This window comes from Triturus cristatus, chromosome 5_1 (genome assembly GCF_964204655.1).
Source record: "Triturus cristatus chromosome 5_1, aTriCri1.1, whole genome shotgun sequence".
In the NCBI taxonomy this organism is placed as follows: Eukaryota; Metazoa; Chordata; class Amphibia; order Caudata; family Salamandridae; genus Triturus; species Triturus cristatus.
Window position 1 is genome coordinate 676,787,532 of NC_140587.1, and position 144,179 is coordinate 676,931,710.

The following is a 144,179-nucleotide window of genomic DNA, read 5'->3' on the forward strand; positions in this document are numbered from 1 at the left end:
CTGGTTATATGGTAGAGATGTTGCCTTATTGAATATTTATGCCCTGAATGTGTAACTGTCATTTTGATTAGCATGACCCATCTATTACCACCAATTAACTCTTATCTGAGGATACTGGGGTAGGACAGAAATTGTTTTGCTGATCTGAACTTAGATAAACCTCCCCCTTCTGCGTGCAGCACCAGTGTGTAAATTGGTGGAGGCTGCCCGCTCGTGGGCTGCCAGTGTGATTTTATTGATTGCTGGAGAGCGTGGAACCTGGATGCTGCAAATACTCTTACTGATCAAGCTTACATGCTTTGGAAGTGAGTCTATTGTTGTGGGGCATCATATGGTAAGGTAATTTCCACAAAATAACTCGCAAAGATGTATTCCGACCACTCTCTCTTGCTGTGTTCTTTCACATGGTCCACTCACAGGCCGAGGGTTCCTACATGGTGCTTGGATCCTACAATGCCCAAAGATGAGGCCTACCAGGCCTCGCTGGGTGAGCGGGTCTCTAGCTATTGGCTTGATAATGTTGGGTCAGCATCCTCGCTGGGGTGGAATGGGATGCCATGAAGGTGGTGGTTCGGGGGTTCTGTATCTCTATTAAGATTGGGGTACAAGCTCATCTGCACTCTGATATACAGCGCTAGGAGGCAGTTCTTGATGGTCTCTCCCGTGTCTTAGAAGGGACTCCATAGGATAAGGAGCAAGTCCTAGAGGAACGAGAGAAACTACCTGCCTTTAAGACCAACTGCGTCAAAATTATAGAGTCTAAACGACTAGGGCCCATGCCGATCGGGGCAAGCCAGGCAAATTGCATGCCTGGCTTTTGAGAAGCGAGGTGAGAGGGCATACCATACTCCAGGTGAAGGATGCCTCAGGGTGTGATGTCTTCACGCAAGAGCAGATTAATACCACATTCCCCATTATTATAGGGATTTGTACTCTGCTAGAACTGGCGTCAGTGAGGTTCATATTCTTAACTAAAATGCTGACTCCTCACCAGTGACCTTGGACCCAGGGTTGGCAACGTAATTGGGCACGGACATCACAGAGCAGGAAGTCTGGAGCACAATTAAAGATATGATGAAGGGTAATGTTCCTGGGCAAGATGTACTCCCCATAGAAATGTATACGATGTATGCCTCAGACCTCGTTCCTAGACTGGTGGCCCTGTATAATGACTCCCAGGCATGGGGGTACTCCATTCCTCATTGCTTGAGGCCACAATCATATCCTTGCCCAAGAAAGTCAAAGACCCACTTCTCTTGGACTCGTGTTCCCCCCTCTCAATGCTTTACGCTGACTATGAGATACTGAGTAAGATACTTGCAATCCGATTACTTCCACCTATGTGCTCTTTGGTCCATCCTGACCAAACTGGCTTTATCCCTACTCGTAGCACCATGCCTAACATCCAGCAGCTGCTACTCACCCTGGATAAGCAAGAGTGTCTCTTACCAGACTCTCTAGTCATATCCATAGATATTACAAAAGCATTTGGCTCGCTCTGGTCGGATGTCTTATATTCCACCTTACTTGGCATGAGTTGAAGGATTTCCTTTTGTTAATTTGACAAGACTCCTTTACAGGGGCCTGCTTGCTTGGGTTCATACCGGCTTGGTAATCTCAAAAGTGTGTGCAGTGGAGCAGGGCACCAGACAAGGTTGCCCGCTGTTGCTGTTATAATTTACCTTCATTCTGGAACTGTTTGCTCGGATGATATAGAGGGGGTCCACTATCTGGGCGTATCTGTTTCTACTGATTGCCTCTATCTTTCATTATACGCGATGACATTCTTTTATACATGACAGGTTGGCAGTGACTGCATTGATGGATTTCGGATGTTTCTCAGGGTTAGAGGTGAACTGGAGTAAACCCTATGGTGGGAGCAGGCGACCATTCGCTATCAGGGTGTGGCCATATATCGTACCATGGATCTTCTCTATGAGGGTAATCTGCGCTGTGCCATAGCCACCTTGAGACACTCAGTGGCTTTCTGGACCTCCCTTCCACTATCGGTGGGCGGCAGAGTATCAATCTCTAAGATGGTAGTATTGCCCCACCTTCTCTACATCTTTGCAGTCCTCCCATTAGAGATCCCACAGAGGTTCTTCAGAGAATTGGATGGTATCATGCTTATATTGCATTGGGGAAATGTGATGCGCCATGTGGCACTAAAGACATTGTGCTTGGACTGTGGGCAGGCTGCACTATATTTTGAACTTTACTACTTAGTGGCACAACTGTAGAGGGTCACCCAGTGGGGGTCTGCGCTGTGGGGCGAAGTGGGATTTTGGGAGTGTGGTCTCCCTTCCATGGATCTCTCAACCAGTATCATGCTGAAACCTAGACCAGATTGCAGGTCCGCAATATGAATATACTAATTTGAGCAGCGCATTCTGTTTGGGCTAGGGCGCTGCAATGAACACGCACTAAATTGTCGTACTCCTCCAAACTGCCATTGCTGGTTACCCGATGGTTGGCACGGTTGGTGGGTTGGTTGAGACTTCACCGCTGGCTGGAACTGGGGATCACTGTCTTGGGCGCTGTATTTCTGGGGGATAAGTTCTGACCCTTCGTGGATTTGTAGGAGACATATGACCTGCTGCTGTACATTTTCTACTCCACGGATCTCTGCTGCATAAGGCACATGAGTGGTGGGGTCATGGCATTGCAGATCTGTCAGTGCACAATTACCTGTGTTATATCTTTCAAATAACAGGCCAGACGAAGGCGATCCCCTTTCTCTACAGAGCACTGCACTTTTGAAGGGACCACAACTAGATCTGATGTGTTTGAGCCAGCACTGGGAGGAGGACTTTGGGACACAACTCACTGATCAAGCTTGGAGGCGGATGCTCGAACTCACACCTAAAGTATGAAATGGGCTGATTGTGAGAGGGAGGTGATCCGGAGGGATGAGAGTAGAGGGGTATGTAGGACCATGATCTTGCCTGAGTGGGATGCTATACTGGTGGCTTGCCCTAGACTGAGCCTAGATGGGCAGACTGTAGAGCAGGAACAGTTGTCTGGGACCACTTCTCCTTCCTCTGACTTGTGGGGAATGGCTCCGACACTATGGACCAGCCCTTAAACAGTTTGGAGTGTTATGGTATAGTAGACTGTGAGTGCCAGACTGAGGTTGAATACATGGATGGATACCTGTGGCAGTTGCAGGCGTGCATGTGGCCATGCATCTGATTTACTCCTGTGGCTGATCCCCGGCTACTTTGGATCAATTGCTGCCCCCTACCAGATGCGTGATTGCTTGTCAAATGTTACACTATGAGGCCCGCTTTCTTGATACATACAACTGTTCCTGGCTCTTTTGTTTGCATTTTGTGCTCTTTGTTGGTTTGTGATGGTTTGATCAAATGCAAATAATTTAAAAAATAATAATTTTAAAGTGCCCATTGTAAATGATGCCTTGAGTGGGCATAAAGCATGCATGGTTAAATACCATAAGAGTGTTGTAGTGTGTATTTACACCACCCACATATATGGCAAAACTGTATTTCTGCCATGAGCACCACTGTGCTCTGGGTAGGGTGCAGTTAAAATGCTCTACACATTTGGCATCAAAAAACTATTTGGGAATTAATCTCAGCCACTGGCAAATGCTCCAGCCGCCTCCCAATCCATCGTTTTACATCCGCAATGCCACTTCCGTTTTCACCCACCCATATGCAAATCATCCTTGACCCTGTTCCTCATAGGAACATTACAGCCCAAACTGCCAGACCAGGTTCTCCCTGAAAAGGAACACAAGCAATCTAGGTCCAGTTTAGCCCTTATAATCGGGTCATCAGTCAGGTATAGCTTGAACCCAGTGGCATGGAGTGACCCTTCTAAAGTCCAACATTTTGTCTACTGTTGCTCTGATTGGACTGGGAAGAGTAAATTTGGCCTCTCCAAAGTCCAACACTTTCTCTACTGTTGCTCTGATTGGAGTAAGAATGATTATTCCAAAGTCAAAACTTTCCCTTATTTTGCATAACACAAATCTCTGAGAAAACTCCCATCACAAGCCGGTGAGCTAAACAACACCTGGTGACATCAGAACATTCAATATCTTACCGAATGCAGCAAAAGTAACCGGGTAACTCAATCTGCAAAAAGGAACGTTACTGATTAGTCAAAAAAAACCTAGGAGTCTATTACCAAATATCTACAAACGGCCTATGTTAGACCTGGTACCATTGGCGGGGGTCTCCCTTCCATTTTTTTTTGATTGCCTCCTCTGTGTTTGATATATTTTGCTGGTTTAGATGCTTTGGGCACTGTGCCTCTGCTATTCAGTGCACAGTGCAAGTGCTCCCTATGTTAAATTGATGTATTGATTAGTGACCCTATGATTAGGTTATTTGATTTACTTGTCAGACCCTTGTACAGTGCACCATGTGTGCCCAGGGCTTGTAAATCAAATGCTGCTGGTGGGCTTGCAGCACTGATTGTGCCACCCACAGAAGCAGCTTGAAAGTGTGTCTCAGGTCTGCCATTGCAGAGCCTGTGTGCAGTCTGGTGCTGCCATGCTGACTGGCCAAGTGCTCCCACTTGCCGGTCCCTAAACCTTCCCTTATCTTCATATCAGACACCCCTATGGTAGGCCCAAGGGCAAGGTGCATTGTAAGTATAAGGTAGGACATGCCCTGATGTGTGTGGCATGCCCTAATAGTGAATTACAGCCATTTTCGTTTTTCACTATTGCAAGGCTACCTGTTCTCCATAGGCCGAAATGGGCAGTTTGGTTATTACATCCTATAATCCTAACTGACTCAGGGAACATGGTAGAAATTCGAATTTAGTATGCCTGTTGTAGGTATTTTCTTGCTTAACTGTCCAAGCCTGCCTCTGCTAGGTTGTGTATTGTGTGTCTGGTTCTGTGAGTGACAGGGGCTGGGGATTCCAGGGGAGAGTGTGAGTCAGCACAGTGCTGAATAGGAAGATTTGCATGTAGATGGGTGGGAGGAGTTGCACCTGGGAACTGAATAGGGCTGTGCCTTCCCTCCACAATGCTGGCTCCACCTCCTGTGGTGTGCCTGATGCCTCTGACCCGCACTCTGAAAGGAAAGAAGGAGTAAGGTAAACAAAGCGCTCCAGGACTGACCAGAACTGGTTTGGACTAGGCAAAGGCCTCTCTGCCTTCAGAGAACAAAGAGAAAAGTAGTATAAATATGGGCACTCAAACCCAAGACTTTAGATCACTTCTGGAACAACAAGAAGAAACCTCTGCCAAGGAGAAGAACCAAAGGAAGCTGTAGGAGTTGAACTGCCCCCCTGCCAGTGTGCTGTGTTGTTGGGTTGGCCTGCAGTGGTGTCTTCATTGCCAAGGAGAGGAGAAGGAACTTTTACAGAACTTTCATCATCTTGCAGAACATTTCTCCAAGGGCTTGAACTTGTGCTTGGCTCCTGCTGAAGTCTCAGGGACAAAAGACTTCACCACCAGCTCCCCCCTGAATTTCCTTGCCGGGAATTCTATCTGCAGAAGCCCGCATGTCGCTGGGAGCTAGAAGCGCAACACAACAAGAAGAAGCGTGTCGCCGCTGCAGCTGTAATCATCGCATCGCCGGAGAAGCGTGCCGCCGCCGCAACTCCCAGAAGCCTGCCTTCATCACAGTTGTCTGCTGTCGCATCACCGGAGAAGCGCGTCGCAACCGTGAGGGTCGCCTTTGCATCATTGGAGAAGCGTGTCGCAGGGCCTGTCACGGCTCCAAAGTACAGAGTCGCCACAAGGCTGCCAGGGCATGTCGCATCGTCTCAACATCGTAGCATCAAGGGCGCCATCTTATCGCATTGCACCGGATTGTCACATCAGATAGAGGTGCCATCTTGCTGCATCGCAACCGGGCTGCAGCACGAGAACCTACACATCACCTCATCTCCGGTAAGGATCAAGACGCATCCCCTACTCTGCGCAAGCATTGAGGCGCGACGCATTGTCTCCCCTGAAGCAAGGAACCGACGCATCTCCAACGCTGCAAGCCTTTTGTTTATTTTGCCTTACGCATCCAGGTACTTTTGTGAGAACTGTGTCGCATTTACCATCAACTTGAACTAAGCTAATTCTGCCATCTTTAAGTCAATTTTGAGTACAGTATTGTGGATTTTTGTCATTTGTGGTCTTGTGTTAAGTCTATATAAATAATACTTATTTTTATAAAACTGGTGTGGTGTCCATCTGTAGTGTTTTCACTGTATTACTGTATGTGTTCACAAATGCATAACACACTGCCTCTGAGATAAGCCTGTCTGCTCATGCCAAGCTACCAAGGGGGTGAGCACGGGTTAGCCAGAAGTGTAATCCCCTTTCCCTGACTTAGAAGCAAGGGTCCCTATTTGGTCAAAGGTACCTACCTCTGCCAACTAGAGACCCCCAGTTCTAACATTGGTGGTCAGCAGTGAGGATTGGAACCTGCATTTGTGACTCATATACAGTGATTGGTGTACACTACTAGTGAGTGCAGACCAAACGCGATCACATACTTTTTTGGTAGAATGTTTTTCCTTGGACTGTTATTTTTTCCGGGGGACTGCCAATTCTTACTGCCATGAGTAGACCAGCATCTGTTACATCTATGGATCTAGATTTTGAGGAAGATAGATTGGAAACCTACACTTTGAAACAACTTAAGCATCTCTGCAAGAAATTGAAAGTTGCTACACCAGGCATTTCTAAAAAGGATGACTACCAAAAGGCGATGAGGGCCTGGGTAGAAGCAAGAAATGCCCCTGAGTCAGTGGTGGAGCCAGCTGGGGATGCAGATGGGTAACTGGATAGGCCAGTGTTTCCAGCCAGGGGAGGGGTGCTTTCCCCACCTGGCAGTAGTGTCTCTTCCAAAGACCAGGCCCCCAGAGAGTTGGAAGACAGGGAGAGAAATAGGGCTCACAAGCTGGAGATGGCTAAGCTTAAGATGTCCTTGGAGAGAGATAGAATGAGAATGGAGCATGAGAGGATGTTGAGGGAGTTTGAGATCAAGGCAAAGGGCTTAGAGATCAATCCCTCTGGTGGCAGCGCACCATCTGTGCCTTTAGAAAGCAGAGTGTATATTCCCAAGGATGTCATCAAAGATTTCCACAAGCATGAGGATATTGGGCAGTGGTTTGCAGCCTATGAGATAGCAATGTTGGCCCACTGGGTCCCTGAGAAGGATTGGGGAGTTGGGTTGTGGGGACGCTTTGTGAGTGAGGGGAGGCATACTTTGTTAGACCTGCTCAGTGAACATAGGATGTCTTATGCCCACATGAAGAAAGCCCTGATGACAAGGTATGGTTTGACCCCAGAACTCTATAGACAGAGATTCAGGTATTGTAAGAAGCTGGAGGGAACCACTTGGGTAGAATCTGTGTCTTTCTTTTGCAGAGCTATGGATGGTTGGGTGAAGGGTAGCAAAGTGGATACTTTTGAAGCGCTCTATGATTTATTTGCCAGGGAGCACTTATCTGCTAATTGTTTTCCAGAGCTACGCCAGCACCTTATTGATAGCAAGTTAACTAACCCTAGGAAGCTTGCTGAGGAGGCGGACCGCTGGGTCAGTACCAGGGTCCACAAGGGTCATGTGGGAGACTCGGCCAAAGATGGGCAGGGTCCCCAGCAAAAGAGTGGGGGGGACAAGGGTAAACAGAAGGAGTTCCATAAAGGCCCCCAAAGTATTTCCCAAGGGAACCAGGGGAAGGGTTCCCAGCCTCCCCCTGAGAAGACGTCAGAGGCCCCGACAGGTAAACCTGTTCATAGGGGGCCAGTTACCTGCTTTCAGTGTAAACAGGTGGGACACCGTTGGTATGACCCCCAGTGTCCCCAAAAGGGTCAGTATGTGCCACCCCATGCACCACCTCATCAGGTGACAAGTGTAGCCCTGGGGGTGGAGGAGAAGAGTGCCCAAGGTGGGTGGGGTCCCGCAGAAATGTTCCTTGTCTCATTAGGAGACTTTCAGATGGTCCCTCAAGCTCAGCTGCCTGATAACACTAATAAATACAGGCAGTGGATGACCATCAATGGCCATAGAGTGGAGGCTCTTAGAGACACAGGAGCCAGGGTGATAGCTGTCAAGTGTCACCTGGTGTCGCAAGAGCAGATTGGCCCCAATGCCTTTTCCCCAGTTGTTTCTGCTGACAACACAGAAAGCCACTGCAAGGTGGCTCAGGTTCCCTTTGAGTGGGGTGGGATCTCTAGTACTCTTCAGGTAGCTGTGAGGCCAGCCATGCCTGTGGAATGTCTGTTGGGTAATGATTTGAAGAGCTTCCCTTGGGCTAAGGTAGAGAAGAAGGATCATTTGGAGATGTTGGGTCTGCCTGAGTGGGCGTGTGTTATCACTCGGTCTATGGCAGCCAGAAAGGGTGTTGAAGAGGTCCTGGAGCCTGAAAACATGGCCCAGGGACCTGCCTTAAAAAGAAGAGGTAGGGGACACGGGAAACCAGCCCCATTGCTCCCACGGTCCAGGAGGAGGCAGACCTTGAGGGGGATTCGCTGGAACCTACAGGGGAGCAAGTTGCTAAACTGGGGGGCCTGCCTGAGCTGACCCATTGGCAGCAAGAAGGAGGACCCTCCAGGGAGGAATTTTGTGCAGAGCAGAAGAAGTGCCCTTCTCTTGTGGGTTTGCGGCAACAGGCCACAGACCAGGCAGCAAGTGATCAGTCTGGATCACATTGGATCTACTGGGAGAATGACCTCCTGTATACAGAGCCAAAGGTTGCTGAGCCTGGGTCAGCCTGTGTGCTGTTGGTACCCCAGTGATTCAGAGCCTTCCTACTGGGGTTGGCTCATGATGTACCTTTAGCTGGACATCTGGGGCAGGACAAGACCTTTGAAAGGCTTGTCACCCACTTTTATTGGCCCCAGATGCTGAAGAGTTCAGATACACATTGTGGGACCTGTCAAACTTGCCAGGCAAGTGGGGAAAGTGGAAGGAAGCACAAGGCTCCTCTCCAACCTTTCCCTGTAGTCAGTACCCCTTTTGAACGGGTAGGAATTGACATTGTGGGGCCACTGGACCCCAAGACAGCCATGAGCAACAGGTTTATCCTGGCCATAGTGGACCATGCTACCCGGTACCCGGAAGCCATCCCGCTCAGAACTGTGACGGCCCCCGTGGTGGGACGTGCACTGATGGGGATTTTCTTCCATGTGGGGTTCCCCAGAGAGGTGGTGTCAGACCGTGATACCAATTTCATATCCAGTTATATGAAGTCCCTATCGAAGGAGTGTGGCGTTACCTACAAGTTCACTACTCCTTACCACCCCCAAGCTAATGGGCTGGTTGAAAGGTTCAATCGGACCCTTAAAGACATGATCATGGGTCTTGAAGAACCAATGAGGCTTAAGTGGGACATCCTCTTGCCATGCCTTCTGTTTGCTTACCGTGAGGTGCCACAAAAGTCCCTAGGATTTAGTCGCTTTGAACTGTTGTATGGACTCCCGGTAAGAGGACCTTTGAGTCTGGTCAAGGAAGGCTGGGAGCAATCTCCCAGGAAACCTCCCCAGGATGTATACAGTTACATGCTGGCCTTCAGGAACCAGACTCGGCGATTCAGAGAGCTCGCTCAGGCGAATCTGGAAGATAGCAAGGAAGAGATGTAGCGGTGGTACAATCAGAATGCCACTCTGATTGAGCTTCAACCTGGACAGAAAGTTTGGGTCATGGCCCATGTAGAGCCTTGTGCGCTCCAGGAGAGGTGGACCGGTCCATTTAAGGTGATGGAGCACAAGAGTGATGTCACCTACCTGGTGAACTTGCGGTCTCCAAGGAACCCTTTGCGGGTCCTACATGTTAACCGTCTGAAGCCCCACTTAGAAAGGTCCGAAGTGGACATGCTCCAAGCAACGGATGATGGAATGGAGGAGGAGACTGAGCCTCTTCCTGACCTCCTGTCGGCAACAGAGCAAGATGGGTCAATAGATGGTGTCAGGCTCTCTGCCACACTGACCCCTGATCAGCAGCAAGATTGTCGCCAACTGTTGGGACAATTCTCTGATTTGTTTTCCTTGGTTTTCGGTGTCACTGAGTGGTGTGTCCATGATGTGGACACTGGGGACAGTCCTCCTGTGAAGCACAAGGCTTACAGAGTGACTGACAAGGTCAGGGCCTACATCAAGGAGGAGGTCTCCAAGATGTTTGCCTTAGGGGTGATTGAGTCCTCCAACAGTCCTTGGGCAAGCCCAGTGGTCTTGGTCCCAAAGGCTGCTTTGCCTGGTTCCACACCTGAACTCAGGTTCTGTGTGGACTACCGAGGGCTCAATTCAGTCACCAGGACTGACACGCACCCCATCCTCAGAGCTGATGAGCTCATTGATCGGTTAGGGGCTGCACGGTACCTCAGCACGCTTGATTTGACGTCTGGGTACTGGCAGATCGCCTTGACTGATGGGGCCAAAGAGAGGTCAGCATTCTCCACACCAGATGCGCACTACCAATTCCGGGTTATGCCCTTTGGGATAAAGAATGCCCCTGCCACCTTTCAGAGGTTGGTCAACCAGGTGTAGGAAGCTGGACTGGAAGATTTCAGTGCTGCCTACCTGGATGACATTGCAGTGTTCAGCGCCAGTTGGGAAGAACATCTGCACCACCTCTGGGAAGTGTTGATGGCACTGCACAAGGCAGGCCTCACGATCAAGGTGTGTAAGTGTCAGATCGAGCAGGGTTCCGTGGTGTACTTGGGGCACCAGGTAGGGAGCGGCCAGGTGGCTCCCCTGCAACCCAAGATGGATTCCATCCTGGCATGGGAACCCCCAAAGACTCAGACACAGATGAGAGCCTTTTTAGGACTCACGGGGCACTACAGGAGGTTTGTCAAGGGGTATGGCAACATTGCTCTACCCTTGACTGAGCTGACTTCCAGGAAGCAGCCCAAGAAAGTGAACTGGACTGACACCTGTCAGAAGGCTTTTGACGCCCTGAAGACTGCCATGTGCACAGCACCCGTGCTTCAGGCGCCCAACTTCTCAAAATAATTCATTGTTCAAACAGACACTTCAGAGCATGGTGTGGGGGCTGTTCTATCACAGGTTAATGAAGAGGGCCTGGACCAACCTGTATCCTTCATCAGTAGGAGGTTATTTCCACGGGAACAGAGGTGGAGTGCAATTGAGCTTGAGGCATTTGCTGTGGTCTGGGCACTGAAGAAGTTGAGACCCTACCTGTTTGGGACTCACTTCCGGGTTCAGACAGACCACAGGCCCCTCAGATGGTTGATGCAGATGAGGGGTGAGAACCCAAAGTTGTTGAGGTGGTCCATTTCCCTACAGGTGGATGGACTTTACGGTGGAACACCGCCATGGTACAGAATACGCAACGCTGATAGTCTGTCCAGATTTTTCCACCTTAGTGAAGAGAACTCCCAAGGGGAAGGGTAGTTGTCCCCACATTTCAGCTGGAGGGGACACGTGTTAGACCTGGTACCATTTGCGTGGATCTCCCTTCCATTTTTTCTGATTGCCTCCTCTGTTTTTGATATGTTTTGCTGGTTTAGATGCTTTGGGCACTGTGCCACTGTTATTCAGTGCACAGTGCAAGTGCTCCCTATGTTAAATTGATGTATTGATTAGTGACTCCATGATTGGGGTATTTGATTTACTTGTCAGACCCTAGTACAGTGCACCATGTGTGCCCAGGGCTTGTAAATCAAATGCTGCTGGTGGGATTGCGGCACTGGTTGTGCCACCCACAGAAGCAGCTTGTAAAGTGTGTCTCAGGTCTACCATTGCAGAGCCTGTGTGCAGTCTGGTACTGCCATGCTGACTGGCCAAGTGCACCCACTTGCCAGTCCCTAAACATTCCCTTATCTTCCTATCAGACACCCCTATGGTAGGCCCAAGGGCAGGGTGCATTGTAAATATAAGGTAGGACATGCCCTGGTGTGTGAGGCATGTCCTAATAGTGAATTACAGCCATTTTCGTTTTTCACTATTGCAAGGCTACCTGTTCTCCATAGGCCAGAATGGGCAGTTTGGTTATTACATTTTATAATCCTAACTGACTCAGGGAACATGGTAGAAATACGAATTTAGTATGCCTGAACTCAGAATAATAAAATACATCTTTTAGTAAAGTTGGTTTTAACATTCTGTGTTTGAAAATACCACTTTTAGAAAGTAGGTATTTTCTTGCTTAACTGTCCAAGCCTGCCTCTGCTATGTTGTGTATTGTGTGTCTGGTTCTGTGAGTGACAGGGGCTGGGGATTCCAGGGGAGAGGGCGAGTCAGCACAGGGCTGAATAGGAAGAACTGCATGTAGATGGGTGGGAGGAGTTGCACCTAGGACCTGAATAGGGCTGTACCTTCCCTCCACAATCCTGGCTCCACCTCCTGTGGTGTGTCTGATATTTCTGCCCTGCACTCTGAAAGGAAAGAAGGAGTCAGGTAAACAAAGTGCTCCAGGACTGACCAGAACTGGTTTGGACTAGGCCTTCAGAGAACAAAGAGAAAAGTAGTATAAATATGGGGACCCAAACCCAAGACTTTAGATCACTTCTGGAACAACAACAAGAAACCTCTGCCAAGGAGAAGAACCAAAGGAAGCTGTAGGAGTTGGACTGCCCCCCTGCCAGTGTGCTGTGTTGTTGGGTTGGCCTGCAGTGATGTCTTCATTGCCAAGGAGAGGAGAAGGAACTTTTACAGAACTTTCATAATCTTGCAGTATATTTCTCCAAGGGCTTGAACTTGTGTTTGCTGCTGCTGAAGTCTCAGGGACAACAGACTTCACCACCAGCTCCCCTCTGAATTTCCTTGCTGGGAATTCTATCTGCAGAAGCGTGCGTATCGCTGGGAGCTGGAAGCGAAACGCAAGAAGAAGAAGCGTGTCGCCGCCACAGCTGTAGTCATTGCATCGCCGGAGAAGCGTGCCACCACCACATCTCCCAGAAGCGTGCCTTCGTTGCAGCTGTCTGCTGTCGCATCACATGAGAAGCGTGTCGCAACCATGAGGGTCGCCGTCGCATCATCGGAGAAACGTGTCGCAGGGCTTGTCGTGGCTCCAAAGTACAGAGTCGCCGCAAGGCTGCCAGAGCGTGTCGCATCGTCTCAATGTCGTCGCATCAAGGGTGCCATCTTATCGCACCAGATTGTCACATCACATCAAGGCACCATCTTGCTGCATCGCAACCGGGCTGCAGCACGAGAACCTACGCATCACCTCCTCTCCGGTGAGGATCAAAACGCATCCCCTACTCTGCGCAAGCATTGAGGCGCGACGCATCGTCTCCTCCGAAGCAAGGAACCGACGCATGTCCAACGCTGTGAGCCTTTTGTTTATTTTACATTACACATCCAGGTACTTTTGTGAGAACTGTGTCGTATTTACCATCAACTTGAACTAAGCTAATTCTACCATCTATAAGTCAATTTTGAGTACAGTATTGTGGAATTTTGTCAGTTGTGGTCTTGTGTTAAGTCTATATAAAGAATACTTATTTTTATAAAACTGGTGTGGTGTCCATCTGTAGTGTTTTCACTGTATTACTGTATGTGTTCACAAATGCTTAACACTGCCTCTGAGATAAGCCTGTCTGCTCGTGCCAAGCTACCAAGGGGGTGAGCAGGGGTTATCCAGTAGTGTAATCCCCTTTCCCTGACTTAGAAGCAAGGGTCCCTATTTGGTCAAAGGTACCTACCGCTGCTAACTAGAGACCCCCAGTTCTAACAGCCTACATACAACAATGATTTTCAGGACTCACTATTGCACCACAGTCTGAACGCCCGTGAAGCCTCTGACAACATGCTCGAGCCTCAGCTGTTGGAAGGCACTCCAAGAAAGTGCGCTGCATTCGGTTAGATATCAGATGTTCTTTTGTCATGAAGTGTTGTTTAACTCACCGGTTTGTGATGTGAGTACAGACCTTCTCATGGGCTGAACACCCCCCCTACTGGTTCTTTGGTAGCATGTCTTTGGGCTACACTTTTACGTATTGTAGTATTTTTATTTATTTATTTATTTGATCAATTACATGTTCATACACAAGACAAACAAATCGCCATACATACATAATTTCATCAATAAAAATACATACAAAATGTTAAATATTAGACACCATTTAAACAATCATATGTGTCATCCAAAAGAAGGATTACGAGTTTATCACTTGTTCATGAATTAAAAAAGAATTGGGTTTTAAAAGTATAAAATGTTTAAAAATTAATTTAAAACAAGTGGAGCTATAACATTTATCCAACATCATTATTTGTTCTCGGCTCCCAGTCTGAGACATCTCTGTAGGTATCCACAAACTCCTGTAGTGGAGCTTATGTGGCCACTTTAGACCTCTGCCACCAGGCATGGAGAAGATATCTAGATATTGCGTTGTTCCCCTTACCTGGTCCTGGTGCTGGTGCAGACTGCTCAACCTTCCCGCCGCCGCCGCAGTTACACTCCCTTGCGGCCGCAGAGTGCAGGACCACAGCCCCCAGGAACCCTAGCGGCGGAAGTCCGCTTTCGTAATCACCGCGCACGGAGGCGCATAAATTTGAACTGAGCCCCCGCGTTGCGGGACGTGCGCGGGCGACGCCGGGAGAAGCCCAGGACAAGGGCGGGACCGTCTGTGGCCGTCCTGGGCAGGAGGTGGCAGGGCTGGGCCACCCCCCTGTTATCGCGTTTCCCGTTATCAGTAACATAGTCCGTACTATTATCATTAGTCTCCAGCTGTCTCAGGCTAGTGTTAGGGGTTTTGGTACCTCATCTGGGCTGGGCTTGTTGTAGTGATGTCAACCCGCTCAGGCAAAAGCCTGAGGAGGGGCGGAGGGGATGGGGAGGGGGATGAGGGGGGTATGATTGGCACCATGGATCGGTTTATTTCCCGAGTGGCCAATGTGATTGATAAAGAAATCGGCATGGCTGAGCGCCGATTATCACGAGGACCCCCTGGCTCTAGACGATCATCGCTGGGCTTGATAGCCTTGGTGCCCTCCCCAGAGCGAGCACAGGAGCCCCTTGTCCCTGCCCCTTCTCCCTTGGACCACCCTCGGGTGGCGGCCCTGAGAGCCAGCATAGATGGTCTGGAAATTTTGACAGCCTCGGCACTCCAAGCTGAAAACAATATGGCCCCAGATCCCACGGCTAACGAGACAGTCACTTCTTTGTTGTCCTTGGTTAATCCCCCTACCCATTCAATATTGCCCCCCCCAACGGCCCTGGTGGTGCAGGCGGAAATACATTCAGTCCCCACTAAAAGGAAAAGATTGCCCACCCTAAGGAAAAGTAGATTGGCTAAAGACCTCAAGAGACCTAGGTGGGTTGGCGTCAGGACGGGTGGCCCACATAAGACAGTGGGGCGGGATCCCTGCTTGCTGCAGGGAGAGAAGGGGGAGAGCATATTGGGAGGGCCAGCAGCCAGTGGCTGCGAAGTACTGTCTGGTGGTCCTTTACCCCTGGATCCCTTACTTTCTGCAAACTTGGAGAAAATGATGAAATCCCTACTCCTCCCGGTGTTAGACAAAATTAGGGGGCTCTCAGAGCGGGTGGATAAATTGGAGCAGGCAACCCTGGATAATTTTTTCTCCCTAAAATCATTTATCAAATTGCAGTTAAGAATTAGGGAGGATGGCCCAGGGGGAGGAACTGACAGCAGGGAGCCACCTATAGTTTTACAGAGCACAGCCACTACTGCAGGCACCATACCATTCGCACCTGAGGTGCCTGATCGTGTTTCGCACCCTACTGTTATGGCTGCAGGGTTGGGGAAGAAATTAGGGTCGTCAGCAACTAAACCTGCAGATAAATCAAAGACCCCCAAGGCCGTTAATAACATTCTAAATAAAAAGACGGCATGTTCCACAGCTTCCGGCATCCCTGGTAATGCAAACCCTATTACCCCAGCCGCCATGCCTGTAGCCCCTAGCTCACCTGAGACCCCAACACCTAAATTAGCTAAGCCTGTAAAGGCCCACGTACAGCAGACAGGCGAGGGACCAAGGGGTGGTAGGGCTTATAATGTTAACCTTCCCCCTGCCTGCCAGCCCTACGTAGCTGTTTTGACTGGGGTGCCTGTGCTTAGCCCGGGCAAGCGTGAGTCATTTGATGATTTGTACAATAAGACTCTCTTTTGGCTTAAAGAAAACAGACCCGTGCCCAAACGTTGGGAGGGACGGATCATCCACGTAAGGAGAGTTGGCTGGATTGGCACTATGCAATAAAATATAAGCGGGGATTGTATTATAGTAAATTTTGAGGATCCAAGGGTGGCTAGCAATGTATGCAGTGGGCCTGTGAGGGAGCATAGCCTAACAGTCAGCGGGGGACCAATTGGCATCCGCGACCTTAGTTACTTCAATCCCCCGAACTTGTCAGGGAGGCCAGCCGGACCTCCTATGTGGGAGGATAGAGGCGGCAGACAGACGTGTGGAAGCCTCACCCAATTTAGCTTATTTGGTAATACCCCATGCCAGCCGCGTGGTCGGTCCCAGCAAAGTTATTGACATGCAATCTGCCCTATACGGGAGATGCATGCCGAGGTATTTGGGGAGACACAAAGTGATAGCCCAACACTTGGTGTGGAGTCGGGGGGGTCTTCCACCAGTACCCCTTCTCTACCAACTACCTCTAGGGGGCAATCACTGTTGGCCCGTCCCAAAGCACTCGAGTCGTCTCTGCCAAGCAGGGAGTTACTGGATGGGGTCACTTTATCTATGGAGGCCGTGGCGTTGCCGATCACCGAGGTGGCTATAACCACCGCCAGTGCCCCTCTTGCAAGAGAATTAGCAATGGGGCGGGAAGGGGGTGTTAGTGTCCCATTGAAGATAGTTAGTTGGAATATAGCCGGCCTTGCACGAAACACAGGCATACCAGATTGGAATGTTTTGATAGAATCGTTTGGTATTTGCTTGTTCCAGGAAACTTGGTGCCTGGAACCACAACATAAGATGGGTTACACCACCTACTTTGTCCCCGCTATACGTCCAAGTGGAGGGAAAGGGCGTCCCTCGGGAGGGTTGATAATCTGGGTAAGCATCTCCTTGCGGTATTCCATCAAATCCATAGCTACCAAGTCACCTGATCTCCAGAGGCTAACAGTGAGAGGACCATGTGGAGGGAGAGTGCTGGAAATTTTTAACATCTATGTTAGAGGTGCACGGGGTGGTTCCTCCACTTTGCCATCAACCGGCATTGTCGAGGAACTAAGAAATGCTAAAGCTGATTCCTTTGTCATGTTAGCCGGGGACCTCAACTGCACGTTCGAACCCCTTGCTGTGTACGATGTGCTGGGCAATAGAGATGATGACGTTAGGAGAGGTATTCCATCGCTGCAAATCACGCCAATCAGGAGATGGAATCAAAGTGCCATCGATCTTAACGCCCTCTGTTTGGAGCATGGCCTCAGAGCAACCAATGGTAGATCTAATTCAGACCAATTGGGGGCCCACACGTTCAACAGAGTAGGGCATTCCTCACGGATTGACTACATTCTGCTGAACTATTGTTTGTGGCCTCATTTGCTGGATATGGCGGTCATGCCGTCCATTGACAGCGATCATAACCCGCTGTCCCTGTCCTTGTCCCCTCTGTGGTTGGGACACTCCCCACCCCCAATTCCACACGTGTGGAGAACTACACATGAAATGTGTCCCTCTAATTGTGGTAGGCGCCTGAAATGGAATAATATTGTTGGTAATGAGGGAAAGATCTCGGAGATAAATTCTATAATGGCAATTATCCCTCCACGTTTAGACTCTCCCTCTATCAGTGCGCAGGATGTTTCCACACTGTTTGCCCAAACCACGCACGCATTAGGTGAACTGTTTTTAGCCCACAATGCGGGAAAAAGGTTTAATAAAAGAAGTGGTACGAAGGGCAATGCTGGGTGGTTTTCACTTGCTTGTCGAGACGCCAAAAGGGAATTAATTAAGGCGGTGAAATCTAAGAATAGAACCCTGATCAGTGTCGCAAGGGGCACCCAAAGGAGGGTCATAAATAAGGCTAAGGCAGAATGGGAGAACCAGTTCTGGTACGACCTGAAGGCCGCTAGCCTAAGGAAGGACTCGAAGGGTTTTTGGGACCTACTAAGAGCTAGGGATAAACCCGTGGATTCATTAATTACATGTAATATACCAGAGGGCGTGTGGTTTGACCACTTCTTCCAGCTCTATACAGTGGTCCCGGGTATGGGGGCAAGTTTGCCAGAACAGTATCCTTCAGTATCCTGTGAGTTTAACGATGAGCACCTGTTCACAGTTAAGGAAGTGGTAGGGGCGATTAAATGTCTTGTCCCCAACAAAGCAGCAGGCCCGGATGGCATACCAGGGGATTTGCTACGTATCAATCCGGTGGAGTGGGGAAAACTCATCGCTGCCCTACTGAATGCTAGTTTTGACGGGGCAACTTTCCCGGGCTCACGGAAAGGTGCTGAAGTAGTACCAATCTTCAAAAAAGGGAACCGGACCGACCCAGCTAATTACCGACCCATAAGCCTTTTAGACTCCTCGCAGAAAGTGGTGGGAAAAGTGGTTTTGGGTAGGGTATTACACTGGGTCGAGGAAAAAGGCATTCTCTCTGACCTTCAGGCCGGATTTAGATCAGGTATGGGGACGATAGAACAATCTTTCCGTCTTTTGATGCTTTACTGGAAGGTGGTTGTACTGGGCAAAGGCAGCCTGTATCTTGCCTTTATAGATTTGCGGACTGCCTTTGACCTGGTCCCACGCAGACAACTCTGGAGTGTGCTTAATGACCAGGGCATCCCACCATACCTACTAAACCTATTGGTAAAATTGCATGCCGATAATTTTGCACAGATCAGGTGGGGTAATCAGGGACAAAAAACAGCTCGAATACCTGTAAATAGAGGGGTACGCCAGGGATGTGTCCTAGCCCCCACTCTGTTTTCATTGTATGTAAATGGAGTGGTGGAGCATCTGCTGAAAGTTCCAGCGGACGCACCATCCCTGGCTGGTAGTAGAATACCTACCCTTCTATTTGCAGATGATACCCTCCTGATCTCCAAAACACCGGTCGGCCTGCAGAGCTTGTTAACTAATTTCAAATCCTTCTGTGATACAAGGGGGTTAGTTATTAACACAGAGAAAACCAAGTACCTGGTTCTTAACCCACCGAAAAAGATAGTCAATCCACCGACCCTAGACTCTGTTTCCCTCGAGAGGGTTACTGAGTTCGATTACCTTGGCATTCGCCTCTGTGATTCGATGAGCTGGAAATGCCACCTCCAAAAGATGTTGCTGACTCACAAGAGGGTGGTGGGCGTCCTCCTTAAGGAACAACGTGCATCAACCCTGAAACCTATTGCACCCATATTAGATATCTACAGGGCAAGGGGTGTTAATGCAGCACTATACGGGGCCGAACTCTGGGGGGTACACAAGGCTGATCAGATATCCCGCTCAGAAAGCAAATTTCTCAAAGATTTAATGGGGCTCCCCTATAGTACCCCAACCCTCCCACTGCTTTTAGATATGGGTACTCGATCAATTAGTGATCAGGCTAGGCTTCGCCCTCTTCTTTTATGGGCGAGAATTTGGAGAGTCCCAGAAATGTCTAGCTACGCAGATGGCTTAACCGATGTGTTGGGGTCACCCGGCTGGTCCAAGATCCATTGGTTGAGGGAAGTCAAGCGTCTTCTCGTCAACTTAGGCCTTGGCGATGCCTGGGACAATAGAACTGCCCCCCCAAAGTCTGTCCTGAAGAAAATATACTGGAGTTGGGTAGCTGTTGGCAGAACTAGCAATGCCAACTTGTGCAGGACCACCTTGGACTTCCTTTTGGTAAAAGACATGCCTTTTGGCGAACCATATCTGGATATCATTACAAAGCGTAGGGATAGGGCTCTGTACTTCCAATTTAGGATAGGCCTACTCCCCGTCGGGGAATTAACCTCTAGGTGGAAGGCCCCGGCCCAAACAATTTCTTCCTGCCAATTCTGTGAGAATAGGATAGAGTCAGTTCCGCATTTGTTCTTTGTATGTCCGGCCTACGTAGCTCCCCGCAACAGATGGTTAAAACCATTATGTAGAGAACTTGGAACAAGATATTACAAGGAGGCCCTACGTATACTGAAAACCGACCCTCGCCCCCTTTTCGCTTGCGGTTTAGCCAAGTTCCTAGGATGGGCTTGGCGCATTAGATCAGCTAGGCTTTTGTATCTTGTTTAATCTCCATTTTAAAATAATTTTATTTAATTTATTGGGGCCATTTGTAGTATGAATTGTATAGCTATTTTCTATGTGCTGGCTCCTTTTACTGTTTTATTGTTCTTATGTCTATGTACCGCTTTTTAAGATATTTTTCATATCGAAATAAAGCCTAATGATGATGATATTATAAAAACAATCCATTTGGTCGTGTCAGAGCTACATACACGAAGAGCGTCTAAAGGGCAAGAGAATGACAACAGCCGACATGCAGGAATGATCCATGTTTTCCTCAAATTTGCTTATGCAGTGCAGAAAAAAACATAGTGTTCCATAGTTTCTGTAGTGGAGTTACAGGGCGGACGCATAGTGTTATAGTAGTGTTCGCTCACCTACTTCGCATAGCATTCAGGGGTAAAGTGCTGAATCTAAATTGTATGTAAAGTGCTCGTGCTTGAGGTGGTTCGACATCATCCATGTAAGTATCAAAGTTAAAACAGCTTTTAACATTTAAAAAACTTGTGGGTAAAGTGCAGATTGACCTGGACTCAGTACCAGAAAAATCAGTAAAGTTCCAATACATTATTTTTAGCTGCGGTATCATTTTTTTTGTAATCGACTGAGGGTCGTCCCACATATTCCCCAGCCCCAACCTATAGAACCACTGTTGGACTTGGCCCTTTTTGGCTAAAGTTCCCTAAACTTTTTGCTTTCCCCCTAGACCTTTTTTCTGACATGGCGTTGCCAACTTAGATGCTTTGGGCACTTTTGCCACTGCTGATCAGTGTCAAAGTGCAAGTGCTCCCTGTATAAAGTGTTATGGTAATTGGTTGTCCATAATTGGTATGCTTGCCTTACTAGTAAAGTCCCTAGTAAATTGCTCTATGTGTGCCAGGGCTGGTAATGCAAATGCTACTAGTGGGCCTGCAGCACTAATTGTGCCACCCAAATGTAGCCCTAAAGAGAGAACTCAGGTCTGCCACTGCAGTACCTGCGTGCAGTTTGTTAAACTGCCATGTTGTCCTGACAAGTGCACCCACTTGCCAGGCCTCACCCTTCCCTTTTTATGCACATCAGACACCCCTATGGAAGGCCCAAGGAACCCCCTGGGCAGGGTGCAGTGTATGTGAAAGGTAGGACATGTACTGAGGTGTGTACTATGTCCTAACAGTGAAATACTCTCCATTTCGTTTTTCACTGTTGAAAGGCCATCTTGCCCATAGGAAAGAATGGGGAGGCTGTGTAATATGTTTCAGCCTATCTTCCCATAGGCTTAAGAAGGAGAGGTGAAGTTTAGTGTGCCTGGACTCAAAATGTAATACCACATCTTTTTGTAAAGGTGGTTTTTGCATTGTGTGTTTAGAAACCATACTTTTAGAAGTGGCTGTTTTTTTGTGTTCTAACAATTCTGTGTGTCTCCGGCTGATGGCGGATTGACTGTCTGGATTTGAATGTGATAGGCTCCATGGAATGTCCTGACCCAGGGGAGGAGGTGAGACAGCAACAGGCTGACCTGTATCTGGATCGTAGGGGGGTGGAGTAGCCCTGGGTTTCTGCCATAAAACAGATGGCTCCATTTCCTGCTGAGTGATTAAGGATCCAGACCCCCACTATCATAGGAAGAAGGTGTCACTGGCAGGGAGACACCCAGAACTGGTTTGGACAGGGGTCAGTGCCCCCCTGAACACAAAGACTTCAAAGACATTTAGGGGTATAACTATGAGAGCTGAAACCCCTCAACACTGGAATGGAATGGAACTGTTCAAGACTGTAAAGGATTGAAACTACTTTATGGTCAAGAGGAACCTCTGCCAAGGAAAAAAACAACTAAAGAGACTGAATGAAAGGACTGACCCTTGCTGTGTGTTCTGGGACTGGCCTGCAGTTTGCTGATTTAACCAAGGAGAGGCTAAAGGGACTTTGCTGTGTGCTGTGTCCCCCATGCTTGAAAAGACTTTGCTGTGTGCTGTGTGCTGAAGTAACTTATCCCCAAGGGCCCGAGGAGAGCTGGCTCCCTGTTGAGGAAACTCAGGAACATAAAAGTTTCCAGGTGTGTCTCAGCGACGCTGTGTGCGTGTGCTTTTTGCAGCCTGAAACCCTCGTAAGAATTGCCCTGTGATCATGGACACCTGGAGTCTAAGCGAGTCTCAGCGACACTGTGTGCGTGTGCTTCGTGCAGCCTGAGACCTTCGTGAGGATTGCCCTGCGATCGTGCACACCCGGATTCCAAGTGAGTCTCAGCGACGCTGTGTGCGTGTGCTTTGTGCAGCCTGAGACCTTCATGAGGATTGCCCTGTGATCGTGTACACCTGAAACTCAAGTGAGTCTCAGCGACGCTGGGTGCATGTGCTTGTGCAGCCTGAGACCTTCATGAGGATTGCCCTGTGATTGTGTGCACCCGGAATGCAAGTGAGTCTCAGCGATGCTGTGTGCGTGTGCTTTGTGCAGCCTGAGACCTTCATGAGGATTGCCCTGTGATCGTACACACCTGGAGTCCAAGTGAGTCTCAGCGACGCTGTGTGCGTGTGCTTCGTGCAGCCTGAGACCTTCGTGGGGATTGCCCTGTGATCGTGTGCACCTGGAACTCAAATGAGTCTCAGCGACGCTGGGTGCGTGTGCTCCATGCAGCCAGAGACCTTCGTGAGGATTGCCCTGTGAACGTGCACACCCGAAGCTCAAGTGAGTCTCAGTGAAGCTACGTGCATGTGCCCTGTTGCAGCCTGCGATCTTTGTTATCGCCATCGGCTCGGACAAGCATCCCCAGAGGAGCTGTGCCGCTGGCCCGAGCCCGCCGTTACCAGAGTTGGACCTCGAACCAACCCTATCAGGGGAGGGCCCGAGTTCCACTGTCCGGATTCAACTAAGTCGCATCGGCGGCCCAAGTCGCGAGAAGGGGAGAGGAGAGCGAGGTCGCAACACCCCCCCCAGGTAACGTGTGTTGCCGCCAGGGGAAGGGTGCGGACTCGGAGAGAGATGCTCTCGGCCTTTCCCATTCTTGCAGCATGAGCCTCTGCTCAAGCTTGTATCATGGCCCATACATGCCGAGGAGTGGCAGTACCGGGGCCAGAGTGTGGAGCTGCACTTTGGTTTACACCATACCTGTGTTGGGGGCATATGTTGGCGGAAGCTGACCGCGAGTCAGTACGAGTGGCATAGAGACCGGCCAAAGCACTTTGATCGGTGCCTTGCATTAATTCTGCATTACAAACTGCCGTATTTTTGCATTCCAAACTGCATAGCAGTGCATTAGGACTACAGGGGATCATAGAGAATTGCTCATTAATACTGCAAGAACCTACAAGGGCTTGCTGGCCTAATAACCGTCAAGGTGAAATATTACAAATACGCATATGTTGGATTTTTGTTGTGAAGTTTCATCATATATCTTTTTTATAAACATATAATTGTTTTTATGAAACTCGTGTGGAGTCCATTTGTGGTGTCATCATTGGGTTACTGAGAGCATGGTTGCAAATACTTTACACACTTGCCTTGAAGATAAGCCTGGCTGTTCACGCCAAGCTAATGAGGGGGTGAGCAGGGGCTATCTGAGAAGGTGTCCTTCCTTTCCCTAACTTAGAAGCAAGGGTCTCTCTTTGGACTAAGGTACCTACCTCAACCAACTAGAGACCCCAGTTCTAACAACTACTCTTTGACTTTTTCAAACCATGGCAAGAGACCTGATTTCCTTTGGAGGATTAATAATTCCACCACAGCATCCTTACTTATCCAAAACATAAGCACCTTCATGACAGCAAAATGGGAAATGAACTTTAAACCAAGATCGAGGCGTAAGGGTAGTATGGGTCTATTCTTTGGGAGATTTAAAAGAGCTCTTAACAATTTGTTTTCAGTAACTTCTAGTGTGTTAATGTGCTCCAATCCCGACAATTCAACCCCATAAAGAGCCGCTCCCAAGTCTTTGGCCCTATGTATTTCTACTGTGGGAGAAAATTTGTGAAACGCTGAACGTTTGACTCTTTTTATAATTGCGCAATCCACATGCTGTAGGACAGGACACTTTTCTGAATTTGGGGAGTCCGTGCCAGGTTGTCACTAATTCTGACGCCCAAGGAGTCAAAATCCTTGACCTGTTCAAGTGATTGAGCGTCAAGCCTTACTTTCCCCTTAGTGGATTTGTAAGGATTAAAAACCATGAACTTTGTTTTCGAGCAATTGATTTTAATGCTCGGGACTTTACAAGCTGTCGCAAATTTGAACACATTCTGAATGCCCACTGCGGTTTTTGATATGAGTAACATATCATAGGCAAATAAAAGGGACGGTATTCGCTTACCTCCCAAATTGGGCGTGTCACCGCCACAATCATACAAATCTCTTATAAGCTCATTCATGTACAGGGTAAACATAGTTGGAGCCAAAAAACACCCCGGCGCACTCCTTTCTTGATCGGTATACTATTGGTCAAACTTCCATCAGGGTTCCACCTGACTTTACCTGACTTTAGCATAATTATCATGATGTAAATGAATTAAATGTTGGAGTAGGTCGGGGGGAGTACCAAGTCCCTCAGAACAGTCCATAGCCTAGTGCGATCAATGGAATCGAATGCCGTTTTGAGGTCGACAAACACTACATAAAGATGGCCCTTCTTAAGCTTGACCTCTTTCCATATACGCAAAAGAAAACACCTAAATAGGGTGCTTGTGGAGGCTCCAAACCCAGCCTGCAAATGTGAGAGTATGCTATTGTCCTCTATCCAATTATGGAGATGTGATAGAATCATTTTGCTGTAGACTTTCTGGGACACATCTATAAGGCTGATGGGCCTATAATTTGCAGGGTCCCTTTTTTCCCCTTTTTTGAATATTGGAATTATTTTGGCACTCCCGGTAGTCTATCTAGCCCAGGGGCTTTCCCGGTTTGTAGTGAGCTAATTGCATTCATAGTCTCCATTAAGGAGAAACTGACAACCTCTTTAGCGGCGAGCACTTCATTGCTAACCCCGGCTGGCTCCACTACGCCACCCACAAGCTCACAATCCTTCTCAGAGTATAATACCTTAAAGTACTCTTCCCAAATATGTGGCTAAATATAAAAATCTTCTTCACTAACCTGGTGAGTTACCCCTTTAGCGAAAGATGCCAGAATAACCCACAATCCTTTTGCCTGGATGTCTCAACTAGGATACACCAATGTTCTATTTCCCAACTGCGTTTGGCCCCCACTTGTGTGCTCCTATATAGCCCTCTTTTGTTATTTATGTCGGGCCATATCCCTACTTTAAGTGCCACAATTAGTTCTGATCTTGCTTGCTGCATTCCTCGTTGTACCATGGGGCATTATTTTATTTAGACTAAAGTGACCTTCCCTGACTGTTAAAGTAAGGCGAGATGTTGTTCGACAAATCTTGATAGCTGGCCAGAATAATATCATCATTTATGTTCGCATTGCTCATATTCACTAAAGTCTGAGCCACCTCTTTGTAGATTTTAGGGAGGAGCTTGCCATCAATAATTACATTTGCCCACTTGACTCTCCTGTTGTTGTTGGTCGTTAGAAGAGGCACCTTCACTTGATTTGAATGGGCCTGTAAAACAGGGAGCCCAGAAAGACTTAAGAGGAATGCATTATGGTCACTGTTCTCACGGTTGAGGATGATCATATCAACAACTTGTGGCCAAAGATCAAGATCTACCATGATAAAATCAATTCTGCTTCTAACGATCCTCCTCTCAAAGGTGTAATCTGCGTTAACATCTGAGTGTGTCCTCCCATTACATGCCCGCACCCCATAAGCAAGAGTAAACGACAGAACTTGTTGCCCAACACTGGTACATCTTTTAAGGGTGGGATCTGAACCCTTTTGATACCTCTAACTTCTTCTTCCTCCCGAGCTAATTTCTGAACATACTCGACAGCGGCGGTACTCAAAGTATGGCCCGCAGGCCACTTGCGGTCCGCCAGGTCACTCCATGCGGCCCCCATGAAAAACAGCAGGTATGGACTCAACACTATTTTCTCACCCGGAGCCCCCTGCCCTCACCTGCCTCTCTGACGTCACTTGCTCACCCTGCCTTTGGGAGCATTTTGTGCTGCCTGTATATGCTGCTCACAGTGTGCCCTCTTTAATGTCTCTATTAGTGCTGCTAAATCAGCTGTCTCTGTAATTAAATGTATGTTTTTAAGGCCCCCGGGTTAGGTTTCAGCCAAGCCCGGCTTTTCCTTGCTCAGGCTCTCAATGCCCGTACGTGGTGTAAACAAAATAAATAAAACGAGGATCCAGCAATGTCCTCATGTCGATCCATGGGCTGCGCCTAGCCTTTTGTTTTATGGCATGGCTTTACATGAGGTTCCTACAGGTTCACTGTTGACAACAGTGATGCTAGGAAAAGCTTACAGGTGGAATTGGGATAGGGGGATGCAGCCGGATAGTTATGTATAAATCCCAGCTTCCCCACATTTCTTACAGGCAATTCAACTTGCTTTGTGCACTTCTGAAGAAAGCGTATTTATTTATAGTCATGGCACAGATGTAGCATCAGGTCTTTTATGCTGCAGAATTGAACAGCAAAAAGTTATTGGTTTTGGCACTCATTAGGTAGAGTCAGAGCTGAGGGGACAGTGGGACAGTGTGTACAAAGAGATGAATGGGCAGAGGCTGAATGAGATGGTAGAGGTAAGGGGAAGGGAGAGAGAAAGGAAAACGTTGGTACTGGCAGACTCTGTATGAGTAAAGCATAAAAGCAGAATGAGAAGCGCAGTGAGGAGGTATGGAAAGGTTAGGGGTTAACAGAAGTGAGCAAAGGAGTAGGATCAATGTGAAATATGAGTGCAGAGTAAGGGTATTGCCGGTTATGAGGAGTGTGAGGGGGCAGGAGCAGAGTAAGGACAGGCAGAATGGGCTGCTTTACACATAAGGACTATATTGAGCGATATATATGGAAGGTGAGTGCTAAGTCAGGGACAAGGGCAAGGAAATAGTGAGGGGTAAGACACAATAATGGAAGCAACAGCTATGAGCTAGCTGCAGAGTGAAGGGAAGCAGTGGAGTGAAGGTGTGAACAGAACTGCAGGAAGGACACAGGACTGTCTTATCAATAGAGTGAACCTTCAGTAGAGTGAAGGTGTACAGGCACAATGAGTGGGTAGGCGCTGAGTGACGTAATAGGACACAATGAGAGGGTAGGCGCAGAGTGATGCATTAGCGTGCAATGCAAGGTTAGGCATAGGATGAGGTGCTAGGGCACAATTAGAGGGTCGGCAGTTTGATAGCTTATGAGGAGAGTGAGAGAAATAATGCTGAAAAAAGTAGACAAGTCTTGCACCAAAAAGATGTGGCCAGATAGGGGTAGAGCGTGATGGAGGGAGAGCAGGAGCAGCATTAAAACGTCAATGTGTGGAGAGTGAATGCAGTTTAGGAACTTGGGACCAGAGTAGGTGTTAAATGACAGGCTATGAGCATAGTGAAATAGGGGAAAGGAAATGAGTAAAAGCAGAGAGAAGAGGGGTGTAATCATGAGGTTGGAGGGTCCGACAGAGGAAGCTTATGAGCTGAGCAAAGAGGTACTGGGAGCAGATTGTGATAATGGTAATAGAAAGTGGGGGTAGGGACAGTGTGAGGGGCATATATTAGATAAGGAAATAACCACGGGGGAGAGGTATAATAAGTGGTGTACATTGAGGGTAAAACAATAGAAGTGTAAAGTTGTGACAGAGTGCCAGGCTGCAGGACGGGTCAGGAAAAAAGTGCATTATTAAGGCCAAAGTGGTGGGTAGTGGTAGTGTGAGGGGGTAAAGTAGAGGAATATGGCAAGCATGAAACAGTCATAAGGTAGGGTTCGGTAGGGTCAGAGTCACAGTGAAGGGACAGTGTGAAAACCTAGGATCACAGCAGACCCTAAGAAAATAGTAATTGAGTGTGGGGCTCAGGGAAGAATAGGGAAGAATAGCAGTAGACATGCTGCCTGATAAATGCATTATTATTAAATGACATGCACATACCTGAGATGATAGTCATTTTGGAGATGACACTACAATACCTCTGCTGCATTGTTGGACGAGCTCATTGACTAGGAGAAGGCAGCGTGACACACAGCACGTCTCTTGCCCATTATGCCGGACATTGTGCCATTGTAAATGTGCATTACAGCCCAAGTACATGAATGCATGCATTGTGTGGGCCCAAGCATGCACATTACAGCGTGGGACCATTTATGCATGTACTGTCTCAGTCCACTAAGAATATGACAGCATGCTGTCATGATGCTTGTATTGCCTGCGGTTACATTCATGTGGTAAGTTTCATGAGCTGGGGTGTGCACAGCGGGCTGGACAGAGGACAGAAAACCTTACTTTATCAATGCACTTTGCATTTATGCTTCTGAGTTTTGCTGGATGATCTTGGGGCTTGCTACTGTAAACTCTCAACAGGCCCATTGAGGGTTGTGCATAGCGACTTTAAGAGGCATAGGGGTATGAGTTGTGTCTTCTGAGAGGCAAATGAAGGGTGTGTCCAAGTATCTGCGCAACTGAGGGCCTAAGAGCAGGGAACTGGGTTTTTGTCAAAACAAGGCAAAGATAGAAAACTATGGTCAGAATCACACAGACCCCGACAAAAATAAAAAATATTGACAGCATTTATTCGGGTTTCATACACACATATATCGCGTTTCGAACGACAGCGTTGTCTAGTCATGTTTTGAAAAGGGGGTGATTTTATTTTCCCCCCTAATAGCCCTGCCCCTACTGACCCCGCCTCTCCCACCGACCCCACCCGCATCACGCAGGCCCATCTGTGCAGCCCTCGGCTCCAAGCTAGACTGTAATTTTGGCATCGGAGAAAAAGTTTGTGAGCACCCATGCTCTACAGGCTCGTATGTTGTATTAAAGTCACCAGCTATAATAAGGGGGTACTCATTTTTAGCGGTTTCAAGGAAGTTTGTAAGTGTTTTGGTATAGTGTCAGAGGGCTTATGAGGGCTTTTGAACCGATTATGTATATTAATTATTCTAACATGGATATCCCCTTTAAACTAGATCAAATCAATACCAAGGATCTCCTGTGAGTCTATGTCTAGGTGCTTAATTTTGCAAGCAAGTATCGTTTTGACCCAGATCAACATCCCACCCGCAGGTCTACCAGATGATGACTGTCTTGCTTCTAAACTAAACGTGGAAAAACCCACCCAGTAAATCTGTTCAATTGACCATGTTTCTTGGAACAGTCAGATGTGGCAATTATCCACTAATTTACCCCACTCTAGATCATTAAGTTTAGATCGTATCCCTGCAATATTCCAGGATAAGATATTCAACTGCGAATCAGCAATAGGTCTTCCCTGCAGTGGGTGTCTTATTTGGAAGCTATCTCTTGGTGGGTCTATGGTAAAAGCATTGTTCTCAGGTGGGCTAGCTGAGAAGTAATTCACTATTGCTTTGGGGCTGAAATGTGTTTGATCCTCCACAGAATTGTCTGCCTGAGGTGTACCCTGGGCCACCATAGAAATGACATAACTAGGCTTTAGTCAGTCTAGTTTATCCAATTCTGTTAGTACTTCATATTTATTGCTGTTTACAAAGGGGTATTGCTCCTTCTTCATCTGCTCATGCCGTGTAAATCGAGCATTTTGTGAAGTGACTGGGCCTCAGGGTTTGAAGTGTCTGTAGAAGAAACCTAGCAGCATTATGCCTATCCCATGTTCAGAGCCCCATCTGGGTTGATTTCTCACACTCCTAATTAAAGTCGCTGCAAGATCAGGGTCACGGCAATTTATCACAATGCAATCTCCGTAAGTAAACTTACATAGGGGGCCAACCCACCTTACTCTTCTGACCAACAGAATGTCACGATAACTGGAATTTTCGTACTCTGTGTTTTGGGATAGCCAATAGCATACCCTATTTTTCAATTGGCCTATGGTTTCTTGTAAACTGCCCTGAAGCGGGGGGACATTAGTTAAAATTGCAAAATATGGACAGCATTCAGGTGGAAGATCCAGTCTTACCTCATTTAATTGATTATATGGATAAGCCACATCATTTATCTGACAGAAAGCCTTTCTCGATGGTCCATTACCCTTTGCATTAGTTTTAGGGCTCTGAGTTTAAGACCTAGATGTACCACTGGCATATTTGCTCCCAACTGTTTGCTTCAGTGCTCCATTTTTAGATTGGTCTTTCCCTGAAACAGGCCCAGCAACCCCTAGGGTGTCTACAGGAGCTGATTGTTGGCTTTTATTATTGTGGTTTCCCATCCTATTATGGAGACATACAAGACCATGTGTTCCCTCCAGGGTGGGGCAAACCGGGTCTGATGCTCTGTCTTTCATACCCCATCCAGAAGACTTGCAATGGATTTCATTAAATTTCCCACATTGTCCTCAAGCTTGTCAAGTCTATACAATATAGGAGAAAGATTATTAGATAATAATTTTTCAAACCAAATAAATAAAGAGTCTAGGTCTTGAAGAGGTGGGGCTAAAGTAACTGCTGAAGCAGGTTGGGGTTCTTGCATCGTGGCTGGTACAGGATGAATACTATTAGTCCCTTGTGGTGGTTCCTTCAGCTTTTTCTTAGACCTAGTCTTTGCACCTGCTAAGGGCTCCAGATGTTTCAGCTTTTTCTTCCTTTTGACAGGAGGGCCAGATGATGGAGAGACTTCATGTGGGGGGAAAGACTTCACGGTGGGTAGTGGTGGTTCAACTGGTGGTTCAACTGGTAGTTGTGTGCTTTCAGAATTACTGAGATCAGTGTCCACAAATACCCCACTGTGCACTAGATCTGATTCAGAGTAGTAAGGGAGCTACCCCCTATGGGTAATCTTCTTTTGACTGCCAGAATTTCCTTGTCTATAGCTGTAGCAGCCTTTGTCAGGAAGCAATCAAGTGTGGAATTTTGGAGGATCTTGGGTGTCCTCTCCCTATTCCCCAGTTGCTTCCCTTAAGCCATTTTACAGGGCACAGTTAGTTTGCAAGTAAAGAGTCACAGCCACAAGTAGGGAAAAAACTTTCTATGCAGAGGATACTCTGTTAATCTTCTTAGGATCGGATCACATCGACAGGAAGCTTGCGCAGAGAACGCAAGGCAGGCTGGGGCTTGTAGTCCCCTGGGCATCGTAGGCTGTGTTTGGCACGATGAAGGGTTCCCGCACTGCGGGAGCCCAAGCACCTTTTTTGCGCCTCCGGCCGTGGTCAGGGATCGTTGGCGGCGATTCCGGCCACAAGGCAGGCTGGGGCTTGTAGTCCCCTGGGCAGCGTAGGCTGTGTTTGGCGCGATGATGGGCTCCCGTATTGTAGTATATTGTGGGCAAGCAATACATAGAACAGTCTGGAGTATTGTTTAGCTTTTGTGATTCATTAGTGTTTTTGTGGTTTGTGTCAGTATTTCTAGGTTTTGTTCCTTTACAACACTGAGTCCTGATGATGGTCTCACGGGCCCATCTGGCCACTTGTGAGCAAAATATCGACAGTTTGTCCTCTTTAACATAATTCATTAAACCATATGGTGCATCAGTCTATCTCAATACTTGAAACAAAGGGATCAAATACATGGGACTGTGGATTTTTAAACCTACATATATAAGAGGATGTTGTGCTTCCCCAGATCCTAAGATTGGATGTATACTAAGAAGGCTGTAGGGATCGTGTGGCAGGTGCCATTGTTGCTGAATTGCTCTATGTACTTGCTTATCTTGTACTGAATTTTATTAAAATGTACGTATTGTAACTTGATCAGTTTCATATAAAAATATCTGTGTTAATAACAGTATGCCGTTTATGGAATATGGGAATGTTTTATTGATAGTTCACAGCTTGATCATTGACCAACATAGTGCTGACTTGAGTATAAATAATTCCTGCTGGAACACTTTAGTTGTACACTGTATTACCAAGTTTCTTGGGGGCAGATTGGGTTGCCCTGTTGCATAAAGAATAAAGTATTTATGCAGCACTTCAAACAGTAATAAAGTAAAAATACAACACAAAACAATCCCACACCAACTTGTATAGTAAAATAAATAAAGACATTTGACACCAAAACAACAAAAATCCAAGATATGCAGTTTTAAAGGTTTAGATACAAATAGTGTTTAAAAGCGCAATGTGCCAACTGCACTTATCTGGTTGCGCCGGACCGGGACAAAGTCACAAGTTCAGGCTGACCAAGATGAGGTGGGGTCCAGCTGTAGTGACCAAGCTCAGTCTACTGAAAGTACCTTGCAGTCTGAGTGTCGAGAAGTGAAGTCCTTGCATCGAGGTGTTTGGTCTGGAGTTATGATGCATTGCACAGTGGCAGAGTCGATGACTGTCAACAAGGCTTGCAATGCAACGTCCTGCAAGGTCCTGTATTGTCGCTGAGGAAGCTTATGGGGTTTGCAGAGGCTTGCTCTGCAATGCATCGGCACAGCTGCCAAAATGCGCTATGCTGGGCCGCTGTCACCGTTGGCCTGCGTTGGCATTAGAGAAGCTGCAGGGACTTCCTATGAGGTGCATCATGATTAGCTGCGTCTTCGTGGGCTGCCTCGTGCTGAGCGAGACACAAGGAATTGCATCGCCATTGAAGAAGCCTGTTATGTACCTGTGCCTTTGAACAGAGGGCCAGCCAACTAACCCATGGATATTTCTTGGAGTCCTCGGTCCACACAGGCAGGCTAGATTCAGCAGGGCAACTCACAGGAGCATAAAAGTCCTGATGCAGCAACAGCAGGCTTTAGCAGTAGAGCAGTCCTTGGTCAGCAAGCAGGTCAGCAGGGCAGACTTCACAGCTGGGCAGTCTTTCTTCCTGGCAGAGTCTACAGGTCCAAAGGTGTACTGACGAGTTGGGTCTGAAAGTCCTTTATTTATACCTGGTGCCCTCTTTGAATCTTCCGGAGTCCTCACCCTAAAGAGGTGTCTGGAACTTCCATCCTTCCTGCACCAGCCCCAACTTGTCTGGGGTACAAAAGATTAGTGTGAAACCCTTTGTGATTGGAATCAGGAAGAGTCTTTGTGATGTTCAAGTGTGGTAGGTGACCGCTCCTCTCCTTCATTCTGACAAAGATGGCCCATCCTCCCAACACTTTTGCCCCTTTGTCTCACTGCCTGGGAGTAATATACAAAGACCAACTGCCAGCTACACCTGGTCATGTGACCCAGGATAAAAGCTGCATGCACCAAATGGCTGGGACAAGAAAATGCTAACTTTCTAAAAGTCCAAAATACTCAAAACATCTAGCTGACCACTTGCTAGGCTGCCAACTTTTTATGCAGACTGAGACCAAATTCTTAAATAAGTTGGTCATATAATTAAATTATTCATTTTCTTGAATTTAATTTGTTTACAAGTTCACAATAACAGATATCAGATACACACAACAATTCAAATTACATCACAGTACAATTCAAATACCATCAAAACAAATAGAGATTAAAGCAAAGAATCGAAATAACAGATAACAATTCACATTGATTTGGTTTAGTTTCCAGTCCAAGTAAAAACAAACGGTAACCTACAAGTACAGTTTACAAAGAAACAATCTAAGGTTACCAACCAACGGGGATAAATGCATTTATGGCATTATACTTTTAGTTTTCTGATACTTTTGCCATTTGTTGAGCAACACGGAAGTCAACAGCGCGTATGAGAACGTCCGCAATAAAAATGTATCAAGCATCGTAGACCCACATTAAAATGGCAACAGTATCGGTAACCTGAAAGTAGTAGAAAAAACAGGTACTGTTGTACCTTTTAATCCTCAAAAACTGAGGAAGTGACAGCTGTGCCAGAAGTAAAGGACATTTTTCATAAGAAATCCCACCTCCATCAATCCCTTTACCTTGGAAGGGATTCCAAGACCTCTATGAGACTCCAGTCGCAGGCCTGAAGAAAGTCCCCGTAAACTGGGTGGGATTTGAAACGCGTTGGCACAAGGCACAATTTTACCATCAGGGGATGCTTTTCAATAAAAATAAGTAGCGGCCGAGGGAAATAATGTATTGAGTGTACAAATCCTCTGCCGCCATAAATGCATTTACCCCCGTTGGTTGGTAACCTTAGCTTGTTTCTTTGTAAATTGTTCTTGTAGGTTACTGTTTGTTTGTTCCTGGACTGGAAACTACACCAAATCAATGTGAATTCTTAAGTGTTATTTGGATTATTTGCTTGAATCTTTATTTGTTTTGATGGTATATGAATTATACGGTGATGTCATTTGAATTGTTGTGTGTATCTGATATATGTTTTTGTGAAATTGTAAACAAATGAAATTCAAGAAAATGAATAATTAAATTATATTACAAATTTATTTGAGCATTTGGTCTCAGTCTGCATAAAAAGTTGGCAGCCTAGCAAATTGTCAGCTAGATGTTTTGAGTATTTTGTATTTATTGGCCCTATCTAGCTGTGTATCGTAGAGCCCACCCCTTGTATTACCCACTTTCTAAAAGTGGCATTTTCAGAATTGTGACTTAAAATCTGACTTCACCATTAATGAGATTTTCAAATTACAATTCTTTAGAGACCAAAATAACTTTCCTAACTGCTCCCAAATGAATGTTATCACTTATTAAATGTAATTAGGTAACCCATTGCTAGCCTAAGGGAGAGGCATGCCTTGCAGTAGTGAAAAACAGGAGGACATGTAAACGTTAATGGTTTATTTTGCCAAGTCAAAATAGCAGTTTAAAACTGCTCATACAGGCTGCAATGGCAGGCCTCAGACATGTTTAAAAGACTACCTAAGTGGGTAGCACGTTAAGTGCTGTAGGGCCACTAGTAGAATTTAATGTCTAGGCCCTGAGTACATGTAGTACCCCTTTTTTAAAGGGACATACAAGCAAATTAAATATGCCAAGGGTTGTAACCCAATTTGACCATGTTTAGTAGGGGAGAGCACAAACACCTTAGTACTGGTTAGTAGTGTTAAGGTGCACATAGTCCTCAGGCCAGCAAAAAAGGTTCAGAAAACAGGAGGGTGAAAACAAAACAAATTCCTGGGATCACCCTACAGAGATGCCCAAGTTCAACAGTGTATTTGTGTGCACACATGAATGTTTATGAGTGTTGTGCCCGCCCTTGGAAGAATGCCAACACTGGCAAATTGATATTATTTCTTGGCACTTTGGGGACATCCATTGAATGATGCACACTCATGGTAAAATGGTGTGAATGGCATTGTGACAGTAATTCCTGACATACTGTGGGCATCCATGCTGGTCCAGGCCGAGGGGTGGACATTCTTGGCAGATTGTGTGGATCCATTTATGACAGAATCAACCTCAGGCACAATGCAAGCTCTGCCATAATGGTTTTAATTCCTAGAATGTTGTGGACATTTTGTAAAATTATGTTGGCCCTGGTAATGTGGTGGTAGTTCTTAGTATATGATCAGCATACATGGCAAATGGTGCTCATTCCTGGTTTAAACCAAGCCTGTGTGGAGTTCACAGAGCTCCACGGAGTGACAAAGAAACTCAGCTGCGATATGCAGAGTTCTGTGAGCGGCAGAGTGCGTTAGGGTCATGCCGTTCTTGGTGATTTTGAGCACCGAGTGTTTGTCCCACGCTGTAAAATCATCACAAACGCACCATGCACAGCGGAAAAGGGTGCAGCTTCCTTTCTGCCGCTCAAATAGATTTTCTCAAATCTGCAGCTTTCTCAAAGCGAATGGAAGGTTTTTTCAACATGAGTGGCCGCAACCTGCCATGACCACTCGCATTGGGAAATCCAACCGCCCGCGTTGATAACTCTCACTAGTAGGTTGATTTTCCTTGCTCGCGCTTGCCAACTAGACCTTGGCACGCGCGAGCGAGGAAAAATCTCACCGGGAAGTGGATTTTCCTCGCTCGCGCTTGACAACTTGACATTGTCGAGCATGAGCGGGGAAAAATACTCCACTCCGGGGAGCAGAGTTTTTGGGAACTCCGCGTGTTCCGCGGAATGTCAAAAACTCTGTGAATGGAGCGGAGTTCACTGCCCAGGGTTGGTTTAATGTAGGCCCCTGCAGTAGGATGGTAATTGTTGGAATATTGTTAGCATGCATGGAATTATAGTGCTCATCCTGGCATAAAACAGGGCCTGGCTTAATGGTGGCAATTCCTGACATATTGGGAACATCCATGGTATATTCTTGATAACCTCTGCCGTACCGCTTAACATTTATCATTATTACACTCTTCCCGTAGTGTATGCTTGGAAGAAGCAGTCATCTTAGATTTTGACATGGCTATGCAGCATCCCACTGATAACCATTGGCTTGACGTACAAGGACGGATGTCCAGTTGGTTTTTATTTAAAGATATCAAGTCCATAATAGTATTCTCGAAGTTAAGTAGAACTCCCGGTCCAGATAACATCCCATCAGTTATTATCAGAACCAACACTGACAGGTGGCTAGAATCTTTTTGATTTGATCAAATGGCCTTCCACACAGTGGAACCTGGGCAATTGTGGACGAAATCGAGAGCCTAGAATATTTCTGATGATCTGTTATCTCCATACGTCAAACTGGGCACATGTGGAACTACAGAAATCAGGGAGACTATCAAAGAAAATAAATGTTCTGAGGGACTGTGGCAAGGCTGCCGCTTAACCCCAGTGTTTTTAGCTTATATGTAGCAGATTTGCCTTCTGCCCTAAAAGCTACAACATTGTTCTCCCACAAAATGGGTTCTACACATATACCGTATTTACTCTATGCGCTTGACCTCATAATTTTAGACTATATGGCCATCGGTTTACAGGGAAAGCTTGATGCTTTAGGATCCTTTTGTAAAGAAAACTTACTGATGATAAACCTGGAGAAAACAAAAAATGGTCTTCAGGAAAAAGTAAACATCTTCAAATGGCACCTTGATGTGACGCAGATTGGGTCAGTGACTTAAAAGAAATATCCATGACTCACATTTTCTAGTAACTTGAAGTGGGTTGCCCACATGAAAACTATAAAAGCCAGTGTTTCATTACAAACAGTGCCTTTTGCGAAATGTAATCACATTCATGGAGGAATTTTGTTTCTCCTCTCCCTTATGAAAGTCTGCAGTGGCAAAATTCTATTCTTAGACTTAAAAGTGGCAGAGGTTCTATGTTTTCACCTAAAATACACCTGGAAGTCCATTAAGAGTGTAACCTTCAAACGGATATTGAATTTACCCTAGAGGTCCGAGGTACAAGGCATTCGTCAGGAATTCAATCTAACCTCATGCTATCTCGTGGCAGGTTCCTGTCTACTAAGGTTTTTATGTTAGTTGGTTCAGGATGAATATTCACCAATAATACCCAAGCTATTTGGAATAGGCCAGCGTGGTGGTTAACAGAGTTAATCAATTAGAAACCATACATAGTTCTCTGAGCTCAATATCAAAACTGGATCCATTTCCATACAAACAACTGCTGAAGGAATTAGCATTTCAAGTTTATTTTTGACCGGATATGAAATACCTGTCAGAGATCCTCAATTAGCTTCACATGCAAATCCCTTGTGCATCTTTTTCGATATGTTTTCAACTTATCGGACGCCAAACAACGATTAGAAATACTTAAAATACATCTTGGGTGTAACATTATTTTCTCACACCCAGGATGGTATAAAAATGTGTGGGAGAATAAGGGGATGTGCAGTGTCCCCTAATTATGAATTGTTCACAGTGTCATATTCTGAGAGATTGTTTTCTTTTTAAATTAGTCCATATTAAGGGCCTTATTACAAGATTGGCAGTCCATAGGACTGCCGAACCTGTTGTGGTGATATGACCACCGCCACACTGCAGGACCGCCCGTAGTATTACAACTGCAGAGGCCGGACCACCACGAGACCACCAGCACCGCCGGCATAAAGGGTCCCTATGGGCCGGAAGTCTACCACTGGCAAAAATATACTGGCGGTACCACAGCCGGCACCACCGAGTATATTCCGTGTTGCCATCTCACCACCCTTTTCATGGTGGTGAACCCTTCATGAAAAGGGTTGGGGAATGGCAACAAAGGGGGCCCTAACAGGACCCTCTGCCAGATTTGGGCCTGGGGGTGCATGCAGAGGGCACATGTAGTCCCCCTCGGTATTTGCACCCCCACTTCTTGCATGGTGTGGCATGTATGCCACACCTTGCAGGAAGGTGCAGTCAGTGCTCTTGCAGAGGTCGTCTGCATGTAAGGCTTTTCTATGAGCCTCTCAGGCCGCTGCTGTCAGACCACCACAGCACCACCCGCCAGATCAGGATTGAAGCCCTGATCTGGCGGGCGGCAGTACCATGCCTTTAGTGGTACTAGAGTGGATTGCACATTGCACCATCCACTGTAGGACCGCCAAAGTCATAATAAGGCCCTACGTTTTTAAAACCTGGTTTATAAAGGAAGCAACCACATTATTGGCTAATATTTATTTCTTGACATTGCAGTTGTCTTAGAATTTCTTTTTACTCTATTAAAAAATGATAAGGCAGCTACAAGAATGTGTATTAGTACTTTTAACCAAATTTTGATCATTTTGGGGGGTTTTAGGCATTATGGTTTTATTGTATTTTATTTGTTTGATTTGGTTTTACAAACATTTGCCCAATAAACTTTCTTATTTACCTACCACTGCTTTGGCTGGGATGCAGTCTAGGCTCTCAATATATGCCGGCAAGCTGGTGTCAATGTAAAAAAAAACTGCACCTGTCTATTAAAGAACAGCTGAACCACGCCCACTAGAGCACTCTTTAAAGGCAAATACATTCAGCTGAGTGCCCTTTGGACTGGTGTACATTTTTCTCAATGTTATATTTTGATTTAGGTTTGTGGTTTGGATATCTGTGTTATATTGTAGTCAGCAAGTAGCTGAATTCAATTTTCTTTATATATTGCTTGCTCTTAGATGTACTCCCATCTCAACTAATGGGGTTTTATTCATTTTATCCCTCTTGTTTTGTATTTCCTGCATTAGTGAGGAAAAATTACTAGTCGCCATTTTGAGGTGACTATTCATTGTCCCACTGAAGGCCAGCTACCCCTGGTACCAACCTTGGCTAGGGCACTTTCTAGTCTCCCAAAATGTTATGAGCAGATGGGCTCAAATTAAGGCTAACTGCAGTGGGTTCTTCACTGTGTGCACCATGGGTTCAGTATTGACCCTTCAACTGCAAGCCTGTGTATGCCATGATACCACTGGCCACAACGCACTCAAACCCAACACTGATGAATTTAGTAAGTTTTATCATTGAATTTAGACCAATTCAGAAGAGCCAAGGAACCCCAAAAGCTAAGATTTATTTGTGTGTGGATCTTCCATCACTATTTACACCTTGCTAGCCTCTTGCAGATTTTATTAAATTGATTCACAAAACCAAAAACCTTTACCATCAGCAAATGAAAGCGAACCTTCTAAGTGGAAGATCTGCTGTGAAGTCCAGATTGCCGTCCGACCAATTGTTTTCATCCTATTATTTAGATATATTTCATTTTACAGAGACCAGGCTCATTGACAACTTCACAAATTGTTCCTTATGCCTTGAAAATATTGTTGTGATTATGCTTAAAAAATCAAATCAGGAGAAGGCTTGGCTTTCATTGCTCATAATTCACCGGCCTCAGCCCGAACAATATCGCTATAGGTCCCGGCATTAAATTGTTCATATCTTGATAATAATCTGGTGACAAAAACTTTTAGCCAATTAGAGAAGCAAGTGGAATATATCAGACTACTTAACTTAGGAGTCTGATAGAAGAGGTTGGTGTCAGAGAGGTAGTGTTATTAGACCTATTGGCCTTTTTCAACACCATAGACTATGCAATTTTAATCTCAAGGTAAGTTGAGGCTAGTGTGAGCACAACCATCCTAACTTCAACGTAATCTTTTCTATCAGACAGAAGACAGTCTGTTGCTTTAGCCCACCTTTTCTCGGATCCAAAGAATGTCTGCTATGTAATTTGTTAGATGTCCTTCATGTCAATATTTATCTTTGGCACAGACTAGATTCTACATGCATGCTTATCCCACCCAGCTTATCATTAGGTTGTTTCACTCAATGAGCTTGCAGTGTAAGGGATATAACATGCCACCTCTGTCCAACTCTCTCATGATTATCCGCTAATAGATGTCAGTCAATACTGTTCATTTAAACCATCGGAAAACAGAGCTTCTCCAAACAAAAGAAACTTCAGTGTTGTAGTTCTTCATCTTTAATGTTAAATACTTTTTTATTGAAAATGAAAAGATAATAAACAGTACAATAGTTAAGCAAAATATAACAAGTTAAACAGAGTACGGAGTTAATAAACTCGTTTAAACAAGGAATCCCTTAATAACAGAAAAATGAAATACAAATCTAGTGCTAAGAAAGACGAAATGAACCAATAATAATTATATATCTTTTGTGAGTTTTTTTATAAAAAGGAAGAGAGAGGAAAGGAGAGACTAGAAAGAAGAAAAAGAAGAGAGAAGAAAAAGAAGAGAGAAGTTCTTCATCTTTGCCCTCGGTAATGACACTATGCTACCCCCAACTAACATAATCCAAATTTTAGGAGTAAACATAAAAGCCAATCTGTTTCTGACCATTTATGTCCCTGAAGAACCCAATTCATACTTCCTTTATATTAAGAACTTCTTCAGACTATTTCGTAGACTTGCAGTTTCATACACAAGTAGCACCTTGGTTCAGTTTAAGATGGACTATAGCAATGCAATTTACCAGTTGAAGCATGAAAAAAGTCTGTATAAGCTTCAACATGTATGATATATGTCGGCTATATGGTTTTAGGTTTAAACCTATAATAACTGATAAAACTCCTCTGAAGGGAAAATAGCCATCACCGGTGTAAACATATAAACACTGAAAAAACACCTTCGCAACCACAAACTAAGCGCCATTCAAAGAAAGGAAAAGATGAGTGAAAGAGTAATTTTTATTTCTTCTTGAAGGGGCCAATACAATGCAACTTTGTTATACAAGTCAACAGCAAAAAAGACTGGGCTAACATTAAGCTGTTTGAGTTTTGTTGTTTAGGGATGTCACTAAAATACTGTCTCTTCTTCGTTCTGCTTTTTTTTGGTTTGTGGTGTTTGGTCTAAAGGTGCAGTGTTTCGAAGCATGTTTTAGATCTTCTTTAGTTATTTTAAAAACTGTAGAGAATCAGGAAATATCAAAATCATATTTGATATTTTGGCTACATTTGATTTCTCTGATAGTTAAATTGCTGTTTTCATAAGAATCTTTCCCAGTATGTACCATCACATTTACCCACAGATAGAGAATGTATGAAAGCCTTTGATAAATCAGCCCCCTTTTCTAGTGAATCAGTATTGATTGTAGGTGAATTGCCAAACACCCCAGGCTTTAAACATTCAATGCAAGGTGTAGTGGCAGGTATATGTGAAAAGAATGCTGTCACTAAGCATCTGAGATAGTGGTGAAAACATGACACCAGACGTTGGTAAACATGGAACGCAGTGTCACTTGGAATGCTGCTGGAAAAAGTTCCTACCAAGTTCAATAAAGATTGGAGTGATATTGTTTGTATTTGCAGTAATTCAGCTACATAGACGAAAAAGTTGTATGATGACCTGGAGGCTGTGAATGCGATGATATCCATGTGGCGACCGTTTACGGAATTTTTGCTTGGTGATGATGCCAAAGGCAAGAAATGTGATGAACTTTGGTCACATATTGATAGTGAAGTGAACAAAGTACAGTTTACTGCATGCTTAGGTTTTTACAGTAAAAAATGACTGCTGTAGTGGACTTAATCAAAATACAAGAGTCTGTCTACCAAGTGTTCAGCATATTTGGTGCAGATGTGAAACATCTCCTTGAGAGTAGGCTGGACAACACTTTTAGTGACTTTGGAACTGGAACATGCTCCATGTTAGAATGTGTGCCACTTGGTAAGCAAATAAATGTTGAGGAGCAATTCAGGAATTTTTATTTTACAATTTATGGGAAATGGCTTGCAATGATGCATAGAAATGTCCCTTAACCCCTTCAGTGCCCGCCCCTTTCCCCGCCCTGTGCCGGCCGTTGTATTAGCGGGCGGGGTCTATGACGAGCTGGACTCGTCATGGGCACAGCGCCACCGCGGCCCATGACGAGTCCAGCTCGTCATGGGCACTGAAGGGGTTAAGCAACCATGGCATTTGAAGTCAATGAAGCCTCACTGAGGTAATATGCACAAGTTCTAGATCCCTTCTAAATTTTCTCCTGGCTTTGAAAAGTACTGCTTCATTTTTGACTCCTTCAATAACTGAGGGCATATGTGCTCAATTCAATGCATATGTTGCAGAACATGTCCTAGACAAACACAATCTTCAGGTGCACCAGTATTGGCATGGAAAGCTATGTCATTGGCCAGAGTTAGCAAATTGTGTACTGGCTGTTTTGGCGTTGCCTGTCTCAAGTGCCAATGTTGAGAGGGCTTTTTCACAGATAAACATTTACATAGGAAGGAAAGAGCATTTACATAGGAAGGAAAGAGTGAGCGCGCATGACCAAAGACTCACTAAAGAAGTATTGTATGGTGCATTACAATAAGTTTGATTTGTAAAAATGTATTTGGACCTCATGTACACTGTACACATGCTGTCTATACACATGCACTATCAGTGCAGAAAGCAAGCAATAATTAAAAGCAAAACATTCCATAAACAGTGGGAAAACACTGTTTCTGTTGTTTTTAATAGCACGAAAATGTGTATCCACTAATAACCACTGTTTTTTTTGATGTATTGAAAAAACCCCACCAGAATTTACCAAAAATAGAAACTGGAAGCAGGAAAGCCTAGATATATGGTAGCTCACCTGATATCAGGTATGTTTCATACTGATCACATTTATCTAAGCCCGCATGGCTTACACTGTTTTCTAGTACCCAGTACAATATATTTTTTTTTAACTCAATTGGCATTGTTCACTGAGCCATTTATGGTAAAGTGCCATGGATTCTAAGTTCAGCTCACGCAGCCAAGGCTGAACAATGTTCTCCATGAAAGCTTCCTGCAAAATCAAGCTTAAGAGTAATTTTCAGAAATCATGCCTTATCATAGCCGCAGAATAAGCTACAAAAAATTACTTTCCGCTTCAAAATGTGGCTATTAACCTTGTAGACTAGGCTAGTCCTGGTAAGTGTTGTCAGAAGCTGGTTTTCTAGTTCAATATGGATGATGAATTTAATAAAGTATCTGTGCAAGTCCTTGTCCGCTATTTCTGTCCAACTCCCTACATGTCATATTAGTTTAGTGCAGAAATAATAAAATGCTGCTCCTTGCACAATCATGGTAATTCTTGACATATTGTAGGGACCCATGGCAGAAGGGTCCCAATCAATTGCACAGTGGCAGTCCTGGCAGTATGGAGATAATTCTTAACACATTCCATAGTGGTATTCATCCCAGACAAAATGGGGCATATGTACAAGCCCCTATCGCCACAGGAATGTCACTTTTTACAACGTTTCTTTGGCGATAGAGGCTTTGCCTTATTTACAAGGCAGTGTTAAGCCACTTAATGTGACTTAACACTTCCTTGTAAATAAGGCCCCCTTTCACACTATGCTTAGCGTGAAAGGGGAGGGCAATGGGTGCTGTGATGGGCGTTCCATCGCAACATCCATTAATTCTGCCTCCTATTTACAAGCGAAGGGTAAATAGGAGGCAGCGCCAGAATTAAGACCAAGAAAAACCTGGTCTTAACCTGGCGAAGCGAGGAGAAATGTTTAATTTCCCCACGATTTTGCTATTTTCATGTGCGCTGCGTTGTGCACATGAAAACAGCAAGAGGCCAATGATTGCACATAAACAGTAATTTTTAAGAATTGCAGTTTTGCAACTTCTGTGTGTGCTGCATTAAGCAGCACACATAGAAGTTACAAAACGGCATTTCAAGATGGTTTATGTGCAGGAAGGGGAACCTTCCTGTACATAAACAATCTTCCCTTGCACGCAGATACCCTTGCACTATGGTGCAATGGTTCCTGTGTCGGCACTTAGCTGCTAAACTTAGGGCCAGCGCAGGGGGAAACTCAGAGCTGCATCATACTCTTGTAAATATGGTGCATCCCTGCATTTCAGAAGTGGTGGAGTGTGCTGTTAAGCCAATGAGGCAAGGACACGCTCCGCCACTTCCCTTGTACATATGGTCCAATGTTGATTATGACACTGTGGTTGTGATTCTTACCATACTGTGGGGATTTAAGGCACAATGGTGCCTATTCTTCAATCAATCAATCAATCATAGTATTTGTAAAGCGCGCTACTCACCCGTGAGGGTTTTAAGGTGCTGAGAGGGGGGGAGTTTCGCTACTGCTCGAAGAGCCAGGTCTTGAGGAGTCTTCTGAAGGCGAGTAGGTCTTCGGTCTGCCGTAGGTGGGTAGGTAGGGTGTTCCAGGTCTTGGCGGCGAGGTAGGAGAAGGATCTGCCGCCGGAGGTTGTTCGTTGGATGTGGGGGACGGCGGCGAGGGCGAGGCTGGCGGAGTGGAGCTGGCGGGTGGGGGTGTGGAAGCTGAGTCTGCTGTTAAGGTAGGCTGGTCCGGTGTCGTGGAGTGCTTTGTGTGCGTTGGTGAGGAGTTTGAAGGTGATCCTCTTGTCGACGGGGAGCCAGTGTAGGTTTGTCAGGTGGGGGTGATGTGGCTGCGGTGGGGGACGTTGACGATCAGTCGGGCGGAGGCCTTTTGGATGCGCTGTAGTCGTCGTAGGTGTTTAGCTGGGATTCCGGCGTAGAGTGCGTTGTCGTAGTCCAGCCTGCTGCTAACGAGGGCCTGTGTCACCATTCTTCTTGTTTCGGTCGGGATCCACTTGTAGATCCTGCGAAGCGTGCGGAGGATGTTGTAGCAGGAGGAGGAGACGGCGTTGACCTGTTTGGACATGGAGAGGGAGGAGTCGAGGATGAATCCTAGGTTGCGTGCGTGGTCGGTGGGTGTCGGTGCTGTCCCAAGAGTGGTCGGCCACCAGGAGTCGTCCCAGGCCGAGGGGTTGGGTCCGAGGATGAGGACCTCCGTCTTGTCCGAGTTCACTTTCAGCTGGCTGCTCCTCATCCAGTCAGCGATGGCCTTCATTCCGTCGTGGATGTTGGTTTTGGCGGTGCAGGGGGCCTTGGTGAGGGAGAGGATGAGCTGAGTGTCGTCGGCGTAGGAGATGATGTTGAGGTTGTGGTGGCGGGCAACTTGTGCGAGGGGGGCCATGAAGATGTTGAACAGCGTTGGGCTGAGGGAGGAGCCCTGGGGGACGCCGCAGATGATGTCGGTGGCTTCGGACGGACGGGTGGGAGGCGGACGCTCTGGGATCTGCCGGAGAGGAAGGATGTGGACCAGTCGAGGGCCTTCTCTTGGATACCGGCTTCTTGGAGGCGTGTTTTTAGAGTGCGATGGCAGACCGTGTCGAAGGCGGCCGAGAGGTCCAGGAGGATGAGGGCTGATGTTTCGCCGTTGTCTAATTGGCGCCTGATATCGTCTGTGGCGGCGATGAGGGCAGTCTGGGTGCTGTGGTTTCGTCTGAATCCGGATTGGGACGGGTCAGTTGCATGTTGACGATTTTCTCGATGACCTTCGCTGGGAACGGGGGCAGGGAGATGGGCCGGAAGTTCTTGTGGTCCTTGAGGTCCGCCTTGGGCTTCTTGAGGAGGGCGTTGATTTCGGGGTGCTTCCAGCTTTCTGGGAATGTCGCTGTTTCGAAGGAGATGTTGATGACGTTCCGTAGTTGGGGGGCGATGGCTGCGTCTGCCTTGTTGAATATGTGGTGTGGGCACGGGTCTGTTGGAGATCCTGAGTGGATGGAGTTCATGACCTTGCGTGTCTCGTCGTCGCTGACGTTGGACCAGGAGGTAAGGCGGTTGGCGTTGTTGGTGTTCGGAGGAGGGGTGGAGTCTGGCGTGGTCGGGTCAGTCGTGATGTTGAAACTGTTGTGGATGTCAGCGATCTTGCGGTGGAAGAAGATGGCCAGTGAGTCGCACAGTTCCTGTGAGGGTGGGATGTCGTTGGTGTTGGCGCTGGGGTTGGAGAGTTCTTTAACGATGCGGAAGAGCTCTTTGCTGTCGTGTGCATTGTTATCCAGGCGGTTTTTGAAGGAGGACCTCTTGGCTGATCTGATGAGGTGGTGGTGTCTGCGGGTGGCATCCTTGCGGGCTGCGTGGTTGTCCGGTGTACGTTCGTGGAGCCATTTCTTCTCCAGTTTCCAGCATGCGCGCTTGGATGCCAGGAGCTCGTCGGTGAACCTGGTGGCTCTCTTGCTGGCGTGGCTGTTGCAGGGTTTCTTCAGTGGGGCGAGGGTGTTGGCACAGTCATCGATCCACTGTCTGAGGTTGCGGGCTGCGGCGTCTGGGTTGGTGGGGTCGGTGGGAGGGTTCTGGGACAGGGTGGTGAGCAGCTGGTCTTCAGTGACTTTGCTCCAGCCGCGGCGAGGCAGCTATTGGGTGCGCTGGTGTGTGGTTGGTTTTTTGAAGGTGAAGTGAATGCAGCGGTGGTCGGTCCAGTGGTGTTCGGTGGTGTGGTCGAAGGCGACGTGGGTGCTTGTGGAGAAGACAGCATCCAGCGTGTGGCCGGCAGCGTGGGTAGGTGCAGTGACGACTTGTCAGAGGCTGAGGTTGGCGAGGTTGCCGATCAGCATGGTGGAGTTGATGTCGTTGTTGTTCTCAAGGTGGAAGTTCAGGTCCCCGAGGAGGATGTAGTCCTTGGAGGCGAGTGCGTGGGTGCTGGCGAGGTCGGTGATGGAGTCACTGAATTGGGCCCACTTGTTACTTAAATTATGTTCAATTAAATTTTTACATTTCTGAATTTAGGTTTTTTAAGTTTTATCTGTAATGGATTTGTTCTATTTCTATTGATTTACCAGTTTTTCAATGTATCTGTCTATTTTAAATGTATTTTAGTACAGGTTTTGTATAAGTAATTCTCATTGCACTATAGATTTTAACACAGTGACTGAAACAATGCAGCCCTCCCCCCTGAGTTATGAAACTGCTTTAAAGTTTACAGTTGTTTTACTCGTAGTATTTGCCATTGCTGCTTACATGGGGGTTTATACAAAGTTAAGCATTAGAACCTATGCTTCAGATAAAATATTCATGCACCCTAGAAAAATAACTTTATTGAGATACGATTTTACTTCAGTAAATTCATTGCATTATCAAATGTTATGAGGATTGCACTATTGAATATTGAGAGGACCAGAAGGTGCTGCTAACATGGATACATATTTAGCACAAGCAGGGATTAGACAATCTAGTGGAAAAAGTGATTTAAAATGGAATTCAAGAACGATTCCGCAGACTCCTCATGATGCTATTGACGTCTTCAACGAAGCTATCATTGCTGATCAGAAGAGTATGGCAAAGAGAGCTAATCACAGTAAACGCCAGTACAATATCTCTATTAAACAATGGCAATCAATACAGACACTCAAGAAAGATGACTCGCTAGTAATCAAACCCTCGGATAAGGGGGGTAACATTTTGGAATTTAACAAAGATCAATACTGCAAGGTGGCCAAGAGACAACTTAACGATGAACAATGCTATCTTCCATCAGGAGATTGGAATATGTGAATTGCATTCGAACATTTCACCACTGTTTGCAGAATTGGAGATACGAGGGTATGTTGGATCAGGATGAATATATGTTCCTGTATTGTGAATAACCTGTTCTTCCAACTTTTTATCATCTCCCTAAAGTCCACAAGGACACGTACAATCCCCCAGGTAGAACAATTTTGGCCTCCATCAACAGTCTTTTGGAAAACACCTCCATATACATAGATTCCTTTCTATCCCCTCCAGTTAAAGACCTAGTCTCATATGTATGAGACTCCCAGGACTTTCTGAGACTGATTGAGAGCATTACCTGGGAGGAGGATATGCTACTGATCACCCTTGATATCACAAGTTTACATACTTGCATTAATGACGAGCAAGGCAGTAGAATGGTTTCTAATCAAAAGATCGCTCAAGTATCAGAAACATAATCTAATGCTTTTAGACATGGTCAGAATTTTCCTAGAGAGGAATATCTTACAACTATATAAACAGCGGTGCGGCACCGAGATGGGCACGTGCTTCGCCCCCAGCTATGCAAACTTGTTCATGGGCTGGTGGGAGAAGCAAGTGGCCTGGAGGGAGAGACATGATTGTTGGATTGACAAGGTGGCTCTATGGGCCAGGTATATAGACGATCTTTTCATTGAGTGGCGAGGCAGTCATTCTTCGGCTGAAGATAATGTTGCCTCACTTAACATCAATTACCTCAATTTGACATTTACTGGGCATATCAGTGACACCAAGGTATGCTATCTGGATTTGGAAGTTTACATAGAGGATGAAAAACTACTGACAAGACAATATAAAAAACTCACAGCAGGGAATTCTGTCCTACACGCAGGGAGCTACCATCCTAAAAGCTTGATTTGAAATATTCCCTATGGAGAATTTTTACATATAAAACATAACTGCGCTACTCAGCCTGAATACCAGAAAGCGAAAATCGGGGCCCTAGAACGGTTCAAAGCCAGGGGCTACACTAACACTACTTTATATGAGGCTGAAAAGAGAGCAGAAGTCACAAGATCTGCACTCCTAATAGCAAAACCTGCTAGCACCTCGAGAACACAAACCCAAGAAGGACCAGTGAGGATGATTACTCATTATAATGAGAAATCATCACAAATAGTCCAGATCTTTAAAAGAAACTGACACATCCTCCGAACTGGCAATACCCTAAGGAAAACCATCTCCACACGACCGCAGATAACCTACAGACAATGCAAATCATTTAGTGATCACTGGGTGTATAGCCACTATCGTCCCACCCCACCGAAAACAGATAGTGTTTCAGGCTTTTATCCATGCATGAAGTGTAAGGCCTGTAAATATAGCTGCAAAGTCACCAACTATAATGTCATAGAACAGGATCCAAGAACGACTAGGACCATTAATCGACTATTAAACTGCAATTCAGAGTTTACAGTTTACTGCTTAGAATGTCCTTGTCTTAAGCGCTACATAGGCAGCACTATCCACCCTACTAAAATACGCCTCCTAGAACATATGCGAGCCATCACAAAAAAGAAGATAACTATCTGGTGGCCCACCACTTTGAAACCACACATCAGAGTAATGGAGATCTCCTCAGATTCTTTTGTATAGATCAGGTCCCAAAAAGACAAAAGAGGGGGAGATAGAGTTATGAAACTGCGCACACTAGAGTTAAGGTATATTATAGACCTTCCAACCAAAGCTCCTTTAGGTCTTAACAATGACGAAGAACTGTGGATACACCTAGAATGGTAAGGGATTGTCATTTGTTCCTAATAGTGACATCAGCAGGGCTCAGTGTTGTAATAGTTTCCTTTAACATATCATTAAAATATTTATGGGTGGAATTTTCGAGTCTGATATCTGAACTATAGGTATAAGCTGTATAAAGCTGAGAAAAAGATGTAAGGGGGAAGCACTCTCAAGAAATGATTTATCTTGTTTAGCATGAAACTACAGCATATATATGCATACCATTTCTCTCACACTTCGTAACTAACCTACGATTGCCCATTCAGGGATCTATTATGTAGGTACCGGAGGAACGGCTGACCAAGGCACACATATTTATCTGTGCGAATCGATAACAAAGAAATTTATGAACGGACTACTGGTGTTTGAAAATAAGAATTTCCTGTGTCCAGCCGCCGTATTGCTCTGAAAAAGGCACGGCCCTTAATGGATTTTAAAGATCTAAGGATTAAGCAATAGTATCCGGATCTAAAGGATTTCAGACCGTCAGCTGAATAGGAGGAAAATCCCCAACAAATAATGAACAAATCTTTATGAAATATGAAGAATTTCAGTACTGAGCATCTCTAAAATCAACTATATTGTATTTAACGCATAAACCTGTCCTGATGAAGGTGGTGTCAACCAACTCTAGTCCGCCAAAACGCCGCATCGACATTTGGTGTTAAATAATATGATAATTGTTTTAAATTATATTAGTTTTCTAATTGTGTGTTTCCTTTGATAGACGATCGGTTTGTAGATGTAGAAAAACTCGTTCATGATATGCCTCTTTGGAAATATATGCAAAATTACACAACATATAGATCAATGTGTGAGATGTGTACTCCAATGTTGTTGAACTAACTGCTACACCGGGACAAAAGGATTGTCGATTGGAAGAGAAATTAAATATAAATAGGAAACATTGTGTTTTTAAATGAATGGGATTTTAAAGTGTACTTATGAAGTGTTTTTAGCAATGATTTGCATAATCTGTTTTGTGAAATAAAGGAGAAGCTATAATTTCCTACCAAAAACAAGGCATATTGGTTGTGTATTTTAAATGTATGAATGGGTATGAGTTATTCTTTGTGTTGATAATTGAGTAAGAACTGCATAAGGAACACTCTTTTGCTATTGGCCCAGTTATGTAAGGACATAAGAGACTCTCTTGATGTATTATCAAAATTGACATCCTTGTATTATATGGGGAAATTAATTGTCATTAATAATGAATTCTCATAATCAATTTATGTTACCCTTATGTGGAATTGATCTGATCAATTGTCTCCATAATGTCCGATTTTATTCACTTCACTATGTCTAAAACACATTATAAGATGGCCGCCACTAATCCGGTAACTAACTGTGACCTGCGGACCGTCTTTTCTTTTTATGATTTACACGTGATGCACTGTTTTTTCATTAAAATGGCTCCATGAAGAAATGGAAACTGACATAGATAAAAGTCTAGAGCAGGAGGCTTGCACATTAAAAGCACTTTGCTTACTATCGCTGTGAGTGCTGTCATTTATGGCTGACTTGGATTGAACTGCCATTGTGGCATTTTATTATATATATATATATATATATATATATATATATATATATATATATATATATATATATATATATATATATATATATATATATATATATATTACCTACTGGCGGTCGCCAGTAGGTAGTTATAGTTAGGACCACGTTTCCATAGGAAATCCGCAACATTCTATTTTGAATAACTTTGGCGCCGGTCGACGAATCCTCGCGAATTTTTCAAAATAGGTGGGGCGCTACGCTCCGCTCCTACCCTGAAAGTCTCGGGGGGATTCGTCAAGCGGGGGCTGAGATAAAAGGGGGGTCCCAAAACGCGTTTTTCCCATGCATTTTTCCATAGGACCTTTAGACACAGCTACAGCCCGAACGGCTGAACAGAATTACTTGAAATTTGGCAGAGAGGTAGTCCTCAGGTCAAGGAAGTGCCTTTTGTAGGTTTGGTGTAAATCTGTTCAGTAGATTCTGAGAAAATAGCCTTTAAATCAATATATATATCTGAGCCAGCTTACGGTGCGCTTACGGTACGCTTACCGTACGCGTACGGTGACGTGCGCGAGCGCGATTCTGATTGGCTCTTAGATCTTAGTAAACATTCGAATCGGTCGAAACCAGGAAGCGGCGGCCGCCATTTTCTCTCTCGCTCTCTGAGTTGGGCAGCAAAAACGATGCCAAAAAATGTGTAAAGAGGCAGTTTCTTGAGATCCTAACCACCCAGCATTGATATAGGGGTCCCCAAACAACCCCCAAGCCCAAAAAAAAAAATTTTTTGTTTTCGGAAAATCGCCGATTACGCTTACCGTACGCGTACGGTAAAAAAATTTTTTTAAAAAAATTATCCACACCCTCCCCACCCCGTGTGCAAATGGTGCCCGAAGGGCACCATTTGTGCATGGCTTATTACAGGTAAGAAATAAACAAAGAATAAATTTCACAAAGATGCGCATAATATGTCCCCCATGTGCGCACGGTGCGCGAAGCGCATCGTGCGTACATGGCCCATCCCGCATAACGTGGGCACGCGGTGCGCGCAGCGCACAGCGTGACCACCGTGCGTGCACGGCACTAACTGCGTAAAGTGGGTGCGCGAAGCGCACCGCGTGCTGTGCGCGCAGCGCACCGTGCGCGCACGGAACGAACTGCGTTAACTGGGCGCGCACGCCACGAATGGCGTAAAGTAACTTAGCATTTAAAAAACCGTACAAATTCACTGAAAAAACCATAGGTTTCACACACGTTATAGTTAGGAATTAGCATTTAAAAAACCTTGCAAATTCACTGAAAAAACCATAGGTTTCACACATGTTATAGTTAGCTGGACATTTTATTGATAAAAAAACAATGAAATTCCCCCGTTATAGTTAGTGCAGGCAACTATAACTCACGCGACCGCAATCTTCTGCTGATGACATATGTGTCTTTATGAAAAAAAAATATTTGTAATATATGTATAGCTAAAATTTAATGGAAGAAGACATGGGCAAATAAGTGTCTAAATACAGTATTAGCATCAGCAGAGGATTGCGGTCGCGTGAGTTATAGTTGCCTGCACTAACTATAACGGGGGAATTTCATTGTTTTTTTATCAATAAAATGTCCAGCTAACTATAACATGTGTGAAACCTATGGTTTTTTCAGTGAATATATATATATATATATTATCTACTGGCGGTCGCCAGTAGTTAGTTATAGTTAGGATCGTGTTTCCATAGGAAATCTCAAAATTCTATTTTGAATAACTTTGGCGCCGATTGGCGAATCCTCGCGAAATTTTCTAAACTAATGGGGCACTCCGTTCAGCTCCTACCCTGAAAGTCTCGGGGTGATTCGTCAAGCGGGGGCTGAGAAAAAGGGGGGGTCCCAAAACACGTTTTCCCCATGGATTTTTCCATAGGGACTTTAGTCGCAGCTACAGCCCGAACGGCTGAACAGAATTATGTGAAATTTGGCAGAGAGGTAGCCATAAGGTCCATGAAGTGCCTTTTGCAGGTTTGGTGTAAATCTGTTCAGTATTTCCAGAGAAAATAGCATTTAAATCAATATATATATCTGTACGTGCGCAGGGTGCGCGCACCGTGCAAGCACCCTAACGTGCGCGAGCGTAATTCTGATTGGTGGTTACATGTTAGTCAACGTTCGAATCAGTCGAAATCAGGAAGTGTCGGACGCCATTTTGTTTGTTTTCAGTGCGAGAGTGAAAAAGGAAGGTGGCGAACGTGAAAAGGGGGCAGGGTAGAGAGTTCCTGACCCCCTAGCCTTGGTCAGGGGGTCCCTGAAGGACCCCAAAGGCCAAAAAAAATGTTTTTTTTTTAAATTCGCGGGGGTGCGCGCACCGTGCGCGCACCCTGAAAAACTCAAAAAATTATTATTATTTTTTTTTAAATCGCGGTTTATTTTAGTTTATTGTAAAATAAATATATAAAAAAAATAATAATACATAAATAAATTAGCATTTAAAAAACCGTACAAATTCACTGAAAAAACCATAGGTTTCACACACGTTATAGTTAGGAATTAGCATTTAAAAAACCTTGCAAATTCACTTAAAAAACCATAGGTTTCACACATGTTATAGTTAGGTGGATATTTCACTCGTAAAAAACCAATGAAATTCCCCCGTTATAGTTAGTTCAGATAACTATAACTCGCGCAACCGCCACTCTATCACAAGGATGATGTCATCAGTGATGTCATGAGTGATGCCACTGACCATGTCATGAGTGATGTAATATGTGACGTCATGAGCAGTGGATTGCGGGCGCGCGAGTTATAGTTATCTGAACTAACTATAACGGGGGAATTTCATTGTTTTTTTACGAGTGAAATATCCACCTAACTATAACATGTGTGAAACCTATGGTTTTTTAAGTGAATTTATATATATATATATATATATACATATACATATATATATATATATATATATATATATATATATATATATATATATATATATATATATTCACTGAAAAAACCATAGGTTTCACACATGTTATAGTTAGTGGAAATTTTACTGATAAAAAACCAATGAAATTCCCCCGTTATAGTTAGTGCAGGCAACTATAACTCACGCGACCGCAATCCTCTGCTGATGCTAATACTGTATTTAGACACTTATTTGCCCATGTCTTCTTCCATAAATTTTTAGCTATACATATATTACAAATATTTTATTTTCATAAAGACACATATGTCATCAGCAGAAGATTGCGGTCGCGTGAGTTATAGTTGCCTGCACTAACTATAACGGGGGAATTTCATTGGTTTTTTATCAGTAACATTTCCGCTAACTATAACATGTGTGAAACCTATGGTTTTTTCAGTGAATTTGCAAGGTTTTTTAAATGATTATTCCTAACTATAACGTGTGTGAAACCTATGGTTTTTTCAGTGAATTTGTACGGTTTTTTAAATGCTAAGATACTTTACGCCATTCGTGGCGTGCGCGCCCACTTAACGCAGTTCGTTCCGTGCGCGCACGGTGCGCTTCGTGCACCGTGCGCGCACAGTGAGCACGCGGTGCGCTTCGCGCACCGCGCGCCCACTTTACGCAGTTAGTGCCGTGCAAGCACGGTGGGCACGCGGTGCGCTACGCGCACCGCGTGCCCACGTTACGCTAGATGGGCCATGTACGCACGATGCGCTTCGCGCACCATGCGCACATGGAGGACATATGATGCACTTCGTTTTGAAAGGTATTAGTTTACTTTTTCTCAAATAGCATATGCAATGCACAAATGGTGCCCTTCGGGCACCATTTGCACACGGGGTGGGGAAAGTGTGGATAGTTTTTTTTTTGTAAATATTTTTTTACCGTACGCGTACGGTAAGCGTAATCGGCGAAATTAGCGAAAAAAAAAAATGCCGTTTTTGGCCTTGGGGGATCTTTGGGGACTCCCTCGACATGGCTAGGTGGTTTGGAGTTGTCCAACAACCCCTTTACATGTTTTTGTCGTTTGTTTGATAATCCACACTCTCAGTGCGAGAGAGAAAATGGCGGCCGCCGCTTCCTGGTTTTGTCCGATTCGAATGTTTACTAAGATCTAAGAGCCAATCAGAATCGCGCTCGCGCACGTCACCGTACGCGTACGGTAAGCGTACCGTAAGCGCACCGTAAGCTGGCTCAGATATATATATTGATTTAAAGGCTATTTTCTCAGAATCTACTGAACAGATTTACACCAAACCTACAAAAGGCACTTCCTTGACCTGAGGACTACCTCTCTGCCAAATTTCAAGTAATTCTGTTCAGCCGTTCGGGCTGTAGCTGTGTCTAAAGGTCCTATGGAAAAATGCATGGGAAAAACGCGTTTTGGGACCCCCCTTTTATCTCAGCCTCCGCTTGACGAATCCCCCCGAGACATTCAGGGTAAGAGCGGAGCGTAGCGCCCCACCTATTTTGAAAAATTCCCGCGGATTCGTCAACCGGCGCAAAAGTTATTCAAAATAGAATGTTGCGGATTTCCTATGGAAACGTGGTCCTAACTATAACTACCTACTGGCGACCGCCAGTAGGTAATATATATATATATATATATATATATATAAGAAGCAGGAGACCTCTGAGCCCAGAGGTCAGGAGTACACGCACTCACACGGAATCCAAGGTTATATTTGCAGTTCGTTTTTTAATCCAAAAAGAAAAGTTCTTCAGCACAGCACTGCCAGTCAACAACAACACTGGCCCAACGCGTTTCGGCTCTCACTCGAACCTTGATCACGGGTTACCAAACACAGTGGTCAGACATTATTTATGTCAGTTAATGCTACTACTTCCTGTTTAAGCATTTGCAAGGCATGCTGGTCATTGTAGTGCGTGTGTTTGCGAATTGTGCTGGTAAGTACACAAAAACAAAATTTGCCAAAATTAAACTTCGGTAACTGGCGGAGAGAAGGCTAATGCAAAAATTAAGCATAATAACAATCCATAAGTGGAACGCTATAAGCAACACAGTAGCTAGTCAAATAATACATCAAATAATCAGATTAACATAAGGCATAGTGTTCCATGCAAATGTTTGTGTGACAAGTAAAAAATATATATGTATATAATGTTAACCCTCTAGTGGTGTTAATAGCACAGTATATGCACAAGTTCCATGTGAAACTACAAGTCACAAAAGGAAATTCCACCCCTCTGGTGGGGAGGCACGTGTTAACACCAAATTCGACTAATGCAAGTAAATAAACAAAAGGCCAAGGTCCGCCTTCTAGTGGGTGTTTGGCTTATATTCATGATAATATGCCTAGTTAGTCTGATAAGACTCTTGCATGGAGATAAACAAAAAGAAAGTTTTTTTATAATTGATCAGTATTATTGTTTGACTGCAAGCTGGGGTATATTGTCTAATTATACCCACAGAGTTCACAAATGTACAAAGAGTTCCTCATCCTGGTTAAGTCCATGAGGGGTCAGAGTTCTGAATGACACAATATGCTTGGATTCTTTTTGGCGGAGGAGTTTTTCTCTGTTTCCTCCACGATCCAAAGGTGGCACATGTTCAATGGCATAGTAGCGTAGCAGTTCCCATTTGCTGTCATGTGAGTTATCCATATGCTTAGCAATGGCATTTGAGCGATCTATGTTGACAGTGGCTCTGATGTGCTCCAGGATGCGTTTCTTGATTTCACAAATAGTGCTTCCTATATATTTTAGCTTGCAGGGGCATTCGACAACATACACCACATATTTGGTTTTGCAAGAAATGTGTTGCTGAATTTTCCACTTTCCTCCACTTCTGCCTTCCAACTCTTTTTTAGGGACGCCAATTTTGCAAGCTTTGCAGTTTTTACATGGCCAGAAGCCCTCAATGTTGGTCCATGGTTTCTGTTGCTTGATTTTAAAATGGCTGCGTGTGAGTTTGTCACCTAGATTTGGTGCTCTCCTGTAGGTGACATCCGGATGATCTCCAATCAGGTCGGCAATGGTGGTGTCTAGTTTTAGGATACCCCAATGTTTTTTTAAAATATTGATTAAATCACTAGTTTCAGTTGAAAAAGTTGTGATGAGGCGTATTTTTGTGAAATAATTCTGAGTCACCATGGGTTTGCTTTTCAAAATCTCTGTGCGATTTCTTTCTTTTGCTTTTTTGAGACTTGTTTGGCTTATCCTGTCTGGATATTTTCTTCTTTGGAATCTTGCTGCCATTGCTTTGCTCTGGTGTTCAAAATCATTGTTGGCGGAACAGTTTCTGCGTAGACGTAAGAATTCCCCATAAGGTATGTTCCATTTTTGATTAGTGGGGTGGAAACTGTCCGCATGCAGTACTGAGTTGGTTGCTGTTTGTTTTCTGAACAGGGTTGTTTGTATTGTGTTGTTTTGTACATAGATTTCGATGTCGAGAAATGAGATTTTGGTTGAACTGATTTCATAGGTGAATTGTAGTTTGGTCTCATTATTGTTCAAGATTTGGTAATATGTAGCAAATTCTTCCGTAGTGCCATCCCATATTATGAATAAATCATCGATGAAGCGCCACCATGCAATGATTTTTTGCACATGATGGTCATTGTCACTGTTCCACGCAATTTTCTGTTCGAACCAACCCATTACAAGATTAGCAAAATTCGGTGAAAATGAAAAGCCCATGGCTGTACCTTTCATTTGTTGGTAATGTTTCCTGTTAAAAGTAAAGATGTTATTCTGCAAGCATAGAGTGATCATTTGAAGCAACATGGAGTTGTGTTGTTTGAATTGAATATTGCGTTTACCCAGAAAGAAGCTGCAGGCTTTTAGGCCTATTTCATGTTCTATGTTTGTATACAAAGAGACGACGTCCATTGACACAAGTTTATATCGATGATTCCAGGGTATCCCCTCAAGTTTCTGTAGCAGATCTGTTGTATCTCTGAGATAGCTGGTTAAGTCCTTTACAATTGGCGCTAGAAAATGATCAATATAATTGGAAATGGGTTCCATAATTGATCCGTTGGCGGAAACAATGGGTCTGCCCGGAGGTTTATGTAATCGTTTGTGTACTTTGGGTAAAAAGTACATGGTAGCTTCAATAGGTTTTATCACTGTAAGATATTTTTTCTCTTCTTCGTCAATGAGACCCTCCTTATGCCAGTCATTGAGATGTTGATTGATGACTACTTCAATTTCTTTGATTGGATTGGTGCTAAGTTCTTTATAGCACGTTGTGTCCTGCAGCTGATGGTTAGCTTCCCATACGTAATCTGTTTTATTGAGAATTACAACGTTTCCACCTTTGTCAGCAGGCTTGATCTCGATTGTAGAATCCTGCTGTAAATTTTTTTGCGCTAATCTTTCCGAGGGTGAAAGGTTGTCCTTTAGATTTCGTTGATTGAGATTGTATAAATCATGTGTGATGGCTTCATGAAACAAGTCAATTTTGTTGCCCGGTAGTAGAGTAGGATAGAAATGGGATTTGGGTTCTTTACCACTTATTCCAGCTCCTAAGGGTGGAAGTATTTCACCCAGATTGTCGCAGGGATCAGTTGTTTCCATATTCCCCATTGTTATGAGGGTGATAAGAGCTTGTTCGTCTTCTGCTAATAATTCACTGGTGTGAGTTGTGGCAGTTTTCTCCTTTGTGGGTTTCGGTTTTTCCGCAAAGATTTTAACTAATTTGAGTTTGCGGATGTATTTGTAGAGGTCAATCCGTGTTTGAGCAAGGTCCAAATGAATTTTTGGGCAGAAGTTGAGGCCTTTCTTTAACAATTGTTCTTCCGATTGAGTTAAATGCCGAGATGAAAGGTTGATGACATTTAATTCTTGAGAAATGGCACTTTGCTCTATTTCCTCTTGCTGTATGGATGTTTTTAGGTCCGTTTCGGCCTGGCTCGGGTTTCCATGGAGGTGTCGTTGCCTCCCTTGCCCTCTTTTGCCTCTCCTTGTCTTCCTCTGCCTCCTCTGCCTTGGCCCCTGCCCCTTCCTCTTCCTCTCCCACGGCCTGGTGGTCTTGTTTTCTCCCAGTTTTGTTGTTGCAGGGCCAGGCGCATTTCGGTTAAAAAAGGAACCTTTACTGAGGTTGTCTGGGGGGCATTGCTGCTTTCATTTTCGCTCACATCAGTACTTGGCAGCGATTCGAAGCTAGATGATTGCGCACTTGCTACCTCAAGCTGTTCCTTGCTCCTTTGTTGCTCATATTTTCTGGAGAAGGTGAAAATGCGTCCTTCTTCGAAATCCAGTCTGTCCCTCTGGAACTTAAGTTGTTTGCGTAGTTTTACGCGATCTTCATGTTTTTCAAGATTTTTGATCATTTCCTCCTTGAGTTTTTGATGTTCTTCAGAGAGAGTGAGTTTGTCAAGCGACTCTTCAAATTCACTTAATTCCGTCTGTATGTCCGTTAGTGCTTTTTCTGTGTGTTTAATGAGGATCGTTATAAGGCCCATTGAGGAGCCCAACAAATGCTCACCCCATTCCTGCAAGAGGTCACCACTGATGTCCTGGTGGCTGGGCATTAAAGTGAGGCGTAAGCCTCGAGGTATTCGTTTAACTTCCACATATTTTTTCAGGGTGATAACTTCCCACCATTTGTTAATCTCTTTTCTGGATAAACGTTCCCAGTATCTGAGAATCTCTTTGTTATCATTTGTGGCATCTATATTGAGTTTCCCTTTGGATTGATAAGACATTGGGATGCTGTCAAAAACTTGTGCTACATCAGCGTTGCGTTTAGCTTCTCTGCCTTCCATAATTGTTGTCGTGTTTGGCAAGTAGTGTGCTGTTTATGAGATAATTGAAAACAGGAAACCGAGTTCTCTCTCACACTTCGAAACAAATGGCAATGTCAAATTCCTAGCATGCTGTTCGTTCGTACATTAGTCGAGCAATTGCTGTAAATACTGTTCGATAGTTGCGATGCTGCAGGCTATTGTAACGCCAGTGTGAGACAATTGTTTTAAGAAGTTTGTAGATTACGCTTTTGTCCCGCGTGAATCTAACACTGCTGCTGCTTCCGTTACTTAAAACAATGATTTACTTTGTGAGAGCCCCAATTAAACCCGCAGGAAGTGCAAATGATTATTGCGATGAATATTCATGCCGCGTCTTACCTCAAAGCAATCAGGCTTCACTGTATCCTGCGTCCCTCCGGCTGCAAGGTAGAGTTTACACCGTCTGCTTTTCAAACGTGCGCGTGCATCAGAGGATTTCGTTTGAATCTTCGTTCAAAATTGCACTCTAGTCGCGGTGGCTGCCGTTACTCCAGTAAACTGAAAGCATGTGATGTCCTGGGTTGAGGAACGGCGCTCTTCGATCTGGGGGGTGCGTGAAACAGCCGGTAGGACAGCCGGTGTAAATAAGAAGCAGGAGACCTCTGAGCCCAGAGGTCAGGAGTACACGCACTCACACGGAATCCAAGGTTATATTTGCAGTTCGTTTTTTAATCCAAAAAGAAAAGTTCTTCAGCACAGCACTGCCAGTCAACAACAACACTGGCCCAACGCGTTTCGGTTCTCACTCGAACCTTGATCACGGGTTACCAAACACAGTGGTCAGACATTATTTATGTCAGTTAATGCTACTACTTCCTGTTTAAGCATTTGCAAGGCATGCTGGTCATTGTAGTGCGTGTGTTTGCGAATTGTGCTGGTAAGTACACAAAAACAAAATTTTGCCAAAATTAAACTTCGGTAACTGGCGGAGAGAAGGCTAATGCAAAAATTAAGCATAGTAACAATCCATAAGTGGAACGCTATAAGCAACGCAGTAGCTAGTCAAATAATACATCAAATAATCAGATTAACATAAGGCATAGTGTTCAATGCAAATGTTTGTGTGACAAGTAAAAAAACATATATGTATATAATATCAAATAATTAGCAGTGCTGTGCTGAAGAACTTTTCTTTTTGGATTAAAAAACGAACTGCAAATATAACCTTGGATTCCGTGTGAGTGCGTGTACTCCTGACCTCTGGGCTCAGAGGTCTCCTGCTTCTTATTTACACCGGCTGTCCTACCGGCTGTTTCACGCACCCCCCAGATCGAAGAGCGCCGTTCCTCAACCCAGGACATCACATGCTTTCAGTTTACTGGAGTAACGGCAGCCACCACGACTAGAGTGCAATTTTGAACGAAGATTCAAACGAAATCCTCTGATGCACGCGCACGTTTGAAAAGCAGACGGTGTAAACTCTACCTTGCAGCCGGAGGGACGCAGGATACAGTGAAGCCTGATTGCTTTGAGGTAAGACGCGGCATGAATATTCATCGCAATAATCATTTGCACTTCCTGCGGGTTTAATTGGGGCTCTCACAAAGTAAATCATTGTTTTAAGTAACGGAAGCAGCAGCCGTGTTAGATTCACGCGGGACAAAAGCGTAATCTACAAACTTCTTAAAACAATTGTCTCACACTGGCGTTACAATAGCCTGCAGCTTCGCAACTATCGAACAGTATTTACAGCAATTGCTCGACTAATGTACGAACGAACAGCATGCTAGGAATTTGACATTGCCATTTGTTTCGAAGTGTGAGAGAGAACTCGGTTTCCTGTTTTCAATTATCTCATAAACAGCACACTACTTTCCAAACACGACAACAATTATGGAAGGCAGAGAAGCTAAACGCAACGCTGATGTAGCACAAGTTTTTGACAGCATCCCAATGTCTTATCAATCCAAAGGGAAACTCAATATAGATGCCACAAATGATAACAAAGAGATTCTCAGATACTGGGAACGTTTATCCAGAAAAGAGATTAACAAATGGTGGGAAGTTATCACCCTGAAAAAATATGTGGAAGTTAAACGAATACCTCGAGGCTTACGCCTCACTTTAATGCCCAGCCACCAGGACATCAGTGGTGACCTCTTGCAGGAATGGGGTGAGCATTTGTTGGGCTCCTCAATGGGCCTTATAACGATCCTCATTAAACACACAGAAAAAGCACTAACGGACATACAGACGGAATTAAGTGAATTTGAAGAGTCGCTTGACAAACTCACTCTCTCTGAAGAACATCAAAAACTCAAGGAGGAAATGATCAAAAATCTTGAAAAACATGAAGATCGCGTAAAACTACGCAAACAACTTAAGTTCCAGAGGGACAGACTGGATTTCGAAGAAGGACGCATTTTCACCTTCTCCAGAAAATATGAGCAACAAAGGAGCAAGGAACAGCTTGAGGCAGCAAGTGCGCAATCATCTAGCTTCGAATCGCTGCCAAGTACTGATGTGAGCGAAAATGAAAGCAGCAATGCCCCCCAGACAACCTCAGTAAAGGTTCCTTTTTTAACCGAAATGCGCCAGGCCCTGCAACAACAAAACTGGGAGAAAACAAGACCACCAGGCCGTGGGAGAGGAAGAGGAAGGGGCAGGGGCCAAGGCAGAGGAGGCAGAGGAAGACAAGGAGAGGCAAAAGAGGGCAAGGGAGGCAACGACACCTCCATGGAAACCCGAGCTAGGCCGAAACGGACCTAAAAACATCCATACAGCAAGAGGAAATAGAGCAAAGTGCCATTTCTCAAGAATTAAATGTCATCAACCTTTCATCTCGGCATTTAACTCAATCGGAAGAACAATTGTTAAAGAAAGGCCTCAACTTCTGCCCAAAAATTCATTTGGACCTTGCTCAAACACGGATTGACCTCTACAAATACATCCGCAAACTCAAATTAGTTAAAATCTTTGTGGAAAAGCCGAAACCCACAAAGGAGAAAACTGCCACAACTCACACCAGTGAATTATTAGCAGAAGACGAACAAGCTCTTATCACCCTCATAACAATGGGGAATATGGAAACAACTGATCCCTGCGACAATCTGGGTGAAATACTTCCACCCTTAGGAGCTGGAATAAGTGGTAAAAAACCCAAATCCCATTTCTATCCTACTCTACTACCGGGCAACAAAATTGACTTGTTTCATGAAGCCATCACACATGATTTATACAATCTCAATCAACGAAATCTAAAGGACAACCTTTCACCCTCGGAAAGATTAGCGCTAAAAAATTTACAGCAGGATTCTACAATCGAGATCAAGCCTGCTGACAAAGGCGGAAACGTTGTAATTCTCAATAAAACAGATTACGTATGGGAAGCTAACCATCAGCTGCAGGACACAACGTGCTATAAAGAACTTAGCACCAATCCAATCAAAGAAATTGAAGTAGTCATCAATCAACATCTCAATGACTGGCATAAGGAGGGTCTCATTGACGAAGAAGAGAAAAAATATCTTACAGTGATAAAACCTATTGAAGCTACCATGTACTTTTTACCCAAAGTACACAAACGATTACATAAACCTCCGGGCAGACCCATTGTTTCCGCCAACGGATCAATTATGGAACCCATTTCCAATTATATTGATCATTTTCTAGCGCCAATTGTAAAGGACTTAACCAGCTATCTCAGAGATACAACAGATCTGCTACAGAAACTTGAGGGGATACCCTGGAATCATCGATATAAACTTGTGTCAATGGACGTCGTCTCTTTGTATACAAACATAGAACATGAAATAGGCCTAAAAGCCTGCAGCTTCTTTCTGGGTAAACGCAATATTCAATTCAAACAACACAACTCCATGTTGCTTCAAATGATCACTCTATGCTTGCAGAATAACATCTTTACTTTTAACAGGAAACATTACCAACAAATGAAAGGTACAGCCATGGGCTTTTCATTTTCACCGAATTTTGCTAATCTTGTAATGGGTTGGTTCGAACAGAAAATTGCGTGGAACAGTGACAATGACCATCATGTGCAAAAAATCATTGCATGGTGGCGCTTCATCGATGATTTATTCATAATATGGGATGGCACTACGGAAGAATTTGCTACATATTACCAAATCTTGAACAATAATGAGACCAAACTACAATTCACCTATGAAATCAGTTCAACCAAAATCTCATTTCTCGACATCGAAATCTATGTACAAAACAACACAATACAAACAACCCTGTTCAGAAAACAAACAGCAACCAACTCAGTACTGCATGCGGACAGTTTCCACCCCACTAATCAAAAATGGAACATACCTTATGGGGAATTCTTACGTCTACGCAGAAACTGTTCCGCCAACAATGATTTTGAACACCAGAGCAAAGCAATGGCAGCAAGATTCCAAAGAAGAAAATATCCAGACAGGATAATCCAAACAAGTCTCAAAAAAGCAAAAGAAAGAAATCGCACGGAGATTTTGAAAAGCAAACCCATGGTGACTCAGAATGATTTCACAAAAATACGCCTCATCACAACTTTTTCAACTGAAACTAGTGATTTAATCAATATTTTAAAAAAACATTGGGGTATCCTAAAACTAGACACCACCATTGCCGACCTGATTGGAGATCATCCGGATGTCACCTACAGGAGAGCACCAAATCTAGGTGACAAACTCACACGCAGCCATTTTAAAATCAAGCAACAGAAACCATGGACCAACATTGAGGGCTTCTGGCCATGTAAAAACTGCAAAGCTTGCAAAATTGGCATCCCTAAAAAAGAGGTGGAAGGCAGAAGTGGAGGAAAGTGGAAAATTCAGCAACACATTTCTTGCAAAACAAAATATGTGGTGTATGTTGTCGAATGCCCCTGCAAGCTAAAATATATAGGAAGCACTATTTGTGAAATCAAGAAACGCATCCTGGAGCACATCAGAGCCACTGTCAACATAGATCGCTCAAATGCCATTGCTAAGCATATGGAAAACTCACATGACAGCAAATGGGAACTGCTACGCTACTATGCCATTGAACATGTGCCACCTTTGGATCGTGGAGGAAACAGAGAAAAACTCCTCCGCCAAAAAGAATCCAAGCATATTGTGTCATTCAGAACTCTGACCCCTCATGGACTTAACCAGGATGAGGAACTTTTTGTACATTTGTGAACTCTGTGGGTATAATTAGACAATATACCCCAGCTTTGCAGTCAAACAATAATACTGATCAACTATAAAAAAACTTTCTTTTTGTTTATCTCCATGCAAGAGTCTTATCAGACTAACTAGGCATATTATCATGAATATAAGCCAAACACCCACTAGACGGCGGACCTTGGCCTTTTGTTTATTTACTTGCATTAGTCGAATTTGGTGTTAACACGTGCCTCCCCACCAGAGGGCTGGAATTTCCTTTTGTGACTTGTAGTTTCACATGGAACTTGTGCATATACTGTGCTATTAACACCACTAGAGGGTTAACATTATATACATATATATTTTTTACTTGTCACACAAACATTTGCATTGAACACTATGCCTTATGTTAATCTGATTATTTGATGTATTATTTGACTAGCTACTGCGTTGCTTATAGCGTTCCACTTATGGATTGTTATTATGCTTAATTTTTGCATTAGCCTTCTCTCCGCCAGTTACCGAAGTTTAATTTTGGCAAATTTTGTTTTTGTGTACTTACCAGCACAATTCGCAAACACACGCACTACAATGACCAGCATGCCTTGCAAATGCTTAAACAGGAAGTAGTAGCATTAACTGACATAAATAATGTCTGACCACTGTGTTTGGTAACCCGTGATCAAGGTTCGAGTGAGAACCGAAACGCGTTGGGCCAGTGTTGTTGTTGACTGGCAGTGCTGTGCTGAAGAACTTTTCTTTTTGGATTAAAAAACGAACTGCAAATATAACCTTGGATTCCGTGTGAGTGCGTGTACTCCTGACCTCTGGGCTCAGAGGTCTCCTGCTTCTTATTTACACCGGCTGTCCTACCGGCTGTTTCACGCACCCCCCAGATCGAAGAGCGCCGTTCCTCAACCCAGGACATCACATGCTTTCATATATATATATATAAATATATATATATATATATATATATATATATATATATATATATATATATATATATATATATATATATATATATATATATATATATATATAAGAAAACTCCGTATCATAAGCTGAAGAGGTATCCTCAAAAAACGGAAGCAAACCCAGGGTGCGGTGAGAGAATCCAATAATTTATTTCAATATAACAGACACCACTGCCGCCATTACGTGTTTCAGTCCGTCACAGGCCTTGGTCACATGATGATATATATATATATATATAAAAACAGGTCGCTCAGCAACTTGAGAGCGCACTCGAAACCAGAAGAACATCTTTATTGTCCACCAGGCAAAAGAGTACACTTGCACATTAAGTGGGCTCGCCTAACACGTTTCGGAGTGTTCCTTCGTCAGAGGCGTGATACATGTATTTAAATTCTGACCCTCCAAAGGGCTCTCAGATGAGATCCCAGTGTCTCCTGGGAAATGTAGTGTATCACGCAGTCTGCATTCCGAACCAAAATTGGAATAAGCCATCGACTCACAAACGGTCCCAAATGGGCCGCCAGTGCCCCAAATTGTCCGTAATCCAAAAGGACTGCTTCCCCAAACGAGCATCAGCAAATTCTGTGCCCCATGGTCCCTGCCACATTCTTAGGGTGGTGCGCTCTCCACGGCCTGAAGCCGCCGAGAAAACATCAAAAAACAGGTCGCTCTCAAGTTGCTTTATATATATATATATATATATATATATATATATTACCTACTGGCGGTCACCAGTAGGTAGTTATAGTTAGGACCTAGTTTCCATAGGAAAAGCTATAACTTTGGCATTGTTTGACCAATCTGCATGAAAATTTCCTAAAAAAGTGTCAAGGCGGGTTAGAACTTTTATTGTTATGGAAAGTTTGGGGGTGATCCGTGCAGTGAGGACCGAGAATGTGGGGCACAAAATAAGGTTGCATTTGTGATGTTAATTCCCATAGGAACCTTTAGCCACACCTACAGCCCGAACCGCTGAACTGACTTACAACAAATTTGGCAGGGAGGTAGATGTCGGTTCAAGGAAGTGCCTTTTGCTTATTTGGTGTAAATCAGTTCAGTAGTTGTTGAGAAATGTAAGTGTAAAATTATAGTGCTATCTCTGGCCACAGATATTTCGCCGTAGTTTTGTGATGAATTGCAAATGCAGGCGCAAACAGGAATGCTCTGATTCGCTGGACGCAATCTGAATAGAAAGTTGTGGCCACCATTTTATCTATTGGGAACAGTCCCCAGGGCTATTCCCACACAAAGGGCTGCATATCCCCCTGTAGTGAGTCTGGAGCCAGAGCTGGAAAGGAGGACCTCTGTGGACTTCAAAGCCTATCTATGAAGTCACCACTGCTCGAAAGGCACAACTGAGTATAAGTACTGGGTCTCTCACCCCACCAAATAGGACACTACTGCACCTGTGAAGAAACTCTGCCAAGAGAAAGGACGGGTTTGCAGCTACAAGGGCTACCACTCTGCTGGACTGCTGCTCTGGAAGAACTGCTTTTCTGCTTTGCTACCTGTTAGAATCCGGGTTCTCTGGTTGGCACAGGTAGGTACTTGTGACAAGCAGGGAACCTTTCCTCTAGTCAGGGTAAGGGGTTACACTACTAAAACAACCCCTTGCTCACCCTCTAGGTAGCTTGGCGCGAGCAGACAAGGCTTATCTCAGAGCGTTATAGGTTAAGCATTTGTGAACACATACAGTAACCAAGTGACAACACTACAAATGGACACCACACAGGTATTTATATTAAAAGTAAGGATTCTTTGTATAGGATTATCACAAGACCATCAAACGATTAAAAATACACAATACGGTTGCTTAGTTGGTAGAAGATTGCTTAGTTTCTCTTAAGTTCTTAAATGAGACACTTTAAGTCAATGTACCTTAAATGCAACACGCAGGGCAACGAAAGTGTTGCAGCGATGCAGTTGCGTTGAAGTTCTTGGTGCAAAAGAAATAAAGACGGGATCTTCCAGTTGCGTTACGCTTCTCCGATGTTGCGAGAAGGCTCGACTCGATGCATCAGCTACAGCGGTGTCACCCTTGACGAGATGCGACGACAGCAGCCTTGGCAGCGGCACTCTTCTCCGACGTTGCGAGACGCTTCCGCTCGATGCGATGCTGCGGCGGCGACACCCCTTCTGCGAGATGCGACGACAGCGGCTCCGAAGGCAGCATGCTTCTCCGTGGATGCGAGACGCTTTTCTGGATGCGGTGCAATGCGACAACTACGATGGCTGCGATGGCGACACGCTTCCTCCTCGATGCGAGACTCTTCTCTCGATTCGGTGCAATGCGACAGCTACGAGGCTGCGATGGCGACACGCTTCTTTGGCGTTGTGAGACACTTCCGGAATGATGCGAGACGCTTCCGCTCGATGCGATGCTGCAGCGGCGACACTCTCTGCGAGATGCGACGACAGCGGCTCCGACAGCGGCACGCTTCTCTTCCTTGCGTCGCGCTTCCAGCTCCTTGCGACACGCAGTCCTTCAGGAGGCCCAACAACAACAGCAGGCACTCCCAAAAGACTCTGGGGAGCTGGGGGTGAAGTCCACTGGTCCTGGGACTTCGTTCAGGGGGCAAGCTCAGTTCAAGCCCTTGGAGATCTTTTCAAAGAACAAGTTGAAGCAAAGTCTTTAGTAGTCTTTCTCCTCTCCTTCAGCAGCAAGGCAACCACTGCAGGCCAATCCCCCAGGTCAGGGACAGTTACTCCTCCTACAGCTTTCCCAGTTCCTTCTCCTCTGGCAGAGGTTCTTCTTGTTTCAGCAGGATCTAATTTCTTGGGAGCAGGGTCCCAATACTTATACCCCTAATTCCTTTGTTCCTCTGGGGTAGAGGGGCCTTTGCCCAGTCCAAACCAGTTCTTGAGCACTCTGTTGACATGACTCTGCCTTTCTATTCAGGCTGCAGGGCAGAGCCATCAGCCGCTCCACAGGAGGTGGAGCCAGCATTGTGGTAGCAGAGCACAACCCTATTCAGAGCCCAGGTGTACTCCTCCCACCCATCTGACTGCCAATCTTCCTATTCACCACCAGGCTACCTAGCCCTGCCCCTCTGGGTTTCCCCAGCCCTGTCACTCACACAACCAGACAGGCAGATACACATCATAGCAGAGGCGGGCTAAAATGGTCAAGCAAGCAAATACCAACTTTCTAAAAGTGGTATTTGCAAACACAGAATATTAAAATAAACTTTACTAAAAGATGTATTTTATTATTCTGAGTTCAGGCATACTAAACTCGAATTTTTACCATGTTCCCTAGGTCTGTTAGGATCATAGAATGTAACAATTCTAACAGCTCATTCTGGCCTATGGAGAACAGGTAGCCTTAAAATAGTGAAAAACGAAAATGGCTGTAATTCACTATTAGGACATGCCACAAACATCAGGGCTTGTCCTACCTTATGCTTACAATGCACCCTGCCCTTGGGCCTACCATAGGGGTGACTGATATGAAGTTAAGGGAAGGTTTAGGGACTGGTAAGTGTGTGCACTTGCCCAGTCAGCATGACAGTACCAGACTGCACGCAGGCTCTGCAATGGCAGACCTTAGATACATTTTACCAGGCCGCTTCTGTGGGTGGCACAACCAGTGCTGCAAGCCCACCAGCAGCATTTGTATTTACAAGCCCTGGCACTCCTGGTGCACTTTACTAGGGTCTGACAGTAAACCAAATAAGCCAATCATGGAATCCAACCAACATATACATTTTAAGTAGGGACAGCATATGCACTTTAGCACTGAACAGCAGTGGTAAAGTGCCCAGAGTCATAGAATAGCCAACAACAGGTCAGAAAAAGTACAGGTGGAAGGCGAAAAGTCTAGGGACCATCCGGCCAAAAGAGCCAGGTCCAACACTACCCTGCTGCCTGCTACCCTCTGCTCTGCTGAGGAACAACAGGACTAACTTATTTTAACCTAAAGTGATCTCCTACTGCATGCCTACTTGCCTCCTGTTCTAGGACTCCAGGATAACAAAGTCTTACCCCCTGCTCCGGTGCTGTGTCGATTGGAAGTGGATCCAGGTTCTTGCTCCAGTGGAGCTGAGGCATCCTCTGCTGCATGAGCAGCATGGACACATCGGCGCTGTTGCAAAAACAGAACCAGTGCATTGCACTTGAAACCAGCCCATTGTCAATGGAACTGATATATTGGAACCACTGAATCTGCGCCAAGGCAAAGAGAAGTTCGACGCATCCCATCGACTGAGTGGAGAAACCTTTTGCATCAGTTTCAAAACCAACGCATCTCGGAACCGGTGCTTCATGTTCAGAACCAGCTCATCACCATCGTTGCATGGACATGGAAAAAATGGGCCCATTACCTTGACTATGGGATCGACACTGACGCATCGCTCAGCTGCACCCTGCATCTCACTTTTGTGACCAGGATTAAGGTAGTGTAGGTCCAGCAGGCCTTGCGTGGCTACTGTATCCTGCCTGAGCTCCATTGCAGTTGGCCTTAACTCTTTTTTTTTTTTTTCTTTTTTTTTGAAAAACCTTTATTGACATTTCAATCAATAACAAGTATGGGCCTACAACCCCCCGGGGCCGGCCGCTAAGCAGTCAGAGCAACAGAGATCAAATGTTAACACAGGCAGCACCTCGGGGAGCAGAATCTTCATGCTAATATAGTCAGGCCAGTGAACAGCGCAGGTAGGACACCAGGATAAAAAGGGTTTTCATTTTATAATGGAAAAAGACAGAAGGATCAGGTGCCAAACAATTTCCCAACAGCGATAAGAGGCAGGCAGAATGATAAACGTAAGCAATAAACAGCAATCTATTGGATCAATGGCGCAGACACAGGAAATTCAGGATGGGGAAGAATATCATGCCCAGCTGCGCCTACAGTCCCCTGCCCTAAAGCCCAGAGAACACCCCGGAAATTGTGGCACACATGAAAAGCAACGATTCACAACAAAGGAGGTGTACCACGCTGATCCCAGAAAAGAGAGAACAAGAAGAATCAGAGAAGAAAAAGGAGGCCATGGAAAAAAGAGATGAAAGACTAAAGAATCCCCTCCCCCAATCCCCCACCCTGCACCTCTGCAGATGAGTACGGCCCCCCCCCCAGCAGTGTGCCTGTCGCCCTGGAACCAGACCCGAAATATAGAAGAAACAGAGAAAAAGGAGTAAGAAAAGAACCCCACCAGAAGGGGGGGTAGAGAGAGTATTAATAAACTGGAGGAGGGCCTTCAGAACATGCCCCCGGCGTCTCCCTCCCGCACATTATGTTTCCCCCAAAGCAAACAGTAAGCAACACAAAATCGACCATGTCAAAGAAAGATGGGGAGCATTTTGCACCTACTATACCGACAGTTATACCATGAGAGCACGCAACCCCGAGCCCGCCCGCCTATTAGCCGACCACCTCTGAAAGATCATTCTTATCCTTGGCCACTCTTGGCAAATCCGCCCATGCATACCCCTCGACCCGGCGCCATGTCCAATGCTACACGGTAAAGGAGCGTCCAAAAACGAACAGGAAGCGACGCACCCCGGTGGGGTGGAAGTCTCTGAGTACCAACCCAGTCAGCATTATGGAAGAACGTCTTTCCCAGTGCTGCCCCAGGATCTGCACTGCACACAAGGTCCAGGAAGGCGGAATCAGCCAGAGTAGACAACCGTTGCTTGAGTTTTCCCAGGGTCGCCGGAGGCCGCGCACCGGACAAGGCCACCCCCCCCACTCAGGTCCAATACCTCCGGGACAGATCAGACCCACAGCCAGCCGATCACACAATAGTAGACTGTCCGGAGTTTCCAGCTGGTCACTAGGCACAGGGGTGGCCCCGACATTGTCGTCCTGAGTGCAGTGCAGGGAGTCCCTGTGTATCGGAAGACAGGCAGGCCGCAACTGTCCCAACGCTGATGCCACACCATCAAGCCTACTCCCCAATACCGAAACGCCATGAAGCAAGGTGGAATGAAGGGCACCGAGAGCCTCGAGAAGGTCACAGTACCCCAGCACAGCTCTCTGCGATCGCTCCGCAACGCTCCCCAGAGTCGCACACTCCCGATCCTGCTGTGACCTGGTGGACAGGATGGTAGACTTCATCGTGACAAGATGGCCGCCGGGTAGGTCCAACCCGTATTGGGACCGGGACCCAGGGGCAAGCGCGAAATCCGGGAGCAGCCCGCAGGAATCAGGGCGAGTTACGGGCGGCATGCGGGCAGCTCACCGTCGAAGGTAGAGGCAATCACCGGAGAGTCGTGGAACTGCCACCCCGGGCATGCACTTGTTCCGCTCCGCTTAGTGGTAGGAAGCGACCACGGCGAAATGTAGGCCGATAGTCGCACCGATCCGGCAGTCCGACTCCACCCAGTCACCAAAGGCCGCTGTTGTTAAACTGCCACCCGGCCAAGGTGTCCGCTCGAGGTCCCGGCTCCAGGGCCGCACAGGCCGCAAATTGCAAATACCCGTTTCTCCGGCGGTACAGCCGCCAGAAACTTCGGAATCACTCGATCGGTTGCCGCTCTCATTCACAAACACGGGCGCATAGCTCAGGCTGAGGATCTAATGCAGGATATCCGTGCGGGATACGGAGGTTCACGGAGCCGGGAGTCTACGCTGCCGTCTCGGTCGCCATCTTGGCTCCTCCCCCCTGGCCTTAACTCTTGACTTTGCCCCAGTCCATCGCAGCCAGATAACCCCATAGGTGCCTTTTGCTTCTAAGCGCTATTTTTCAACTTTTAATCTTTAGAAAATCATATCTCAACTTCTACTTATTGGATTTTTGTTGTTATGGTTTTCTTTTATTTATAAAATCGTAACCTATTTTTCTAGACTGATGTGGAGTCTTTTTGTGGGGTTTTCACAGTGTTACTGTTTGGAGTGTTGTACAAATGCTTTATATATTGCCTCTTAAATTAAGCCTGCCAACTCTGTGCCAAGCTACCAGAGGGTGAGTATGGGTTAATTTATGGTGTGTATTGGACTTACCCTGCCCTGCCTTCTTGGATATGGTTCATACCTCTGCCAACCAGAAACCCAATTCAAGGTAAATGTATGTGGAGTCGGGTACAGACAATCATTATATACTTACTATTCGATATTCTCCCCCTCGCTCTTTTGCCTGTGATATTAGTGTCCCATGAAATCCTGGACTCGATATTCTGGAGCCACACCATTATGGGAAATGACCCTTGCTCAGACTAATAGAGCGTTTCCAGTTCAGAGAAATCTTCTAAAGACTGCTTAGTTCATTTCTGTCAGATCCTGAGTTAAACTGTTTAATCATGGTTTAATGATATCCAACCCTTTAATTAGTAAATTCAAGGGCATTTCCAAGCTTCATGCATTAAAGTCAATTATCACCTCGCATAAAGCTAAATGCTACGGTGAGGTTGTTGAATATGAACTGTGCAAGTGGGGCCAATTTAAGGCACATCTTTGACACTTTGTGCTGTAAAACCCCTTTACTATTTGAACAGGGGTTTATGTCTTCTTATAATTGAATATAGTTGCAATTACTAGATGAAAATAGCTAGGCAGGATTAGCTAAAACATTTTCAGTTTCTGCTGTATTTCACTTTTTTGCTGTATTTGCATTCAATACTTTTGGTATTGTCTGTTAGGGAGTGCTAGAAATTGCAGCTTCATATATGCATGTATGCCAAATGTATTCACAGAGGGCAGAATATAAGAGTAGGTTCCTGTAAGGAGTAAGGGTAGCTGTACAGAAGCTTTAGGGAGGGAAAACACTTTAAATGTTTTTAAAGCACGTTCTTCATGCGAATGACGTTTTTGAATCACTAACTTTTGGTACCCATTTTGCCGAACGATGACACAGGTCAGATTCAAAGGGCACGCAGTTCTTTATGTAAAATGTTTGTGATTGTGTTTTGTGGAGTGGGAAAACTCTCCGTAGAATAGAGTTGCCAGAGGGAGTTTCAAACTAGTTGCAAAACGAACCGTAATGGACTCCTTTCTCTGTCTGAGAAGGTGGAGGGGTGGAGGGAGGACTAGTGACGTCCTCCCCTTTTGATTTCTTGCCACCCCCACAAGGCAGTGCCAACAGGTCTATTGTAGTCACATTGTGAGGCACACTTGCACCATGAAATAGCAGAGATCCGCAAGGTCACAGAATTGATGGATAAATGCAGAAACGGGGTCTAGTATCTCGCTCACTCATTTCTCTCTATTCACTGCATGCAGAAGGGCATGGTTCAGGCGGCTATCTCATTCAACAGTATACAAACTGAAGGGGTCATGGCAATGCAGTGCAGGCCTAGGCTGCATTGTTCTATATTATTTTCTTCCCAGTGTTTAACTTAAATAAATTAGTGGAGGTTCACATAGTTTGTTCTACGGGCTGTATTACTGAATACCAAGGTTGCCTAGACCTCATTCCATCTCATGCCTCTTTCTCCCACAACCGTACACTTCCTGTCTCTAACTCACTCTTGCAGGTTCATTTTCATTCCTGCTTTCTCCCTTTGTCACTATTTTCTTTTGCTTCTCGCTCTCCTTCTTTCTTCTTTTCTTGCCCTTCTTACTGTTGTTCAGGGTGAAAATGTCATGGTAATGAGTAAAACCCAGTCACCAAAATGAGTGAAAGTGACGAGCTGCAGCAAACCAAAGCACTGGCATGGTGTGCAAAATGACAGTGCACTGGAATGTGGCCCTCAGTAATTGCCAGTGGCTGTGATTAATTCAAGCTTCCCATCTGTCACTTTTGTTTATACTTTAGTGTGATGCCCCAAGTCCACACGGGGGGTCCCGTGAACACTGTACTATTAGAACTAAGCTATACCCGACTAATGAGCCCTAAAAAGGGCAAAACTGGTCTTGGGTTGCTTGTGTTCTAGTTCAGGGAGGACTTGGCCTGGCAGTTCGGCCTGGACTCTTCTTGTTTGAGCACGGTTAGGAGGAATTTGCATATGGCATGGTCCAAACTGAGGTGGCATGTTGTGCAAAATAACAAAGGACTGGGATGCGGCCCTGAATAATTTCCACTGTTCAATGATTCAATCATTCCATCCATCACTTGTATATTTAGTGAGACGCACTAAGTAGGAGAGGTATGCCTAGATGTAGTCTCAAGCTTGGCTGTACCATACAATACATGCATAACTCTTGTAAAGGCTTATTTTAATGTATAGACTATAATTCATGTAATTGAAGAACCCACCATTTGATATGTGGAACACTAGATTTAAATAGTAATCACTCAATTAGAATTGAATGTTTGGAAACCCGTGTCGTACAGCTTCTACTTTCGTAGTATGAACTGTGTGTTTGTTGGACAACATAACCATTGGGTGGTGCCAGACTGATTCTATGCACCCCATCAGGATAGGTTGGCCTATAGCCCAGCTAGCTCATGGTGCACCCATAAGTACCCCTGAACGTAGGCAGGCAACAAATGGATTATGCAACCTCAGAACATGACAACCCTGACTCCCCAAGGAATCGTGGTAACAGATCTAGAACCCCTTTCACTCAGTCACTCGTGCATACCAAAAGAGATATACAAGAAGTACACAAGTAAGCATTCAGTATTTATCAAAGCATTGTGATTCTTGTATAAAATATATGTGCTGCATTGATTAATATACAAAAACAAATGAGAGTTATAAGCACTATGAGAACAATGAAAAGGATAAACAATTGCAGAATTGTGCTAAAGCAGAGACTATGGGGTCAATTAGGATGGCGGAAGGACCGCCACCGCCGGGCCGGCGGTGGCAGTCCTTCCGCCATCGCACAGGATTTTTCCACCGCCCAATTAGAATGGCGGTGGGTACCACTGCGGACGAAAAGTCCGCCCACCACTTCACCGCCAAAGACAATCGGTCCGATTGCCTGGCGGACAGTGCAGGGTGCCCAAAATGGTGGCGGTGCCTAGCAGGCACCGTCCACCAAATTAGGATGTGTGTTTAAACCGGCATTTTCATGGCGACGGTCCCGCCATGGAACGGCTAGCGGAGATTGGGTTGGGGAACCGTTGCGGGCCCCCCTTGTGTCAGGGGAAGGTGGGGTGCACTTGGGTGGTACCTATGGTACCCCCTACATTTCACTGCACCAAGTGGCAGGCACCGTGTGGTGCCTCCCATGTAGTGCAGTGAAATGCAAAACATGCAATTTTAACATTACGGAGGGTGCTGCTGTCAGCAGCAGCCGCAGCAATGTTAAAATGAAGACTGTGACCACCATGGTGGCGGTCGCATCCTAATTCATGGTGCGGGACCGCCGCATGTCTGGCGGGTCGTCCCTCCAATGCAACGATGGCGGGCAGACTCAGGTCCACCTGCCATCGTAATGACCCCCAATATATGATGGCATATACGTACTGTGTTTAGTTTACTCCTACTAAGCGGTCCCTAACCTAGTCGTCTAGGGTGGGTGATCTGTCAAAATCCCCTACTGGATGATCTGACACCCCATTACCTGAGGGTAAGTGTCTTCAGAGGCCAATCTTGGTCACAAGTTGGACATTCCTCCTTGCAGAAGGAAACAGGAACAGTTGGGCTGGAATTCTAACCAGCAGCGACCTCACAGTTAGAGCTGAGTGCTCCTCTGATTTGAACAAGTAAATGCTCATGTTTGTATAATATAACAGATCTATGCTGAAGTGCAGCTAGGCTGTCGTTGTTTATCCTCTTATGATAGTTATGTCGCCTACCGGACGATCAGCAAACAACAGCATTTGCACAGTGAATTTTTTTCCTTGTACTAAATGTTCAAGGTGTTGTGATAATATGCCTACAAATTTGAAATGTAAGCAAATGTGGTTTCTAAGAACCGTATCCAGCACAGTCACACAAGAAAATGTGTGTCAAAAGTCAATTTAAGAAACATGTGTACGTAAAATGGCAAAGTTTCTGCCCAGGCCTAAACCAGACATGTGACCCCCGTAGTCCACCAGTAAAGGCCCACAACATTGAATGCCCAAACATTTACCAAAACATCTTGGTTCACTACAAAAAATGTAAAGTAGAATGCAATTTCGAAATTCAAATAAAAAACATAATCACAAAATCGCAAATATGTTGTTGTTCAACAAAAGCACATTATAATCAAGATTATTAATTTAAGTAGGTGCCTTCCAGAACTATTAAAATGTCTCAATGCAGTATCCACGGTTTCAAGATAACCTCTTCAGCAGGATAAAGTAGTTCAGTCAGCAACAATTTGTTTTCATATCTACAGGTTCTCACAACCTATGTGCATGGGAACGTTATCAGTGCCATAACATGGGTAGCAAAAGTAATATTTCACTCCTATTGACCATCCTCAGCCCATGAGCAGCCTTCTCTTTTATGTTAAGTAATGAGAAAGAGCTAGTAGTGAAACCATGGCACATAAGCAAGTCTTATAGAGACATGCTAAATATCTGTTCTTGCTGTTCTTATCACAAGCCTTTTGAGACTAGAGTTGTATATGAGTATATTTGTATAGCGCATATCTAGCCAAAAGGCAGCAAAGTGTAAGCGGGTTCAAGGCCAGTGTGAAAATACCAAAAGGAAAACTAAGATTAATATCTATTACCTAGGAGACTCCTAAAAGGTGTCTATGTTTCTCTGTTATCTTATAAATATTTCTCACTTTGAGCACACTCAACAGCCAGAAGATTACACTTGTTTAAATCTCTCTTCTCTTTCCATTTATGACACATTACTTAGAGTTTTCATCAGGAAAGCTATGTACAGTGCGGCTTAGGTCTCACTGGAGACTACTTACAAATACAATATATGGAGTCTTTCATTGCTTTTGAGTCAGAGTAAAGAATTCAAATACATTTGATATTGAATTTATTTCAAAAACAATAAACTTCAACCATTCACCAATTGTACAATTTGTGTTGTGCAATATTCTCAGGATTAGGCTCACACCACTGATGCAATGCACCCTTGACTCAAAGCTAAAACAATATTGTTTAGATTAGAACATAATTTATGACTTGGAAGCATCATAATTTAACAAGTCACTTCTCATTAAAGTTGGAGCACCACAGCTAGAAAAAAAAACTCAGGCTGAGTCCTCCACCACCGGCTCCTCTAGTGCGTGGAAGTGCAGATTTGTGGTAGTAGCTTCGATTTTATTTATAAATAACTAATTTGAATTTCTTACAGTGTATTATTCAAGAACTAACGTTTAAACCCATCCTTGATTTGAATATTTGCACCATGAAATGAACTTTAGCGGAATTCCAGCATACATAGTGAGGGAGCCCTAAGTGAATATCAATCTTTCAGCAGCTTCAGGACCTCGATGTAAGTTAATCTTAGCACTGTTTGGTAGCCCCTGGGGAAAGGTTTTCAGATTGACTTGTAAATATTCTCAGCATTACTATGAGAAATGTAGATGACTCTCAAATACTTGCTGGGCAAAACTGACTTTAGAATCCTGCCACAAACCAGTGGGGAGTTGGAGACCCGACCTGAACCTTTACCATATTTTCTTTCTTTGACTTTTCAGGCCCTGCTGGGTAGCACACATTTCTGGGGGCAGTGCGGATATTCTTTTTACTTAAGTTGTCTCCACTATTTTCTACATTTACAACCCAAGTAGCAGCAATTTGTGCATGCGTTAAACATATATTTCTGCAAAAATAGTATTTGAAAGGAATAGTGTAAAACAACGAGGTCAAACCTTAAACAGATTCATCTGGGATTCTCAACGATGGGACTTTGAACCAGAATTGTTCATTATTCCTTGCAGACTGTGCAAGACTGATCTGTCTCAAGCAAGTCCATGATACATTCTTGGCATGCTACCCAGATTACAGAACAATTCTGCTTGTGATTTTGGGGCACAGACACTCACTACAATACAAAAAGGATAGCTCCAAAATGCCCATGACTCGTAGCTTAACTACCAGATTTCAGTCCTCTCCTTCCCATCTCAGAAACTCGGAAAACTGCCAAAAATCATGGAGTTTGCAGAGGCAGAGAATTTTGTGTGAAAGTGCCTCATACTTCAAAATATCCTTATGGTGGCAAATGATGTGGGGTCCAAACTGTTGAGGAAATGTGTTTCTCATTAAGGCATCAACTTTAAGATGGAAGACAGAACTGGCACTGGCCATGCTGATGCAGAAGGACTGTACCGGTTCTTCTGCCTAGACTGGACCTTTGCCAAACAGTGTATGAAATTTCAAGTGCTCAAAGTATTCACTCATTTTCTCACGTTCTGCACCACAACATGTTTGGCCCTTGTTGTGCTGTAAGCAGTAATTAATTTGTAAAAGAAAGAGTGCCAGTGACCAAAGTTCTGCTCAGATCCCCGCGGCTGGTGCTATTAAATATCCGCATAGCCTTGATGCCATCTCATGCCTTTTTAATCCAGTACCAGACAGTCTCTGCCCCTTGAGCTCACTTCTTGCAAGTTCCTGGTTGCTTCCTTTGTGATGTTTTTTACGTCAATCTCTTCCTCCAACTTTCCACTTATGTGTTTTTCCCTCGCTTGCTCTCAGGAAACGTCTGATGAGGACAAATAATTGCCAGTCACCTAAAATGAGTGCCAGTGAGCCCCATCTTCAACGTCAGGTTCAAATTGAGCAGTGGGTGTAAGGTCTCGTGTGCAGACCTCAGCCACTATGGGGCAGATCTACAAGAAAGTGCAGCAGCGCTGCACCAAAAGCCCTTTGACTGCGGCACGCTGCGGCACTTTCAGAGCACAGGAATGCAACATATTCACAATGATATGTCTCATTCCTGTGCTTCCCCTGCACTGGCGCCCAAACAGCTGCCATGCACCAGCGCAGGCACCTTTGCACCATGGTGCAAGGATGCCTGCGCCATGGGGAGATTGTTTTTGTGCAGGAAGGGGCACCTTCTTGCACAAAAACAATCACTACAGGTATTTTCCTCTTTCAATGCCTGCTGTAGAATACAGCAGGCATTGTAAGAGGAAAAAACAAGGAGAAATTAAAACATTTCTCCTCCTTGCGCCTGGCTACGCCACCACTAGGGTGGCGTAGCATACTGACGCATTTCCAGATTTACGATTCCTCGTAAATCTGGAAATGTGTCTCGTTCCATGGGTGTTGCAAGGGAACACCCACCGCAACACCCATGGAACACCCTTTCCACACAAAGCGCTGCGTGTTAAGGGGCCATATTTACAAGGACAGGTAAAGCCACGCAGGGTGACCTTTCCTGTCCTTGTAAATATGGCCCATGCCTACGCAAGGGGCTTGTAAATGTACCCCAAGATCTTTTGTTTAATATTGTGTTATCTTTTCCTTCCAGTGCAGCCCTTGATAAAATGGTCTGATATCGTGAGAGGCCATTGGGCTGACACAGGGATAGTAAGATATTAAGACGCACTGCAAAGTTTGCATTTAATGAAGCAACCTCTGTTGAGGCCACTCTAAGCCGTTAACACTGATCTCCATTATACAAATATCCACACTTCTATATTTGGAAATACAAATCTATAGATAGAGTCACTAGTCTCTAAACAAAAATCACAATGACGCAAATTAAAGCTCTCTTCTGATTTAATTCAGAAGTAGCTGAATTAATGATGCAAGCAAAATGTGGCGAAAGGAAGAGGCATCTTCATTATTTACCCAGCTGCACGGACAATTATAAAGCCAATTTCCAGATCTCTAAATCTGACTGAAGATCAACAATCCCCATCTTCTAAAAGGGATTCATTTTGATGGAAAAGAAAAACAGAGTAAAACATAAATCCTAGGGGCATATTATCAAGTACAGCGTTAACATTATCGCCTCTTTAGCGGCAGGAAACTGCCGCTAAAGCGGCGATAATGGGCTTGATAATATGCCCTTGATAATTCCAATAGAAGCCCAGGTTCACACAGAACGGCGATAATTTAAATGCCGTTCTTGATAATATGCCCCCTGGAGCTTAAACGTCTGCTATGTCTTAGGTAACAAGACGAACACCTCATAGGAACCAAGGGGCATATTATCAAGCTGCAGCGATAATTATCGCTGGCCGCGCTTAGCATGAGATTTTTTATCGCCGGCTATAGCTGGAAATTGTCGCCATGCTAGCGCTGTATTAACAACGCATAGCGCAATGGTGATAATTATTCCAGCGAAAGCGGTGTTTTCTATGGAACATTGCTGGTTTTCCAGCGATGTTCCATGGAAAACGGCAATAACCTTGCTGATACGACCCTGTGGTCCTATCAGCATAATCCACCCGAATGTAAAGTATAGGTAAGTCAGCATTTTAGCAGACCTTAGTTTTTGGCGAAAAACTAACGTCTGCTAAAATGCGTGGGCCTCCTTGTAAATATTGCGATGTGCACATCAGCGATAATTCACAAGCAGTGCTGCCCAGTGACGCCCACTTTGCATCTCATTAGAGATGCAAAGCGAAGCTTCTGGAAAACGGGTGCTAACATGCACTAATGCATGTTAGCACCCACTTGTAAATAGGGCGCCCTTGTTAATATGCCCCTTAGTGACCCTGTCTTGCTAAGGGATAAAAATCACGCCCTTCAGAGGAAATATTGCACCTTTCTCCTGCATCGAGAAATTCTCGCAGAGGCTGTGGATACCTTGAGGCCTTCATATGACTGTGCACAGAGCCTTTAGTGTTAGGCATTTTTATTAGTCAGGGTAACATAACTCTCTCTCACTTTCAAAAGTTGTAATAATGTACAAAAACTTTATTTTTATTGCTTTAGATTATATGTCACATCTGGGTCTGAAACATTTTGTTTGAACTGGAGGTTTGCAGACACCTGCTCGAAGGTCTTCTTGAGCAAAGATAGTACCAGCTTCCTACAGATCTGGAACATAAATGACAGCCCACTCATGCCGTCCTTGAAATCACAGTATTCACTTACATGGGTCCCAAAATATTATTTCAACATCACATTGAAATACTCTGAAAATTCTCATTTTATTTATTAACGATTTTCATCATTACTACAATCCATAAAGCATAATAAAGCAAAAGTAAAATAAGAGCTGAAGTAATCATTACATCACAACAGTTCTTTTAAGAATTAAGACCAACAATAGGAACAGCTAGTATTTAGTGATATTGGCACCATGCAAAACTAAATAGCAATATAAATTTATGTATATGAAAACGAAATGAAATGAAGGAAATTGATCATCAAATTAACAAAATCATATAACATATTAGTTAGAAATTGGCTAACTGGTTGAGGGGGTGAAACCTTACTCAATCAACAACCACATTTCTAGCCCCCAAATTAACCTGTGCTCAGCGCTCTGGTAGCTTGGCACAGAGCAGTCAGGCTTAACTTAGAGGCTATCTGTAAAGTATTTATGCAGCACTTCAAACAGTAATAAAGTGAAAACACAACACAAGAAAAAATCACATTTAGAAAAATAGAGTGAGTGCCATTTAATAAATAAATCAAGAATGAAGCAACACAAATCCAATCATTAGAACCGGAGATATGTCATTTCAAAGATTTCAGTGACATAGCACCAAAAAGGACAAAGCACCAACTGTGGTTATCTGATCGTGCTGGACCAGTACAAAGTCACAAGTTCAGACCAACTGCGACACAGTGCGGGCCAGCTACAGTGACTCATTTAGGCCCACTGAACACAGTGCCTGAATCCTGGTTTTGAATAGAGGCGGAGTCCTGTGTCAAGGATGTGTCGCACAGCAGTGGCGATGTGTGGTCCTGGTGAGGAGATGCACCACTCAGTGGAAGGTCAGGGGATCTGAAAAGTGAGAGAAGTCCTTGTGTGGAAATGCATTGCACATTGTAGGGTCGGACAGGTTGCATTTGGGTGAGGCAATGTCTTCTGGACACTTTGTTTGCTCTGCTGGTGGGCGGCAGACAGCGGGGACTCATCCCATACTACAGCAAACCAGGAGGTGCTGAATTCACCATAGCTGGGAGTGTGGGAGGAGACTGATCATCAACCGTTCAGCGCTCACAAGCCTACTGCAGCGCAGTACCTCTCGGTACTTTGAATGTTCTGCTGGTGGGTGGAGGACAGTGGGGATTCATTGTCCCACACTACAATGCACCAGGACGAACTGAACTCACCATAGTTGGGAGCATGGGAGGGGGCCTGGTCATCGCGCATCTAGCGCTCACAATCTTACCGCAGCACAGGACCTCTCAGCACTTTGTTTGCTCTGCTGGTGGGCAGCAGACAGCAGGGACTCATTTTGCCAAAATACAGCATGACAGGAGGTGCTGATCCCCCTGCAGCTGATAGCAAAGGAGGAGCCTGTTCATCACATATATAGCGGTCACAAGTCTTCAACAGCACGGGACCTCTCAGCACTTTGTTTGCTCTGCTGGTGGGCAGCGGACAGCATGGACCTATTGTTCCACAATACAGAATTCACTGCAGCTGGGAGTGTGGGAGGAGCCTGGTCATCTCTCATATAGTGCTCTCAAGCCTCTCACAGTGCAGGACAGGTGCTGGCTGTGCACAGGCAAAGCTCAGACCAAGGGTGGTCTCATCCTGCATCCATCAGCACCAGTGCGAGTCAGTGCAGGGCCACCATCCCTGGTCTTTTGTCAGGGCTCTGTTGGCCTTTTCCAAAAAGCGTTGTTTGGAAATTCAGGTAGGCTGTTTTTACATCACTGCCGCCTCTTTCTGCCACCTACAGACTTTTACTGAGGTGGATCAGAATCTTCCTGCTTCCCGGACCCAGATATATGATAATTCTAATACCCTGGGTAAAGTCTGGGGGTGATGGACTCTCATTACTGGTCGATATTATACATGTATCTTTGTTTTGCTATTACTTTTAGCATCAGTGGTGTCTCAGGCTTTTATCCTTGAGGGAGGGAAGTAGGTCTTTTGGGTGTGGTTTATCTACATTGTGGTGAGATGGGAAAAAGTAAAGAGGTTTGCAATAATTCGGTTGATAAATGACCTAGGACTAGCAAATTTGTTCTATCCTACCACAAAAATGCTGTGGGGGTCTTTACAAGGAGATTATCCCCACTGAAGAGGAGCTAGCTACCATTCAGTGTGCTTCCAATGTAGTCACAGTGCAGGAGCCTTTGATGACCAACACCAGTACCCCTTCCAGAATCCCTGGTCAGCCCTATGGGGCCAGCATAACCCATCCTCGTGGTCTAGTGTATGAGGTTTCTCCATCACTTCCAGTGCTATTTCTATCCAGACTTGTCCTCTCGTCAACCCCTTGATCATGGAACCAGTTAAGGATTTGCTACCTGCAAATACACTCAATATGCAAGAACCCTGAGGGAGGGAGTCAGGTCAAAGAATAGAAGATCAAGGGTGTCTAGTAAACCCAAAGCAGGTGTTAAGATGACTAGTGGCTCTAATAAAGGGATTTTGTCCAAAGAGCTGGCATTGGTCGCAACAAATATCCCTTATTTGGAGTTTTCCCAGAATTTAGAACAGCTCATTAGGTCTAAATTCGATGACTTGTCACCCTGTATCTCTAAGGTAGAACAGCTTATGAGCAATCATGGAGTGTTTCCATGGCTTCAATTCATTCCCTTTTGTCCTCGTCCAATAATCTTGGTGTATTTTCAACTAAGCCCGCTGTTATCCCATGTGTGACTTCTCAAACCAGTGTTCATACTGCAAGGCCTGGCCTGTTCAATCAGGGGTTGGGGGTCTGGGGATGATGTGTATTGTTCCTTCATCTATCTTTCCAGCACCCTTCCTTCATCGCCCCCTCTAGTACAGCCTGTTCCCCGGTGATGAGTTTTTTGTTAGGATGGTCTAATTCTCTGGCAATATAAGACATTGCGGGCCCTGCGGTCAATAGAGGATGACCACCCTTCTCCTATAGAGTCCCCAGTAGGGATTGTTCCATGCAGGGATGTTATTCAACTTCTGCCAGCCTCAACTCTATAAGTGTTAGTCATAGCTAATATTCATTCCTTTGAACAAGAAACTATTGAGAGGTTCCAGAAACTTAAAAATAAAGTAACCCATTGGCTATCCAGTAGAATCATTTTCGATTCTGTTTTTTCAAGGACACTATTTTAGCATGCAGAGTTAGATGGATTGGCCCTTTGGAAAAAAACTGAAACCAGCGATTATTTCACAATTAATTTTTGTAATGCTTGGATAGCAGGTGACATTTTAAATAGGATTGCCACTGTATCCCCCATGCCAGTAATGTTACTCTCTTACCTTGGTTTTTTTACAAACCCTCTAGCCTAATGCATGAGAGAAGAGTGGGGGTGAGAGCCCCAATGGCTACACTAGTGGCCAAAGCTAGTTATCCCCATCAGCAGGCTCAGACCCTATGGCTCCACAGGTAGCTAGAGCTAGTTATTCTCTTCAGCAGGCACAGGCCCACAGCTTATCTCTGTGTAACAGATTTGCACCACTTAGTGAGCTAGATACTTAGGATTTATTCAGCTGAGGGTTGGACAATTCTGAAATACCTCATCAGGTAGCCTTAAGGTGTTTAGTTGAAACATTGCTGAGGCTCAGGGCAAATTAGCTGCTGAGGGGCTTCTTTTCACATTCACCTCCTGTGATATTGATTGCCTAGGGGAGAACTGGGAGCAGTGGTGGCAGATAAGAGTGGTGGGGCATTGCGGGGGCGGGTATGTATCAGGGAAGTCAACAGACAATGTGATAAGTAACATTAAATGAAAAAAGAAATAAAACCACTTACCTTGCGCTCGCTGCATTGCCTAGCGATGCAGAAGGCGCAAGGTAAGTATTCGCCTGGCGATGCAGCAAGCTCAAGGTAAGTGGTTTTATAGATTTTTTATTTGATGTAACTTATCCCGTCTTCGGTTGACTTCCCCGCCCCCGCCCGACCGTTCTTACCTGTGATGGCCGCCCCTGACTGGGATATTGAAAGTAATCTTCTCCTTGATGGTTTTGCCAACTTTATTTTGCCCGCTACCCCCTCTTTTTATAGTACAGCTAACAGGGAGTTAGCTAATTTTATTAATTTGAGGCTTGGTTGTAAAATGGAGGGGCTTACCTCTCACTCTCCATATATTTTAGGTACTCTTCTGATTTTCTTTAGCTCACTCAGGGTTTTGGAAGTGAAATTATATAATAAAATTTCAGCTAGGGAGGAGCATAATGTGATCTGTACATTTGGTACATTTTTGAATGACTATGTAACAAATTCTCTCTATTTTACAGTTTTTTTGTTGATGGGGGATTTTAATTTGCATCCTTGCCTGAATTGTTTTCTGTTTGAGGATAATGAAAATGTTCCTTTTGGTATGGTTCAGGCTCACCTTAAACATTCACAACAAGGGGGCATGCTTAATAGCTTGATCTTAGAACATACCCATGTCAATTTATTTAGCAAGGGATTAGGATGTTAATTGCAAGACACAAATCCCAACTTTTAAGTGGGCAGGGTCAAGCTCAATATTTGATTAGATTTTTGTATCAAGCTGTTTATTCCCTTCTTTAGTTGGGTTTTGTTAGACCTGGCACCTTGGCGTGAGTCTCCCTTCCACATTTTGTCGCTGTGCCTCATGTGTTTTTATGGTGTTGGCCGCTCAGAGCACTGTGCCACTGCCAACCAGTGCCACAGTGCAAGTGCTCCCTATTTAAAATGTATATGTTGGTTGGATTCCATGATTGGTTTATTTGGTTTACTGTCAGACCCCAGTAAAGTGCACTAGGAGTGCCCAGGGCTTGTAAACACAAATGCTGCTAGTGGGCTTGCAGCACTGGTTGTGCCACCCACAGAAGCGGCCTGGTAAAATGTATCTAAGGTCTGCCATTGCAAGAGTCTGGTACTGTCATGCTGACTGGGTAAGTGCACACACTTGCCAGTCCCTAAACCTTCCCTTAACTTCATATCAGTCACCCCTATGGTAGGCCCAAGGGAAGGGTGCATTGTAAGCATAAGGTAGGACAAGCCCTGATGTGTGTGGCATGTCCTAATAGTGAATTACCGCCATTTTCGTTTTTCACTATTGTAAGGCTACCTGTTCTCCATAGGCCAGAATGGGCTGTTAGAATCGTTACATTCTATGATCCTAACAGACCCAGGGAACATGGTAGAAATTCGAGTTTAGTATGCCTGAACTCAGAATAATAAAATACATCTTTTAGTAAAGTTTATTTTAATATTCTGTGTTTGCAAATACCACTTTTAGAAAGTTGGTATTTGCTTGCTTGGCCATTTCTGCCCGCCTCTGCTATGATGTGTATCTGCCTGTCTGGTTGTATGAGTGACAGGGCTGGGGAAACCCAGAGGGGCAGGGCTAGGCAGCCTGGTGGTGAGTAGGAAGATTGGCAGTCAGATGGGTGGGAGGAGTACACCTGGGCTCTGAATAGGGTTGTGCTCTGCTACCAGAATGCTGGCTCCACATCCTGCGGAGCGGCTGATGTCTCTGCCCTGCACCCTGAATAGAAAGGCAGAGTCATGTCAACAGAGTGCTCAAGAACTTATTTGGACTGGGCAAAGGCCCCTCAACCCCAGAGGAACAAAGGAATTAGGGGTATAAGTATTGGGACCCTGCTCCCAAGAAATTAGATCAGATCCTGCTGAAACAAGAAGAACCACTGCCAGAAGAGAAGGAACTGGGAAAGCTGTAGGAGGAGTAACTGTCCCTGACCTGGGGGATTGGCCTGCAGTGGTTGCCTTGCTGCTGAAGGAGAGGAGAAAGACTGCTAAAGACTTTGCTTCAACTTGTGCTTTGAAAAGATCTCCAAGGGCTAGAACTGAGCTTGCCCCCTGATCGAAGTCCCAGGACCAGTGAACTTCACCCCCAGCTCCTCAGAGTCTTTTGGAAGTGCCTGCTGCTGTTGTTGGGCCTTCTGAGGGACTGCGTGTCGCAAGGAGCTGGAAGCGCGACGCAAGGAAGAGAAGTGTGCCGCCGTCAGAGCCGCTGTCGTCGCATCTCGCAGAGAGTGTCGCCGCTGCAGCATCGCATCGAGCGGAAGCGTCTCGCATCATTCTGGAAGTGTCTTGCAACGCCGAAGAAGCGTGTCGCCATCGCAGACATCGCAGCTGTCGCATTGCACCGCATCGAGAGAAGAGTCTTGCATCGAGGAGGAAGCGTGTCGCCATCGCAGCCATCGTAGTTGTCGCATTGCACCGCATCCAGAAAAGCGCCTCGCATTCACGGAGAAGTGTGCCGCCGTCGGAGCCGCTGTCGTCGCATCTCGCAGAAGGGGTGTCACCGCTGCAGCATCGCATCGAGCGGAAGCGTATCGCAACGTGGGAGAAGAGTGCCGCTGCCAAGGCCACTGTCGTCGCATCTCGTCAAGGGTGACGCTGCTGTAGCTGACGCATCGAGTCGAGCCTTCTCGCAACATCGGAGAAGCGTAACGCATCTGGAAGATCCCGTCTTTATTTCTTTTGCACCAAGAACTTCAACGCATCTGCATCGCTGCAACACTTTCGTTGCCCTGCGTGTCGCATCTAAGGTACATTGACTTAAAGTGTCGCATTTAAGAACTTAAGAGAAACTAAGCAATCTTCTACCAACTAAGCAACCGTATTGTGTATTTTTAATCGTTTAATGGTCTTGTGATAATCCTACATAAAGAAACCTTATTTTTAATATAAATACCTGTGTGGTGTCCATTTGTAGTGTTGTCACTTGGTTACTGTATGTGTTCACAAATGCTTAACCTATAACGCTCTGAGATAAGCCTTGTCTGCTTGCGCCAAGCTACCTAGAGGGTGAGCAAGGGGTTGTTTTAGTAGTGTAACCCCTCATCCTGACTAGAGGAAAGGTTCCCTGCTTGTCACAAGTACCTACCTGTGCCAACCAGAGAACCCGGATTCTAACAGGTTTGATATGAGTGGGCACACTCAGAGCGATGATAATCTTCTTCGAGCCACTTTCTGTTGGTCTCAGACTTTAATTAAGGAGGATAGCCCTTGATCAAGAACCAGTTAATACTAAAGATCAAGGGTGTAGGACTAGGCTTTTGGTCTAAAGTTCCCTAAACGTTTTGCTTTCCCCCTCATCTTTTTTCTTGACATAGAGTTGCCAATTTAGATGCTTTGGGTACTATGTAAAGTGTAATGGTAATTGGTTGGCCATGATTGGTATGTTTGCATTACTAGTAAAGTCCCTAGTAATGTGCACTGTGTGTGCCAGGGCTAGTAATGCAAAGGTGCACGGATAAGGGAACTCAGGCCTGCAGTGTAGGGCCTGCGCGCAGTTTGCTAAGTTAGCATGTTGTCGTGACAAGTGCAATCACTTGTCAGGCCTTACTTTCCCTTTTTCATACACAGTGGGCACCCCTGTGGTAGATCCCGGGTAACTTCTGGGCAGACTGCAGTGTAAGTAAAAGGCAGGACATATACTGAGGTGTGTGCTAAGTCCTGACAGTGAAAAACACTCCATTTTGTTTTCACTGGTGAAAGGCCATTCTGCCAATAGGACAGAATGGGAGAGGATGGGTATTGTGTTTTGTTAGCCTAGTTTCCTATAAGTTTATAATGGATAGGTAAAGTTTAGCATGTAAGAACTCACAGTGTCATAACACATCTTTCTATGAAAGTGGTTTTGTCACTGTGTGTTCAGAAACCACTCTTTTAGAAAGTGGCTGAGTTTTGTGCTTTAAGCATTTCTGTCTGTCTCTGCTGAATGTGGATTCTCTGTCTGGCTCTGAAAGGTGAGAGGAGCTGGGGGAGGTCTTGACCCAAGGCAGGGGTTGAGATGGCACCAGACTGACCTGCATCTGGAGAGTAGGCGGGGAGAAGCCCCGGGAAGTGAAGAGGCCTGGGTTGCTGCTATAAAACAATTGACCCGTCCCCTGCTGAGTGATTCAGGATCTAGACCCCCAGTATCAAAGGAAGAAAGGTTACACTTACCCAGAACTGATTTAGGCAGGGATCAGGGAGAGCTGAAACCCCTGAATGTTGGAGTGGAGCAGAAATGGATTGAGAGTGAAAAGGCTTGGACCCATTTCGTGGTCAAGAGGAACCTCTGCTAAGGAAGGAACTGTGGGAGGTGAGACTCTCTAGAAGGCCACCAGTACAGGGGTTCGCCCTTCTCCGTACTGAATTCCTTGGACTAACAAATAGAGATTGGCACGGAATCTGTAATATCAAGAAAGTATTTTCGACACAGAGCCCTCAGGAAATGTATGAGGTACTACATGGAGTACAGAAACCATGGGTCTTTTATGCCCAGTTTGTAGCTGAGTAAGCGTGAAGGCTCAAAAAGAGGCAGTACAAGTATACACAAGAATAGTTATTCACATATAAGGACTAACAGAAAATACTTGGTCAACAAAATAGGAGGAGTAACAAAAACCCTTTCATCAGTTGGAATAGCCTGACAGTTGCACCCTAAGACAGGTGCATTCTAGCAGCTACAGGCCTTTCTGAGCATGTGCAGTGCTCTGGCTCAGTGCTGAAGGAGTTAACTATAGATGATGACTCAGGCGTAATAGAGAAGCAAGCAACAGTGAAGACAGGGAAGCACATGGCCAGCACATGGCTAACTAAAATGGCTGCCACAAACAAAATGGCTTCAGCTCATGCTAACAGCGATTTCTGCTAGTTTCCACAGAACAACTGAAGAGACTGCTGGGGAAAGACCAACCCTTGCTTCGTGATCTTGGTCTGGTCTGCAGTTTGCTATTCTAACAAAGGAAGAGGCTGTTGAGACTGTGCTTGGTGCGCTGTGTCCCCCTGCTTGATGGAGACTGTGCTTTGTGCTGTGTCTTGTAACCCCAAGGGCCCGAGGTGAGCTGGCTCAATGTTTGAAAACACAGGAACATAAAAGTTTTTAGAGAGGTTTCAAGCGACGCGGTGGGTGCATGTTGTGGCAGCTTGAGACCCTCAGAAGGTGTGCCCTGTGATCTTGGACACACGGAGGAGGAGTGAGACTGAGATGCGCTGGGTACGTGTCGTGGTGCACAGGAGGCGCTGGTGAAGAGCTCCCGGCCAACATGTGCATCGAAGCTGGAGTGAGTCTCGGATGCGCAGGGCGCATGTCGTGGTGCACCACAGGCGTTAGTGAAGAACACCTGGTCAGCGTGTGCACCTAAGCTGAAGTGAGACTCGGATGCGCAGGGTGCATGTCATGGTACACCGCAGGAGTTGGTGGAGAGTGCCTGGTCGGTGTGTGCATCGTAGGTGGAATAAGTCTCGGGCGTGCAGGGTGTGTGTCGTGGTGCACAGGAGGCGTTGGTGAGAAGTGCCTGACCAACATGTGTATCGGAAGTGGAGTGAGTCTCGGACGTGCAGGGTGCGTGTCGGGGTGCACAGGAAGCGTTGGAGAAGAGCACCTGGTCATCGAGTGCACCAGAGGAGAAGTGAGGCTCGGACACGGTGAGCGTTTCGTGCTGTGGCCAAAGGCGTTGGTGAAGAGCGCCTGGAGATCGGGGCACCGGAGTTGGAGTAAGTCTCAGTAAAGCAGAGTGAGTGATTTGGTGCAACCTGGGACTTAGGAGGTGATCGGCTGATCATCGTGTGCACTGGAAGAAAGTGAGTCTCTGCAACGCGGTGTGTGTGTCTTGGTGCCAACTGAGACCGCAAGAAGGAGTGCCTGGTGAGCGTGCACTCGGAGTCGACAAGGAGTCCCGTCAGCATTGTTTGTGTGGCTTCCTGCCAGAAGAGAACCGGAGGGTGCTGTGGTGAACGTGCACCCAGAGTAAAGTAATCATGGGGGCCTGGGTACGTGTGCCCCGCAGCCACCTGAGACCTTCCTAACAGTCATGGCCCGGACCAGCCGCCCTGGATGAGCTGAGCTGCCCGGCCAAGCTGCTGAGGCCCATTGAGAAAGTTCTGCACGGAAGGCCCAGTTCGTGGAAGGAGAAGAGGAGAGTGGGGTCGCGTCCCCACGTAACGTGGATCACTACCTGGGCGGGGTGCGGGCTCGGAGGGACACTCTCTCGGCCTCTCAGTTTGTCTGATGACGTGAGCCTTTCATTTGACTCAGATTGGGGCCCGTACTGACAAAAGGAGTGGCAGTACTGGGGCCCGAGTATGAAGCTGTACTCTGTGTCATCATTGATGCATGTGGGGGGCAACTGTTATTGAAAAGTCTGATTGTCGTAACACATTGCCAATATTGCTGCTAACGAACTGCCGGACTGTCTTGTGACACCTGACATTATTTTTGCATAACGAAGTACACGATTGTAGCGCTACGCATTGCATTATTTCTCCCTTGCAAAGTACAGGATTGTAGCTGCCCGCATAGCATTATTCCTTCATTGCAAAGTACATGACTGTAGTGGCCCGCATTGCATTATTTCTTCTTTGCAAAGTACGTGATTGGGGTGTGACGCATTGTATTATTCCTTCATTGCGCAGTACATGATTGTAGCGGTACACATTGCATTATTTCTTCCATTGCAAGGTACCAGGGTGTATCGTTATGCATTGTATTATTTCTCCTTTGCCCAGCACAGGATTGTATTGTTAAGTAGTGCACTATTGTTTGTCCATTGCAACGTGTGTGATTCTAGCATTACGACCAGCATTGCATTTGGAAAGCGGTGGTTGGGATTTGAACCTATCAGCCAGCCGGAACGAATATTACCCTTCATTATATGTTGACTTTTGTATCGTGTGGTCTGACCGTATATCATTTTGTATAAAGTTTATACTCATTTTAATCTAACTCGTGTGGAGTCCATTTGTGGTGTCACCAGGGGGTTGCTGTGGGCGTGGTTGCGCATTCTGTATACTCGTGCCTTGGAGATAGGCCTGGCTGCTCGTGCCAAGCTACTAAGGGGGTGAGCAGGGCTATCTCAAACGGTGTCCTTTCTTGGCCTAAAATTGAGTGGGGAGCCCCGGGTATCGCACTTGGTGACAGTAGTGCGGGACTGGGACTATGGCTTCCAACAAAGGGTGAAGACTTAATTGGGCTAATATAGTTCCATCTGATTTTAATTCATACTTGCTATCTTCCTGCCAATCTGACTTGAATATCTGCCTTGATGACAGAACCTTTGACCAAACAACTGGGCAGCCTTTTCAAAACATACAGGGTGTATCAAGAGTGGTCTCACTTTGCCCATTGCCACATATCCAGTGGCCCCCTGTAAAGTGGTTCGACAAAGCATGCCCACAGGCCCATAGGGTGCTTATGGTTTCACTGAAAAGTCAGCCTCGTATTCGTGGGGAATTGAGGAGGGCTAAGACCTCCTATTGTCAGGCGGGTAATGTATGACAGAGGAATCTAAAAAAGGAGCTTTGGTGGAATGTATTGGAGACCAGTGATTCTCGGGACAGCGTATCATTTTTTAAAGTTATGCACCATACCATTGTCTGCCCTGAGCTCATGTCACTGCAGGCCCTCGCTATCACCCCTCAGGTCTGGCATGATCACTTTGAGGCTATTTATGACATTGAGAATAATGAGAATCTATTAGACAGTGGACTTTCAGGTATTTGCTTCGAGTGGGCTGAAGTAAAAAAAAAAACATCTTGTCACTTCCTGATAGTTTGTTTAAATCAGAGGTTGACCTTTGGGCCTCTATAGTAACACAGCATCTTAAAGCAGCCACTCGTAATCGCTTCCCTCCAGTTGGTGACAATCTGTTATCATGCCCATTTTTAAAAAGGGATCACAAACAGCTCCTGCTTGCTATCCTCCAATCTCTTTGATGGATAGTGAGATTAAAATCATGGAGCAGGTTCTTTTGTACAGCCTTACAATATGGGCTAAAGATAACAATGTGATAAAAGCGATTCAATATGGATTTAGGGCAGGGTGAGGAACCGTAGAATGGAACTTGAATCTCTTTCTGTTGACTTCCAAATATACTAGGGTGAAGGGAGGGCCAGTTCATCTGGCCTTCATTGACATCAGTTCGGCCTTCGACAGCGTCAACAGAGCCAAGCGCTGGGTTGCTTTGGGCTCCATCGGGGAAGACCCAGCGCCACACACTGGTCACCTTTTTGCATGATCTTCATCAGGGACATCTGTGAGATGCCGGGCAAATGGAAAATACACCCAGCCTTTTAGAATGAAGGGAGGGATTGGCCAGGGGTGAATGCTGCCCTTTTCTCTTCATTCTCTATATCCACAGTTTGAAGTCCGCCCTATCCACTCAAGAGTTGGATGTACCATGGGTAGGCGGACGCCCACTGCCAGCTCTCTTATATGCGAACAACGACGTTTTAATAGCTCGCACAGCTATTGGACCGCAGCATCTCTTAGACAGGTTTGTCTTCTTTATGGATGATCCTGATCTGTCAACCAACTATACTAAGTGCCATGTTATGATGATTGGCCCTAGAAACACCAGTACAAGAATATTTGTGATTAAGGGCAATGCCATTAGCAATGTTGAGTACTTTGCTTACCTGGGGAGTTTACTGGACTCACATCTTACATGGCAAAATCTGCTGCAAAAAAAGTAATGTTGTTTAAAAGGGAAATTAATGGTATTAGCTCATATCCAGACGTATAGGCCAAACTCATGTAGAGACATTACTTAAAGTCTACAAAGCCAAATGTATTTCACTGGCTAGTTTTGGCTGCGACATCTGGGGGTATGCACCTATAGCGCCTTTACAGGGAGCTGAGAATATATCTTTTTTAAGAGGTCTCATAAAAGTTCCTCAGGGAACCCCTAATAAGATTGTTATGAAGAATTTGGCCTGGGTTATATATCTGACTCTATTGGTTTACACCCCTTGCTTCTATGGTTATCCATCTGGCTTAAAGAGGATTTAAAAGATTCAGGTATAGTCCTTCTCACCCAGCCAAGAGGGCAGCAGAGCAGCAGGTCAGCACAGCAGTGCAGCAGTCCTTCTGGACAGGTGTCCAGCAGAGTGGCAGTCCTTTCAGCTTCACAGCAGTCCTTCTTTCTGGCAGAGTCCATAGGTCCAGAAGTTTACTGAAGAGTTGTGGTATGAGTTCTAATATTTATATCTTGTGCCCACTTTGCAGTTGGAGAAACTCCCGGAGGTTTTGCCCATTCAGGAAAAGAGGCAGCTAACTCAGGAGTATATTTATTAAGGGTTTTAGCCTGCTCTAAATCAAAGTGGGGAAACTCTGGTTAAGGTATTTATTTCCAGTGCAAAAGGTGTTTTGCGCTGGAAAGGTTACAGTTTTTTAGGGCAAATAGTGCTTTGTGCTGCTTTGTTCCATTTTGCGATTAGGGAGAGTCACTTTGATGGAACGTAGGCATCACAACAAAAACACTTATTGTTTTTTTACACAAAGCTTGATCTATTAATATAGTCTGATTTGGCTTTGCATAAAAAATATAACAACTCCTTGAGGCAGGGGGCCAAACCCTGCACCCAAACCCTTGCAGGTGACAACCTCATTTTTAATTTTATTTGGCTCTGTGGATCCACTGCCTCAGGATTTTTTGCGCTGGCTGTTGTGGTGGCTCTGCCGATCCACAGAACCCACAAAAACATTTCTTTAACACTGAACACTGGGACCCCCACAAGGCTCAAGTGGTCAGGGTGCCCCTCCCTGCCCCCTTATATCTCATTTTTATTTTTTTTAGGACTCGGGGACAATGTCTCAGAGTCCTCAAATGGCAACCTCAACTTTTGTTTGAGATTTCAGCCAGACAATCAAACTACAAAAAGTTTTTCCTATTGAAACAGGGTCTCAACTTGAACTACAAAGTGTGTGTGCATGTGTGTGTGTGTGTGTGTGTGTGTGTTTGTGTGTGGCAGTAGACATTGTGGGTGTAGTTCGGACTCTGTAAGTGTGATAGATGATTACATTAATCTTATAGCTATACACTGTGATATGAGACAACAATGTGAAATTGCATCTGTGTAGGACTGTATGATGACAACATAACTAGTATATCATGCACCAGGAAATACTTTGTTGGCACATGGTAAAAGTGCAAAAACATGTGGTTAAATTAAGTTCTCATCTTTGTAATGGTTGCCAAAAGTGTTGGTTAATGGTAAATGATAAAACTGAAGGACGGTGTCAGAAAAAGAGAAACAAATCACACAATAGTAACGAGGAAAGGTGGTCAGCAAGTATGCTGCCAATTTGGAGCTTTAAAGTTTATATTGCAGATTATCCAAGTGTGAAGTTCTCATGTCACTTGTGTGAACTTAATATACATTGTGTAAGGTGGTGAGGGAGGAAGAAAAAAATTGTCTGCAAAGTTGATTTATTAGACAGAGGAGGGTTATGAACACGTATAGATAACATGCGCTAATGGCACTGGTTGTGACTTGGTGAAAAATGCCAGCTCAATGTTGAATTCAGGAAGAAGAACTGCCAGATCACGATGTTGGTGAACACTCGTGCCTCATTCACTCGGATTTTTATTGACACAGTGATACTGTAAAATTAAAATCTCATTGAGAAAGCTGCCGCTAAAGTAGGAAATCTAATTGAGTGGCAGCAAGACGCAGCACCCTCTGGCACGCCACGTGGTGCTGTTCACACTAATTTGGCTGCGTGGAATAGGCTCCTGGCACTAAAAATCATCACAACGTGCCGATTCACCCGCAGAATCTCGCTGAGTTTTTATGAACTACGCGAGTTCCACCCAGCCCTAGTATGGGCCTGAAAGGAAAACAAATGATTGTGCTATTACCTAGGAGTCAAAGGGCAAAACATATTTGATCATTTACCAGTATATGAACCTCCAGATGTAGGAGATTCAGATAAATTTGAGATGGATGTGGAATAATTAGAATATGTTTTTCAAGAGCAAGAAATATAGTAGTACATAGGTATGAATGTTTTACTAGATCGCAAAACCCCTAATGAAAGAATTGATGCATATATTAATTACAGCATTAAAGGTGGTAGCTGCAAAATGTGAATTTTAGAATTGTACTTCACAGTTGATCAGAGACTAGATGGTTGCTGTTCTAAAAATATTCAAGAAAGACTTATGACTTGTAAAGATACATCTTTAGATCAGGCTACTGAAATTGCAGAAAGTACAGAGTGTTCTTGTGAGGATGCTAAACAACTTGAGGTTTTGTTGGCTACTAATAACATTTCAGGGGTAGAAACTAAAATGTTTTAACAAGTCTAGTGTTCTTGTTAAACAAACACAAACGGTTCTGTGCTACAGATGTGGCACTTCTATGCATGTATCTCCTTTTATAAATTGTCCTGCACTGGATCAACAACACGGAGGTTGCGGGAAATTGGGATATTTTTCCAGAGTATTTAGAGGGGGTGGGGGAAAGGAGCAGACTTTGGTGCGTACTGAATAAAGATTGTGAGAGTGCTGAAGATAGGCATAGAAGTGATAGACAACTTGTCTTGGTGGTAAAAGATATTGATGAACACAAGAGTATTGCTGATTTTGACATTGGTGTATTGGTGCATGGATAACCATTGTTTCACAAGAGAATTTCAATTAATTTTGGGGCGATAACACATTACTCCCTCCTGATGTGTTGATAGTAGATTTTGAGGGAAGTAAAATCTATCTTTTTTGATATGTGTGGGCTTCAATTGCAGTTCAATTTGACTATTAAACCATGATTGGACAACCCTATTTTTATTCTCTAAAATACAAGTTCACATTTGAATGCTGTTTATGCTGATGATTCCTGAGCAAAGAAATTGAAACCGCCATGAAAAGGCTGTCATGAAAGGGACTTTGTGGGCCCCAAACAGGGCCCCGTGTCTCGTGGACCATTGCAAAGGGACCCAGGGGGTAAATGTAGTGCCTCCATGCACATCCTTGCACTGTTTGCCATGCATTACATGGAGCATGGCACACAGTGCATGGATGTGCACAAAGTGCTTATTTACACTGTGGCTTTTGCTGCAGCCCTTTCCCTGGGCCGCAGCACAAGCTGCAGTGTAAATGAGCACTTTCCGACCATCACCACAGCGGTCATATCGAAATTGGGCGGTCGGACTACAGATTGCTTGTCTGGAGGTCTCCTGACTGCCGCAATAGCGGATGGCGATCTGACCACCCAATATCGTAATCGGGTCCTTAATTTTACCATAAAAGATCCTACATTTCTTCTTATATTATTTTATTGTTTTTTTTTGTTGTGTCTTTCTAAAAAGGGAGCGTGAGATGTGTTATGTGTTAATGTTCTTCGATTATTTAGTAAAGCTGGGAAATGGATTTACTTTCTTTGTGTAAAGAGTAACATGGATTTGTTTTGCTTTTCTTGTTTAAAGAGTGGAGACGTGTTGTGATGTCATAGTATTTTCATATGGTAGAATGTCATGAGATCAGGTGAATTCCATTAATCAAGTGGCAGTTTTCTCTGTGCTCCTGATGGTTGGACATGTATACTTACTTCCTTTGCAATAAACTCCTTAATCTGATTTTGTCATGAAGAGTATTACTTCAATTCATAAATAGTGATTTAGCCTACATGGCAATTCCATTAAACAGTGCTGTATGATGTAGTTGCCATGATTTCTCTTTCCCTTGGAGACATGATTTTTATACCTAGAATCAGGTGTTTGAGGCAAATGCAAACTTAAAAGAAGCATCTTTGGGCCCTGGATCACGTTTGTGACCCAAGTCCCACAAGCACGTTGGAAATACCTGATTGCCCATCTTGCCTAACCGTCTCATATTCCCTGTCTCTAACTAATGGATCACCTAAAACTTCTGTTTGCTTTTTTACTTCCATCTACTTTCCCATCCCCACCTTTGCCCCAGTTTGACTTAGGAATATATTTTTTTTAAATTGGACTGTTTTAGATGGAATAAGTATGGTCAGGATCAAGAGATGACTTGTCAGTGCTTTGGATAATTGGGTAGTCAGTGGGATTTTAAATACTTGTTTTTTAGTATTTTTTCTTCCTGTGCATACCTCTAAACCCTCTTATATATTTAGCCCTTGACCCTAAGTATAATTCCTGAAGTACCTTTTACATTCTAATGGAAATCATTTCCAGAGTGCGTCCAGCACAGGTGATCATATTAAAATCTGATGGCAATAATATGTGGGCAAGCGTCAAGCTAAACTGATTTGCATAAGATGGAACAAGAATTGACAATCTGATATCTGCATTCTACTACCGCATATTTTGCTCACTAATCACAATCTTTTTAATGAGGTCAATTATAAGGGTGAATAACTCACTCTCAAATCAAAGTAATGATCTGTTTTTCTGCCATCACTGCCACTCAGTCATTGCCATGCTTTTCTAAAACCTCTGTTTGTGATGTTTCTGCTCATTCCACTGTAGGATAAATTTGCAATCTGGCCAAAACAGGAGCAGCATATGTCAGAGGAGGCTCAACACAACCGATTTTTTTGCCTTGACGTGCTAGATATGGTACATTTGGTGATAGATCACCAATGTAGAAAACATTTATTTTCAGATCAGTTAAAAATAAAGCGAAAGCAGATCTTTTCATTATCAAGTTTTTTAACTGTGTGCTTATGTACAAATATGGTGGGCGAGTGTGTGGCTTCTTGTTTAACACAAGTGAAGAAAGCTGTTACACAAGAACGTACAGGGCCCAATTGCAAAGAAAATTATTTGACTTATGACTCATTTGTAACTATAAATTTGTATAACTTACTCTTGCACAAGCTACACCATGCCATGAACTTTTGAAAGTCAGTAGATTATGAGTGCTTAACTTACTTACGCATTATTGAGTTTCCATTTAAGTTATATTTGTGGATACGCTCAGTAAGTAGCATTTTCACAATCATTTTAAGCACACTTGCCACACTTATCTGAACACTTAATTTTCAATGGAAGATCAAAAAATAACTACTTTAGAGGCACTGGAAAGACTTCTATCACACCACATGTGGGTGGGGTGTTTAGGGAGAAAGGACACGTAAGGAAAACATTTTTCAGTGGGAAAAGAAAGGTTTTCTAAATGTGTTTAAAGATATTAATGACTTTTACATATCCTGTATTGGTATACTTTACATGTATTCTCGAAATATGCAAATGTATGGATTTAAAAACAGTTGTAGGTGTCATTTTTTTTTTTTTTTTATGGTCTGACTTGACAGTACAGCTGTCGCCAGGCAGTTATGTGACAATACCCAGCAGAAGGGCTTCGGCTCTGTCCACATGTTGGGAGCAAGGAACACAAGTTTTCAATCAATCAACCAGGGTTTTTGTAGCATGCACTACTCACCCGCAAGGGTCTCAAGGCGCTGGGGAAAGGGGGGGCAGCTCAGTTAGGCTCCACCTCAGTGATCATTTTGTTTAGCTGCCTGAGCGTGTACTTTCAAGGGCACACACATGACTTAACATCGTAATGTTATGAAAGTGTCTTTGATAACAAGATAATTATGGTTTTCTTGCAGCACAGATGGGAGGAGAGCAGTCATTAACCTACATGGATTTTTAGGTCTGGCTTGACAGTGCAGCTGTGCCCTGACCTTTTAATCTATACCAATAATATTCTTGCTTTCTTTCCATACCAATACATATCCATCCTCATAGCATCTACTTGTAATGCTTCACATTTCCATGGAGAATTCCTTTAAAGTCAGTACTATTGGCTTTGCTAATGCTTGTTAATGAATTTACAGACTTGGGACTTTTCCCTATGGCATTCATAAGTAACACCTTGTAAGGAAGGGAAGTTTAGTGTGACCCTTAAAAACAGACTTAACCATAACTTTAGAGAGTTTTAAGTTACAATTGTTTTCGTGAATCAGGGTCACTGAGTTGAAGACTGATTTTCTAATATGCGGTCCTGAACAAGAAAAATGGCGAAGTACTCCGGATAACATCATTTTCACAGTGTTTCAACACATTTGGGGACTCATGTAGGTAAATAAAAATTACCGATTCTTAAATACCGAACCGTACCGAATCGGTATTTAAGAATCGGTAAGTTATATGTAGGTAAAAAATCGGTAATAATTACCGAATCGGTAACATTCGGTAATCAAGAATCGGAATTTACCGATTCGGTAAATACCGAGGTGGTATTTACCGAATCGGTAAATACCGAATCGGTATTTACCGAATCGGGAAAAAAAATCACATGACTGGATGAAACAGCCAATCCTGTGCAACCACACCACACCCAGGCAGGTGCACACAATTAACAGACTCTGGAGAGGCTTGGAGTGCAGAGGAGAGGCAGGGAGCCAGTGCCTGTTTGTGCAGCAAAAAAACATCATGTCGACGCAGAGGACAGTGAGAGATGGAGGGGAAAGGAGGAGGAAGATGAAATTCAGCCCCAAGGAACTCCAGGTGCTGGTGGAGGAGGTGGTGAAGCAGCACCAGAAGCTGTTTGGGAGGCAGTCCCTGCAAGTGCCTGAGGCTGAAAAGCGCAATATTTGGCTGGCCATCCAGGCGCAGGTCAATGCTGTGGGAGTGACCCACAGGGACATAGAGGTCCTCAAAAAGCGCTGGTATGACCTGAGGATTGTAACCAAGAGGAAGATGGGGGAAATCCAGAAGGAGGCCAGCCAGACTGGAGGTGGAACCAACAGGGCACCTGCCCTCACCGAACTTGAGGAGCTGGTGGGGGCCACAATCGAGAATGAGAGCGTCGTAGGCCTTGGGGATGCTGACAGCTCTGCCAGAGCCGCCACCCAACAAGGTAAGACGAATGCACAGCAATGTAGCCCCCCCTACCCCTATCCCACATCCCCCATTGTGAAATGAGTATCCCACTCCAGTCCATGTGTTAGTGCAGACAGGCAATGCATTCTGGGAGATGTAGTCAGGGAAACCCCAACCATGAAGTAAATGGCACAGGACAACAAGGCATGTTACACACATTAGCCAAAAGCAGGCAGAGGACAAATTTAGAGTGTAACATGATTTAATTGTGATGCTTGCAATGCAGCCCTTCAGGTACACTGAGCCGATGTTGCATTTCTGTCCACAGATGTGACATCGCGCAGGACAGGACATGCTGCAGGAGAGAGGGCACACCGGCCACACAGATCAGCTCTGGCCAGCACAAGTTCAGCCCAGGGAGCAGTGCCACAGGCAGCCGCACCACTAACACAGGCAGCCTCGCCTCAACCAGAGCCAGCCTCACCTCAACCAGAGCCAGCATCACCTCACCCAGAGCCAGCATCGCCACTCATGTTTGAGTCACCGGCCACATCACCGCCTGCATGTGTGAGAATGAGGAGGCGTGCTGTCGCCAGGCTGCGAGCCTTAGACACCTCGTCTGACGACAGCAGGGGCCCTGATCAAATTACTATGCCCCAGGATGGGAGCCATGCCACTGTGCCCTACACCTCACAGGCAGAACAGACGGGTGCAAGAGGGCGCCGCAGGTTGCGTGTCCAGAGTCCACCAGCAAACATTGACAGCCATGGTGTCTTCTCGGGGCTCGAGGGCCTAATGTTAAAACAACAGCGCCTGCAAACAAAGGCAGTCATGTCAGTCCAGAGGCATATGCCGTGCATGAAATCTACATTAGTCAACATGGACAATAACATCAGCACAATGGCAGCGGGCATTCGGGAAATGTCCCAGTCAATCCAGCAGCTGTGCAGCAAATTAGATGCTGACATAGATGCACGGCGCCGGGAACGGCAGAGGAGGGACACTAACACCAGGGCACTCAACCGTCTGGCAACTGCCACTTCTCTACTCTGCCGGCGCTCTGTGTCGATGCAGGAGGGCCTGACACACTGCTGCAGCGACGTGTCTCGGGGGATGGTGCAGGTGACAAGTGCACTAGAGGTGCTATTAACAAGTCAGGCGGCGACAACTGCTGCAGGGGATGCTGCGGAGAGCATCGACTCCAGCAGCAGGAGCAGCATCACACCCCCCGTCCCAGAAGCACGCATAAGCAGCAGGCGGCTTGGGGTTGGCTGTAGTGAGGATGCTCAATCCGTGCCATCCCACACTGCAGCGCGTATGCGCAAACATTGATGCAGCCCTGCGTAGCCAATTCCCAATGGGTGACGTAACCCTGGTCTTACTCCTTAAAAATATGCTATGTTGCCAGATTGGCTTGATCTTGTTTTCATGGCGTAGTGCCGCATTAAAACTACGTCATGACATACCACAACTGGCTGTGTCCCCTTACTTACTCAGAAATATTTGCATGTGATCTCTGCCCGTCTCTCTCTCCCATCTATTGCAGTTGGCACTCCAGCTGCGTTGCCCTCTGGCTGGCCTGACTCTTCCTCGTTGTCCTCAAAATCTGTTAGTTCCACTTCTGTTCCTCTCTTCGTGGCAAGGTTGTGCAGCATTGCACAAGTGGCAATGATCTTGCAGCAGTTGATCGGTGTGTACTGGCGTGCGCCTCCGCTCTTGTGGAGGCAGCGGAACCTGCTTTTCAGTAATCCAAACGTGCGCTCCACCACATTGCGTGTAGATTTATGTGCCACGTTATATCGTCTCTCACTCTGGGTTGATGGGTGTAGGTAGGGAGTGAGGATGAATGACCGGCAGGCATATGCACTGTCGCCTAGGTGAGTAAAAGGGAACCATCAGTCACATGCCTCTATACACTATGATTTGCAGGTTTCATGGGGCGTCACTGTTACTTACCTAGCAGGTATCCCTCTCCAAATTCTCCGGCAATCAGTCGTGTGTAGATCCCACTGTTCTGGAAGATGAAAGAGTCGTGGGTGCTCCCAGGAAACTTCGCTACAATATCAGTGATGATGTTCCCTGCATCAGAGATCACCTGCACATTGATGGAGTGGGTGGACTTTCTGTTCCTGTAGATGTGCTCAGTGTCAGCTGGTGGGCAGATTGGGATGTGTGTGCCATCAATACAGCCAATGACATGGGGGAACTGTGCCATGTGATAAAAGTCAGTTTTAGTTTTCTGCAGTTCAGCCTGTGTGTTTGGGAAGCTGATGTAGTGGTGCATTCTCTGCATCATGGCATCCAGGAACTTCCTGAAGAAACGGGACAGGCAACTCTGGGATACACCGCCCACCGCAGCTATCACCCCCTGGTAACTGCCAGATGCCAGTAGATGTAGGCTGCAGAGCACCTGCACATGTGGTGGTATGGCATGCGCCCTTCTTGTTGGCTGGTCCAGGAGTGGGTGCAGGTCCCTTATCAGGTCCATGATGGTTTGGGGGTGTAGCCTGTACCTTTCATGTATCTCTGCATCAGTCAGTTGGAAGAGTGTGATGCGCTGTCTGTAGATGCGTTCCTCCCGTCTCCATATCCTCAGACCTGCTGCCTGTAGACGTAGGCGCCTTGCAATGACATACAGAGCGGCCATGTTGTCCACGCTGTTGCATTTTGGGATTGCTTATTTGGTCTGTTGATGGTTACCACCTGCTTTCACTCAGTGTTAATTACCGACTCTTAATTACCGAATTTCATGGATTTCTTAATTACCGATTTTTCCTACATGTCATTTTCAGTTTTACCACTTCATATTTACCACTTCATATTTACCGATTCATATTTACCACTTCATATTTACCGAATCGGTAAATATGTATTCGGTAAATATGAATCGGTATTTTAGAATTCGGTAAGTATGAATCGGTATTTACCGCTTCATATTTACCGAAAACTTGTTTTTGGCCTCCTACATCTCACTTGTCTAAATACCGGTCGGTAACGGCATATTTACCGAAAATTGGCCGTTACCGACCGGTATTTGGCTACCTACATGAGGCCCTTGAAGCGCAAACTATCTACAAAATCTGCAGCACCCCTCAGACCCTCTGCCCCTTCTCGTTTTGATGCAAGTACAGACGAACTTGTCGGTGACAACCTGACTTGCTAACTCGCAGTGCAGCTCCAATCATAGCTTACAAGTTAGACGACAGCCATTCCCGAATCGTGCAACAGAGGTGCCCAGATGCGAAACATACACCCTCCAGCATACTAAAACATGTATGTACAGAGGCACGCATAGATACCCATGCTCACAAACGCTCATACACAAATATGCGCGCTCACTCACACAAACGCACAAAATATCTCTGCCCTATTCCTTCATTTTCCATGACACTTACTTTTCTTTTCTGGATTTCATCTATGTTAATAGTTTATGTACTTATAAAATTATTTAACATTAAGAGGGATGGAGTGGAAGAGTCCGCAACCGCCACACATCCTCCCTAATATTGTTTCATGAAATACAAACATAATGTGATAAGTTAAAAGCTGAAAGGCAAGTCTAGATCAATCCATGGGTCCTTGGGTGGTGATACTTTATTCAATATATTTTTAATATTGTGCGGGGTTTTTTTTGTACTACATAAAACCACAGTGAAACTGTGCATCTATATACCAAGCATGAGGTCAATTTTATTTCTAGGTTCCACGCCCCATCTGTCCTTTTTTGTTTTAAATTGACATTATCTTCGTATTAATAAAACACTATTTTAACATACATAATAGAATTTGTAGGATATGTACACATTTGAAACTTGTATATTATTTTTTTCCTTCATATACTGTCACATTGAGTGAAAAAAAAATGTGGTGTTCTTTCAGGTTTAACCCACATGAAGATGAAAAGTGTATTTCAAAAGGAAGTATGGTCTCTTTACAGCTTTCTTTTTTAATGCATTATGCATGCAGTTTGCATCTGTCAGATATGCAGTGAAGAGGCGTGTGCGAGGTTAGCGCCAGGCTGGAGAAGCAGGCCTTCTAGTTACCACCTTCTTGCAGCCCGTCATATACACAGCTCAGCTGCACTGCACGGGGCTGCGCTCTCAGCATTTGCTCGTTTCTGAAATAAATATTCTCTCCGAGCAAATATTAAATGCATGTCATCGAAAATGACACGAATATCCAAACCGAAGCAAAAGAAAACCACGGGCTCGATGTACATGAAAGAAAGTGTTGTATTAGGAAGTGCAGAGCGGTTGAAGGCTTCCTGCTGTGCCCCCTGCAATCTGTGCCCCATAACACCATCATCAGTCAAGCATGCAATGATTGCTTTTCTGCCAGCACAATGGGACAAAAACTGCTTTCAGTCTGAAACATGCTTAATCACATCAGGCTGGGTCAGCTGCTGTGTCCTCAGCACTCTTGCAGGCAGCACACAACAGAGCAGTGCTTGAAGAACAGAGTGCTGTTGCTGTTGAATTTCTGTAAACATCAGGACTGGTAGAACTTTAGACTGGATATTTTGTTTAGCTAGAAATAATGTTATTTTTTATTAATGCCACTTTTTTTCTTGTGAGCATTCTAGCGAGTTGCAATACATTTTAACTTAATCTGCTTCTGGAAATTTTGGCAAGTAGATGAAGAAAGGCAATTGCACATGTGAAATAATGATGTAGTACGTCTGCGTCACATGCTATTTTTCTCTTAGTATAAGTGTAGCATGTTCATTGGTAAAAATGACCATAATGGGTGGCTTGTCAACTCGTCTTTTCAGCTGAGGCGCTGGCCCCGGCTCCCCTGGCACAGGACTGCCCGCCATGTTATTAGATCACCCGCTGCCTGGTGGGATCTATCTGCCTTCAGAGCTGCTGCCAGTGAGGTGGGTGAATTGAAGGCTGAACAGTATGCCAACTGCAGCCACGTTTGATCGCCTCTTCTGGCATACTTTTTTGTTTTCCTAAAACAACCATCTACCAAAAAGAGGAGATGTGTTTTAAGGAGGGTCAATGTGTGCTCTCACCACTGGATGATTACCTTTACTCACAAAAATTTACTTTGTGTAGCTTTTACTCTGCAACTTTTATTCCGCGGGTATATTTATTCTGCATGCCTTTAGTGCACGTGCCTTTCTTTACCCATCATGCCTTCACTACTCATAAGTAAATTTTTTTGCATGCTTAAATTCAATACAAGTACGTATTAAAATTTTAAGGAGCTGGGTCCTATGGTTAAAAGGTTTATTTATTTATTTATTTATTTGTTTATTTATTTGAAGAGTTTTATATAGCGCTGGCTAGACCCGGAGGCATCAGAGCTCTTTACATAAGAACAAGTTGCACAAAGTTCCATCAGTTACCCTAGCATAAAATGAAAAACATATACGAGTTAGCTGGAGCATGAGGGAGGGTGAGGGTTCGAGACAGGGGTGTAGGAAAAAAACAAACAAGGTCAGATAGGGCTGGGAAGGGGAGTCAGCCACAAGGATCACGGAGGGAGGAGGCGGGGGAGGGAAAGGAAACACAGCAGAGAGACGAGGTAAAACAATGTCCAATGTCCGGCTGGGTAGGTGACGGCTAAGGGGTTGAAACCAAAGTCAGTCTCCCCTATAACTGCCAAAACAGCTCCACCAGGCATCGGCAATGTTGCTCGCGCACCGCGGTCAGTATAACATATAAGGTTTCCGCCGGAGGGCATCGTCATAGTTCCATCAGCTGCACCAGTCCCGGTGTTATTGGGAAACGCCTCCCGCCTCAACCTCCAGCTTTCCTTTGCTCATCTCTCCTCATCTGGTCAAAGGTTCTCCACTTTCCTTCAGGATCCCCATTACTGGTTGAGGTGCAGCAACCTGCCACCCCGAAACGAGAGCATAGACAGCAGCTGCGTTGATATTCAATGTAGGATAGATCTAGTTCTGTCCCAAGAGGCCCTCTCAATACAGTGTGGAGATGGGGGTGGTGTCATCCCTCGAAGGTGCCTGCAATGCCTGAACTCCCTTGACAGCTATTTTAGGGTTAGGCTTCCGCCTGGCTTAGACTCCCAGGCTAGCGCATATAACTCCTCCACGGGCCCCGCTGAACAGTTCTTTGTCCTGCCACCACTGCTGTGCCCCTCTTATAATCCGGCGCGCAGCACTCATCTGGTCGGGTGGCCTGGGGCTGCCATTTTAGGGTCAGGCACAATCAAGTGAATCCTGGTGGTCTTCCCCACCCGGCCCAGACCCTCAGGCCAATGCAGCTATCTCCTCTGCAACAGCCGCTGCACCGTTCCTTGCCCTGCTGCCGCTGCCACACCCCTCCTTCAAACTGGCACGCAGCACTTATCTGTTTGGGTGCCCTGGGGTCAGACAGCCGCTCTCCGTTGCCTGCTGGCTACGCTCGCCACTCACTCCCTGATCCTCGCTGCATGCTGTCAAGTCTAGTGAGTCAGTCTCTGTGGAAGGAGACTCTGCGCCGGCCAGGATCCAGCACTTTCCCTCTGTGTGCCTCTGGGCTAGTGTCTTTTTGCCCATTTGCTCTCTGTTACACTGCAGTGAGGTGGCCCGCCCCCACCATCTTATGTGGCGCCGCAGTCTCCTCGCCAAGCTTGGATCTTTCGGCTACCGTTGGCATTGGGGTCCGACTTTGTCGCCACTTCTCCCTCTCTCCATCAATCTTACGTTCCCTGCCTCTAAGTTGAATATTCGCCGTTTATAAGTAGTTAGGGCCTCATTACGATGCCGGTCAGACTGGCTTTCATGGTCCTGTCAAAGGCGGTAAAACCACTGCAGTCTCATTGGAAGCAGTTAATTCAGCCACCAGATTACCATGCATGCATCCTGCCATTCGACCGCTGAAAGACCGCCAACTCCGACAGCTTTTCTCTAACTGCCGACATGGCGGTCGGAGAAAAACAGCAGCCATAAGGCAGTACAGGGATCTCCGACTGCCCCACGGATTACGATAAGCCTTTGCGACAACCTGACCGTGGTGGTTCCCACCTGACTCGAGTCATCGAAAATGAAAGATTTGGGGTGCATATTCACCCAAATACGCTTTACTCCAGCACTCTCCACCGTGGATCCCTCCCTCCAGGTCTCTCTAACATCTGGGCAGTTACACCCTGATGACTACGATCCTGTGGGCGCCGGAATCCAGGTAAATCCTAATGGAGTGTGCATCCATTGACTGGCCTGTGCACATTCTGACACACTCCAGCATGGTGAATATGGTGACAAAGGCATAACCCCACATATTTCATGCATGTGTTTACAATTCCTATGTTTTCTGTGAGTTTCGAATACATTTACAGCGACATATTTGGGGACATATACTCCGCAGTAGATGCGGTAGCCGCTGTAGCAACAGTTGCATTGTAATACAGTAGGGGTAAGCTTCCAGGTCACAGCAGTCAGAAAGGGCTTGTGAGGATGGTGATCGGATGGTTGGTCCGCCTGACATTGTAATGAGGCCCTTAGTGTTTAAGTACTCAGGAATTTATGTTAATATTGGAGTATTATTATTAATAATTCATTACAAATATTACATAAAAAAGTAAGTTGGGAGGGTACTGCCCCCAAATTAAAATGAAATAAAGTGAGTAATAAATGTAACTTATTAAATCATTAAGCTTTATTTAAAAACATATTAAAAAAAATATTTACTAATTGTTTAACATAATAATCTTCTAGAAACAGGATGCAAGGGTTTTAGTGGAATCGGATGGAAAGTGTATTAATACTCAGGTATTAAAATGAATGCCAAAGTATTAAAATTAATCAATAAGGTATTAAAACATTTTATTACATAAAGCAGGAGGTCTTGAGGGTCCCCCCTGCAAAGGTAAAAGGAAAAATAATAAGAAATATATTTAAATCATTTTAAAAAGGGGAATTGTTCGGGGGTTCACCTTAAACTAAATAGGTAAAAAAAATGGGGATTACAATAATTAATGTTAACATGTTTTTAATGGGATGTAAGGGTTTTAGAGAAATTGGGTGAGGAGCTTATCAATACTAATGTGTTACCATGGATAACTAGAGAATGAAATCTAATAATTGTTTAAAACAAAAAAAGATTAGTATATAGAAAAAGGCAAGTCAGGGAGGATTAACTCCACCAAGAATTAAAGGTAAAATAATGAGATTTAGAAAAGATAAGAGGCATGGGGGAGTTTACCCCCTGCAAATATGTTAAAATCCTCAATTAAAAAAAACTATTTTTCTTTTTTAGACAAATTTATTAACATAATTATCTTTCAAGAGTAAGATTTTAGAGTTATAGGGGAATTGATAACATACATTTTATTTTTAAAAATCCTTGAAATATTTGTAACATTCATTACAAATATTAATGTCAATAGAGATTTATTACAAATTATAGGAACAAAAAAAAAGAAGTGCATCATTCATTAAATAATTTAATATTAAAAAACATTATTAAAATTATTATATAATTATTTCCCTCAATTTTCTGTTATAATCTATGGGAACATTGTATTATTCTCTTTCATAAGTGCAGCCATGTTTGATTGTTTTCCGTCACTGCAGTTTAAGCAGCAATTTCAACATTCAGTTGGAGTTTTCAATGAAGAACAGAGGCATGGAGCTGAATTCTGAGAATAGATAATATTGCACTTTAAATTATATGGCATATTAATTTACTGTTTAATCTAAGGATGTCTAATAGCAGGATGGAAAATGTAGTTGTTTTGTTTGTATTTTAAGTTTTATTATTCCTACTCAGGTCGTCAGAGTCTATGTGCATCATAATCCGAATTTCTGAAAATGATTTTTAAAAGTAGATGCATTTTTATTGTATCACTGGGCACATGCATTTTGTAAGTTAATGGTGAAAATGCTAAATGGGCCAATTACATTTTTTATCAGAATTCTTTGTTAGATGTTTTCATTCAACAATGATTTGTGGTGAACAAAGTTATTGTTTGTACAAAGGGGTGCAATCTGCTTTAAACCCTATTTTTGTGCAGATTTACTCATTGTAATGAGTTTTTAAAAAAAAAATAAGCATATTTTGGTGTTTCTAATGTTAATGGGTCTCTACAAAAAAAGGAATAGTTGCAGATTACTAGTGAGAGTTGGTAAAAGAGTTGCAAAATATTATCAACCTCTGAAAAAAACAACTTCAGGTAGAACCAATTATATCGTATTATTTATCAGTCTAATGAATAGCAAATGTAAAAATATTTCAAGTCATTTAAAGTGTACATAGTTTTTAATGTAGACATGAGAATAAATAAAAATGAAAAGCATGGTTAGTATACTTAGAAAGTTTTTAGAAATTAGTAATGAAGAATGTAGGCAATATTTTCCACATGCCCAAACATGTCAAAATGTTAAACTTTAGAAAGAAGTTGTTCATGCATTGCTTTTATTTTAGATACACAGAGTAAAAGACTAGTTGAATAATGTTGAACTTGTATAATTTCCTGGAAACTTCACCCCTTTCTAAGAATATATAGGAAATGATAGAGTGTTGGATAGACTTTACCAATAGAACAGGAGAAAAAGTAATGCCAGTCCTCTATGGAATTATTAGGTCCTACATACCCCCAATACACAGGTTAAGTAGCAATTACACCATTTAATTGAATGGGGTGGAAGGCATCTACAACCCGAGCTGCTTAGAGGGCCAATCCAGTTTTGTTCAAAATAATTTGCAATAGGGACAACTTTTCTTCATTTTGAGAAATACAGTTAGATTGAATAATTGCAGTGTAGAATCCATCTATGTGCTCAGAGGTTATAAAAGCTAATGCAGAAAGTTTTTTAAATTCAAACTGTAATTTCTATCTGACATGTAATCCCCTGCTAAGGATGTTTTTCGTATGTCATATCAAATTACTTGCAAAAAATAGAAAGAAATATTCTTGAATTTAGGTACCAGGGTACAGTTTGGGTATTGTTGAATTCGTAGCGAATTCAGTTATAATTTTTGCAGTATGTTTTTTCATGATTTTAGACTACAGATAGAAATTCAGAGTAAGTATCACTATTCCCAAGTGTTATTAGGTTGTGAGCAGTTACAAATATTACTTTATTTTGTTTTAAATGAACTATCATTATCAAAGATAAGGAAGGATTCATGTCTGTAAGTCTCTTTTAGTTCTGTAGTTGTTAATATGTAGCTAAACATTTTCGATTGGGTGGTCACAGGATTACTTGCTTGTCTTTTGATCTGCACCATTATTTTTCAAATTTAGAATGGTGGGTAGTTCTTCAGCAACATGTGTTGTAATGTTTGTCATTAATTCCCCTGGAAGTAAACCTGTGGGCTATCTTGCTAGCTAATGGTTTTAACTACTGCAGAGTGTCCCCCACCGATAAATCAGGTGCAGATTTAGAATAAATATTTTTTGTATTTATTAGATACAATCCCCATCTGTAATTGTTCTGCCTCTTCTAGAGGTTGAGTGGCAGTTAACACCCCTCCAGTTAGTCCTGAGTGTGGTTTTCCTTTTCTTAGAATACATTTATCTGTTTTGTTTTAGACTCATGTTGCCTCTCTTGGACAAAATATGTGCTGCCAAAGGCATGCTCTCCAACCTACTGTGGTCTTGAATCTATATCAGAAATAAGACAAACATTTTGATTTTAAGGTTTGAAAACTGTTTTATTAATGTCTTTTGATTCCTCCAAATTTGAGGAAAATGTTTAGGTAAGATGCTATTGCAATTCTGAAACAAAGGATTAATTGCTAAAACAAATGTTACTTGTTACTTGTTATTTGAATAAAGTATTTCAGTTTAATTTCTTATTGAATAATCTCAAATATTACATTGTTATTTGCTGGAATAAAAGGATCATACTTCCTTTTAAGGTCTCGCCTGACCCAGCGCATGCGCTGGTCTGGCGAGACATTTTGTGAGGGCTCCACAAAAAGTGCTACCAGGCCAGCCTAGACCTACAGTGCATGTGCGCGGGCACGCGCGTCACACTTTACCACGATTACTTTCACTTTCGCGGCCGCAGGGCCGCTTTGATGTTTGATCGCGACCACGATCACTTTCTCTTGATGTTCTCCGTGAGGCTCCAATAGATTGCAGCAGTTAAAACAAGCATTGGCATAGCCAATAGGTCTCGCTTTTGGGACCTTATAAGTGTTTAGTTATGCAACTGTTGCATGGCTAAACACTTATAAGGTCCCAAAAGCGAGACCTATTGGCTATGCCAATGCTTGTTTTTGTTGTATTCAGTTGGTTATCTGTTCTGATTATACATTTTGTATTTGCTAAATATTTATAATTCTCTTATGTGGTTTTAATGGTTGATGTCACTCCTTTCAGTGATACTTGGATGGGGTATGTGATTATAGAGAGTTGAATTTTATGTGAATTTTTAAAAATGCTCATCCCTTGCTCACTTTGCCACTGGATTCAAGCTAGCTTGGCTGATGAGGGGTGTTACCCTGAAACCGGTCTAAGGAGGCTTGTTTCCAGTTCAGGGAAGACGTGGCTTGGCAGTTTGGGCTGGGCAGTTCCCATGAGGCACAGGGTCAAGGCAGATTTTCATATAGCTGGGTCTGAACTGAGGTGGGCAAGTGAGCTAAAGAACGATGATGGATTCAACCCAGATCTGTGACTGGGGGTGAGTGTCTGAAAGGTTTCAGCACTCCGTTCATCATCTCCTTGTGTTTGCAAATCTTTAAGGAAATACAAGTAATTTACCTATGGCAATAGTATTTTTGTGAATGTTTAATGAAGCCCAAAATAGGAGTTGTTTGCCTGTTTCAAAATAATATAATCAAAGCAAGTTCAATAATTTTGATTGCACACTTGTTATTTATTTTTAAATCTCAATATTATTAAGATTCAACTTTTATATTTAGGTCGAATAATTTAAATGTACCTGATATTACAAATATTTCCTTTGTAGTGATCATTTTTTAAATGTTGAAAGAGTCACCTAAAGATATGAAATTAGAAATAAAGTTTACTAAAAAAGTATTTTCCATATACAATTTATTAGACTAAAATGAATAAAAAATGGTGAAAATCATTTTTACAGTTAATACACAGAAAATAAAATTACCTTGTCAAATATATTTAATGCATTAAATATGGAATGCTTTTTGGAAATTTCTCAAAATTCTTGTTAATTGAAAAAAAATCTCTTAATTTTAATGAAAGATGGCATTAGGAGTTAAACATTTAAATAAGTATTTGAATATTTTGTTTTATATTAGTGATTTGACAATAGTGTGCTTGCCAATTTAGGGCCTGATTAAGAGTCTGGTGGTCCTGGAGCGGTCCACCATGCCAGTGCCCTTTTCCAGGACCGCCAAACGTGACCACCCGCCAGATTACGATTAATCTCGTGGTCTGGCAGACGGTTCTTTGGCATTCCCATGGCCTATTAAAAAGTCACTGCAATGGGAACACCAAAGCCCGTTCCTGCAGTGCATGGACTATAACATCCATGCTGTGCAGGAAAGGCATAGACTGCACACAGGGAGGCATAACATGAGCTCCCCCTGCATATACACCATGGCCCTGAGGCAACGTTATTTCCTCTCTGCCACAGTTTTCATGGCGGGCTCACCACCATGAAAACCGTGGCAGAGACCGCTGCAACAACACTGACACTGAGTGCTTTAGACAATTAAGCAAAAGGAATTATGAAACCCCTATTGCCAATAACCCTACCAAACGCCTTACTAGTTTCATCACAGGCATGGTAGACTCAGCTGAAGATCAAGGATGGTTGAGCAAAAAGGAGGCCGTGTTCCTGATTAAAAAGGACCCTAAGACCCCTTACTTTTACATCCTTCCAAAGATTCATAAGGGGACAACCCCAGTGCCAGGGAGACCAATTGTCTCTGGAATTGACTCGGTTTTAGAACCACTATCACAGTTTTGTGACCACTTCTTACAACACCTGGTCAAACTGATACCCTCTTACTTACAGGACACCACAGATGTTCTACGTTTACTTGAACAGTTCCCCAGAGCACAGGAGATTGACTTCCTTGTGACCCTCGATGTGGAGGCCCTCTACACTAACATCCCACAGAGGGCTACCCTTGAGGTCATTGAGGAGGTCTTACATGCTGCCTCCTGGGAATCTTTGACACCTCCCTCCTTCATCATGGAGTGTGCCACATTGGCGCTAACTGAAAATTTCTTTGAATTTAAGGGCCAAATCTACCACCAGACCCAAGGTACTTCCATGGGGAGTACCTTTGCTCCTAGTCTGGCCTGCCTTTACATGGCAACTTTTGAGAAACAACACATTCATCATGATTCTAATCCATACAATGAGAATATTTTGATATGGAAACGTTTCATTGATGATATCTTGATTTTTTGGAAAGGTAGTTCAGAGACCTACAGAGATTTTTTTGCTTGGATTAATAGTCTCAATCCCTTTCTGAAGTTCACCATTACTTCTTCACCTACAGAAATAGCTTTCTTAGACCTCACAATTAAAATTGAGGGAGGACATTTAGCCACCACCATGTACAGAAAAAGTACTCATCGGAACAGTTTACTTCATTACAACAGTTACCACCCAAAAGCTCTTAAAGAGAATCTGCCCTTTGGCCAATTTTTAAGAATAAGAAGGAACTGTAGCACAGTTAATGACTATAAGACTGAATCCGAAACACTGACTAGGAACTTAACATTAAGAGACTATCCACCAAGGAGTATTTCACTTGCCCGCAAACGAGCACGCAACAACAACAGAGAGGCTCTTTTAGAACCTAGGGACAAAGGGGTGATTGAGCAAGAAACACTCACTTGCATCACAACCTTCACAACCATTTCGAACAAACTCACCAAGGTGTTAAGGAAACACTGGAGCATACTGAACACGGGGACTCTACAACTAGAACCACCACGGTTCGCATTTAAACGCTCGAGGAACCTCAAAGACATACTGATCAACACCAGACCTAAACAAAAAGTCATCAACAGACAGGGGACACTTTGGCAATTACCAACTGTTGTTGGCCACTATCCCTGTGGTACTTGCACGGCCTGTGCCTTCACCTCTATACACAAAACGATCACCTTGAACAAGACGTTCACTTGGGAAATGAGAACACACACAAACTGTAATACCTCGAATTGTATTTACTTACTGACTTGTCGCTGTGGTCTTCACTATGTGGGCATGACCACCCGCCCAATTAAAGTCCGTATTTCAGAACACCGCAGCAATTTCCGCTGCCGTAAAAATAACACTAAAATGTGCCTCCACTTTTTGGAAAAAGCTCACTCTCCTGACTCCCTTAAATGGGTAGTTTTGGAAGCATCACAGAACTCATCTAAATCACAGTTATTTACTAAGGAACAAAGATGGATACACCGTCTATCCTCAGATGTTAGAGGGTTGAATGATGATATCCCTTGGAGCTCCATCAAAATCTAAAAGTTTGAATTTGCTTTAATTTTCCCCTCCGCCTTGGTTTAAATTACTCCATTGAACCTCAGGGCTTGGTCTCTGCTGCTAATCCACCACTACGCTAATTTTGCGATTCTGAATAGCGGTATGTACTCCAATTTTGATTTTTTTACATACCCTTATTAACTAACTTAGTTCATTACATCAACAAGCACGATGAACATTTTCATAGAATAACTCTTGTTTTTATCCCTGTTATCTAACATCCTCTTTGGGATTACCGGCGCTATTCCTTTGGCAAAAGAAACCGCTTTATATTGACGTACGACATCACCAATACCATTAAAATAGTAGCGCCAACCTCAACAATCAATGCCATCCCTTGTTTTCCACGTAATTTTTCGCCATTACAAGATGGCCGCTGCAATAACTTTGCTTGAGCCTTATAACAACTCATGCATGCTAAACTACACCCAGCGACACGTGGTACTGTGAGCATTGAAAAACTAAGGAGGGACTGACTCATACACCTCCCGGACCCGGTGGACAGGGAAGGTCGTCAAGCCAGCGTAACGAGAAACCTCTGTGAGTAACCCACGGCGATTTATGAATCTCTGCGTCCCGAATTACTGACTATTAGTTTTGTTTGCCGAAGTCGGCGTTCCTTTGAATTCATTTAGTCGATGCTTCCTTACCTGATTAGAGTGTGACTTTATAATCCTAGGACACCCCCGACTTTCCAGATTGAGCACCCAAACGTAAACAACACGCAAGGAAACCTAACCCCTCTCCCCTCGCTATTCCTCGACAATGCTATACTTCCATTAGATAGCTATAACATTACATATCTTCCCCTTGAGCTTACGAGTCAGACAACTGAAATTTCGAGTGACATAAGTGTTCTCTTCCAAGTCTCTTTATATCTCCAATACCATTTTGGGTTGTTTACATCAGCGTGAATGGCGTTTTTCAATGTTTTTTCCTTGACTACTTTGAGTAAATAAGGTACCACCAACCATTGCTGCTCCTCCACGCTATACTTCCTTCAGATAGCCTATAAATTATACCTTTTCTGCTGGTATTCACGAGTGAGACAACTGACATGACAAGTGAGAATATTATCACTTTAAATTTCCTTCACATCTCCAAAGACTAATTGTGTTGACTACATCGGTGTTTAAAACGTTAGTCAGTGGTTCTATCTGCTTTTTTAGCCTCATTGCTTTAGGAGCATTGCGTTATGCATAAACCACCGGGTACTGATGATGCCTGGGGATTTTGCTGATTAGGGTGAGTACCCTTTATTATTCCCGCTGCCACACAGGGGCTTAGAGTCACTTTAGCTCACTGTGGAGTTATACCACCTGTTCACTTTTAATGTCGATTCTAGCACCATAATTATCACGACACGTGTGATATTAATGAGGAATTAGAGTCACTCTGAGATCGTACCTAGGTTGATCATGTACTGTTGTCTTAATGAAAAGAAATTTCATCAAAAACATTTTTTCTCCCTATATAGGTAGATCCAGACACATTAGCCTAGAAGCATTTTAACAGTGAGTAAATAACATTACCACGTAAATCATGTGTAGACAATCATCTATTATCTGGTCCTGAAGAATCGCTCGGATACTTTCCCACCAGCGAGAAACATGTCGACCCACACTTGTTAGAACAAGGGTACACACTATATGAGATATCACACTCAGACTAGTGCCTTGCTCTTATATTTTTAATTAGGGTAGGAGACCCCCAGAATAAAACTGCTTACCTCGGCACTCCCAACCCTATTTTATCTCACTTCATCTACACAGTATTGGCCCCATACCCGCACATCATCATACGGCTATTGGATAAAAAGATCTCCGCCAAAGAGCCCCTAATTTTAGGGAGCCCGTCGGGTATTGCACCGCCGACCCGACGAGGAGCAGCCCAGATGATGAAGCATGACACCTACAAGGGTGTGTGAGGGCATTATTATCCAAAATCTTGGATTCCCAGTATATTTCCACATCATTGGAATTAAGGGATCCGTGTCTCCTGTGAATGTTTAAATTCCGACCCATAAGGAACAGCATAATTTCCTTTTGATCTAACGTTTATAAGGGCACTCCTTGCTGTACCTTCTGCTCCTCTTTGTGCAGTAAAAGCCCCTTTTGTCCCCTTCTATTGTTCTTAACCGCTGCAACAACGCCACAGTCATAATTAGGTCCTTAGTTGCGAAAGATGGCAATGATTTTAAGAGCTCACAAAAGAACGTCTGTTCACTTACAAGTAGTCGCACAACTGTCCTCAAAATCAGTCCAGAAAAGTTTCACTCAAACCCACTGATAATGGAAGAGTCTTGATCACTTCTGCGATTTGAGCCCGAAAGGCCACGAGGCACTATGGCGCAACTCACTTTCATCACTTTCTTTGAGGAAATGCAGAGGGGCATCTAGCACTTAAAGGGTGCTGTCTAGATGCCTGAATCTAGATATCTACGTGGCTAGTAGGAATTGTTTGGAGAAGTCATTAAGGGAGACAATTGTTCTGTCAGTTTTCTTTAAAAGAGAAATTTGGTAACAAGTTTCGAATTCTGAAAGGTTAAGATTAAATTTCTTAAAGGAAGAATAATGCTCCATGTTTGAAAGAAGTCACAAAGACTTATGGGGAAGATTTATCACCTTTGTGTCATTGTAAAGTCACAAGATGTAATGTAAAGTAGCTCAAAGTATTTACATTCCAGCACAAAACTATTTTGAGCTGGAAAGAAGCACTATAAGTAACACAAATATTGCGTTGCTATAGTTTGCAGTGAAGGAAAGAAGACAGTGATGGGTGTTCTGCTTGAATTAGTCTCAGCAACTGGCAATAACTCTGGGCCACAATCCAATCCATAATTTTCCCCACCATGCCACCTCTAACAGTAATCAGCCAAATGGCAATCAGCTTTGGTCCTGCTCCAATAGGAACAGTCCAGCCCGAATTTTTACCTCTTTACTTGGGTGTAGATTGATTCTTATGGCACAGTAGGGGATACGTGTCACACTTTGGTCCTTAATAAAAGTTTGGCGGTGCAGGAGTGGGACCGCCCTGCTCCCGCACCACCAAATCCATGTAGAAATTGTCGGTCAGATCAGGAGTTTTCTCCTGTCTGGCAGGCGGTTCTTTGGCATTCCCAGGGTGGTGCCTATGACGTAGGTCTTGCAATGGATACATCAAAGGCTGTACCTGCACGGCATGGACTGCTGTAGTCAATGTGGTGCAGGTACTCCCCTGTGTGCATCCACATGGCATAAGGCACAAGGGGGTCCTGTAGGGCCCACTTAGTTTGCTCACCACCACACTTTTCATGGTGGTCACACTGCCATGAAAAGTGTGGTGGTGAAGAAACTCGTAATATGCTTGGCGGGCAGCAGCAGCCCCACCAAGCATATTGCGGCCTCAATACCCCCGCACCACCGCCAGGAATCTCCGATCCCTGGTGGTTGCGGTGCTCCCATGGTTGCCCAACCGCCCAGTTTGTAATGGGGTGGTCGGAAGACCACCACCACTGGTCCAAGGACCGCTAGACTCATAATAAAGCCCAATGTATTTTTGCTGGACTGTAAAGTATATACAATGTGGGAAACATTTCCAATTATGTCTAAGCATAGCATTTTTTACTGGTGAGGTAATTTATTTTTCAGTACAAAACCTATGCTAGACATCACGCACCCCCCTTTGAATAGGGTGCACAGGTGTGGGTGTGATGCTAGGCAGCTTGAAGGAGCACTATTACTGAGGAAACTAGCAGCAGTAGTGCCATATCTTAATAGATATGATGCACCCTGCTCTCTCCTCCTACCGCAACCCAGGGCAGAAGCTTTGGTTATTATGCTGCATTTTGCTATAAATTAGTGAATTTCTCTCTTTCTGTTAAATAGCATAGACATTCTGCTCTCCATCATCAGCTGGGTAGGTTTCATCAATGAATAAGGGGGACTGAGAGCCATTCAGGAGAGGCCAGGAGAGGTGTTTGTTCATTAATTACTTTGAATGGCAACCAGGGAAAAAAGTTGCAAAGCTGCAGTAAAGGGAGTATTGTCTCATTAAAGGGAGTATTGTCTCACCTATTTTTCTAACAATGAATAGTGTATTGTGGTGGTAAATGTTGGAATTTGCAGGATGGCTTGGCGTTGACCAAAATTTACAGAATTGCCGAAGGTCCCATGTGTTTGTTAACAGAGCAGTTAATTTAATCATTATAAAAATGTGTATTAAAGTTCTGAGCCATGATGTTATGAGAACTTTCATTTGTTGAGTGATTAATGACCAAGCAGACACATACATTTCTTTTCAAGTTTCTTTATTCTCATTTGCCTTTATTAATTCCACGCAGTATGGGAATACCAGATTTCAATTTATCTGTAATTAGAGACAATATGTTCAGATATCTTCAAAGTAGATTCCCTGCTCAGGTGAATGATTTCCTTTCCTCCAATAATTTTGCAGATGCTGAAGTGTACAGAACCATTACATTATGATCCAGAGAACTATAGATTAGAAATTGGTTGAGAATATCAGTCAGCATTTGTTGACCAGTGGGGATAAATACATAATAGTCGTAAGGTCAGCCAAGAGGTTAATGACAGACATATTAAATATTGTTTGCCTGTAGGTGATGTTAAATCAGTGTTATTTGTAGGTGTTGGACCTGGTCCTTTTTGCATGGTCACCCACAAACATTTTGCCTTCCTCCTCCCCTTTATGATCTATATATTTGTGTTGGCTTTAGGCCTCTAGGATCTTTACCACTGCTAACCAGTGCTAAAGAACATGTGCTCTCTGCTTAAAACGTGGAAACATTGGCTTATCCACAAGTGCCATGTATTTAATTTACTTATAAGCCCCTAGCAAAGTGCACTACCTGTTCCCAGAGCCTGTAAATAAAAAGCTATTAGTGGGCCTGCAGCACTGATTGTGGCACCCACTTCATTAGTCCTTCAAACATGACTCAGGCCTGCCATTGCAGATCCTGGGGGTGCAGTTTTAAACCCTCTTGCCAGACCCAACATTCCTTTTTAATACATATAAGGCATCCCTAATGTAGGCCCTAGACAGCCGTAATGGCAGGATGCAGTGTTTTTAAAAAGTAGGAAATATGCATTCAAGTTTTACATGTCCTGGTAGTGTCCGAGATGTCTTCGCAATTCCTCAGGGCTTACTCAATGAATGCAGAAGCCCATGTCCAGGCAGCACCAAGTCAGACAGCTGTAATGGTGGAGTTATTGGTGTGGCCAGGTGAGGGAAAAAGTGTGGGGGTAATGAACAGCGGGAGGGAGACCTTTAAAGTCAACGCAGAGGGATCATTAATGAACTATTCCTTGATGCTCACGCTCAAGCTTCCCTAATCACATGTGTTAGTGGACTGCCAATCTTGCTGTGTAATGAAGGGGTACCTTAGGGCTTAGTAGAGCAAGCAATATCTTAAAGAAAAAACACACACATTGCAATTAGCTCCTACTCATATTAATTACCATGCTCTACAGTTCGTAATTCCTGGAGATATACTTTCTGCCTGTACACCTACCATTCACTGCTCGGTTCGTGCTGTATGGGTTGCCTTCAAGCAATGCTGCGACAAAGGGAGCAATACCTCTAATTTTTGCTTTCACGCAGGGAATTCCTTCATAGATTGTGCACGACCTGTCCAGTATGTATCTCTCATATAACCAAAACAGTACCTTGCAGGACTAGCCTCGCTTATATAAAACCTTTTTCCAGTTCAGTATCAGTCTGATGCGTGCTAAACAGTTAAGCTTTAAGGTTTTAAAAGTTGCAAAATTACCATGTACAACACAATGCTTAACAATCAAGATAGCATTACTGCGCTCTTACTACTGGAGATTCAACCGATCTCCATGTTCAAAGGAGTGTCTCCACTCCTTAAATGCCTCACAGATAGCCAGTAGTTGTTTTTTGGCTATGGTAGAGTTAATTTCTTGGACATGTATGCTATTGCATGCAATTGCCCTATGTCTATATCCCTTTGTGAGAGGATAACACTGATTGCCACTTCTGATGCATCTGCTTCCAGAATGAAGGAAAGCAGTGGGTTTGGGTGTCCTAGAATAGGTGCAGAGGTAAAAGCAGGGTTCAACTGCATCAAGGTTGCTTGGGCCTTATTATCGCATGCGTTGTATTTTTGCGCAAAAACCGGGTTATGGGTTCCACCCATGAGAGAAGTGATCAATAAAGCAGCTGCCTATAAGAGCTGATGAATCTGAGGAAGCATTGTACATCTTGGACATTTTGTGGTATAGACCACTGAAGAATCACTTACATCTTCCTTTCAGTCATCTGTAACCCCCCTGAGGATAGGATCACTCCCAAGAGCACGACTTCTTTCACAAGAATGTCCCATTTGGTCAGTTTGCAGTAAAGTCTATGTTTTTCAAAGACAGCTAGAATGGCAGTGGCGTGACTCATGTGTTCTTGTTCTGTGAGTGAATAAATTAAAATGGCATCGATGTACACAGTGACAAAGTGGTCCAGACACTCTCTGAGCACATCATTCAGAAATAATTGAAAGGCCGCCGGTGCATTGCAAAGCCCAAACGGCATCACAGTAAACTCAAAGCTCCATATCAGGTTTTCAAGGCGGTTTTACACTCAGCCCCTTGGCGCATCCTCACTAGGGTGGTATGCTCAGACAAGGCATAAATGTGACAGTTGGGGATAACTGTTCTTGGAACAAGGTCGATTTGGTAATCGGAAGAGCGGTGAGGTAGTAGCTCCTCAGCCTGTCTTTCATCAAACACTTGTTGAAGTTGTGCATACTGAGCTGGCAAAGTGTCAGGGCCGTTCCTAAGTTACCAAGATTTAAGGTTATAATGATTCATGTAATCTTTGCTTCAGGGCAGCTATGTAACAAGAACAGAGTCACAACCAATAATTGGACATTGAAGTGGAATTTAAGGAACTCCAAGATGGCCCCCAATGTGCATCAGGTTTAGCACCATTCTAGTATTTGAGAAAATTCCCAGTGAAGCTCAGAAAAGAATGTCTTGTGCACGATAATTTTAAACTGCGCACTTCACTGAGGCTTTTCCTGTGTGAGGAGTGAATTCTAGTATTTCCCATCGTGTTAGAATAGTTTAGGGTAGTGGCATCACGAGGGACGTTGTTATAGTTTCTTGGTGTACTCAGTGTCTGGGAAGTTATCATTGTAGAGAAGAGAATAGTGTTTTTATTTCAGTGTCTCCTCCGTATTGCAAGTGGGCAGAGTTTCCAATTTCTGACCGCCTATTCCTGATGTGTTAGTGTCTCTTCTACAAGCATCTTTCCAGTTGTCTCCTGACTAAGAGACTAGTATTCCGGCACCGCGTCTGCTCAAGGTAATGAGCAGTGTTCTGTGGTGTTTGCAAGTTCAGGATGCGTGTCTCTACGGAGCAGAAGTACTTCCTAGACCAGAATAATTCTTTGAGGATTTCTTCAAGAAAATGAAGCTAAACGACTATTTAAAACTTAAAAATTATAGAGAGTCTTACTAAAAAGAGAGAGAGAGAGAAATTTATTGAGCTCAACTACCTGTATTATTTTTTTTCAAGATTCATAATAGAAAGGAATCAAAAAAACACTTACCTGCAGATCCATTGCTGTGTAAGACAAGTTGATTGAATTGCAATTAACACTGTAAAAAACAAATGAGGTTTACTGTTAATCTTCAAAATATATCTAAGACTATATACATACATATATATATATATATATATATATATATATATATATATATATATATATATATATATATATATATATATATATATATATATATATATATATATATCGTGAAAAGATTCGCCATGCAAGGAGATGCCACACAGGTGATAACAGTGCCTCCATTTAATGTGGGCAACAGACACGTTACATTCAGCCCCACCATCAGCGTCGCCAAACATGTTTCGGGCATTCCGCCCTTGTTCACTGGCTGCAACACAAAGTCCCGGCAGCTGTGTGGACTTTCATATCTTGCCCCGCCCAAATGGGACTTCTCCATGCCCAATGGCATTCTGGGGTATGTAGTCCTACTGTTACCTGAATAGGTGCTGTGCGAGGCTTCGTGCTCGAAAATAAATCCCAAGTGGGTCCCAAGGTGAGTGAACGCAACAGTGTCCATTGAATGAAGCACCCCACATAATTCGGCAATCATCAGCACCTCCAGGCGCCCCAATGACAGGCACCTCAGGTCCACAAAGTACGTGGCAGGGCGTCTCCGCGGCGTGGCACGCCGCAGTTTCATATCGTGAAAAGATTTGCCATGCAAGGAGATGCCACACAGGTGATAACAGTGCCTCCATTATTTTCGAGCACGAAGCCTCGCACAGCACCTATTCAGGTAACAGTAGGACTACATACCCCAGAATGCCATTGGGCATGGAGAAGTCCCATTTGGGCGGGGCAAGATATGAAAGTCCACACAGCTGCCGGGACTTTGTGTTGCAGCCAGTGAACAAGGGCGGAATGCCCGAAACATGTTTGGCGACGCTGATGGTGGGGCTGAATGTAACGTGTCTGTTGCCCACATTAAATGGAGGCACTGTTATCACCTGTGTGGCATCTCCTTGCATGGCGAATCTTTTCACGATATATATATATATATATATATATATATATATATATATATATATATATATATATATATATATATATTATATATATATGCATACATATATATATATATTCATCTCTAAAACTCCACTCGAAGAATGAAGGGGACCACACATCTCAATCAAGCCCTATATTGGCAAAAGAAATCCATTTGATAATGATTATATTCTTGATGCCCCTTATAGGCAAAATAGAGAACGGTGGACACCAAGTCTGCATGTATCGTGACTCAATCGAGCCCTGTATGGGCAATCTCCGATGCACAAACTTAATAATTAATAAATTCAAACAAAAAGAAGATAAGCACATAAATCTTCAGCATTCCATAAATCTTAATCCAATAAACATATAAGAAGAACTCAGTAACTGTGATCTACCCTAAGTGACATGCCAATTCTTCTTCAGTGTTTAGGCCATTGGGAGCCGTGGTTTGAAGATCAATTATAAAACGAGATTCCAGTCTTCAAATTTCAATTCACGATTACCTATCCGATCACTGATTGGAACATGGTCTAGACAATAGAATGTTAATAAATTTCTATCGCTATTATGGTGTTTGGCAAAGTGTCTGGCCACAGGATAGGTAGGATCTTGTTTTTCAATGGCTCGGGCATGTTCCAAAATACGTCTTTTGGTAGGGTGGATCGTGCTACCGATATATTGCTTATTGCAAGGACATGTTAAACAATATACGCAAAAAGTAGTATTGCACGTTGGAAATGCGTTGATACTCCTTGATTTTTCCATACCTGGAACACTGTATGTAAGTACCTTTTTGCTGTTTCTACATGCCTTGCATTTGAGACAAGGGAAGAAACCAGTTAAATTGCTAATGCGTTGGACGAACGGTGTTGGTTCGTAATGGCTTTAAACCAGTTTATCCTTTAAGGATTTACTCCTTCTAAAGGTTAGTTGTGGATAAGCCGGTAGAGAATCGCCAATTACTCCATCTGATTTAAGGATATGCCAATTCCGACAGAGAATCTTTCTCAAAGGGCCAGTCTCATTAGAGAAGGTAGTAATAAATCTGCAAGTATCTTGTTCTGTCTCATTATCAATTTTTTGGGTTACTAGTAGAGATTGCCGCGGTATTCTGTTGACTTTAGTTAAGGTTTTTGTTAACAAATCGGGGCTGTAGCCTCGCAATTTAAATCTTTCAATAGCAGCTGAAGCCTCACACTGAAAGTCAACATCCCGAGAGCAATTTCTTTTAAGACGTAATAGTTCCCCATAGGGATGCTATTCTTTAGGGATTTTTGGTGACTACTGTGTGCTTCCAGTACTGAATTTCCTGCAGTTTCCTTTCTAAAAAGAGTGGTACATATTTTCCCATCCTGCACAAAAACTTTAAGATCTAGGAAAGGAACTTGCGAAGTGCTGAATTGTCCACTAAAGTGAAGGTTCAAAGTATTATCATTCAATGCTGAAATATACTTCTCTGCCTCAATTTTAGAACCCTTCCATAAGATGAACAGATCATCTATATATCTGTCCCATAAAATGATACATTGAGTCCAGTGATTGTATGGTTCGGCCCAGGCGACCTGCTTCTCCCACCAGCCACGAAGAAAATTCGCATAACTGGGGGCGAAGCAGGTGCCCATAGCAGTCCCTTGAATTTGTCGATAGTGTTGTTTATTGAATAAAAAAATGTTGTTATTTAGACAGAACAAAATTAATTCAATAAGCATGGCATTGTGTTCAGTAAATTGCAGAGATCTGCCTTTAAGAAAATACTGAACTGCATGGACACCCTTCTCATGTTTGATACAAGTATAGAGACTTGTGATGTCAAGAACAATCATGAGCATGTCAGATTCCCATGGTATATCCATTATGTTGTTAATAAAATGTGTAGTATCTTTGATATACGAAGATAATGTTTGTACAAATTCTGACAAGAAAAAATCAATATACTGAGACATGTGTTCTGTGAGACACCCCGTGGAAGACACAATAGGGCGGCCCGGTGGTCTTACTGGATTTTTATGTACTTTAGGTAAATGGTAAAAAGTGGCCGTGACAGGATGAGGGCAAGTTAAGTACTTAAATTAATTATAATTAAGCATATGACGATCAAACCATTTTTGAATAAGTACATGATACTGATCAATACTTGCAATATACTCAGATTTAGAAATTGGAAGGTAACATGTCTTATCCGAAAGTTGTCTTAACGCCTCATCTTCATAAAACTTCCGAGTCATCAACACCACATTGCCTCCTTTATCAGAGGGTTTACAAATTAAATCAGGATCATTCTTTTGTTCTGAGAGGGCAGTCCGTTGTCTTCTGGTAAGATTATTCGGTAAATCCTTAGATGTTGTAAGTCTCAATTTCATAAGGTCTTTTCTCATTGATTCTTCAAAGATATCTATAGTGTCATAAGAGGACATTGGTACGAAAGTTGATTGTTGTTTGAAATTCGTTTTTGGGGCACACTGTTCTATGCCAAAGCTTTGAATACAGGAAACATCCTGAGTCACATTGAGTACATCGTGATCTTTCTGGCTAGATAAAATTCGTAGCGTGCTTAAATCTTCACCTGTAAGAGCCGTTGATGATGCGGAGGTTGTGCTTGGTAGATTACACTGGTCACCGGTGTCATGTTGTATGCTCTTGAGCTGAAAGAATTTTTTCAATTTTAGCTTCCTGGTGAAAAGATATAAGTCAATGCGGGTTTGTGTGTACTAACATCTTTTAGATGGGCAAAAGATGAATCCTTTTTTTAGTACTGATTGTTGATCCTCCGTTAATTTACTTGAGGTTAAATTAATGATGGTTAAGTCTTCATTGACTCCTACTTCTTGAACCCCCTCTTGCTGCGAGTTTGCCCCGCCACTCCTTGGCCTAGATCTTGATTGTGCGCGGCCACCCCGTCTCGGTTTATATATATATAGGACGAAGAAAAGTGCAGGATGAAGGAAAACGTGTAGAAAGAACAAACAGAAGAGCAGAAAGAAGACTTGTTGCAAAATCCTCCTGTACCATCAACTTTTTCGGATGGATACTGGTGGTAACTGAGTCTGACTAACATATATATATATGACTAACAAGTCCTAGAGCCAGTGCTATGTTAAAAGACACTTAGAATACAGTGAAAACCCCTACATACACTAGGGAACACTATGCGTTGGGGTTCCCCTGTGATAAGCATGACCCCCTCTGTAAGCCCCTAGTATATAATAGGGCAGGAGGATTAAAACTACCTCTTAAAACGCGCCACAGGGCGTGTTTGCACACATCACCTCAGGCCCCGTCCCCTCCCTTTACCACTGTGCAAACACGCTCTGTGGCCGTTTTAAGTTGGGAGATTAAGTCCCCTTGAATCCTGAGGGTCCCCAGGGTCCAACTAGCCCACTAGGTATGTCCAGTAAGTGCCACAGAGCTGCGTTGCAGAGAGGTGTAAAAAGGGGCACGGCCTAGTCCATCTCTCTGCAACGCAGCGCAGTGGCGCTTACTGGAAGCACCTTGTGGGCTAGTAGGCCCCCAGAGACCCTCAGGATTGAAGGGGAATTATTTCCCCAACTTAAAATGCGTCACAGGGCATGTTTGCACACGTCACCTCAGGCCCCGTACCCTCCCTTCCCCACTGTGTAAACACGCCATGTGGCCGTTTTAAGTTGGGAGATTAAGTCCCCTTGAATCCTGAGGGTCCCTAGGGTCCAACTAGCCCACTAGATACCTCCAGTAAGCGCCACAGAGCTGCGTTGCAGAGAGATGTAAAAAGGGGCACGGCCTAGACCACCTCTCTGCAACGCAGCACAGTGGCGCTTACTGGAAGCACCTGGTGGGCTAGTTGGCCCCCAGGGTCCCTCAGGATTGAGGGTGAATTATTTCCCCAACTTAAAATGCGCCACAGGGCGTGTTTGCACACGTCACCTCAGGCCCCGTCCCCTCCCTTCACCACTGTGTAAACACGCCCTGTGGCCATTTTTAGTTGGGAGATTAAGGTCATTTGAATCCTGAGGGTCCCTAGTGTCCAACTAGCCCACTAGGTACCTCCATTAAGCGCCACAGAGCTGCGTTGCAGAGAGGTGTAAAAAGGGGCACGGCCTAGTCCATCTCTCTGCAACGCAGCGCAGTGGCGCTTACTGGAAGCACCTTGTGGGCTAGTAGGCCCCCAGGGACTCTCAGGATTGAAGGGGAATTATTTCCTCAACTTAAAACGCGCCACAGGGCGTGTTTGCACACGTCACCTCAGGCCACGTCCCCTTCCTTCCCCACTGTGTGAACACGCCCTGTGACAGTTTTAAGTTGCGAGATTAAGTCCCCTTGAATCCTGAGGGTCTCTAGGGTCCAACTAGCCCACTAGGTACCTCCAGTAAGCGCCACAGAGCTGCGTTGCACAGGGGTGTAAAAAGGGGCACGGCCTGGACCACCTCTCTGCAACGCAGCGCAGTGGCGCTTACTGGAAGCACCTGGTGGACTAGTTAGCCCCCAGGGGCCCTCAGGATTGAAGGGAATTTTTTCCCCAACTTAAAACGCGCAATAGGGCGTGTTTGCACACTTCACCTCAGGCCCCATCACCTCCCTTCTCCAATGTGTAAACACGCCCTGTGGCCGTTTTAAGGTGGGAGCTTAAGTCCCCTTGAATCCTGAGGGTCCCTAGGGGCAAATTAGCCCACTATGTATGTCCAGTAAGCGCCATTGCAGAGAGGTGTAAAAAGGGGCACGTCCTGCACCACCTCTCTGCAACACAGCGCAGTGGCACTTACTGGAAGCACCTGGTGGGCTAGTTGGCCCCCAGGGTCCCTCAGGATTGAAGGGGAATTATTTCCCCAACTTAAAACCCACCAGAGGGCGTGTTTGCACATGTCACCTCAGGCCCCGTTCCCTCCCTTCACCACTGTGTAAACACGCCCTGTGGCCGTTCTATGTTGACAGATTAAGTCCCCTTGAATCCTAAGGGTCCCTAGGGTCAAACTAGCCCACTAGGTACCTCCAGTAAGTGCTGCAGAGCTGCGTTGCAGAGAGGTGTAAAAAGGGACGTGGCCTCACAACACCTGTCTGCAACGCAGCTCCCTGGTGCCTACTGGAGATACCTGTTGGGGTAGTTGGCCCCCAGGGACCCTCAGTATTGAAGGGGAATTAATTCCCCCACTTACAACTCGCCAGGGGGCGCGTTTGCACAATGGTGAAGGAAGGGGGCGTGGCCTGAGGTGACATGTCTGCAAACACACCCTGTGGCTCGTGTTATGTTGGAGACTTAATTCCTCTTCAATCCTGAGGGTCCCTGGGGTGCAACTAGCCCACCAGCTACCTCCATTAAGCACCACAGAGCTGCGTTGCAGTGAGGTGTAAATAGGGGCGTGGCCTCAGAAGACCTCTTTGCAACACAGCCCCCTGGCGCATACTGGAGGTTCCTGGTGGGCTAGTTGGCCCCAGGGACCCCCAGTATTCAAGTAGAATTCCTTCCCCATCTGCAAACGGGCCAGGGGGCGCGTTCGCAGAGTGCTGCAAGGAGGGGGCATGGCCTCCGACGCAATGACGGTCTTTTATTTTTTTAAGAAGGGGGGCTGTGTGGCCCCCTTTTTTTTCTAATCTATTGGCCCTGGGGACCCCATCCCCCAGGGCCTGCCCACTATTTTTTTTTTTTTTAATTCAAAATTTGGAAGGGGCCGCGTGGCCCCCCTCCCGAGGCCTTAATCGGCCCCGGGCACCCCATCCCCCGGGGCATGGTCTTTTTTTTTTTTTTTTTATTTCTTTCGGAGGGGGGCTGCGTTGCCCCCCTCCTCAAGCCACTTTTGGCCCCGGGGACCCTTATCCCCCGGGGCCGGCCTTTCTTTTTTTCATTTTTTTATTTTGGGGAGGGGGGCCATGTGGCCCCCCTCCCGTGCCACATCTAGCCCCGGGGACCCCATCCCCCGGGGCTGGCCCTCTCCGTTGGGGCCCGTGAGCGGGTCCCCAATCCCCCCACGGTCCCGCCAGCTGCCCGTGTCCTGCGGAAGCCGGTATTGCTTTTCCACATGGGGAGCTGCTAAGATGCAGCTCTCCGTGTGGAAAAGCAATTTGGTTTGCATTTTGAAAGATAGAGCAGGTTTCCCGTAAATTGTGGGAGGGGGCCACGTGGCCCCCCTCCTGGAGCCTTGTCATGGCCCTGGGGACCGCCGCCATGTTTGAAAAGCCCTGGGGGTGGCGGTCCCAGGGGCTGGGGGGCCCCTTTGGGCCCCCCATCCCAATACAAATATTGCCCCTGGGATTTGGCCCACCCGGGAGCTAAATATTAACGAAGAGCGGGAGACCACGCTTCGTTTTTTTAAATATTTCGGCCGTTTGGATTTGGACCCTGGGGTGCTTGTGGGACCCCCTGAGCAGGCCTAGGGGCGTCAGGGTGTTTCTACCCTGCCCCCTTTTTTGCATTTTGCGCATTACTTTTTCTGTTTTCAAGATGGCTGCCAACACTTCCTGGTTTGGAGTTTTGACAGCCAATTGGCATAAAGCTCGTGCTCGGGAGGATCCGCGGCCCTAGATATATAGTGTTTCTACTTTTGATTTTCTCAGCAACTACTGAACGGATTTACACCATTTAACAAAAAGGTTTCTTTCTGAACCAAGAACACCTCTTTGCCAAATTTGGTGTAATTCCGTTCTGCATATTTATATCAGCAATTCATCTACAGAAGAGCGGCAAAATCCGAATCTATTTTGAGTAAGTAGTTTGGAACACACATGCAACATACCATATACATGAATTCATATAGATATGAACAACAGAGAATAAAGAAATAATAGCTGACTCCCCAGGGGTTCGAGAGACGTTCCGGCATTTCTATCAATAGCTATATAGCAAAGAATTTTCACAGACAGAAAGAGTATTTAGACAAAATATCCCAGCAGCAGGTTGATTCATCAGACAGGGAGGCACTCGAGATGGTGTTAACACAAGACGAAATAATGAGTGCTCTGCAAGATTTATCATCTAGCAAGGTGGCTGGCCCTGATCAGATCCCTTTAGAGTTCTACAAAACGTTTGTGGACATAATAGGACCTGATCTGATCGAGGTTATCCGGCTAGCTCAAAGGGGGGGGCCAGCACCTGAGTCTTGGGCCGGACCGGATGTAGTAGCCTTCTTAAAAAAGGACAAGCCACCGAGGGAGCCAGGCTCTTATCGGCATATAACGCTACTGAACAGCGATGTTAAAATCTTTTCAAATGCTATGGCCACAAGGCTAAATATTATTATGAGGAAAACAATCCACCCTTGCCAACATGGGTTTATAATGGGTGATAACACTTTTCGATGCAACAGAGATCTCAGGAGACCCTATGTCCGCTTTGTTATTAGATGCTGAGAAAGCATTCGAAAGGGTCTCCTGGGACTTTCTGTGGGAAACAATGAGATGGTTTGGTTTGGGGGAGGGCTTCATCAAAGCCATCGAGGTGTTATATATGGTACCCGTAGCTCGTTTAAGGTTAAATGGTGGTTATAGATCTCCTTTTATTATCGAGCGGGGGACACGGCAGGGGTGCCCATGCTCACCCGTGCTATTTGCTATATATATTGACCCTCTAATATGGTTATTTGAGGTTAACAAGGGAATTCTTCCTATCGTCTGTCAGGGCTTGGAATCCAAAGTTTTGGCCTACGCGGAAGATGTTGCTATTGTTACGGCTGATCCTTCTTCAGCACTGATGGTAGTGGCATCAGTAGCACAAGATTTCGGCAGATATTCAGGGTATGCTCTAAATAGAACTAAAACCCAAGTCATAAAAAACCGGCACGCCATCATTGTTGACCCCGGAGTCACAGAATCAGCCAGTGTACTTTGGAATAGCGATTATGCCAGATTTGGGGAATCTGGTAGCTAGTGAAATCGAGCAAATAATCAGGAAGGCGAGATCTGATTTTGATAGAATCAATAATCTACATTTATCATTAGTCGGCCGCTGCAATGTGGTGACGATGATGTTTTTACCAAAAATTCTTTATTTGTTCCAGGCAATACCGATGGAATTTGGGAAACATTGGTTTGTAACTCTGGAGGGCATAGTTAACCGATTCATTTGGGTGCATGTAAAAACTAGGAGGGCCCTTAGGTTTATGTCATTACCATGGGAGCGAGGTGGGTTCACTGTTCCTGATTTTAGAAGTTATTATTGGGCTGCACCTCTCCAATATATGAGCATATTATTTGGCACACCTTCTGGAGATGTGGAAGTGGTAACTGGGCTTCCTGATGTATATAAGTTGTTGCTTGGGGATCATGCCGAGAATTGTTTTATGAAATTCATGGAGCCCAGTTATTATAAAAGGACAACATTTAAGACACTTGGCGCCCGCCTTTAAGATTTGGTTGGAATTGAAATGAAAGACTGGTCTAGGGAGGCTTAACCACTATACCCAGCTTTACAAAAACCCCATGCTTCCTGAAATCTTTACAGAGGAGATTATGGCAGTTTGGTCAGAGTAGGGGGTCCAGAAGGCTGGGGATTTAATACAGAACGAAGGCTTTCTCCAGTTTGGGGATATTCAGTCGGAGTTTGGGCTGGTAAGAGGTAACTTTTTTAATATTTACAGCTGCGCAGTTTTTTTTGTAAGAAGGTGGGGGGTATAATGGGTTTAGCAGAATTAAAGCCATAAATATTATCAGGGGTAGCACGAAGGGCGCTATCAGGCTATTGTATGCCGAATTGGTTGCATTAAAGCAAGACGATCTGGCTAAACATGGGGGTAAATGGATGGAACGGGTGGGTGTCGCCCCAGAGAGGTTGTTTGAGTCACTAGAATTAAGTCAGACGGTTCTGTGCTCGGCTTGGCTCCAAGCGCAGCACTTTAAAACTGTCTTTGCGCTTTACCATACCCCGGCGAGAATAGCACAGTGGGGTGGGTCAGCAGGGACTACTTGTCCGCGGTGTGGTGCATCGGCTGCTGGTCTCGTACACATGTTCTCATCTTGTCCACGCCTTGAAAACCTGCTAGATTCCATCACAAAATTCTTAGATTCTTCACTTGGGTTGAAAGTTACACTAACCCCCGTTCTGGTTCTGCTGGAAGTTACTAGCAGCGAACTGCAATATCCGGCTTATCAATTTCTTTTTCTGGCCACGGCTGTATTGCGGTTGTGTATCGCTTCCGCTTGGCTTGACCTGCTACCCCCTACGTTTCAACAGTGGTTATCACGCTTACTTTCATTGTATACAATGGAAAGAGCTATCTATGAGAGGAAGGGGAATAATGCGAAACTGATGGGATGCTGCATCTAGGCCCCTTTTGCAAGGTGGAAGGATCCATAGGAAATCAAATAACCTAGGTTTATAAGCTAAGTGGGACTGGAGGAAATATCTAGTGGGATTTTAGTTCAAATGTTTTTAAACCTAGGTCGTTGCTTTCTGCATGTTGTATGGCTTTTCAGTGTTTAAATTTCAATTTTTGGACTATAACTGGAGACGGAACTGTCATAGATTATGACTGTATTAGTTGGTATTTCTTTGTTAGGGGATCTGGGGGATGGATCGCTCATTCTATATAAAATGTTATGATTATTAAGAAGTTTTGGTCTAACCTCATTGTGTAAATCTGCTTACGAATTTGTGCTGATCTTTGGAAAAAATGTCAAAAACGGAATAAAAAGATTTTTAAGAAAAGGAACACTAGAGAACTGTATTAAATAAGTGTTATGTGTTATATTTTCTTAGAGTTGCCCTAAAGTTAGCAAGAGTGAGTGTAAAGTCTACGAGAGCTATCATGCCAGAAGATTGGGTGTAACTCCAGAGAAGGAAGAAGAAAGCCAAAGAAGATTAGGCAGTCTCTTCTCTATCCCCATCCCCTTGCTCCCCTTGGAGCACTCCAGTCATATTGTTATTTTTGGATGAAGGAAGGGTTTCAGGAGGGGCATTGGGAAACTTTTTCATTCTGCTCCTGTGGAAGTTTTGGGTAAGAAGCTACCTGAAACAAAGTCACACCTTTCTCAGTGGCCATTAGGACTGGATGTATCTCTTTAGTGCCTTTGAACTGTACACAGTTATCTCTACAATATGCTGATAACTCTGTGATAGAGCATGTAGGCCAGTCTATGGCAGGGTTGTGAAGCATAAGCCACTGTAATCCCAGGATAAACTCGTATTGTGGAACTCTAATGAGGTTGAAGTATATTGTTTCGGAATGCCGCTGATTGGCCACTTGGAAGTCAAAGGTAATTTCAGTGGTTTGCAAGGTGATGGGACCAGAAGTAAATACCTGCCCATCTACAGTCTGTACAACTTTGTTACTTTCTTACTTATGCAGGGTAGGTTCAATGTTTATATTAAAGTGCTAATGACAACATTTCCTGTAGCTTCAGAGTCATGCAAGACTAGGATGTTGTGTCAGAGCTCGAGTGTATGGTGTAGATCCATCATTAAAGTGAAGTATGAGATATGATCTTAAACCCAAGACCTCAAAGAAGGGATTTTCCATGTGCTCAAAAGGTCCCTTTCTCTGTCTTTTGAGCTTTTTAGTTTTCTGGCAGAGCCTCCACTGTCGGACACATTATAAGCATTGCCCATTTTTTAACGAGTTTCTTTTTCTTCTTTGATAGGGATGGGTGGATTAACCCTAGTTCCATAAGTTCACCAGCTTTGTCATTTCCTGGGTTGGGAGGGACTGAGTGAGAGCTGTCAAACCTGGGAGGCATCCTATCACCCTGTCTACAATCTCCTTTCTGTTTTGGTAGACGGTGGTCGAGCCTCAGAGTGAGTTCCACACAGGTTTGCAGCTGGTGATCTATTTGTGCTAGAATGTCTTTAAGATCATCTCTCAAACCTTGGTAATATACTGCTGACCTTGTCTCCTCCAGCCAGGCTGCTTTAACCTTTCAACAGTTGAAGTGTGTGAGATAAGTAATGAGGTCTCTGTTACCTATTGCATGAGAGTGTACTAAATTGGGGTACTTTTCTTAAAGAATGTTGAAGGGATTCCATTCCATTCCTCTACCCGATACTACAGCTGTACTATCTTATCCGCTAGAGCAAAAGTCGTTGCTTTGGACTCTGCCAATTCTTATTGAACCTGAAATAGGGCCTTCATGAAATCATCTAACGTGGCTATTCTGTCATCGGGCACCCCAGGAGAAATATGACTCGGAGGCTCGCTATTCTGTGAGAGACGTCTAAACAATTCCTCAGGGCTTGATGAATGCAGAAGTTCACCTCAAGGCATCACCAAGTCAGAGAGCCATAATGGCAGACTATTGGTGTGGCTAGGTGAGGGAAAGTGTGCGGGGGAAGGAACAGCTGATAGGGAGACCTGTAAAGACAACAATAAGGGATTATTACTAAACTACGACAATCCCACCTCCTCCTACGATGCGCACACCCAAGCTTCTCTAATCACCTTTGTTAGGGGTCTGCCAATCCTTCTGTCTAATGAATGGATGCCTTAGAGCTTAGTGGAGCGAGCAATACCTTAAAAAAAACATACATACATAATAATTAGCTACAACTCCTATTACCATACCCTACTGTGCTTTCTTCTGGGGAATATGCTTTCTGCCGGTACACCTAAAATGCGCTGCTCGGTTCATGCTGTATGGGATGCCTTCACGCAGTTCTGCAACAAAGGGAGTAACGCCTGTTATTCTTGCTTTCATGCAGTGAATTTCCTTATAGATTGTGCATGCCCTTCCCAGTTTGTAAGGTCATCTCTAAGATATCCAAAACAGTACCTTGCGGGACCAGCCTCGCTCATATGCAGTCTTATTCCAGTTCAATAGCACTCTGATTTGTGTGCTAAACAGTTTTAAGTCTTAGGGTTTCAACAGTTCCAAATATTAGCATTTACAGCACAATGCTTAACAATCAACATATTGCTACTGCACTCTTACCTCCAGAGATCCAACGATCACCCTGTTCTATGGGGGCGGTCAAGAGATTGCGCTCAGCATGTTACTGTCTTGCCATGGATTCCAAGCGAGCCATTGTGTCTCTGCCAGGTGGTCCAGGAGCAGGTGGATTCACGATCAGTCCCGTAAGATCAGCTGCGAATCACCGCAGCAGCAGCTCGAGGTGACAACCAGAATAGTGAGCGTGCGGTCTAGGGTGGGGCTCTATTCATACCAAGAGCCCCTACCAAGATGGCCTCTGCTCATGGAATCACAGTACATGTTGTCCCGTCATCACAAGAGTGCTCTGTAGAGTTCACAGGGGAAACATAACCACCAAAGCACTTATGTGACAGTGCCCAAGCGTGCAGTCACAGCAGAATGATGCCTCAGCATGTCAATGTGCTCCTTGGAGGACAGGACCTGCTATAGCATCTCAGTCAAGGTTTGGCCCTCGCAAAGCCTCCATGGATTTTGCCATATAGGGGCACAGAAAGGAGAACCCGGTTCAGTTTCTCTTCCTCAGATATCCAACAGCCTCCCGTTGTGATCATGACAGGTAGTGAGAAACTATTAAATTTGTTTTTCACCACTGCACCGCCTACCTCTCACATAGGTTAACATTGGGATTACATTTTATTAATATAATTTCCAATTGTGAAAATATAGATATTTTGAGTTGGTGTCTCTGGAGTCACAATTTAAAATCCCAATTTAGATTGTAAATTGCAAATTAGAAAACACCACTTTTAAAAAGTTGGCATTTTCATACTTTAACCACTCCGTTCCATTTCCTGTCTCTGAACACACATCAGGGGTGTATGGCAGCTGGGCATTCCCCCTAGACAGCCACACACAAAGGGAGTTTTAGGTGTACCTGATGGGCAATCCACATCTTGATTGGCCATTAACATCCCGATGGGTCATCCTTAGCAAGATGGGAGAGAGGAGCTGCCACTTGCACCTGAATGGACTGTGCCTGTCCCCACGCAAAGAGCTGCATACCCCCCTGTAGGGAGTCTGGAACCAAAGTAGGTGGGGCAGGGACATTGTGCTCTTCAAAGGTCTCTCTTGGAAGTCACTCCCACTTCAAAGGCGCAACTGGGTATAAGTACTGAACCTCAGACACCACCACTCCAGTATACGTCTGGACCTGAGTACACACTGCCAGGAAGAAGGACTGCTGTGCTGCTGAAAGGAGTGTCACTCTGCTGGATTCTGCTGGACTTTGCTGGACTCCTGCTTTGCTGTGCCTGCCCTGCTGCCCTACTTGCCTGGGAGTGAGAAGGAATGGACCTGCATCTCTACACCCCCAGAACCAAAGTGACTTCACAGGCTTTCTGGCTTGCCTCCTGTTTTGAAGTCTCAGAGACATCAAAGACGTCCAACAACCCTGAAATGGCCTCTGGACTCTCACAACTGTAAGTCATGCCCTGCCAAGTGGTGCCAATGCAGTCCTAGGCCTTTGGAGGTATGTTTTATGGCTGTCTTCTACTAAAATTCAAACATTGCAATCATGGCGCTTGTCGTAACTGATGCATCTCACCTCAAAGTTGACGGATTGCCACCAAAGACAAGGACACATCACTGTGCGGCTCAACAACGATGCACCTCCTCCATCTGGAGGGACCGATGAAAGCGCTTCTCTGACTCTGCCGATCAGAACCAACACATCGCCTACATCCAGCAGGATCAACAACAACGCATCCCCTACTTGGCTCCATGCATCACATCCTCAATGTTGACACATCCTCCTCACAAGGTACTGTTCACAGCAGGCCAAGGCTTGTCAGCGCGAAGGATCCTCAGGAACAGTACCTCCTTCAGAAGCCCACTTTCTGGCAGCTCTGACTCTGGCAATAGTATGAGCAGAGGAACAGAGTGGCCAGATGGTGGGAAGGGAATTAGGGTGGGTGTACCAGGGAAGGAGACCTGAAAGAGAAAAATAACCAACCACAACACTATGTGCCAATGTGTGACTTGCAAGGTAACTTTCAGGTAATATCAGCAATACATCATTTGTAAGAGCACGATACTCTAGGACAGCTGTGCTTGACAAGGATACAGTCTCACAATAACTTCAAATATATATATTTATACTCTCAATGCTACTTGCACATATAGGTTGGTTCTTCAAATCTTTGCTAACTGAAGATCAACATGAATCTGTGGGCATTGAACAACTAAATCTGAGGAGTGCATGACTAAAACATGCACATAATGGACTCAGGCTAATGCTAAAACATAATAATGGTTACAATATATAATCAATGTTTGTACATTATGCAGCAATTCTTGTGACCACCCTTCTAGAACCACATGGTATCTACATATCTCAGTAAGTATTGTTTGTCAATATAATTCAGTAGCGTGAAAAATGCCACTCCCTATAACATTATCCATGCTCCCATCAATGCACGTTAACTGAAAGAGTGCACTGAGGAAGCACTACCGTACTTAGTGTCAGTTTGATTTGGTGTTATCAGAAAAATGCTCAGTAGCCACAGTAGTCCCTATGTCCTTCTTTCAACACCACAGGAGAGTGGAGCCGCACGAAAGGCGCTCTTGAATTATGGAGGCAATCAAGAGCTGATGCTGAAAAACATGCTCACAACAGGCCGGCGACTGCGGGGGAGGTGCCCAATGACCTCCTCAGATGGAGCCCAGTTCAAGAAGTCACGCTCCTCAAAATAAGTAAACACAGCTGAGAGGGCCTTGCACCCAGGCAGGTCTTACCACCCAACCAAGCAATCTGGAAACAGGAACTGACTGCACATAAACTAAGAAACAGGAACTGAATACCAGGTGTCGGCCCCAATGATTCCTCGGATTTAAAATAAAGGCTGTAAATGGCCACCAAACTACTGCGACCTCACAAGATCTCACAACTCTTTGTTTCTGTCATCGCGACAGTGGCCATCTTAGAGTGTAGGAAGGCAGGCATTATCTGATACTTTCCAGCATTTCCACCAGTATTTCCACCATGGCGTTTTCCACATATTACATACCCTGTTTCTTTCAAATACAGTGCGAGATGGGCCACTGTACTGCAAATTCTGACAAGGCTGGTTCCTGTGTCCGACCCACACTCCATCGCAGTCAGCCTCAACTTCTGGATTTAACATTGTCAAGCACGATCAGATGTCCCCAGTTGGAGCATTATGCATTTAAGCACCATTAGGCACATGCATCATCATAGGGTTTTGCGATTCCTTAATAGCGATTATTAAGGAATCGCAATTAAGGAATAGCAAAACCCTATGCATGTAGGAATCGCTAAAGAAATAGCGATTCCCACAAATTCCTTAATTGCGACTAGCAAATTGCGAGTCGCAATTAAGGAATGTCTTCCCATTCATTCCTATGGGCCTCCAGGCCCATAGGAATGAATTAGAGATTGCGGGAGCAATTTGCGAGTACCAGTAGGTACTCGCAAATTGCTCCCGCAATTTCCATGGTGCAAGGGTGTCAAAATGACACCCTATTGCACCCATGTATGTTCACTCTGCACAAATGTTGCATACACACATGCTCTAAGGGCATGTGTGTGGGCAACATGAAACTTATTAAAATGCAAATAAGTGCATTTTTCTAAGTTTTCGCAAATTACCATGAGGTTCAGCCTCATGGTAATTTGCTCACGCTAATAGCGAAATCGCTATTTTGGAAACTGTAATGCATTGCATTTAAGGAATCTCAATTAGGGATTCCTTAAATGCAATCGCTATTTAAGAAATCACAATAATTTGCGATTTCTTAAATTGCGAGTGGCAAGTTGTTTCATGCATCGCAAAAGCTATTTTTGCGATCGCAAACGGCCGATTTTTGAGATTCGCGCCGTTTGCGATCGCAAATAGCTTTCATGCATGTGCCTGTATATCTCCATTTAATCTTTAAAAATTAATAACTCCAGTTCTACTTCTTGGATTTTTGTCGTTTTGATATTGTTTTGTTCATTAAATTATTTTTGTGTGGTGTTTTCATTGTTTTACTGTAGTATGTGCTGCACAAATACTTTATGCATTGCCTCTCAAGTTAAGCCTGCCTACTCTGTGCCAAGCTACCAGAGGGTGAGCACAGGTTAATTTAAGATGTGTATCTGACTTACAATGAGTAGGACTGTGGTCCCTACTTGGACGGGGTGCATACCTCTGCCAGCTAGGGACCCAATTTCTAACAGTAGGGTAAAAGAGCAGGCTTTGCTAAAAGAAGTTCAAAGGCAAACTGAGAATATGTATGTGAGGGACCATACCAAAAATACTTCATTTTGAGCAAACACCTACTCCGCCCTTATTTGTTCTGCCCTTGTGCAATATGCTTCACCATCAAAACAAATATCAGAACTGGTGGTTGAAGAGGGAACAACTGTATTTCATTGGCTGGTAGCTGAGCAATTTCCCCACCACCAGGGGTAATGAAATTAGTTTTTATCAGAGTTTCTTATAAATACAATACACACCATTGTTGATATTAGTGGACTACTGAGTATGAGGATATATGGACAATAATTTCAGACCAGTACTCCTGGTTATAAATTATATTGGGAAAGTGGGGGAAATTTCTTATTTAAAATTGTATGTTGTGGAAATGCCTTGGCAAATAAAGAGAGACACAGTGGGATCGGTGGTGCACACTACTCCATGTACTGCCTATAAGAACAACATTGGTTAATGACTACATTTGGGTGGAGAAAGGTTTGAAGAGACTTGGGAAACACACTGTTACCTATATTTAGGGGTCAGATTAGTTGAGTATTACAAAACAGATATAAATGTGTGGGGCAGAGTGTCACATAGGTGGTGGGGGAGCTATGTGGTTAAAAAGTTAAAACTCAGTCTGGTTTTGCATTAGTTTGTTGTTGATTTGTTTTAGAGTTTTTAATGGGCAATGTAGATTAGGCTGAAGTAATCCAACCCTTGCATCCTCATAGTCCAAGTGATATTTGAGCCCTACTCAATGATAAATGTGAAAAGATCGCAGTATTTTCCAATTCAATGAGAATAAATATATGTGCCCTTAGAAAGAGCTAGAATTAGAAGGCCTGATTCACAGAGGTAAAGTTGCACTTTTGTGTACGTTTACATTTTATTTTGCTATTCACAAACTACGAGTTAATAGTAAGTTTACAACTGCAGAGACTCCTCAGTCAGTGCGGAGAAATCTGCACATAGAAAGATAGGCCTGTTAGTCATTTTGCATGACATAATATTTTCTGTGTTTTTTTGTGGTTTAAGCAGAAAATGTCTCACTGGGATATATTTTCTTCTCTGTCCAATATCCTGTGGTACCGAGTTAACTTTACATGCAAAGCCTAGCCTTGTCCAGAGAACTAATTTGAAATACTCAATATAAGCCTTAAGAAAGAGAGAGACACACCATGAAAAGTTGGAAATAAATTTAAAACGAGTGATTGAGAAAGGGTGTTGGAGCGGGCAATGAGAAAAAAGGTATGGTCAATAGCAGAGTAGGAAAAAGCAGAAGAGATAAAGACAAATAGTGGGATGATATATAAGCACAGGCCCAGAAAATAATAAGTCTGCCACATGTGACTACCATTTACCCATTCCCCTAGTCACACATTTGTTGTTGCTTCTTTTCTCTGTTCCCTTGGTAGTTCTCTCCCTCTTAAGCTGGGCTCCACCAGTTTCCCTCTTTCTCTCTGTTTCACTACAGTCCTGTGCTTCTCACCAGTGGGAGTTCCTCCAGTGCTTTTAACTTGCTTACAAAAACCTCCACGACTGAAGTGCTGTTTGGCCAAAGCTCCCTACTCTTTTGTTTTTCTGGCTATTTACAGTTAGTAGGGGGATAGCTACAGAGCTTCCTGTACTTGACTGCAGTGACCACCATGTTAAGTGTGAACTATGGACTGAGGCCTGGTTGTTTTACATATATTTGTTTATGTGTAGCGTCTTTTTGATATAGAAACCCGAAGCTCTGCCAGTGCCTTGGGGATGTCTAAGACAAGCAGAGCTATATTATCATCAGGATGTTGCCTGTCTCTCTCTCTCTTTCTCTTTACTGACTTTCTTTTCCCCAGGGTGCCATTATCTTCATGTGTGTTAGCCATTATCTTCATGTGTGTTATTTGTCATGGTGTGGATGCACTGGCATGGGGAGAGAGGAGGATTATCTCCACTTCTGAGAAACCACAACTAGTCTTGAAATCTGACACTCCCATGCCATTGTGTACTTTTTAATAGATTGTCTTGAAGATAAGCTCTCTAACCCTTTCTGGATTTAGAAACCAGTGAATGTTTATTTAATATTTATTAATTTAGTCATTTATGTAGTAAATCTCGACTGATCCAGATACGTGTGTTTTATGCCACAACCATATTTAAAACAGCTTGGTATTACATCAAGATAGAGATAAAAATATGTGTGAGAACTATAGATTTAGGGCCTGAGTTAGAGTTTGGCAGATGGATTACTCTGTCACAAATGTGACGTATAATCTGTCCAATGTATTGCAAGTGCCATTGGATGCAATGCCCTTGTAATACTGCGTACTTGATATGAATCATGTTTATGGCGGAGTACCCTGTCAGCCAAACTCTAGATCAGCCCCTTAATCGGAGTTCATGGTTCCCATCTGAATTCTTAGATTCAATGTGATATTCAGGTTAGGAATTGTCTGAAGAGCTGAGCTTTGATCTGCTAGCTGAAGACTGAGAGAGGAGCCAGTGTTAAGATCTTCGGAGGTAATGAGTTCCAAGATTCTGTACCTGCTCCAGAGAAAGATTGTTTCTAAACAGAGGTTGTTCTGAATTTAGATGGTTCTAGCAGAAGCTTTTCCTGACTTTGAAGGGTCCTGGATTCCCTAGAGATACTGAGGGAGAGTTTTTCATGGATGGCTTTGTGCACAAGAAAAGTAAAATTTTAAACAGAATTCTGCTTGGGATTGGCAACTGGAGAAGATTTTGAAGATCAGGGGCAATGTGGTCAAATTAACGTGCAGAGTAAACAATTCTAGAACATCTCTGATTGGTGTAATATGTGTTGGTGAAGCTCCTGCTAGGAAAGCTTCTCCCAAAAATGACCTTCTGTTTTTATTTTTTTATTATTTAAAAAAAAAAAATTATTGCACATCTTCTAAAAAAAACAAGCGCACAACCCCCAACCCACTCACCTGAGGTTCTGTAGCGATCCGAACCCGTGTATTCGGTATCGTAGTACTGACACGATTTTGGTACCAATGAACCGTAAATGATCCATTATATGCATGTCAGTGTTTTCGCTGCGCTACGAGCATGAATTCACTGAGAAATAGGGCATTCTGCAATAAATCATGGCATCCATTTTAGATACGGCATCCATTTTGTTTCTTGCCCTCACATAGTCAATGGACGAGCAATGACCCCGGCAGAATCACCTTGTTAAGGACACGTAAGCTCGAGCCCCAAGAAAGGCTGACGCTGCATGACTAGGCAGAATCAAGCTACCTCCCTTGCCTGAGGCCAGTCCTGCTATACTGGTGTCCATTGTCCTGACTGAGAGGCCGAAGACGGTAGCCATGCCCGTTTATGATCCATAAACACCTCTTATCCTACTTTTCAATCCTTTGCACCTGACTCTGCTCCTCTCCTTCTGGGCTTTTACAATGGGGAGGATACGATTTTTATGATGGGGAGGATCGGGCAAAGAATGGAAAACTGACAAGGAGACTTGATCGAATACCAAAAACCTACGACTAATTATTGTTTGATGTCTGTTTATTGTCTGTTTGGGATACCGGGTTGGGCATGAAAAATATTCGTGTAATGTTGCCTAAAGACATATTTCGTGTATTTAAGGAGCAACCCACTTCTTGCAATTTGAACAGTCTCGTAGATTCTGCCTTTGTGTGGTTCCTATGACTTCTGTGTCCCTGCAGTAAATAAATCTTGGTCTTTGACGCCACCATCGAGAAGCCCGCGTCTCTGTTTATTTGTGCACCAAGACAGGAAGGAACTCAGGGGTCTTTGGGTGTTGATTCCCTGACACCTCTGGACTCTTAAAAAGTCCGGAACCTCACACCCCCATATGCTTTACATTTAAGATGGTGTCATTTCATTTAAATACAAAAAAAAACATCTCGGATAATCAGATAGTCAATTTATCCCTGTTTCCATTTGCTTTAAAGTGCTTAGTGCAAAAATAGTGAAAAAAGATCATCTCAGCCACTTGGTTCAGGGTGCCCAGATTTGTAATCCTTTCTTTCTAGCCTGATTGCCTTTTCTGGCATACACCGCTTTTTCTAGGTTATAGATTGTTAATAGCCGGACCAGCCTTTGTTGGAATGATGGGGAGTTGAGATCAAGTCATGCAGAGGCAATCATTAATCTAAAAATGGCCATCGAGACACTAAGGAAGTACTGTTCTACTACCTCTTTTTAAATTCCAAGCAGAATTAAATTTGGAGTCAGAGACACTTTTATCCTAACTTGGAATCCAAAAAGCTTGTGATGTCATTCTTCAAACGTGTAAGGGCGTTACACGTAGCAAACATATGTACTATATCAGCACAAAACAAAGAACACCGGGGACACTTAGTCCCTTTTCCACCCCCACTTCGCAATCCTAGATAGTGTATAATATAGCAGGACACAGGTCTTGTAGAACTGTGCTTGCAAATTAGCCGATAGTA